The following is a 118,998-nucleotide window of genomic DNA, read 5'->3' as shown; positions in this document are numbered from 1 at the left end:
CAGAGGTGACAGACAAGAGAAGATGCTGACTGCTGTAAAGTCTGTGGATAGCTTAAGTTATGCACTGTGAATTATGACTGTCATCTTTTAAAACACAGCATTTAATCTGGAATCAAAAGTTACGTATATCCCCACTTCCCCTGTTGTGTGTGTGTGTGTGTGTGTGTGCTTGTGATTGTGTGTGTCTGCCTGTGTGCGTGGGTGTATTTATTCCTTCCTGCTTTTATCATGTCTGGGGGTGTTTATTTGCGGTCACCTAGAGTCATGGGCATGTTTTATATAAGAGTGGGACCACCTTGTTTGAAGGCTGACTTCCTGTGGCTCTGGCTGCCTGTGAGTGAGCCATGGTGGGCCTGCTGACAGATGAGTCTTGGCTCATGTCTCTGGAGCCAAACCAAAGGGCCTACTGCCACGCAGTGGATCCCAAGCCTATCTGTCTGTAGGTCTGTCTGTATTTCTGTCGGTCTGTGTTTGTTGATTGTTCCTTCCCACAGAATGATCTGTCATCACTCCTCTTTTATTATTAAGTATCTCTAGCTCAGTACATTTTCTTTTCTAAACCCAGATTGCTTTCGCAATTGACAATTTCCCCTCTTACGTAAAAAACATGTTACATAAAAACATCAGCCACTCCATCACAAGAGTCAAACTTGACCGCGACCTGACTGTATAGCCATTGTGTTCCATTGCCATTCTAGAACGCCTCCAGTTTCCCTCAGCCAGGGTCAGACAGCGCACTCTACTGAGCATGCTTGGAGGTCCCAGCTGCAGCACCTCAGAGGAGAACAGAGCCCCTATTGTGCAGCACTGTAACACAACATAGCGCCAGAGAGTTGAGATTAAAGACACATTTACAGCCCACTCTCTCAGTCCTCTCACAGACACAGAAATGAAAACACAGTGGGCCACAACAAAGGGAGGGGGAAGCTAAGGAACAAATAAAATGTGGCTGATGCCCTTTGCTATTCTCTAAACAAAAGAACTGTGATTTTAACGTTTATTAAAGTCCTTGTGTGAGCCATTGAAATGCCTACTCTGTGCTACAACAAGGACTGAGGGCAATTGTTGGGGGGTTTTCTTTCTCAAGGTTCAGAGCAACTAAAGAATGAGAATTATAAAAAATGTTATCATCATGCTTGGGAACTAGGTGTAAAAAATTATAGGAAGTATTGTAATAGAAATATTCAAATATCTGTTATTATACTGTAATAACTCTGTAATGTGTTCTTTTATAGCACTGGAATGTTCACAAAAATCACAAAGTCAACACTGCTAATTTGGGAGGTTTCTTGTAGGTCGGCCTTCATACCTTATAAAAGTGCTGTATAACAGTGTATAACAGCAGCCTTATACCCAGAGTAATCACTAGGCAAATTGCATAGAGGTAAGTGATTATCCACTAGATGACGCTATTGGTCTTAAAAATAGATGAGAAAATTGGGAGTGGTCCACGCAGTACAGTGAATCCATATGCTTCAGTAAACATAAATGATCTGCGTACAAATAATAATAATAATTAAAAAAAAAAACAAGTTCAACTATTAATTGCGGACTTTTCAGTTATATTTTCTTTGGTAGCTTTATTATAACCACAAATCCCTAGTTGGGCTAATGGAAAATCCAATAACTGGGCCTGAATAATTTTGTAAAATAGCTCACCAACATTTTCATTTATGATTAATGTTGATGATATAGTACGCGATGGACCCTGCCATATGACGTGTTCCATACAGTATACATTTACATTTTAATTCACAAATTGCAATCAACATCAATATGGGCTATTCATACTGAAATCAGCATGATGGACTTTAGCAGGGCCTAACTATTTTTATTTTTTAAATTTTATTTAACTAGGCAAGTCAGTTAAGAACAAATTATTATTTACAATGACGGCCTACTAAACTGTTGCAACTGTGGCTCACAACAGAGTATCTTCGAAACTGATAAAGGGATACTTTGTCAAACAGGTTGATTGACAAAAATTTGAGAGTGTTCAGGTTGGCATTGTCAATCTGTTCCTAGGTCAGTGTTTTGAGGTTTAGTGTTTGGCAGTAGGGCTTGACATGGGCGGATTTACAGAGTTCTTAGCAGGGGGCGGGGTATTGCAGAGCTTCAGGCGTCTCTAAACTGAACTGACTCAGTAAACATGACCTGCAACAAATAGATTTTGAACAATTCCGTGGAGTATGCCACTTAAACGTTTGGCAACAACTAATACGCGATTATTGTTCGTAAAGCGCAGCTGGTAAGTGACAAGTTTCCCTTCTTGCACTTTCTGTTACAGTAGTCATTGAATGCGTCATAGCGTGGGAACTTTAGGTTACTGACTGGGCAGTTGCCGCTTTAAGCACAAATGCAGATAAATTGTTTAGTTGTTTAAAATAATAATCATAGAGAAAACTACATTAAAAAATCGTGTTATTTCATGTTAATGTAAATAAGAAGTTAAACCACCTGTTGTACCCTAAACTAAAGCATCAGTATAAACTTTTGAAAATTTTGCTCATCTTGCCCTGTTCCAATTAAAGTATCAGTGCAAAGCAATTTTTTACACAATAATTCTATTAAGTCAATAGATATTAAAGAGGAATATGTTTGTATACAATTTATTTGTATAAATTACTTTCAGTATGTATTTAGAATTTGAAGAATTGTTGTAAACTACATGAATCTATTCAGCATTCAAAAATGATTTTTAATCAAACATGTTACACATTCTCTAATATCATATACCACATTCTGTAATATGAATAGATTCATTCATGTATTCAGTATGCAAAAATGATTAAAGTCATGCATGGCTATATTTACCCAAGAGCAAATTCCTTGGAATAAAATGTCTGCCTCTTTTCTCCTGGTATTCCATTACTTTCTGTTATTTACTTGGTATGAATGCATGGGATATACATGTCATAACATGCTATAAGTAACTGATATTCTTCCATAAATAATCTGTTTAAGGGATTTTGAATTATGAATTGCATAATATTTCTAAGACTTAATAGCTCTCCCTGGAATATGAATACACTCAATCTGTCATGAGTACATTAATAATATCAAATCTGCCATGAATGTAACTCTTTTGTATTCAGTTTTTAATCTGGAATCAAGGCAGTGTCCTAATGTGCTCTCCTATAGTTGTCTTTTACAGGCCTGAATGGTGTATTGTGATAACAACACACCCCCAGGATGTAGAGAACCAGTCAGTGCACTGCACATGTAGATTATTCTCCTTTTTTCTGTTCTCAATGTTTCCCTGGAAAGATCAAAGGCAGGGCCTTGACATCCTAACCCACTCTCAGCACTGACCTTTGGTCTGAGGTGTAGGGGGACCGTGGCGAGGGTAGTGCTCTAGTTATGGATCGCAGAGGAGCAGGGGGGAGAAGTTGGCTCAGCAAGTGTTTCCTCCCTTGCAGAGAGTAACACAATGAGAGGAAAAGAGCTGCACTCACACCTCACAGCCCTTGTGTTGTTGGATACATGTGATACTTGGAGTGAAAGAGGCTATTGTGTCGTCTTCTGCTGTTTTCTGTACTTCACAGTGCCTTTCCTTTTGGATAAGGGGCTAACTTGGCCTCATTGTTCTTCCTTCCAATCAATGGCTGGAAAGTATGAGGTTCTGTCCTCTGAGTATTAATAGAATCAGGAAGAGCCTGCTGCGTCGCTTCTATTCTCCTTGTCACATCTGATATTAACATGCTGGTTCAGTTCTGTAGAGCAGTAGACAACACTCGTTTTCAGTTTGAAAGAGTGATTTATTGAGATTTCCTCAAAGGCCTTGCGGGCATGTCTGTGCATCTGTGCAAAGTGACATTATCTGCTGTCACCTTTGTTTCCTCATCATAGCCCTCCCATCCCTATCACAATTTGTCCTGCTATTGTAACACCAGGCCATTCATGACATTCATCTATGCATTTGTTTGTTTGGGGGTGGAATAGGACATTATCAGCTGAGCCTACAGGTCTCTGATAAGAGCCCATTGTCTATACAAACACATGGTGCCCACTGATGTCTGTGATGCTGTGTGTCTCTGCTGGCCTTCCTGTTATCTGATACAGACCTGTTTCTTAGGGTCAAATGGCCCTATGCTCTGTCCTCAGCTTCAGACTACACACTACTTGTAATCTGGCAGATAATTCACAAACATATGTCTTTACTCAGAAGACACTCAGATACTTGAGTCAAAGAACTTGATCTCTACTTTATCTGTGTGTTATAATGTGAATACCCAATAGTATCAAGGTGGTCTAAATATTCAGTTACTTGTGTATATTTTGGGCAAGTATAGTAGAAACAGTTGAACCTATCAGCACAGGTTCCTGTCTTCAGTGGTGTAGTGCCTCTCTTAATGCTGTGGTGTTAAGTGGGGTTGATGACAATGGCCCTGCTGTAGGTCTATTACCCTGCTCCTCCCATGGTACACTGTTACACCAACCAGGGCCCTCTACAGGGACTGCAAATCACAGTGTATTTTACAAGGATTGGCAGAGGTTGGTTCAATAGATTGACAGACAGACAGACAGACAGACAGACAGACAGACAGACAGACAGACAGACAGACAGACAGACAGACAGACAGACAGACAGACAGACAGACAGACAGACAGACACACACCCACACACACACATTCACTAGCAAAGACATTCAAGAAGGTTACTGTATACCGTCCCCATACCTCAAAATTTGATTTGATTTGATTTAGGCTACGGCTACGCATAGTTATAGGATTTCCAGGTGTAGTGTGACATATCGTTGGTGTCTGTCGCTATGCTGTAATACCAGTTTTTAATGTTAGGCCATTAGACCTGAATACACCTTTATGTGCAGTAAATATTCATTCACATCATGTATATAATTATTCACTTATGCCTGTTAGTAACAGCCTATTACAGCGGATTAAGATGCCAGTTAGTCACCTGCTTGTTATGTTTTCGTATACAGTACCTGGTCATATTTGCCCTTCAAAAGAGTGTAGGAATTGTTGACTCACTGTTTTTCAAGTTCAGTGTGTTGATAAAGACTGGGCTCTCTTATGTTATTTTAGGGCAGTGCAGTGCCTCACTCCTTCATTGGCAGGAAAAGGGAGTACCAAGTCAGTAGCACAACTGAATGCATTGCACCGCATTTAACCCAACCTTTCTGAATCAGAGAGGTGCAGGGGGCTGCCTTAATCGGCATCATCGGCACCCGGGGAGCAGTTGTTGTTGTTTTTGGGGGTTAACTGCCTTGCTCAAGGGCAGAATGGAAGATTTTTCCACCTTGCCGGCTTAGGATTCAAACCATCAACCTTTCGGTTACTGGCCCAATGCTCTTAACTGCTAGGCAACCTGTGGTGGAGCTGAACAGTTAGGGTGCTCTCTGTGGAACCACTCTCTAGACACAGAGACCATTAAGTACAGAAAAAAGGAAAATTAGACCAGATGACATAATCAAATATTGTGAGGCTTTAAACTCTCATTAGCAGGCCATGGAGCAGTGAAACATTTGCTGATTATGCCCATTTTTTGCAGAGGTGGGCCTGATCCAGTGAGAGGGATTTATTATCTTGCTGCATTCCTGATGGAGTCGTACAGAGTCAATCAGCCGGCCCGCTCTTCCAGGCCTCACAATGGAGCTGGCTCCTATGGCCTCAGCATTAGGGTCCAGGGGATTGATGGACACCCGTACGTGGTGCTGAACAACCAGGACCGTGGGTCCAACTCCTATACAGATCCTAATAGTAACGGCTACAATGACACACAGGGATCCTTTATTGACAACTACCATGAGTATGACTTCAAAGGAAGCAGGGAGGCTGTTTCTGACAGCCCCTTTGTTGAGTACAGGTCCCAGAAACAGATGCAGTTTGGGGGCTCTCACAATGGAGTCACAGAGCAGGGGAAGAAGCCAGCATCCACCCTGCTGAACTTCCAGAGGCACCCAGAGATCCTCAAGCCTTATGACCCAGAGAACAACACCTTGAACCTGGACGGTAACCATAGCCTGCCTTCCCGGCCGATGTCTCTGGCGGAGACTGGGAGCACCTACCAGGGCTCTTCTCCCAGATCCACCTCCCCAGTAGTTGCCCATGCCAGGTCATCCAGCCTGGGTCATAGGAGGAGTCCTGCCCTGCAGGAGAGAACACAGCCTCAGCCCAAGCCCCAGCCCCAGACAGCCCCCTCTAAGCCTCAAACCAAACTAGTCCAGTCTCAATCCAAGCCTCAAGCCCAGCTGGCTCAGCCACAGTCTAAGCCTCAGATCCAGGTGGCCCAGCCCCAGTCCAAACTCAAGTCTCAGCACCTGTCCAAACCCCAACCCCAGTCTCTGCCACAATCCAAACCCCAGTCTCCTCCCCAGTCTCAGTCTCCACCCCAGTCCCAGCTGCCCCAACGCGTCCCCATACCCCAGCCCTATGCTGTGTCCAGCCCTCCCAGTGAGCAGACCAAGGCTTCCTGCCAGTCCGCCAGCTCCATTAACAGTGCCAACTCTAGCCTGGAGCGCAGCCGCCATGAGCCAGACATCCTCCCCCTGCGCAGAGTTGACTCCAGCGGCCCCGTGCTGCAGTCCTCGTCCCGCTCCCGCCACTCCTCTACCTCCTCTACCGACCAGCTGGAGGCGCTGTACGCAGATACCATCAACCGCCACCAGAACCGACGCTACATTCCCTTCCAACCCGGCACGGGCCGAGACATCGACACAGGCTCCATCCCCGGCGTGGACGAGCTCATCGACAAGTTTGACGGTAAGGATGGTGGTCACCAGCGACGGGGCAGGGCGGGCCGCAGGAACAGGATCAATCCAGAGGACAGGAAGCGCTCTAGGAGTGTGGACAGCGCCCTTCCCTTTAGCCTCCGGGGAGAGTCGGAATACATGGATGAGTTTAGCAAGAACCAGGGGAGGTCCACGGAGCACGTCCTCCGCCCCTCACAGCTGTATCTGCAGAAGATGTCTGGGAGTAAAGACTCCTGGGTGACAGCGGTGGAGGGGAAGCCAAGTGCCAAAGCTTCGGCCTGTGGTAGCAGTGCTCCAGGCTCCCCTCAGAGCATGACCTCTAAAGCAGCAGGCTCCATCCAGGGGTATAAGGTGGTGCTAAATCACTCCTCTACGTTACCCCTGGACAGTACAGATGCTGAGGATGGTCAATCTTCACCAAGCACAAAGATTTTAACAAGTGTGGCTACAACCTCACTATCCAAGCCTTCCTCTAACTTTGGCAAGAAGCCTAGTGCAGAGTTGGATGTGCAGGTAAACAATACATTATTTATGATTACAGTTAGGTTAGTTGTTTAACAAATCATTCTCTATTACTACATAACTGCATGTGAAATTATCTGTCAGAACTCTGATGGCTCTCTGCTTATTTCCTCTTGCATCCAGGTGACACCTGATCTTTTGAAAGGTCAGCAGGAGCTTTCACAACAAACACATGAAGAGACGGCAAAACAGATTTTGTTTAATTACCTCAAGGATGGGTGAGTTTTTACTTCACTGATGTAATGTTCCTGGTTCGCTTTTTACTGCACAACAATTTCCAGTTTTACAGCAATGTCCATTAAATCTAAAGGGTATTCATGTTAGATATTTTGTATGAATTGGTAATATATTAATACACTAGTAGACAACATGATGATGCCATGAGTATCACTTTCACTATGCAGTGGGCAGTAAACTGCACAGTTTAAACATAACATGTGCCAAGTTACACTCTTAAAGCTGCAATATGTAACTTTTTGGGCTACCCAAATTTACATAGAAATTCACATAGAAATATGTGTTATAGCGCTGTCATTCTCATTAAAAGCAAGTCTAAGCAGTGGTAGGTCTGTTCTATGTGAGCTATTTCTATGCTTCCCATTCTTAAGTTTTGTTTTTGCCTTTTTTACTTTCGGTTTTGTACACCAGCTTCAAACATCTGAAAGTACAATATTTTTGGTTATGAACAAGATAGATAGTACATTGATTCTATACAGTATACTTGCTTCTTTTGCCACATAAACTGAAATTAAGCAAACTATTAAACATTTTGCAAACAGGAAATAGAGGAACAATTTCTACATAGTGCATTTTTAAGTAATGCACCATTTGAAGAAAAAAGCCCCATGGGAGCACTTAAACGTTTTTTATCTGAGTCTGACTGTTTGTGATAAAAGTGAAGGAATTTATACTCCCATTCAGTCTCCACCTCCATATCTAAGCTGTGGTCGATGCAGCTGCTTAGTGGTGTTCGTTCCTCTTCCCAGTTCTATTTCTCCCTGTCTCTCTCTCCCTCTCTACTGAGGAATGTAGGGGATCAACCCTGCTCTGCTTATCACCTGATTCTTGATGTTCTCCTTTCACCCGACACTGTAAATCCCATCACTTACAGTAGGGGGAAATGGAGGAGTTATCAGTGGGAAGCATCTCACATAGATACCCTATCAGATTAGTATCTCTATGGTGTACTTCATGGTTTAAGATAGATGAACTGGTAAGGGTGATACATGATGGTTTATATTATTAAATAGTAATATGAGGTGCTAGACAGTTTCGTTGTTGTTCAGTACCAAGGTACACCAGCTAAAGTTTGGTTTCACTCTCTGAAAGTTTTATAGCTAGACTAGGTTAAGAGGCTTTGGGGTGGGGGGGGGGGGGGGGGGGGGGTTACAAAGCTTAAACCAAGTATGTTCATCAAGAAGCCAAGTCTGAAAGTCCTGTGCATATATCCAATAGGATAACATTTCAATCACAGCACCAGTAAAGTTGGATCTTAGAGTTCCTATCCAATCCCAGGTCAAGTTCTGTGTCTCTCACAGAGCATTGTATCATGGTTGGACTGTACATTTGTGTCCATGGTTTTAGAAGTTTTGCATTTTAAATCCTAAACTTCTAAAGTGCCTCAGTTCCTCAGTGTCTACATTCCATGTGTGCTCCAGGCTTTTTCGATGCCCAGTGAGTTCAGGAAACTGCTTTGGGTGTGTCAGGTCACAGGTCAAGGGTCAGAAGTCAATGGAAAGGAACACAGATGGAAGTGGTGTTCTGACACTGAGTCATCAAAGAAAGGACAAACATTCACCAGCTGAAGTTATAAAACATGAAGGAGGGGGGCTAGAACTCCCCTGTGAGGTAGTGGAATGGAATGGAACCTTAGAACCTTTCCCCGGGTTGTGGCCGATCTAGGAAGAGAGAGGGTGCACCCTGCATACAGCCAGGTTCTATAGCAGGGCCAGGGATTCCCCTGCATGTGCCTCCTAATGGATGGCCATAATGAGGTTGATCGGGTTGCGAGGTGACACATCAAAGCAGTTGTCTCCCGGCAGAGCAGGAACCAGAACAGTCTGGGATTAGACCCTAATCTGATCCACCTACCACACACAGAGACCCCTCTTTACCCTCAGATCAGCCGAGTGTGGGAGTGCACCTGTGTTCTGACTGTGTGTGTGCGTGTGTGTGTGTCCCCGCAGGAGCACTGATAACGAGGACACCACCAAGAGGAAGGTCAACCTGGTGTTTGAGAAGATCCAGACATTAAAGTCGCGGGCAGCGGGGAGCGACAACAAAGTGAGGCATTGTTGTGGAGTTGTTGTAATTTAACTCAACAAACAGCTAAATCTGTGAGCCTCTTATCTTAGCCTTAGGCCAGAAGCTTTCACTTGGTGAGCAGCATACAACGCACCAGGCTGTGTTTACCTAGCATTGACAACAGCCACTGTCGTTACCACCTCCATCAGTGGAGGCTGGTGGGAGGAGCTATAGGAGGACGCGCTCATTGTAATGTCTGGAATGGAATAAATGGAACAGTATCAAACACATCATACATATGGAAACCACAGGTTTGACTCCGTTCCATATATTCCATTCCAGCCAATACAATGAGCCAGTAGCTCCTCCCCCCAGCCTCCACTTACCGCCATGTATAAACCTGTGCGTTATGGGGAGAAACTAGTCACCACCCTTCCTTTTGTTCACTGAGATCTGCCATGACCCAAAGCAAAACACATGTTTTTGTATTTTACGAAAATAAGACATCTTAGAGTAATGCTATCATGCAAATATATTGTGAGTGGTTTTGAAAAGGTAAATGGATTCAAATATAACTCCTGTCTCTGTTCCCCCTCCCAGTCTCCTGACATGGCTACCCAAGCCAAAGCCCAGGAACAGAGGGTAGCACTGGAGAAGGAAGTTGTTGAACTGAAAAAGCAGCTGGAGGAGCAAACCAAGGTAATACTATGATGCCATGTGTCACGCCCTGACCTTAGAGAGAATTTTATGTCTCTATTTTGGGTTTGGTCAGAGTGTGATTTGGGTGGGCATTCTATGTTCTATTTTCTATGTTTTTGTATTTCTTTGTTTTGGCCAGGTATGGTTCTCAATCAGGGACAGCTGTCTATCGTTGTCTCTGATTGGGAACCATATTTAGGTAGCCCTTTTCCCTCCTTTCGGTGTGGGAAGTTGTCTTTGTTTCTGGCACTATTGCCCTTAAGCTTCACGGTCGTTTTTGTATTGTTTATTGTTTTGTCGGCGTCATTCTAATAAAAAGTAATATGTACGCTCACCACGCTGCGCTTTGGTCCAGTTCTTTCGACGGCCGTGACACCATGTCAGACATGTTGAACCTAGCTGCTATCTTGGATGTCTGTGCAGGACATGAGAATCCCTGGCTCCCGCCTCTTAAGACACAATAATCCTATTGGTGCTAATACCTAACTTAAGCGGACCAGTAGACATCACAGCCACTGAGTTTGTTGGTTAGATACTGTCAAAACTGTAATTCAGATACTATACTATGAATGTCATGCATTTCATATTTATTTGGTGTGGTGAGAGGAATGGTGTTTTATTAAAGTGTGTGTGTGCGTGTGTCCTTGCGTGTTAAAGAAGCAGATGGGTCTGACTGAGGCACATGAAAAAGCCGGAGCGGAGGTGAAGGACCTGCAGACGGAGCTGGAAAGGAGCCAGGAGGAATGCTCCCGACTGAGGGACAAACTGGCCAAAACAGAGGCTGAGCTCCGCACCACACTGGAGGAGTAAGTGACTGACCACCAGGCCAGGGCATACACTGTGAGGCAAGGAGTGACAGGTCGACAAAGCCCGGCTTAAGAAACCAGCACAATGGGGATAATCCTCAGATTTGAGACTCTTATCGGGGGAAAGTTGTTTATCTATGTCTCTTTTTTTTGTGGAGGAGAAAGTTGTAGGTTGTTTTCTGTAGTCACAGGATGATTATAATGTGTTCCTTGGGCTTGCAATCTCTTTTCGGCCATTGAGTTTCTGTCTTTGTCTGAAAATACTGGCCCCCTATAGTTCTCCTTCCCCTCTGACATTTTGTGTTAATGTACACTGCAGAGTCCCACCAAAGCCCTACAAAGTAGATGTCTGTTGTTAAATGTCTGTTGATGTTGGACTAGTCTGTTAAACCTGGGGATGGATTTGTTGATCCTGATCATGGACAATCACAATAGAGACTGGCCGTCCTGGCGGATGGCAGCTGACAGTGGAGGCCCTGTGGAGCCAGACTCCCCTGTAATCTAATGACATAGAGACGTCTATGTCATGGACTCCATAGAAATAAGAGACAGAGACAGAGAGGGGCCCGCCTTATTTAGAAAGAATCACTCAACTACTCTCATTCATTGTATAATTGATTCAATTTTTCAAGAATGGATTCTCTATTTTGAAAAAGGTTCATGTCAGTATGTGGGAATAAGTACACTGAGCTGGCGAATAAGTAGTGTTCAGTCTACTTACTCTACATCTGCGTGCATGACCCCCTGTTACTAAACAAACCCTCTCTGTGTTGAAGTAGGCAGGTGGTGTGACTGTGATGTGATTGGTAGATCAGTGCCCAGGTGCTCATCATAGCTCCTGTTAGCCTGGAGAACAGGCGTTTCTGACAGAGCGCAGGTGGTATCGTTCCATTGTGTGAAGCAGGGTGCAGGTGTTCAGGTGATGGTGTGTGTGTTGTGACTGTATGCTGCTCTGTGCGGTCTGGCAGGCTGTTCCAGGTGAAGATGGAGAGGGAGCAGTACCAGACGGAGATCAGGGACCTGCAGGACCAGCTGTCAGAGATGCACGACGAGCTGGATGGCGCCAAGACGGTGGTGACAGACGGAGAGAAGGATGCCATGATGGAGGTAAAACACAGGCCAGGTCCCACAACTCTCAGAGGAGAGAGCGTTGACATAGAGGAGCTTAGCGGCCTGCATGGAAAGGGCTTTGCAGTCCCATAATAACCACCATGTCAATACCATTGTAGTGCCAGTGTTGGTAATGTGTAAACATGTTATTCTTTCTGGCACATTTGCTGAAGCATAATTACTCAGGCAATAATGGCAGTGCTGGAGATTTCTGTGCACGTCACCTGTTGAGGTAGCAGTTAATCTCAGGGTGAGATTTTAGCGAGACACTGTCACCACTTCCTCCTCTCCTCCTATATAGGAGCTGATGCAAATGAAGCTGGACTTACAGGAGGTGCTGCTGGCCAAGGAGGAGCAGGAGGAGGTGCTGAGGAGGAGGGAGAGGGAGTTGACTGCCCTGAAGGGAGCACTGAAGGAGGAGGTTGCCACACACGACCAGGAGGTGGATAAACTGAGGGAGCAGTATGAGAAGGAGATCCGCAAGCTGCAGACGTCTGTGGAGAAGGCCAAACAGGTAACCTAGGACATTCTTGGTCCCTTGTGTCATGGTCCCTTGGAGGCTTTGTCTAGTTCCTGGTTGATACGGGGACGTCCCTGAGGACGTTTTTAGGTCGTTCTTTGGACGTTGTGTCATGGTCCCATGGAGGTTTTGTCTAGTTCCCGGTTTGTCCCGGGACGCCACCTGATGGTTGCAAAGAAAAGTTCTCCCCCACCAAAAAAAAACATTTTAACCAGGGCACACGCACCCTACTTTCATTATACATCACCTCTGTTGCCAAGCCCATCAAGGCCCTGATTGGTGGACCACTGTTCTAGTCACAGCTCTTTGTCTTTTTTTTTGGGGGGGGGGGTGCGTGTCTTTGTCTTTTGGCAATGCTAGGGATACCCACACCACAAACAGTGTTACATATTTAACATACATGATTACATTGTGTATGTTTATTCATACAGTGATTATTGCTTAACATGTCCTCACCTGGAACATCTTAGTTCATGGAATTCCAATCTTCCTGCTACGCCACCATGTTTGTATCAGTAACTGATTTCACCTGTAGCAGGCCTATTCCTACACTTTGCACTTCAAAGTAAATCTCAGCTCCATTAAAAATACATAGTGATTCAGGAGTAACATTAAAACAGAATAATATGCCCCACCAATATTAGACAAATATAATGAAAACCCAAACTATAATGAAAACCCAAATTGCTGAAATAATAAGTAAATTAAATCAATGAGAGAATAGTCAGAGGAACTGATAACTAAAAGAGCAGTGTAGATGGCACTCTTTCGCTAAGTGCAGAGATGTATTATAGGTAATGAAGGTGTCAGGGACTTTTAAATTCTACAGACTTTGTGGCGCAGCAGAAAGATCAGCATACCCAAATTCAGAGTTCAATTTCCATTTGGGGTCATTTTAAAAAGTGATCGTGTCAAATGTGATCATATTTTCATTCATTAAAGATTTGTACACTATTAGCTGAACAGCGTACCACTTACCTTAAAACCCCCATATCATTTCATTACTTTACTTATAATGGTTTGGGACACGTGGGACACGTGACAAAACTCTCCAGGAGACCATGACACAATGTCCCAAGAACCTTCATGGGACCATGACACAATATCACAAGAATGCCCAAAAACGTCCTCGGGAAGGCCCCGTTACTAACCAGGAACTAGACAAAACCTCCAGAGGACCATGACATAACATCCCAAGAACATCCTAAAAACATCCCCGGAAAAGGTCCCCCAGAGAACGTTCCCTTGAGTACATCACGCAACGTTTTTAGAAAGTTCTTAGAACGTCAGTGGGATAACGTTGTGTCGAAACCCTTTCGGGATTTAATGGGCACGTCGCCAAATGTCCCCAGGACGTCACCTGTTTTCTGGGTGTATTGATGTTAATGGGAGATTTGGGCAAACCCTTGAGTATGGCATCACGTGTACTTTGGGTAGTAAAGTGTTTGTTTAGAAGGTTTGTTTGGGAAGGTTTTTGTTGCCATATGTTCAGCATCAGTAGATATTCGATAGCTTTGAAGTGAAATGACCAGGAAATTTCGACCAGCTTCAAAGTTGTGCCTCAAAATTAAGCTTAATTTTAGTAACTAACACAATAGGACCGTCTTACCTCAAACAAAAAAATGCTTTAAGTTGTTTTTGTTATGACTGCTGTGTATTGGAATTTGAAAAATAAGATTACGCCCCCATCATTGTCTACCAGCTGTTAAGATATTTCATTTGTTTGGAACAAGTAAATAATGAATGCTATCCAAAGGCCATTGAATTTGTATAACTTTAGTGTTCCATTGTTTATTTATTGAGGAAATGAAACCCTCATTATGTGTTATTATAAGGAAATCAGGCCTTTGTGTTTATTGAGATTAAAATGTTACATACAGTATGCATACTTGAATGAATGTCTGGAAAGTCCTCTAGGGGTTAGTGAATCATTGACTGCATGGTGCCAGTGTTAGAGAATGTCATAGTTCTATACATGAACTGCTCTACTCCTCTCTCTTCTTGCACTTGCCTAACTGCATTTCACCGCACACACTGTAATAACAACCCCAGCTGAAGGCTGAAAAACAAGTCTGAAAACGGTTAAACTGTGCTGGGCAAAACACTCCCTTCTCTGTAGTTCAGCTGAACCAACCAAGATAAAAAAAGACTCAGCTATCTGACAGTTAAACTAACTTGTCATCACTTTTCATGGGAACTTATTGGACTCTGTTTACCCTAGATGACATATAGTGTCATTAAGAAGCTTTAGGATGTATTTCATGATGTTGAGGTGTGGTTTTGCTGTAAACAGATTTTACTGGGTGGCTCAACAGGAAGAAAAATATGACCAAACAAAGCCTTTTAAAGACTTGGGAGAGGGGATGGGGAGAGGGAAATGGATTAGTAAAGAGAAGACAGGGTAAGGAAGTGGTAGAGAGAACAGTGAGGTAAGAGCATAAATAGGGCTAATGGAGGAGAGAGGCATAAGAGAACCACACTGACAAGGCTAGAGGAGCATTGTGTTGACTAGGTGTTGCCTGGCTCACATGCTTCCTGTTTGTGTCAGGGCCTGGAAGTCCTCTCCTTGTCCCCAGCTTCCTCCTGCTGTGGTGGGGGTCGACACAGCAGCCAGCCCCTTGTTGTTCTTGCTTGAGGGGAAGAGTTTGTCATCAAGAATTCACCACCAGTGCTTTATAAACAAGTGACAAGATGTCTGACCTTATTGTTACTCAGTATTCAGACAGTTTGGCTGCTATCAGTTTGGGTTTATCTTCAGTAATTTGGGCCTTTCCCTTCAAATACCAATCCATTGTTAGGTTGTCACACACAAAAACTATTTATGGCAGTTTCAGTCTACTGTACTTTTATCCACCAGGCATTGGCAGGATTGAAAGTAATAAACATTTCTGCATGTGAGTGAGCGACCGCACAGCCTGCTGAATTGCTTAGTATAAAGTGTGCACGGTCTGGCATTCATCTGTCCTGTCTCCCATCGAAACGCTGCTCCTCTCTCCTTCGGCCATGAAATGTGCATTGATAGGGCTGCCCCATGCAGAGAATAATGCTGGAAACTGGGGCACTAAATTGTTCCCGTTGCCCGTTAATTGCAGTGGCAAGCCGTCACTAATCTAATGAGCTGTAGTTCATGAGTTGTGCATTTTTCCTCATTGTTCCTCCTCTCTCTCTCTGTTCATCCATTGAAAGGGCAGGGGTAATTGTGGACCTCAGTAGATGAATGATGAGTTTGTTTCACACAATAATAGCAGCAGGGGTTTGAGATATGGTTGGGATATGCTGAATGAAGTGGGTCAGATGTGTTATGGAGTGGACATCTCCTGAAAATATGTATATGTTTGTTTTGTGTCATTACATTTTAGGTTCAATTGTATTTTTATTGAGTTGTAGCATGGTCCATTCTTTAGATGTTAATCTATAGAGGTAGAACCTATAGAGGTCAAACAACAGTATTCATAGAGAATTTATAATCAGACTGTAGCCTTACTGTAAGTTACTTATTGTAGATCAGTTCTGTGGAAGTCAGGTTTTTCACAACAGTGAGACTTGAGGGAATGTGAAAAATGTGAACTGATAAGGTACAGTGAGCAGCGAGAAGGGTGTGTCAGAAAATGTTTCTGGCTGGTTAGAGAATGTGCACCCAGCAGACCCCCCCTCCTGCAGATTCTGTTACAGTGCTCCAGCTCTGACCAGTGGGTGGGGTCGGGAAGGGTGGGACGTGACCATGGCTCTTCAGGTGGCTGCTGTTATACCCCCTCTCAGGGACATTCCTGATTCTCAACGCTCTCTGAGGGCCACAACCCCAGACCCCAGACAGCCCCAACCCGTAGTCCCAACCCCAGCCTCTAGTACCAGCCCTAGTCCCATTTCCAGGCTCAAACCCCATTCCCAGCTCCAGCCCACTCTCATCCCTCAGCCTTGATCCTCTACCTCCCTCCACCCTACCCATACAGTCATTCCTAAATGAATTATCCACAGTCCCAAGCCTCAGCCCTTATAGCCCTCTCATACATCCCCTGACACACTGGCAGCTCCATCCCCCAGCTTCTAGCCCTCCACTTGAGTGATTCCTGCCTGTCTCTATTTTCTCTGTGACTGACTTCTTTTTGTGTGTAATCATTGAAGCCATGTGGCCTGGTGAGCACCTCCTCAGGGCTGTTTGAAGGTAAAGAGTCCCACAGGAGGCAGTGTGTTTCCTCAGTTGATGATAGCGATCTGCTGTGTTCCCTTCCCGGCACTGCTGGAAGGTGAGGATTTACTGGGAAGGGAGGGAGGGATCAAGGGAGGGAGAAATATAGGGATTGATAGAGGGAAGGGATTTCTCTTGAAATCTACCAGCAAAAGAGAGGAATGGGTGTCACAGCCAAAGTTCAGCACTTTTTGTGTCCATCTGTTTGCTCTCATGTTCTTCCCTGTTTGAAGAATTTGCCTTCAAAAAGACTTGGGAGTTAGGACGGCTTCTCAGAATTGTTTAGATGAACTGTGATATCCTGCTACCTGTAATGTTCTGCCCATAAATAGTTTTTCACTGGCTCATTGGATGCACACCCATTTTGGTTGCATCTCCTTGCACAGAGCTGGTTGTTTGTGTTTGTAGTGAGAGAAGTGGTTCCTCTGTCATGTGAGGGTCGTGCCTGTGTGAAAGGAGGCTGTAGCCTGAATTCATGGGCCTATTGTTCCTCTGCTGCGTCACTGCCTTGCAGAGCTGAGCTGGTGGGGAGGGAGCCTACTTTGCCAAAATGCATGCAAGGCTTTGGGGATTCCAACTAATACCCCCAGGAGTGTGGAGTAGAGGGTCAGTGTGCTCAAGACTGTGATGTACCGCAGCTTTAAGACCAGAGGTAGAAAGCTAACTCGCTCACACCAAGACTTAGGAAATATGTGGTTTCTCCACTCAATAGGTTGTTTTGTGTTGGTACATTGCTTTTCAACATCCAACAGAGTAGGGAGTACTGGCAAGTACAGGCAAAGTATTTAGCATGGACTTACTCTCCTGTGGCGTAGTCTGCTCAGGTTGCAAGTGGCACTGGTCACTCTCCCTCCAGCAGGATCTGACCTCCGCTCTGACATTCAAAGCCCAGTCATTTGCCTGTGATTTTCCTCCAGCCCGACCAGGCAGCATGATTCCCCAAGGTCTGGCTTTCGTCCAAGAGTTAAAATAAGTACTATGCTCAATGTCAGTGTTTTGTCCTAATATAATGACTTTCTGAAGGGTCTTTTGATATTATAATCACTCCGGGTTGGCCTCATATCAACCATTTAAGATCAGAATAGAGTACTGTGTGTGGAATTTTGACATTGTGTCATCCCACTCCCTTCTTTTGAAGCCACTGGCCTTCTGGCGAAGTGTTAAACAGTAATAATGCCACATTCTGGGGAGGCTTGGCGTTTTGTGACAGTAAATGTTAATTCTCTGGTTCCATTTTTTTGACACAAAGGGCCAGTGTCCCTCAAAGCTCTACTGTGACTGCCTTCTCACTGCACTGGCCTATCTAATTCTCTATTAAAGCCAAACCCCCCTGAAATCCTATCATTTGGCCCGGCAATAGAGACTCCATTTAAAAAGGTTTCTGTTTCCATGTCCCGAAGGACAAGACAAGATTTGATTGCTGGCATCTTATGGTGACTGGAGAGATGCCAGTGCTCCTCAAGCAGCAAGTTTTAATTTCCACTGCAAGCTTTTCTCCCAAGCCATCACAAACCTGTCTTTACTAGGCAGACACTAGTCTATGTACCTTTTGTTGGAGAGCATCTCTATTGTAATGCATACCTTCTTGCTGGTGAAACAAACTAAGGCTTATTCATTGCCGGAGAAAAGCTTGAGTGACCTGTGATGCTATTCATTTTCCTTGAAGACAGAATACATGGTGTTGAATACCGTTAACTTGATATCACACAGGATATGACCCGTTCCTGGAAGGACCTTGGTCATCTTTGTGCTTCTATTTAGTCCCGATTGCCTATCTCGACTTCCCCTCTTATCCCATATTTACTTTTCCCTCAGGGAGAGCACATGAATGGAAGTCATTTGAAAACAGGACCATAAAACTGAGGCCGCATCAATGTTGGCTCACAGTACCCTCTAAGGTAGACTGAAGTAAACAATTATAAAGGTTGTGGTGTTGAGCGTTGATTTTATTCACTTGTGGTTGTGGCCAGTATGTGTCTGTTTGAACGATGTCACCACCAGTGTGTTGTTGCAGCTGGGGTAGAGAGATATCCTGTGTTTCTCTGCATCCTGACCTAGGTCCTGGGTTAGGTAGGGGGAACACTCTGCCCTTCAGCTCCTAACTAAAGCCTTTCTGTCAGGGATGCTGCTGGGACATTATAGCAACTTGACAATGTGTCAGCTCAATCAAAGAAGTGTTGCTTTGTACCTTTCCCAAGGCCATGGTAGAGCAGAGGGAGCAGAACACTGTGCTCCACTATAGTTACATATTTTTGATATACTGTAATCTTACACTGTGAGTGTTACTGTCTGAAATAGGTATTATTTCTAAAACCTTGTGAATGCTTCATGCCCACAACAGTGCACTCATATAAAAGGTTGTGTTCACTGTTGTGAATGCATGTGATAGTAAACACATAAAATGTGTTTAGGGGTGTGTCAGGACTTTTACATTAATCTCTGTAGTATAGATGACACCAGTTTGTCTGTGACAACCAATCAGAGGGTATGCTACTCACTGACAAGGGCATGAGTACACCACAATCTTTATTTTCAGGATTTGTTGAAAGATTAACATTTTGATTCAGTTAAAAGTCAGATTATACTTTTTTGATGCGTTGTGGATGTCACGACTTCCGCCGAAGTTGGTGCCTCTCCTTGTTCGGGCGGCGTTCGGCCGTCGACGTCACCGGCTTTCTAGCCGCCACCGATCTACGTTTCTTTTTCCATTTGTTTTGTCTTGATTGTACACACCTGGTTTCCATTACGTTATAATTTATTCCCTATTTAACCCTCTGGTTCCCACATGGTTTTGTGCGTGTTTGTTCTTTGTTAAGTAGTAGCTCTGTTGTGTCGAGCTGGAATATTTTTCCCTGTATGGTATTTTTTTGTGATTTCCTGAGTAAAGTACGTTGTTACTCAGTTCTGTGTCCTGCGCCTGACTCCGTCCTACCTGCTGCACACTGACTCTTGACAGTGGATTTAGAATGGATTAACTCTCTTGTCATTTTAAAAAGGGATATGTATGTGCCTATAAATGTGAATAGAGTGGGGCTCTGCTGGATGTGGGATTACCCTGGCAGGTTTCTTGTGGACTGTAATTGGTGCAGGAATATCAGCAAATTCCATTGTTTGTTCCCTGGGCTCCAAAGCAGATTCAGCAGGGGTTTGTGTGTGTTCCCAGCAACCTGAGAACACCCTGTAAAAGCTCCGAGCTCACACACTGGGCCATGCATACTTCACTGCATTGTTAGTGCCACTCTTTTTACTGGCCGCACAATGGTAGTTAATGCCTGACTATAGACACACAGTTTAAGAGTACACAAGAGAGCCCTTGAAATTAAACTCTCCAATTGTTAATTTTGAGGCTTTGTAAAAGTCTGAGCGAGTAAAAAATGGCAAACACAAGGAACAATGATCACCAGGGCACCCTGTGAATTTTCACCACCCGTGGCTCTTTCTCCCCTACGCCCTCTGGGTGGTAGTGCCCAGACTGGACTCTCAAAGAACCCAGGATGGGAAATGGGACAGTGAAAGAGGGGGTGAGGGGATGTTTGTATGAGAAAAAAACTGAGAACTCAATGAGTCTACATTTTCTGTATGTTCCCCTCCCCCTCAACCTGACCTCTACCCACAGCCCCAGTTGATTAGTTTGAATACAGAGATGATACCACAATCTTCACATATTCTAGCTAAGTAGGCGAAGTGACCTGTAAAACAGTGAGGTTTTTCACAAGCTTCTACCCCCTGCTGTCCTTGGATTCTGTACAGTCCTAGACAGGTGAAAGATGTTTGGATATGCCCAATGTTTTGAAAGAGAACACCACCTTCATTTACACATTTTAAGCACGTTTTTTGTGTGAGAATATCCTGGTCTGGGATGTAGGTAATTCCAGTGACACCTGCATATCAGTCAGTCAGTCTGTCTGTGTACTTGTGCCCCAGCTGACCCATGCAGGGATAAGGGTGTCGGGGAGGGGAACAGGCCCAACAGGCCTCAGTGGGTCCTGGAGGTGGGGTGGTTAATGATCTGTCTTCTCTGCTCTCCCCTCCACTGGGTGACTTTAACCCCTCGCCTCCCACCCTCCGCTCAAACACTGGAACACCAAGCCTCAGTGACCAATGAGGGTCCTCCAACTCACCCAGTGGTGAGGGGATGAGTGAGGGGGCGAGGTGGTCGGACTTTGGACTCTTTCAGCTCTGTGGACAGATAATGAGTCACTAAGGGACCATAGTACAGTGGTTCTAATGACAGATGAGGGGATTCAAACACATTCCCAAGCGCTAAGTCAGATAGCTTCCTTTTAGGACACCCATTTAGTAAGACATCTGTATCTAACTAAACCTATGACTGATAATCACAGGTCTTGTAATTGAAGTAGTTTCATGTCATTAGCTGTCTGCTATTTATCATGCTGTTTCGTTAGTGAATGGTTTTTCACTCTCCACTGAGTGAGTCAGCATTGGTGCTCACCTGGAGCACAGGGTTTGTGTGTCTTTGTGTGTGTGTGTGTGAAACAGATGCGTCTGTGTGCGTGCGTCAGGTGTGAGCGGAGTATGTGACAGGTACGTGCGTCAGGTGTGTGCAGTGTGTGTATGCATAGGCTTTTCTTGGACTTGTCCAGTGAGAGGTGCCTGTCTGCTTGTCCAGGCGAGGCTAAGGGGAATTGAACCACAGTGTGTTCATCTGCACCGTTTGCCTCTAATCCCCCTGGGAGCAGACATTCCTCCTCATAATGAACAGTCCCTCCCTGCCTGCATACTGTATAACATGAATGGGGAGAAAACTGATAGCCTACATTATAAATTGGGTGGTTTGAGCCCTGAATGCTGATTGGCTGAAAGCCGTGGTATATCAGACCGTAAACCACGGGTATGACAAAACATGTGTTTTTACTGTTCTAATTACGTTGGTAACCAGACCCCATCACCTCCCTGATTACCTTCCCTATATATGTCACTCCCTTTGGTTCCTTCCCCAGGCGTTATTGTTTCTGTTTCATGTCTGTGAGTTGTTCGTGTTTCTTGTTTTGTATTATATTTTCATTTATTTATTAAATGATTCAGTCCCTGAACTTGCTTCCCGACTCTCAGCGCACATTGTTACAATAGCAATAAGGAACCTCAGGGGTTTGTGATATATGATATATATATATGAAAATAAGAATTTGTTAACTGACTTGCCTAGTTAAATAAAGGTAAAATTTAAAATTTATATGGCCAATAAACCACAGCTAGGGGCTGTATCCAGGCACTCTGCATTGCCTCGTGCATAAGAACAGCCCTTAGCCATGTTATATTGGCCATATACCACACTCCCTCGTGCCTTATTGCTTAAATATAACCTGTGTTTACATAATCATATTTAGTCAATTAAATATAGGCCTAGTACTGTAATGAGAATGGCCAGGAGCCATGTGATCCAACCAGGAAAAACTCTAGGCCTTGGGTATAACTTTTATCTAGGGCTTCTAGTTTCTCCTGGTTAGGGAAAACTCATAGCCTTTGTATCAGTAGTCAACCCCATATGAACGTAAGTTCCTGGTTGTTTCTGTGGAGGCGTGCAGCACGGGTATTCCTCACTGTAGTAAACAGAACAAGAAACTGTCAAACCTGTTGTCTGGCATTCTGTCAAGCATAGCCTCATTTCCAGATATTCTTGTTTTTGAACAAATATGTCGGGAGCCTGGCTGCTACAATATCTTCTTAAACTGTCACATTCAGGATATAAAGTAAATCCCTCTCTGACAGCATCATCACAGCAAAACCTGCTATCTGTTTTTCTATGCAAAAGTTAATGCGGGGCTAGATAGTGCTGTGTGTTGTTGTCAGCTAAGAGGTGACATGAAGACAGAATTCAGGTTTCCCCGAGTGCATTGACTGGTGTCCCTTAGGACAGGCTAGCCAGGGCAGGCTCTCCATTGATAAAACTGGGCAGAGGCAAAGCACACAGGGACCTCCTTTCACAGTGTCCTGCCACAGCAGCCAAGTTCATACAAAGACAGGCTGCCACCAACAGTGGGTCATCTAATTATGGAATTTGATCATGTTTAGTGACAAGCGGTGAACAAGCGAGAGCCATAAGGCTTAAGCAGCAGCCCCACAACTGTACAACTCTGGCAGGTAAAGCTATTGAGACATTGTTGTTGGTCATGCTCAGGGGACTCAGAATGAAGTGGACAGATTTACTGGACTGGACCATTCACCTCAATCTCCCCAGCCTTTTGCGGGTGACATGCTGTCTTTGTGTGGGCCAAGCTACAGCAGTAGAGGCAGTTCAATGGGAGGTGAATGGAGGCTTAGAGTTATTGTCATGCATCCACCTCTTAAATCCCCTTGAGCTTGTCATGAAGGAGTTGTTTTGGGAGTCTCTTTGAGGAGGAGTTGTGAAGGAATTTGAGTTGCCTTGTAAATAAGACCGTAGACTTTTGTTTTTAACCAGTTGTCAAGCCAGTATTGTGTCCTTTTCTGTACAACGTTGCATCTTTCTACGCTGTATTTACTTTGTACTGACCCTTCTGTCTGTTCTCCAGAGCAGTGCTGCAGTGGGCAAGGAGAAGGCTGAAGTGGAGGCAGCCAAGGGGGCAGTGGAGGGCCAGGCGGGACGTCTTAGCCAAGAGGCCGAGAAGCTGAGAAAGCGGGCACAGGAGCTGGAGAACGAAGTGGCCAAACTCAACCGCATCATTGATGATGCCAAGCTACAGGAGAGCAAGCTGGGGGACAGAGTCAGCCGGCTTGAGGTGAAGAACAGAGAAACCTAATGTACTGTAGCAACGGTCATAGAAATTGTTTAAATGTTTTTTAAACAATTTGCATAAATGCAACTGTTGGACAGTGGATGAAGATACTCCAAACTTTTAGAATATGTATAATCCATCACATGAATTATAGCGCATAAACCATTTACTGGCATGGACAAAGGGATTTTGGTGGGAATTCAGGTATTCAATTTATTGTCAAATAAAGAAAGAAAAACGTAAATCCACCCATATATACATTATCTTATTGTATCAGTCTTTGTAGATATATACAGTTGAAGTCGGAAGTTTATTTATTTTTATTTATTTATTATTATTTAAATTTTTACCCCCTTTTCTCCCCAATTTTCGTGGTATCCAATCGCTAGTAATTACTATCTTGTCTCATCGCTACAACTCCCGTACGGGCTCGGGAGAGACGAAGGTCGAAAGCCATGCGTCCTCCGAAGCACAACCCAACCAAGCCGCACTGCTTCTTAACACAGCGCGCCTCCAACCCGGAAGCCAGCCGCACCAATGTGTCGGAGGAAACACCGTGCACCTGGCCCCCTTGGTTAGCGCGCACTGCGCCCGGCCCGCCACAGGAGTTGCTGGAGCGCGATGAGACAAGGATATCCCTACCGGCCAAACCCTCCCTAACGGCTGCGACAGAGCCTGGGCGCGAACCCAGAGACTCTGGTGGCGCAGCTAGCGCTGCGATGCAGTGCCCTAGACCACTGCGCCACCCGGGAGGCCCTTGAAGTCGGAAGTTTACATACATTTAGGTTTTAGTCATTAAAACTCATTTTTCAACCACTCCACAAATTTCTTGTTAAAAAACTATAGTTTTGGCAAGTCGGTTAGGACATCTACTTTGTGCATGACACAAGTAATCTTTCCAACAATTGTTTACAGACAGATTATTTCACTTATAATTCACTGTATCACAATTCCAGTGGGTCAGAAGTTTACATGCACTAAGTTGACTGTGCCTTTAAACAGCTTGGAAATTTTCAGAAAATGATTTCATGGCTTTAGAAGCGTCTGATAGGCTAATTGGCATCATTTGAGTCAATTGGAGGTGTACCTGTGGATGTATTTCAAGGCCTACCTTCAAACTCAGTGCCTCTTTGCTTGACATCATGGGAAAATCAAAAGAAATCAGCCAAGACCTCAGAATTTTTTTTGTAGACCTCTGCAATTCTGGTTCATCCTTGGGAGCAATTTTCAAATGCCTGAAGGTACCACGCTCATCTGTACAAACAATATTACACAAGTATAAACACCATGGGACCACGCAGCCGTCATACCGCTCAGGAAGGAGACGCGTTCTGTCTCCTAGAGATGAACGTACTTTGGTGCGAAAAGTGCAAATCAATCCCAGAACAGCAGCAAAGGACCTTGTGAAGATGCTGGAGGAAACAGGTACAAAAGTATCTATATCCACAGTAAAACGAGTCCTATATCGACATAACCTGAAAGGCCGCTCAGCAAAGAAGAAGCCACTGCTCCAAAACCGCCATAAAAAAGCCAGACTACAGTTTGCAACTGCACATGGGGACAAAGATCGTACTTTTTGGAGAAATGTCCTCTGGTCTGATGAAACAAAAATAGAACTGTTTGGCCATAATGACCATCGTTATGTTTGGAGGAAAAAGGGGGAGGCTTGCAAGCCGAAGGACACCATCCCAACCGTGAAGCACGGGGGTGGCAGCATCATGTTGTGGGGATGCTTTGCTGCAGGAGGGACTGGTGCACTTCACAAAATAGATGGCTTCATGAGAAAGGAAAATTATGTGGATATATTGAAGCAGCATCTCAAGACATCAGTCAGGATGTTAAAGTTTGGTCGCGAATGGGTCTTCCAAATAGACAATGACCCCAAGCATACTTCCAAAGTTGTGGCAAAATGGCTTAAGGACAACAAAGTCAAGCTATTGGAGTGGCCATCACAAAGCCCTGACCTCAATCCTATAGAAAATTTGTGGTCAGCACTGAAAAAGCGTGTGCGAGCAAGGAGGCCTAGAAACCTGACTCAGTTACACCAGCTCTGTCAGGAGGAATGGGCCAAAATTCACTCAACTTATTGTGGGAAGCTTGTGGAAGGCTACCCGAAACGTTTGACAAAAGGTAAATAATTTAAAGGCAATGCTACCAAATACTAATTGAGTGTATGTAACTTCTGACCCACTGGGAATGTGATGAAATAAATAAAAGCTGAAATAAATCATTCTCTCTACTATTATTCTGACATTTCACATTCTTAAAAAAAAGTGATCCTAACTGACTTAAAACAGGGAATTTTACTAGGATTAAATGTCAGGAATTGTGAAAAACAGAGTTCAAATGTATTTGGCTAAGGTGTATGTAAACTTCCCACTTCAACTGTATATATATATTTTATGTTCCTCATTTGCATAAATACACAGGGTGTATTTGCATATATGGAAACATTAACATAACAGGGCTGCAACTACCAAATACTTTCTCTGTCTACCCTACCCGCACTCACATGCGCTGTCTAGACTGCCTCATTAATTACTGTTGTCAAGTTCTCTTGCATAACAGGGCTGCAACTACCAAATACTTTCTCTGTCTACCCTACCCGCACTCACATGCGCTGTCTAGGCTGCCTCATTAATTAAACAAGTGTGTCAATAGCAGGATATCCTTGGATTAAAAATCAACACACTTTGCTCTAAATTAAACATATCTAAAGATACTTTACATTGTTTATGAGATCAGACATAATATCACAATAATCATTTCAGCGCATGTAATTTGTAAACATTTCAACTGTATTCAATTCTTTCTTCTCTTTCTTGTGATGTAATTGTCGAGGCGTTGCGTTAAATCCCTGACGAAGCTTTAGCGTTATTATAGATTCAACTGAAAGACATTGTATTCCATTGACCCCATTTCAGCCGTTACCGGGGTGTGTTTGACAGGTCATTACAATCATTTCCGCAGTCGTAATGTTAACGAATAAAAAATACAGGCACAAGCAAAGTATGAAACAGTCGCAGGAGTAAAATGAAAGCAATCAATTCAGCAAGATTTAAGTTACAAGTGGATTTTGCGTCCCTCAAACACAGGAAATAGATGGCTGAAAAAGACAGATCCTCGGGTGTAACATGAGCTGCTAGTTATATAAAGGAGAGCCACTGTAAACTGCACAGGAGTGTCAATCAGATTGACAGTAATAAAACTTTTCACATTGAAGATCAGATCTGTTACCTATTGTCTTATGCTGGTGTATGTTAATGTGTATGTGTAAACTCACAGATAGAGAAGAGGCAGCTGGAAGAGTCTTTAGAAGAAATCAAGGAGCAGGAGGAGGAGATGTCACGTGCCAACCGTGCTCTGACCACAAGGTTAGAGGATGTACAGGTAAGATTGACCAGGCTCTGACCACAAGGTTAGAGGATGTACCGGTAAGATTGACCAGGCTTTGACCACCCGGTTAGAGGATGTACAGGTAAGATTGACCAGGCTTTGACCACCCGGTTAGAGGATGTACAGGTAAGATTGACCAGGCTTTGACCACACGGTTAGAGGATGTACAGGTAAGATTGACCAGGCTTTGACCACACGGTTAGAGGATGTACAGGTAAGATTGACCAGGCTTTGACCACACGGTTAGAGGATGTACAGGTAAGATTGACCAGGCTTTGACCACACGGTTAGAGGATGTACAGGTAAGATTGACCAGGCTTTGACCACACGGTTAGAGGATGTACAGGTAAGATTGACCAGGCTTTGACCACCCGGTTAAAGGATGTACAGGTAAGATTGACCAGGCTTTGACCACACGGTTAGAGGATGTACAGGTAAGATTGACCAGGCTTTGACCACCCGGTTAGAGGATGTACAGGTAAGATTGACCAGGCTTTGACCACCCGGTTAGAGGATGCACAGGTAAGATTGACCAGGCTTTGACCACCCGGTTAGAGGATGCACAGGTAAGATTGACCAGGCTTTGACCACCCGGTTAGAGGATGCACAGGTAAGATTGACCAGGCTTTGACCACCCGGTTAAAGGATGTACAGGTAAGATTGACCAGGCTTTGACCACACGGTTAGAGGATGCACAGGTAAGATTGACCAGGCTTTGACCACCCGGTTAGAGGATGCACAGGTAAGATTGACCAGGCTTTGACCACCCGGTTAGAGGATGCACAGGTAAGATTGACCAGGCTTTGACCACCCGGTTAGAGGATGCACAGGTAAGATTGACCAGGCTTTGACCACCCGGTTAGAGGATGCACAGGTAAGATTGACCAGGCTTTGACCACCCGGTTAGAGGATGCACAGGTAAGATTGACCAGGCTTTGACCACCCGGTTAGAGGATGCACAGGTAAGATTGACCAGGCTTTGACCACACGGTTAGAGGATGCACAGGTAAGATTGACCAGGCTTTGACCACAAGCTTGGGAGAATTTACTGGTGAGAATAATAAAGCATAAGTGCTGGTCCTCCTTACCATTCTGACCTATTTTTCTAAACTCTTTCTGTTCCAGAGGAACTTGACCAAGCTGAACCATGACCACAGAGAGCTGGAGGAGAGGCTGAAGGAGGAGAGGAGTCAGAAAGAACAGTTCAAGAACACTAAGAATGAGATAGAGGACGAGAGGAGTCTGCTGGACCGCACAGTGGAGAAACTACAGAGGGAGGTGAGTGGACCAACTAAAAGCCTTCGGACATCCTTGTTTTAGTCAATTAAATATCACACCACAGGGATGTGTCAGTGTGTGCATGCATGTCTGTTTGTTAGCAAGGCTAACTCTACTTTCTCCCTGTAGATGAGTGAGATCGTGGAGGCCTCTCAGTCGTCCACCCAGGAGCTGCAGGAGCAGATAGACGTGTACAAGGAGAAGAACCGTCGGGAGCTGGCTGAGCTTCAGAGACAGCTGAGGGAACGGGGTGTGGAGCTGGACAAGTCCTGTCTGGCTGCTAAGTCCCTGCAGGAGGAGGTGGGTTGGCCAGTGGTCCCCATGACAATGGAGGATGAGCCATTGTCCTGACTCAGTGTGTTGTAAACCCCCACTCAGGGTTTGTACAGTGAGGTCATGGCTTTGGAATGTGTGTCCTCTCCCCTCTTATACTTCCCCTTTGCCCTGAACTGGACCAGAAGCTCACAGCTGTAGATGCCTGGTGGCCTGGTGGTATTACAAGGTTAAAGAGGTTAGATAATTTATATTTTCATAGATATCTGTGGTTTAGTATGAAGAGTTGGAGCTGTGGAGGGTGGTAAAATAAATCTGAGTCATTGTTTTTCTATTGGTGAAGCATCAGAATGTTTTAGCAATCTAGAACTTCAGACACTAGGATGAATTTATGAACCTCTTTTAATTGAACAATATATCAAAGTATTAGCTGTGACTATCTTACATTACATCCATTGTTCTCATACATTAAGGGAGTTGTAGCTAGGTAGGCTTATGGAATTTGGAGTGAGCCTCTGTAAAGTTCTTCATGGCATTTTGCCTCAATTTAGGAATTCTCCAGCTAATGTTTTTCCAGTACTATGGTTCATTTTCACCATCTAGATATAACTCCTTAGTAGCTGTGGTTTGCACCACATAATTTTGTTATAACCCAGGGCCACTCCTCATTGGGTATGGTTTGACCTACTAAACACTTTGGAATGTTTGGAATGTTTTTGTTGAATATGGGATAAGCATTGTTTATTTGATCTAATAATGTCCTCCCTCATTGTGTGTCTGAGTTACTAACCCCTGCAGAATGTCATTAAAGAAAACCTATTTCCTACAGTAGGTTAAAGACAGGTGGCCAGACTCAGTCCAAACACCATTGGAATTGTGAGCCATAACATGCTCACTTTTTCCATGGAAATGTGTCCGTTTCACAGAAGAGAGAGGCCTTGCTGCTAAGGGTTCATCTTTGTGTTGTAGTCTACCCAGTGTAATGTAGTCTACCCAGTGTAATGTATATGCACAGATGGGATATGCTGATGTATCTTTGTCCAGTTGGTCTACAGGAAGAGGGGGATGTCGTGTCATTGTTGTGAGAGCTGGAATGACTGACCCCACATCCTCCTCTCCTCCCAACTGACACACTCTAAAGCCTGGTGATGAGGTCACTGTTTCATCTGCTTCAGATCTCCAGTCTGTCCTAATCCCCAACATCCATCTTATAAGCATGCACATTGAGACCTGCTAAAGACAAATGTATTTTCTTCTTTCATCTTCTTCACTCACCAGGCTAGTGTTTTTGAAAGTTTCTCTTAAGTCACTATTGTTAAAGGAACAGATGGCATCTTGTGGCCACTGCTGAAATTGCATTGCTAAAGCATGCATGACAGGTATGGATGTTACTGTAACAGTATGACACATATGTGTGGTTTATTGTTCGCTGTGGTGTACTGGTAAATGAGTAGGAGGCATTCACAAAACTTGTTTTCCATTCTGTTTTAAAAGTATGTGTGGTGTGTGTCCTGCAGCTGAGCCATGTGGAGGAAGACCTGAGGCAGTGTAAGAGGGAGAGGGATGATTCGGTGCTCAAGGAGAAGGCCCTGGAGCAGAAAGTCTATGACCTGGAGGTGGAGGCAGAGACCAAAGCCCACTCCAAGGATGACAAATTCCGACAGGTCAAACTCATGGAGGTATGGAGGAATATCTTAATTATTAATTTCACATTGTCTCTAAATTATACACTTTACACGTGTTCATGGAGACTTTTTGTGCTGTATTAATTGTCTTCAGTCAGTGTATGCTAGTCCTTCCATTTCATCTGTTTGTTTGTACTCCAGTCCTGAGGAAGGAACAGTTCCCAGCTAGCACATAACATTCTGAGAACCATATGTTTCTTAGAGCTTGGTGAGAGCAGCGTTGTCCTATGGTTATTTTGCATACAACCTTCCCACAACTTTCTGGGAATAGTGCAGGATAGTTACTTGGTTTTAGAACATTCTTGGCACATTTAAGGAATTTGACAAAATAAAATTTTCTTGGTATTTCATTACTTTAACAGAAAGTTTCCTAAAAGTTCAAACATGGTTACATTTAATAAAAATGTTTGTAATGTTCTAGGAACATTCTCCAACTGGTTTGACATTGGGCATGTTCTGAAATTGTTCAAAGAACGTTAAGAGACAAATTCTGTGGGAATTTCAGTACTTGCTGAGTGGACTAATTCCATGGATAGAGAACAGAAGATTGTAGTTTGAGATAAGCAGCATGTTATTATGCACATCTGGTTAAAATGGTGTGCACGTGTTCAGTGTGTGATATTGGAAATATGGATCTGATTGGATGCGCTTAGCTTAATTGGCAGGCCCTCATTGGTTGTTGGCCAGGGTATTCAAGTGTGCTTCCTTTGAGCGGGTGCAGATGGACTCAGCTTGGAACCAGCTATGTTGTATCCCTTGTCACATTAGAAAAATACCATCTTCATGATGTTAATGTTTTATACTGTCAAGTTTCTCTTCGCAATAACAAAAAATAATCTGCTTCCTTTAACCGGGGTTGCAACAGATTGGCGACAAGGTACCAGAGTTTGTCTGAAGGGGAACAGAGCGAGTAAGAAAGTGCAAGCTCCGTCGAGACAGTCTGTAGAAAAGCTAGTGCCGACGGCAAGGCTGAGGATTTTCACTTTGAGGACAGTTTCAAACAGTATTTTGAAGTTAATGGACTCAAGTACGAGGATAAGTCAAAAGCCATTTTTCTTATTGTTGGCAGAGTCTAACAATTTGTTAATGGACTTATGTGCTCTACAGAAACCAAGTGAAAAAATGTTGATAGTTGGTCGCGCTGTTGAAAAGTCACTACGTACAAATTTTATTACTGAAAGATGAAAGTTTCAGTCAAGGACTCAACTCGAGGGAGAGTCTATTAGTGAGTACTTGGCTAGTTTAAGAAAAGCATTATCCACATGTAAATTTGTTCAGTTTCTTGAGTCAATACTTTTGAATTAACAAAAAGTGCACAGCAGTTTTCACAAAATACTTTAAGCAAATGCAGGCAAGAAGAAAAGCGTTGCCAAGAAAAGAGACAACAGGTAAACCATGTTACCATTGCGCGGGAAAAGGGCACAAGCCAGATGAGTGCCGCTACAAGGTTTGAGTGTCGGGAGTGCAAGAAGAAAGGACACATAGCCAGGGCATGTCGGGAGTGTCAAGTGAGGGAAAAAAATGACGAAGCAAACGAAATGGAACAAGCACCTGGATGCTACGGAGGGAGAGGCCTCCTTACTTCAACTGCAGGAAGATGAGAGGTGCAACGATGATCAGCACCAGGGCAACAAACACCAGCGAGAGAGAGGCAAGAACGTCATTGCAACAGAGATGAGCATTACGTCACACTCCAGCGCCAGAGTGATGAGCATTACATCTCACATGAGAGCCAGACATCTGATAAAGGGACATCGGCTGTTTTAGCCACTGACTGAGTTGGGTAAAGTGAAAGGAATTGAACTGTTTGTATTAAATACAGGTAAAGACATTACTAAACCATACTGTGTATGTAAGGGTAGATGTGAGACTCAAAATGGAAGTTGATACAGGTGCAGCAGTTTCTGTGATATCAGAGAGGTTGTATAACCGCAGGTTCAAAAAGGTGAAATTGAGCCCTGCTGTTACATAAGCCTTTGAGGGAACGCAACACCCAGCTACAACTCAACTCCCCTTGGAGTGAAAAAAAATGTATGTGATTGTAGGTGCGGGTAAGGATGACAGAGGCAGAGAATATTACCATTTACAGGGAATTTATTCTTCCCTCACACGGTAAAGTGGGGAAAAGGGGCTGGACGGAACCAAAGCAAAGAAAAGTTAGTTCCCCCTCTCCTACCTTACCTGCCTAACCATTCTTAACACCACCTGGCGCGATAACCAAAATACAGCGGGTGGTCCGCCCAGGTCTTACCTAGTGTGCAGATACAGAGTAAATACTACAGGTATATGTATGCCCGCAGGCCCCTTGCCTAAAAACTCCCAAGGTGCCTTCCCCTTCCCTCCCTGGGAACAAATGAAACAGAATAATTCAAACTTAGTGGACAATTTAAATAAACCAAAAACACTAGGTACTACAGTATACACATACCTCTACAGGAACAGCTACAAAACCATTTTCAACAAATTTACTAGACCAACACAGGACATACAAAGAAGCTCTCTCTGCTAACAAAGAAACACTGGCTTTTAAAGCTGCAGAAGGAGTCGATAATTGCAGTCAGCTGTATCCCCTGACGAGAGGGCGGGGTCAGAGCTCCAATTAGTGATGGGCCGACCAATCAGCTGCTTTGGAATCCAGGAAGCCATCCTGAAATACACACACATACAGTTGAAGTCGGAAGTTTACATACACCTTAGCCAAATACATTTAAATGCAGGTTTTCACCATTCCTGACATTTAATCCTAGTAAAAATTCCCTGTTTTAGGTCAGTTAGGATCACCACCTTATTTAAGAATGTGAAATGTCAGAATAATAATAGAGAGAATTATTTATTTCAGCTTTTATTTCTTTCATCACATTCCCAGTGGGTCAGAAGTTTACATACCCTCAGTTAGTATTTGGTAGCATTGCCTTTAAATTGTTTACCTTTTGTCAAACGTTTCAGGTAGCCTTCCACAAGCTTCCCACAATAAGTTGGGTGAATTTTGGCCCATTCCTCCTGACAGAGCTGGTGTAACTGAGTCAGGTTTCTAGGCGAACATGCTCGCACACGCTTTTTCAGTTCTGCCCACAAATGTTCTAAAGGATTGAGGTCAGGGCTTTGTGATGGCCACTCCAATAGCTTGACATTGTTGTCCTTAAGCCATTTTGCCACAACTTTGGAAGTATGCATGGGGTCATTGTCCATTTGGAAGACCCATTTGCGACTAAGCTCTAACTTCCTGACTCATGTCTTGAGATGTTGCTTCAATATATCCACATAATTTTCCTTTCTCATGAAGCCATCTATTTTGTGAAGTGCACCAGTCCCTCCTGCAGCAAAGCACCCCCACAACATGATGCTGCCACCCCCGTGCTTCGCGGTTGGGAGGGTGTTCTTCGGCTTGCAAGCCTCCCTCTTTTTCCTCCTAACATAACGATGGTCATTATGGCCAAACAGTTCTATTTTTGTTTCATCAGACCAGAGGACATTTCTCCAAAATGTATGATCTTTGTCCCCATGTGCAGTTGCAAACTGTAGTCTGGCTTTTTTATGGCGGTTTTGGAGCAGTGGCTTCTTCCTTGCTGAGCGGCCTTTCAGGTTATGTCGATATAGGACTCGTTTTATTGTGGATATAGATCCTTTTGAACCTGTTTCCTCCAGCATCTTCACAAGGTTCTTTGCTGCTGTTCTGGGATTGATTTGCACTTTTCGCACCAAAGTACGTTAATCTCTAGGAGACCGAACGTGTCTCCTTCCTGAGTATGACGGCTGTGTGGTCCCATGGTGTTTATACTTGCGTACTATTGTTTGTACAGATGAACGTGGTACCTTCAGGAGTTTGGAAATTGCTCCCAAGGATGAACCAGACTTGTGGAGGTCTTGGCTGATTTCTTTTGATTTTCCCATGATGTCAAGCAAAGATGCACTGAGTTTGAAGGTAGGCCTTGAAATACATCCACAGGTACACCTCCAATTGACTCAAATTATGTCAATTAGCCTATCAGAAGCTTCTAAAGCCATGACATAATTTTATGGAATTTTCCAAGCTGTTTAAAGGCACAGTCAACTTAGTGTATGTAAACTTCTGACCCACTGGAATTGTGAAACAGTGAATTATGTAAACAATTATTGGAAAAATTACTTGTGTCATGCACAAGTAGATGTCCTAACCGACTTGCCAAAACTATAGTTTGTTAACAAGACATTTGTGGAGTGGTTGAAAAACGAGTTTTAATTACTCCAACCTAAGTGTATGTAAACTTCCGACTTCAACTGAACAAACACACAACAACACAGAAACTGGGGAACATAACACCTGCAAACTGTGTGTTTAAAAATGTACAGTAAAGAGTCACTAGTTCTAAGAGGGAAAATCTCTGCACTTAGAGAAGCTGTTGAAAAACAGCTTGTCAAGTTGGAGTCAGAAGGGGTCCTTACTCCAGTTAACTACAGTGAATGGGCTGCTCCAATTGTGTGTGTATACCGAAAACAGACGATACAGGTAACTATCAATCCGTGGCTGGAAGAAGATCAGTATCCGTTACCAAAAACGCAGAACTCGTTCACCAAGCTGACGGGGTGAGAAGTTCACAAAGCTGGATTTGTGACAGGCATACCAGCCAGTACAACTAGAGGAGAGCTCTAAGCACTATCTCACCATTAATACACGTAAGGGGTTGTTTAGGGTCAACAGGCTTCCTAATGGTGTTGCCTGTGCTCCAGCTATTTTTCAGAAAATAATGGATCAGATCCTACAAGGTAAAGATGGGGTAGTCTGCTATCTTGATGATATACTTATCACAGGGTGTGACACAGAAGAGCACATGAGAAATCTTGAGGAAGTGCTAAAAAGACTGAAAGTCTGCAGTCTGAAGGTTAAAAGAGAGATGTTATTTCTTCCAGAACAGCGTAGCCTATCTAGGTCATGTGATAGATGTAGAGGGGATGCACCCCATGAAACAGAAAACTGAAGCTATTGAGAAGGCTCTCATTCCTACAAACACCACTGAGCTCAGGTATTTTCTTTTGTTACTTAACTATTATGGAAAATTAATTCAAACTCTGTCTACCATAGTTAAGGCTGTGACCCCTCTACTGCAGAAAGGTGTAAAATGGGAATGGTCACAGAAAAGCCAAAGTACTTTTGAGGAAGCTAAGAGACATCTAAACTCAGGACCCTGTCTTTCAAAGATAATTTGTAAAAATCCCAAAAACGTCACAGATCTTCATTGTAAAGGGTTTAACCACTGTTTCCCATGCATGTTCAATGAACCATAAACAATTAATGAACATGCACCTGTGGAACGGTCGTTAAGACACTAACAGCTTACAGACGGTAGGCAATTAAAGTCACAGTTATGAAAACTTTGGACACTGAAGAGGCTTTTCTAAAAACACCAAAAGAAAGATGCCCAGGGTCCCTGCTCATCTGCGTGAATGTGCCTTAGGCATGCTGCAAGGAGGCATGAGGACTGCAGATGTGGCCAGGGCAATAAATTGCAATGTCTGTACTGTGACACGCCTAAGACAGTGCTAATGGGAGACAGGACGGACAGCTGATTGTCCTCGCAGTGGCAAACCACGTGTAACAACACCTGCACAGGATCGGTACATCCGAACATCACACCTGCGGGACAGGTACAGGATGGCAACAACAACTGCCCGAGTTACACCAGGAATGCACAATCCCTCCATCAGTGCTCAGACTGTCTGCAATAGGCTGAGAGAGGCTGGACTGAGGGTTTGTAGGCCTGTTGTAAGGCAGGTCCTCACCAGACATCACCGGCAACAACGTTGCCTATGGGCACAAACCCACCGTCACTGGACCAGACAGGACTGTCAAAAAGTGCTCTTCACTGACGAGTCGCGGTTTTGTCTCACCAGGGGTGATGGTTGGATTCGCGTTTATCATCGAAGGAACGAGCGTTACACCAAGGCCTGTACTCTGGAGTGGGATCGATTTGGAGGTGGAGGGTCTGTCATGGTCTGCGGCGGTGTGTCACAGCATCATCGGACTGAGCTTGTTGTCATTGCAGGCAATCTCAACGCTGTGCGTTACAGGGAAGATATCCTCCTCCCTCGTGTGGTACCCTTCCTGCAGGCTCATCCTGACATGACCCTCCAGCATGACAATGCCACCAGCCATACTGCTCGTTCTGTGCGTGATTTCCTGCAAGTCAGGAATTCAGTCTTCTGCCATGGCCAGCGAAGAGCCCGGATCTCAATCCCTTTGAGCACGTCTGGGACCTGTTGGATCGGAGGGTGAGGGCTAGGGCCATTCCCCCCAGAAATGTCCGAGAACTTGTATGTGCCTTGGTGGAAGAGTGGGGTAACATCTCACAGCAAGAACTGGCATATCTGGTGCAGTCCATGAGGAGATGCACTGCAGTACTTAATGCGGCTGGTGGCCACACCAGATACTGACTGTTACTTTTGATTTTGACCCCCCCTTTGTTCAGGGACACATTATTCAATTTATGTTAGTTACATGTCTGTGGAACTTGTTCAGTTTATGCCTCAGTTGTTGAGTCTTGTTATGTTCATACAAATATTCACACATGTTAAGTTTGCTGAAAATAAACGCAGTTGACAGTGAGAGGATGTTTCTTTTTTTGCTGAGTTTACTTACTAGCCAGGTGTTAGTTCACTACAACCCGGAGCTACTGCTCATACTAGCCTGTAATGCTTCAGCGGTAGGTGTAGGTGCAGTGATTTCTCACTAAATGAAGGATGGTTCTGAGAAACCTATAGCAATTGCCTCTAGGATGCTTACCAAACAGAAAGGAACTATTCTCAAATAGAGAAAGTAGCACTAGGACTGGTGTTTGGAGTTATGAAATTTCATGAGTATCTGTATGGTAGGAAATGTACCACGCTGACAGACCATAAGCCTCTTCTTATGATTCTTGGTCCTAAGACAGGTGTCTCAACACTTGCAGCAGCTAGAATGCAGCGATGGTCTTTGATTTTAGAAACATGACAGCATGGCAATGCAGATGCGTTGTCCAGACTCCCACTGGGTGATTGTAGGGGTCCTACACCAAATCCAGTGTATAGAGTGAAAATGGTTAAGCAGTATGTAATGTCAGGTTGGCCAAACCATGACCAGACGAAGTCTTTAAACCTTATGTCAAAAGAAAGTTTGAACTTACCATTGAGGATGATTGTATTCTTTGGGGTTTCAGGGTGGTGATTCCACAAAGCCTGCAAAGCAGACTATTGGCAGAACTACATGAGTGATTGGGGTGTAGTTAAGATGAAGTCCTTAGCTAGAAGTCTTCTCTGGTGGCCTACTCTTGATGAAAATATTGAAACTGAAGTAAGTCTCTGTGACATATGCAAGCAGAAGTGTAGCATGCCTGCAAAATTGCTAGTTCATGGCAATGGGCATCAGGTCAATGGGAGAGAATTCACTTAGACTTTGCAGAAGACCACAAGCAATTGTTTTTGATTGTTATGGATGTTTATGCTAGATGGCCAGAAATTGTACACATGCAGTGTACTACTTCAGCTAAAACTGTTGAGGTACTCAGAAATCTGTTTGCTTCCTATGGTTTGCCCCAGGAAGTAGTCACAGATAATGGCCCACAATTCACTTCCTGTGAAATGAAAACGTACTTAAAATTGAGCGGTATTAAGCATACCACGCCACCTGCATATCACCCAGCTTCAAATGGGTTAGCTGAAAGGCTACTGCAAAATCTTAAGAAGTCGCTAGCTAAGAACAGAGCAGTAGGTGGTATGACGTTACAGCATTGTGTCGCTAACTTCCTATATGGCTACCGCAACACACCACATACTAGTACACGCAAAACACCAGCAGAGCTATTCTTAAAGAGACAGGTTCGTACACGACTGTCCCTGGTTAAACCACAGTTCTCGCCGAGTGAACAGACTGAGGGGTCAGTGACAAACCACAGAAGGTCAGATCCTTCTCTGTTGTTCAAGAGGTCTTGGTAAATAATTACAGGGGAGGAGAAATATGGTTGAATGGTGTGATAACTGAGGTTCTGGTTCTTGCTACATACATGGGTAATGTTGAGGGTAACTGTGTGAAAAGACATTAATCAGATGTTGAACATCAATCCAAGAAGACAAGGTGATGCTCTTGCAGAGGGAGATGGTTCTCTTTATGTAGGAGGATCTTGGAACTATGATGTTGATGACATTGATATGGACAATGAGATGGACAATGTGATCAATATGCCTCAGAGTACAGCTGCTGAAACAGTTGAGATGCCTATACCACAGCCTCAGAATGTTGTTCTGAGACCCCGTCCTGTCCGTAACAAACGCCCACCACAGAGGCTGGACTTGTAAAAGGACTACTGGGAATCATTTATTTTTTATTTTTAACAAAGAAATGTGTAACAACTTGTTTTGAAGAATCCTGAAATGTTAAAAACGCAGTAAATTGGTTATGTACTCAGGAGTTGTTAAAATAAACATAGTTAAAGTTCAAATAAGAGAGTAAGGTTCTCAACTAGTTGAAGTTACAAGGGAGGATCTGTAGGGTTTGAGAGATGTGCAGATTTTTCAATTGAAAAAAATGTATGTAAAGAGGAGTGAGTCTTAATGTTGATTAAGTAAATAATTATTGAACAATATCTAAATAAGAATTATCGGAAGATGTGCTCTACCTTTACCTGCCTTGTGTTTGTGTAAATGACATTCCATATGTCCTATTTATATATGAAAACTGTACATATTCATTGAGAACTTTATAAATCACTGGATGTAAATGATTTATGCTGCTTCTGGTTAAAATGGTATGCTCGTGTTCAGTGCGTGATATTAGAAGTATGTATCTGATTGGATGCGCATAGCTTAATTGGCAGGCCCTCATTGAATTGGCTATGTTGTATCCGTTGTCATGTTGGAAATAAACCCTTTTCCATGATGTTAATGCTTTATACTGTCGAGTTTCTCTTTGCAATAACTAAAAAGAACCTCCTTCCTTTAACTGGGGATGCAACAATTTATAGGTTCGAATCTCACTGATGCCGTGTCACAATAAAAAATAAATGTGTTTGCAAGATTCATGTCTAAGGAAATTCATTTCTATGTGTCCTATCTGTGCTAAAGAGTTAAAGTAAAATAAGATGTCAGTGTTATTACAAGTCTTATTAAATGATTCAGCGAAAAAATGTATGAGATTATTCAAAAACCTCCAAATAACCTATAAATTCTGTTCTCAGACCGTTAATAAAACCTCCTAGGAAAACATTCTCAGAACCAGAGTATAACATTCTCAGAACCTCCCTGCAACCAAAAAATGCACGTTCCCAGAAAAGGCAACATTTTTACTTCTGTTCTCAGAACGTTTTTAAAAAACGTTCAGTTTTACCGGTCAGCTATAGATAGCATGTATAGCTTCCCATAACCAATGTGAAATCAAAAACATACAATCCCACATTTTCCAAGGAACCAAATGTGCTAGCTGGGTTCTTTCTTGAGTTTGTTATAGACACAAGTCATGTGTACTGCAGGCCTCTGGTGTTGACAGTGGTGTGATGGCAAACACTGCAGAAGGAAATCTAAAGCCGTCATTCAGAAAAGCAACCTCATGTTTATAGCAAGGTCAAATAATAATGTCATTGTTATTACCATGTCAATGTTGATGCTGTGTACTGCAGGACAGGATCAATCAGCTGGAGCTGGATCTGGATGAGGAAAAGCAAAGTGGAGACCTGCTGATTGTCAGGATAGACCGAGGCAGAGAACAGGTGAGTCCCTTACCACTATCCCTGACTGACCACTCTAACTGACCTCTAGTCAGTGGGGCATTCTAACATTCATTAACCATGGTTCACCAAGGTCATTCACCAATTTGTCTCTGACTCTATTGTGACCGGGAGTCACACTCCTAAACTCCATTAACTTCATTATCATCTGCAAAAGACAGAAAGCATTTCAAGTACAGTCATTCCAGAGCAGCTTGGCATAATGTGACATCTAAGCTTATCAGTTCTTTGTGCTTGTCTGCCATCCCCTCCCGCCATTGACAGCTCAAATACCCACACACACACAGACCTACACACCGAGCCATTCTTCATTGCGTGTGTGTGTGGGCCCCCCTGTATGGAACAGCCACCCAAAAATCCCACTATCCCAGTTAATTTGTGTTCTGGAGAGAGCAGAGGGGTTATTGCCATGTAAGAGGATCTTGCATAATCGTTCAGTTTGGCAGGCTGCCTGCTCAGTGTAAAAGCGCCAATCCAATTTTCATGCATCAGTCACAAAATACCCCTTTTAATGCACCACCTCAGCCAAAATATGCACACTGCCAAATGTATCAAGTATACGGCAATGGAGTTCACTTAGCTGTGACTGCGTCTCAGTTACAAATCCATTTCTTGTGGCTGATCATAGTTCTCACATCCTGAGGGAGTCAGACCTCAACACTGCAGCTTTCCTTCCCCTCTGATAAACCTGCTGATGTAGCCATTATAAACTCAGATTGAGATAAGAGTACATGCTTCCTGAAGAAAGAGTTGTTGTCAGAAAGGGTTGCTAACTCAAATCAGGAGACTGTTGGTTCGGTGCTTTTTCATGAGGAAGGGACGTTATTCCAGATACAATTAATGTACAGGACAAGCTTTTTCTTCTAGGATGTGTTCTGTATTATTCAACACGTGCTAAGTGCATTTACCTCCAAGGATCTACCCTGTTGCAATACCTCTGCAATTCACTGTGCTCTCATTGATTTACATACTGCCAATGCAATCATGATGCATTCTTCGTGTCTAACAAAGATAGGACTAGTTATTTTACGGTCAGGTTCATTGTCCCGCAATGGTAAGATTAAAGGGCTAAGTCTGCACAGTCCTCCAACCTTGAAATGGATGAAAACGTAAAGACCTGAACAAAAGTATGAGAGGTCTAAAAGGAGTGAACAAGTACTTACATTTCCTTAAAGGCAAGAAACTCCTGGCAAAGAGAAAAGAGTAGCACTAGACAAAGTGGCATTACCGCAACACTGGGCCAAGGTGAGTTGCCAAGGCAACAGTGGAGTGGTGTACAGTCATAGTGAAGTGGATGAGGTTAGGATAGGAGGATGTGGTGGTGGTGGTCGGGGGGAGAGGGGGACGGAGAGAGTGGGGTCTGCATGGCCATGATGGCTGGAAGTGAGTGGGGGGGCGGGGGCGGCAGGTGCAGTGAGTGGGGGGGCGGGGGCGCCTCTCCTGGCACCAGGTGCTCTTCTCCTGTCTAAATGAGAGTAATCTCTCCTCTCTCCTCCCGCCGTCTCTCACAAAGCAGATTAGTTTCTGCTGTCTGTTCCAGTCTGCTGAATCAGCTCCCTCAACTGCACCGGGCACACCAGTTATGTGGCCCATCGTTCATCAGAGCAGCCCACCTTCACACACTAATTGGCATAAAATATCACCCATACTAAGCTCCCCTCGCAAAAACAATTGTCGATTAGTTGTCTTTTTTCCATCCACATCTGTATTCCCTTGAACTAGTCTGTCTGTCTCTCCCGCTGTCTCTCTCTCACTCTCTCTCATTCTCTCTTTCTCTCTGAGACAATGAAGTAGTTTGACAGTTTGAGTTTGTAATCCTAACTAATTAAAGCAAACCAACCAGTCAAAGGTTGTTTATTATTCTCGGTTTCTAATCTTTCACAGAAATAGTCGAGCTTAAAAGCTAACATTTACATTTTTCTGTCTGGCTTTTGGAGAGAAGTTCAACTCCCTGAGGAATTGTGGGGCTTAAGTGCATTCCCAGCACTAGCTATGATAGGTTCATCTAAATATGACTGATTTATTACTCTGAGTCTATCTGAATGTAGATTACTGAGAGCTGACGTGAGATCAGTTCAGGGGAATGCAACCGAAATAAGAATATCCAAACCACCAATTAGCTACAGGAAGGCTCCTTCCACCTTGAGTAAGACACTACAACAACTGCACACCTACACATACAGGAAGGGTTCTTCCTACCGACACATGAGCAGCCTCTCATAATAATTGTGTTCTCAGGTTGTGTAACCATTGAGATGAAGGTTCTCTCCGCTCTGATTGACAGGTGGAGCAGATGAGGAGTGAACTTCTGCAGGAGAGGGCTGGCAGACAGGACCTGGAGTGTGACAAGATGACTCTGGAGAGACAGGTACACACTGCCCTGTTCTTCCCACTCCTTCTTCCCTTCCTGTCTGGGGGGAAACAACAGCAGTCTATCTTTGAAAAGTCCATTAGGCTCATACCAAAACATGCACTCATCTAATCCATCTCTGTCTTCTATCTGTCCTTCTCTGTCTCCATCTCTATACTCCTGCTCTGAAAATGGTCTTGTTGACCAAAACATTAGCTAAATAAAGTAGAACTAAGACTGTGTATCAAAGTTGTTTCTCACACTGTTTCTAACAGAACAAGGACCTGAAGAGTAGAATAGCCCATCTGGAGGGCTCCCAGAAGTCTAACAAGGAGGGCCTGGTGAGCCAGCTGGAGAGCCGGATCCAGGAGCTGGAGGAGAGGCTGGAGGGAGAGGAGCGGTACGGTTGGGGTTGGGGTTGGGATGGGTTCCTAGGGAGAGGTGGGATTGGGGTAGGGGTTGGAGGGAGAAGAGAGGTCCTGCTATAGGGACCAGTGCTGCCTACAGACTCATTACAGAAGCTGTCTGGCTCTAATTAAGTCACATTGCACTTAACCTTGGTTCTTTAGGTTGGTTAGTTTAGTTTTACATTCTTTAGGTCATACTGCATACTATGTGTAGATGCATGCAGTATGTGGCATATGGCCAATTACCTTGTGGTTTCCAGAGTGTTTTATGTACTGCTACAGTATGTGACACGTAGCAGATAGGTAGTCTTACCCATGATGCTGTGTTTTCTAGGGACCGTGCCAACCTGCAGCTGGTGAACCGGAGGCTGGAGAGGAAGGTGAAGGAGATGATGATGCAAGTTGATGAAGAGCACCACTCACTGCAGGATCAGAAGGACCAGGTCAGGATGCAACATGCACATATATATATACACACACACACACACACACACACACACACACACACACACACACACACACACACACACACACACACACACACACACACACACACACACACACACACACACACACACACACACACACAGCTGTGTTTAACTAACACACACACAAAGCTGTTTTAACCCTCGGTGTTCCTCTTGCAGCTGAACCTGCGTCTGAAAGCCCTGAAGAGGCAGATGGACGAGGCGGAGGAGGAGATTGACCGGCTGGAACACGGCAAGAAGAAGCTGCAGAGAGACCTGGATGAACAGCAGGAGGCCAACGAGCAGCTCCAGAGCCAGCTCAAATCCCTGCGCAGCGAGATGAGGTAAAAAAGGCTAAATATACACGGCTAACAGAAGACGCTAAGAACATGCTCATTCTGCTTTGGTATTTGTTCACCTAGTTAATTGTAATGCAGCTCTAGCCAGCTGAAGCTAACAGCATGCACCAAGAGATTCCACAGTGTAAAGCACATGTTTATAAAGTTTCACAGTTGCACACACATTATGTGAACCCACTATAATTGATCTGAACACATTCCCTACCACTGTCCTACGGTATTACTCACACCTTCCTGAGCAATGTAGTCTAACACGAACATATTAAAATGCAATGTGTGGAGGCTTTAGCCCACTTTCTCTCAAACTGTAACACTTTCATACTGTGTAAACTACCTTACCCAGCCCTCCACCCAGAATAACACTAGTTTCCCCTCCCTGAAGGCGTAAGACCAACTCTGCTCCTCTGGACGACGATGATGATGAGGATGACATCAGCACGGACGGAGAGACCTACTTCCGCTCTTCATCTGGCTATAAACGCTCCTCTAGCCAAGACAACATCCTATCAACATTCTCTTTGTGAAGCAACACAATGAAGAGAATGTTACTAAAAGTACAGAAGGACCAAGTGGACTGACTCCTATTCAGAGAGACCACTTTCAGGTCACTATGTGCTTTAGGAAAACTGGTCAAATAGCATAGTGATGTGTGTTTGCTTTTCCTTTTACAGTACATAGATTGACAGGGAATGGTTAGATAATAGTTATTGATTAATTGCAATGTCTTGTAAATTATTGATTATAATTTAGCAATAGTTTAATTATCAGCACAATTTCTAAGTTCGTAGTTAATCATTGCATGTGTCTTCTTACATCTTATGAATGATCCAGCAAAGAGATGTAAAGGGAATCAAATTATTCACCTTGTAATGCAATCTAAAGGACAGCATTCTGTAACCTCTTATACCTTATTGAAATGTATCAATGTATTAATCCCACACTAGATTTTATATCTTTAATCAAATATGTTAAGCCGCTTATCAAGTCTGATAGCAACAAATGTAATTTGAAACATTCATTTTTGTATTGTGCATTAGAATATCAATTCAATTTTGTAATGAAGTCAGGCAGAGTGTAAGGCCTTTAATTGATTTGAGTGAAATATTAGCTATTTATTTACTGTTGAATATATAAAGAAATGACTGAATGAAGGGCAATATGTTTTTAGGGAAATTTGTAAGAAGGATTCTTCTTTATACAGATGCTTTTTTGTATCTTTTTTTAAACCTGAATAAGGAATAGCAATCCATCCATAATGTTAGCGTGGTCTACAGAATACATCTCTGTTTTATCACTTCTGTTTTCAGGCTTATGACTCCTGACTTATTGCAGTATTCAGCCCTGCCTTTATTAAAATAAGATACAGGAGAACTTTTATAAAGACGGGTTAGATCACCGTTCTCAAATCAAGGTTCTACTGTGTATTTTTAGTTGGGCTTTTCTACTAACTACCGGGACTGCTCTGTTACTCCTGAGATTATTGTTTAAATCGCCAATAGTCCATTTTTTGCATTATAGTAACAAACACATTCCTTACTTTTGTTTAAAAGTGATTCATCTCTGTATTTCATAGAAATATGACTTTTACCAGAAACATGTTACAATGTGAGAAGAAGCTATTTATGTTTATGGTATATCCTCCAAGAACTAAACAGTGTTAATATTGGACATATGAGTCAATCTAATGTAAAATTAACATGTATTTTTTTGTTGACTACCTTTTGTATTTGCTATGTGCACCTGTGGGAGCATATTATTATGCTATATGACCATACAGTCAGTACCTGTTATAAGCATCTGTTGTGCCTATCTATTATCTGTTGGAGGGGACTGTCCTCTGTTATGCAAGTTTATATGATACGGGAGTTTATACAGATGAGCTGTATTGACAATCGATATGTTTTGCTACACTGTGATGATTTGCACTGTCCGTTGGATTATTTCTGAAGGCTTCCAAGGCTGTTGTTGCCGTATGGAATGAAGAAGAGGCCTTTGGCTGTGTGACTCCTCCAGTCGTTTTGGAGTGGGGGGGTTGAGATGAAATACTGCCGCTACCTCTCTGTATGTACACATCTGTACTTTGCTTAAAAACCCTGCTAAAAGGAAATAAATTTACCCGTAGTTAATCTCACATGCTTATTGTCTCTGTAAATTATACTGCTGATCACATCTGTCTCTTCTAATCTATTTAGGTACACAAAATAAGCAACTTTGGAGAGTGTTTAGTTGTATGAGGAAGTTGAAAGGATTGACCTCAGTGGTGCGTGAATGCTTTATGATCCTCTCAGTGTGACCTCATTCATCCTACTTATTATTTTATTGTCTGGCCAAGGCAGCTGTGTCAATATCAGCCCCCCATATTTAATATGGAGCTCAGTGGGCCAGTATTTTCCTGCTGAAGCCTATTGATCCTGTGTCCAGCACCTGACACCAAAGCACCGCAGGGCAGGTCCTCCGAGGTCTCAGGGGGAAAGGACATGATTGATCCCTTGTGTTAAAGAGATGACACCATATGTGGGAAGGTGCAATCCAGGCTGCATTAGGAGATATGACTACATTATTTTTAAAGGTATTTTACAGTTGACTACAGAGGAAGAAAGGGAGTAGAGACAAGGCTTTCTTATCCTCTCAGCAAGACTGGCAGGTCATTGTTCCCAGGTCGTGACCTGCATTTGTCACCATTCTGTGGAGAACAAACAAATCAACCTTTTAAATGCGTGGGGATCATCTCTGGCCCCTCTGTCAGCCCAAGCAGCATACACACACACTGGGAGTGCACTGCTCGGGGTGGGGCTTTTGTGAGGGCTTTAAAGAATGACCATTCTTGAAATTCTTGTCCCGTGCTTGGGTGAACTCATGCAGTAACTGGTGAAAGATGGGAGTGGGGAGCAGGGAGCGGGAAACGGTCATGAGGTAGTAACTTTACAATTGCAAAATATTAAGCTGTCATGGTTGGTGGCTGTAGTGATTTTCTGTAAAGTTAGAAGTAGTGGACCATGGCCTCAGACACTATTTTTTTTTTAACCTCAGGTCTCAATTGTATAACTTTTAGAATGTTTTAGTTGAGATTGAAGAATATCTTGTTCTTTCAGATAACATTGAACAATGAAAATAAGTAGTCCGGCCAACTATTTAGAACTTTCTCAAAACTGTACATGGTACTCTGCTGCCCTCTAGCTGTAGAAATGCTAAAGGCACACGTTAGAAGGTACGAGAAAGAATTTCAAAGACATCCGGAATGTTGGCTTTATTTTGTCTGCTGTAAATTGTGTTCACAAGTCCTCTTGATATTCTTCTCTAAGCTGGTAAAATGCATGCTTGCCTATTGGTGAGATGGGATGGTGATGATGAACAGGGGCGTCATCCATCCATTATTTTAGAAGGGGCAAGAAATACATGAGGATGGAGGGAGGGAGGTCCAAATTTCAGGAAATGTTGCATTTTTCAAACATCTGAAACAGTGTTTCCCTGCAATCTTGACATTTTAACCAATAATCCACATTGATTCTTTAAGAACTTTTATGCCTTAGGAGTTTAGTACAACTGCCACTGGGATGTAGTATCATAACCCAATAATTAAATACATTTTTGTGTCTTCTAAAGTCAAGCAACCTTGCCAGCAGGCATGCCAGCTAGGATAGTTAGACAAGCTACTCTAACTTGACTGATAGCCTGAAATGGCTTGGTAAGGAGTTATGAGGATGGGAGATTGGGAACCTATCTAGCTGGCTAGCTAAAGCCAACTTTATAAAATTGCCAGGTGGCTAGTATTAGAGAAACAAACAAAAAAATGTGTTTATTTATTCATCCCAAAATAATCAATAGGCTTCATAGCTTAATCAAACTTATTTACAGACATACAGTACCAGTCAAAAGTTTGGACACACCTACTCATTCCAGGGTTTTTCTTTATTTTTACTATTCTCTACATTGTAGAATAACAGTGAAGACGTCAAAACTATGAAATAACACATATGGAATCATGTAGTGACCAAAAAAGTGTTAAACAAATCAAAATATATTTTATATTTGAGATTCTTCAAAGTAGCCACCCTTTTCCTTGATAATAGCTTTGCATACTATTGGCATTCTCTCAACCAGCTTCACCTGGAATGCAAAAATCGCAAATTTGGACTCATCAGACCAAAGGACAGATTTCCACCGGTCTAATGTCCATTGCTCGTGTTTCTTGGCCCAAGCAAGTCTCTTCTTATTATTGGTGTCCTTTAGTAGTGGTTTCTTTGCAGCAATTCAACTGTCATGACGTGGCCCTCTTTGGGTATAGCGTGCCTTCCCCCTCTCTCTCTCGCCTATACCCAGGCTGCTGTTATCTCAGTTCGTAAATTCCTGTAGGAGACTGACTTCCTCATGGCCAGACAGTATAGAGAGAGAGAGAAGGTTTCACAGGAGAAAGGAACCTCTTCTCCAGCATAGAACTTAAGAACTGAACAATGTACATGTTTTGGAGAAGGTGTACACGGTCGGGGAAGAATCCAGCTACGACCGGGCCATTTCGTTTAATGTTTGTGAAACTCATGAGAGACAATACAGCCACATTACCATAACTCTGTTTATACAAGAGTCTCAGTTATGAGGCTTGCATCTAATTGTTGTATAAAATGAATGAGTAAAGATGAAACTATTTGTGAACTTATGTAATATGATTTTAAACTGTTTAATGAAAGGGAACCCAATTCCCTTTAAAGTTAACTAAGTCATTGGCCCGCCCCATGAGCACAGACATTGATCTGGCGTCGTGGGACAGCCTTTTTCTGCTCTTCCGAATATAACCCCCACCTTGGGAATTTATCTTCAGACCAGCTTACCTCGATAACCGAGAGGGCTAAGGTTTGAGTAGATTGCTGAATTCTTAACCATACCACGTGGTTAAACTCTGAGACTATCGATACCGACAGAATAAGAACAAATCTTTGATACTAATTACTAGTCTGCAGCTAGGAATTCTGTACCATTGAACGCGAAGACCGACAACCGCCGAAACATCTATTCTAGAAGAACATTTCTGAAATGGGACTCTGACGTATCCATTCTAACCACGAGAGATGATCAGACGAACTCTCCAACAGAAAGACGGACGATTCCAACAGAGATCACGATGACACACTGAGCGTAAATATATATTGATTGCAGTTATTCCCGAATGAGTGAGCGTTCATGTGCAAAGGATTAGCATTTCAATGAATATAATTACCAAGTGCGTAGTGACTCATTTGCGTAATTCCCGCCTTTCTCAGTCGACCCCCACTTCCCTTTTGTCCACCAACGCGATACCGGTTTATCCCACTAAGGGAAACTCTGCTATCATTTCCTTGTAACTATATCTACTGTTTGTTTATGCATTTCTGTGATTATATAGTTAGTAAATAAATGATTTAAGACAATTGATGTATGGATGATTCATAGTGAAGACTGGGTTCGTGCAGGTTCATCCAACAATTTACGACATTTGGAATGAGACTAACGTGCGGTAAAGAATAATTCATTAATTAGAAGACTAATTGATCAGATATTAAAATATCTGAAAGTTATATTAGGAAAATTATAACTTTGTAATCTGAATATTTTCCTTGGTGCCCCGACTTCCTAGTTAATTACATTTACATGATTAAGTTAGTTTAATCACGTAATAATAATTACAGAGATTTTATTTGATAAAAATAAGTCTTCAGTTTAATGATGCCAAAGACACGACACAACCATGAAGGCCTGATTCACACAGTATCCTCTGAACAGTTGATGTTGAGATGTGTCTGTTACTTGAACTCTGTGAAGCATTTATGTGGGCTGCAATTTCTGAGGCATGGAGGAGAAGGTGTGATGGCGCTTTGCTGGTGACACTGTCTGTGATTTATTTAAAATTCAAGGCACACTTAACCAGCATGGCTACCACAGCATTCTGCAGCGATACGCCATCCCATCTGGTTTGCACTTTGTGGGACTATCATTTGTTTTTCAAGAGGACAATAACCGAAAACACACCTCCAGGCTGTGTACGGGCTATTTGACCAAGGAGAGTGCTGGAGTGCTGCATCAGATGACCTGGCCTCCACAATCACCTGACCTCAACCCAATTGAGATGGTTTGGGATGAGTTGGGCCACAGAGTGAAGGAAAAGCAGCCAACAAGTTCTCAGTATATGTGGCAACTCCTTCAAGACTGTTGGAAAAGCAATCCTCATGAAGATGGTTGAGAGAATGCCAAGCGTGTGCAAAGCTGTCATCAAGGCAAAGGGTGGCTACTTTGAAGAATCTAAAATATATTTATATATACAAAAACACTTTTTTGGTCACTACATGATTCCATATGTGTTATTTCATAATTTTGATGTCTTCACTATTATTATACAATGTAGAAAATAGTCAAAATAAAGAAAAACCCTTGAATGAGTAGGTGTGTCCAAACTTTTGACTGTACCTCCTGCGAGTCCTGCCCATCACCGGCAGCTAAAAGCAGGACCGAGTTTGGGAAATCCTGGTAGAGTATCTAGCATCCTGCCTTGCATATCTTTTCTCTGTGGTGCACCTTGGAAGGAACCACTTACTAGGGGGGGTGGGGTACTCCCTGCCTGGTCCAGTCAGTGTGCCCCCTCTTAAGTTTAGTAATTAATTCAACAAAACAAAAAAACAAAAATATTTTATTTAAGATGTCAAATCTGAGGGGGCAAGTGCCCTTGTGCCCCCTATGGGCATGACACCTCTGATGAAGTTTCATAACAAACCTCAACTACTTATTCATGATGGGAGAGAAAGAACATTTTACAGAATACATATTGAGAGGCTGACACGGCTGGAAGATGATTTGTAGACAGTGTTAATGGGCAGGCATGCTGATTGATGTATGATCTCTATGGCTGAGAGCGTTAATGATGAGGTAGCTAATGAATCTCAAAACGTGGCTGTGGCCCCTGGCAGATGGCTTTAATCACCCAGCCTGACTGTCAGGAGCCTTAATAGACCCAGAGGGAGAGAGAGGGTGGCTGCCTTCCACCACCACTGGCCCCCATTCACACCCCAAAACCACCATTCACTACAAAGATGACTAAATCTTAAAGATGCCTCAGTTCTTCAGGAGTCAGATTTCCCTATCTCTCTTTAGCTGTGTTAGTCAGTGTTACCCTATATGATGAACCTGAAATATAGTAAAAACTTCCTCGTCTTCAGTCCTTTTAATTTACACCTCATCATCACTGAGTCACTCTGAACCCTACAATGACTGTTTGTTTCAGACATATTTTCAACAATATGAAGGACACTTTAAGCCCTTCAAAAAAATAAAAATGCTTCCAACACAAGATCATGCCTCAAGGTTTACAGTAACATCCCACTGGGCTCAGACATCAATTCAACATATATTCCAAGTTGGTTCAACATCATTTAATTGAAATGAGGTGGAAACAGCATTGATTCAACCAGTGTGTGCCCAGTGGGATCAGATAACATTACGAATGTCAAACAACCTGTTTGCTGTGCACTCACTCCAGAGAACTCCAACAACAGACAGAATCATTGTAAAATTGGGACAGACAATCTGTGATATAAGACTGTCTGTCAGTGGGTGAAGATTGGCTCTTCCGTGAGGTAGTTGCCAAAACAAAAGTCTATGAAATTCCACGGCTGTAGTGATGCAGGACAGACAACAGCTTTTGTTGTTGGTTACAACAACAACAGCCACTTCACCACGTCAGTCAGTATCCTCATAGAAGTGTAGTGACGGTCGTCTGAGGGTCTAATGCAGCCAATGATTGATTGGAGAGCCCAATTCACTGAGCCTCTCTCTTACAAAACAAACAGAAAGCATCAGAAAGGAACAGGCAACCTACAGCCAGCCTTCCGACATCAAACAATGAATTACCAAGTCAGTAGAATACATACATGTTTTGTATGTTGCCTTGTTATTGAAAGGACATGAACTTGTCATCCGTGTCTGAGTTGTCTGGGAGCTTTAGGGCCGTGTGGCTGTCATTGTATGTAGTTTGATATGCTGAGGATGCCAGGACATGAGTGAATTAAATATTCTGGGCTTGAAATGTTTCTCCCTGGAGGCTTTCTGAGGTCTGAGCTCGACTATCAGATCGGCTCCAGTATGAATCTGGTCATTCTTGAAAGACCAGCCAGGTGGAAACGAGAGTAACACTGTTGAATCAAGTGCCTCCCAGAAGCAAGACACAAGATCACAATCAACACACCTTACCTGACATATAGTACTCATGGGATAGTGAAATATGGCATCTGAGTTTGATACATGACCGTGTTACTTTAAGAAGTGATCGGTATAGCATGAAAGGGTGGCCATACTAGGGGGCTGGCTGACTGATTCAGAAGTAAACAAAACCATGGTGGTTAATGGTTAACCTAAAAGCGTGGAAATAACACTCATATTATTCAGAGAATGTACTTACTTTACATATTGGTGCATCTTTGTCAAAACATATGATATATTTCAGTTGAACTTTCTATGCCTCCACTCATTGCCTATATACAACATGACCTGTTATGCAATTGGTTTTACTATGAGACCAAAGAAAATACCCTGAACATTAGTTTAGTTTCTATGTGTCTGTTTCTGCTGAGGGAGGACATAGAGTTGTGACCATATCAATGCCAGGAATGTGATCCCCCATTTTGACATGGAGAAATGTGTCAACTACTTTATGCATTTTTCTCAAGGAAGGTACAGTAGTATATTTATCTATATTTTCACATTCAATGCAAACTCTGGAAGGATCGGCAACCCCTCTTTGTCAAAACCCCCTCCTATAATGATCAAATATCAACTATTACATTTTAAATGAGCAGCCTACCATATCATCAACACATTTCACCCCAAGCCTTAAAACACTATCGAAACCTGAATATAAGCAAACATATACCTGTCCATACAACCTTACTGTAATTCAACTCACACATGATTTCCCACAAACCATTCAATGTCTACACTGCACACACTCAATACTGCTACAGTTCCAGAAGCAGTCCTGCCTAGCCTGGCTAAAATAATGACCTGCCATGAGAGGATATAATGTGTCACTCTAGCCCAGTTTACACCTGGTGCTAACATGCATCCTTTGTCCTGATCTTGTCCACATTCTGATTGTGCACACATTTTTAAAGATAGGTATAGACGATTAAAGAACGCATTGTGATCTGATTGCGATCAGATCTTTCTGACCACCTTTGGAGGTAGTGAGGGACCCATTGTATCTGGATATCAATCAAGTGTAAACAGATCTGGATGGTCAAACCATTTACCACTAGAAAAGCCTGGCCTTGAGGGACCCCCTTCGAGCAAGTGATGAGTCTTTTGGACATGAACATTCTAACAGTCTAATAAATACATTTCGTATATGCTATTGCAAAAAGAATCGTTGGTTGTGTTTATGAAGGTCTTAGGTAACAATAGAATATGAAAGAAAATGTATTTCAAATAAAACAATTTCATATAACTGCATACAATAAGTACAAACGAAAAACCACTAAAACACCACAATTCAAGTGGTAAAATCCATTTAAAAAACACCATCATAAAGATCATTAATTATTCATTTGTTAAGGGCAGGTCTTCAACAACATTTTAAAACGCCATTTTTTTTCTTCTGAAGAACAGAATGGCATATTCTGAAATTAAATATATGACAGTACTGTGAGTGATTTGCATACAGGGAGACCCCAGGAAATCTGGTCACAATGCGGACACAGTGGACGGATAAGAGCCACATTTTAAAACCATGTGTAGACCCGAAAAACCTTGATCAGAAAGTGATTTGATCATATTGATCAGATCACGAAACCCACAGGTTGGGGCAAGGTGTAAACGAGGCTTCTGTTGATGGATGGCCCGTCCCCAATGTGCCATAGAGCTCTTCCTGTCCATGATTGTGAGGGCCCACCCTGTGACAGCCCAACCCAGGTGGGAGGCGCAAAGCAAGAGAGTGGGTGAAATGTGGCCCGACAGGTCTGATGGGAGGCTCGGGGAAAGAGAGAGAGAGGCAGTCAGCCAGGTGGAGTCAGGTGCTGTCTACAGTCTTGGCTGGGACAGTGTCATAGTTCTATACAGTAGTAGAGCAGTAAGGATTGTGTGGAGCAGGGCTGTAGTCTAGCCCCTGACTGACTGACTGGCACTCAACAGGAATACCAGGCCTTGTTCATCAACTGGAAAATGAATTATACATAACACTGAAGAGAGAAACTTGTCAGAGTGGATCTTTCTTTCCCCTCCCGTCTTGTTCATTCACTCTCTAGTCTCTCTCCCAGTGGCTGGAGCTGGGGGCTGTGTGAGTTTGTACAGTAGTCTGGAAAGAGAGTGAGAGGAAGAGAAGGAGGGAGAGAGGAAAAGAGAGAGCAGGGGATTGGACAGAGGCCAGGGGAGACATGCTACGCTACAGCTCACCAGGATCGGTCACCACCACCGAGGACAGTTCAGAGCAGCCCAGTGAGGTAAGGAGCCCCAGGGGGCCACTCTGTCCCAGGATAGAACCCATCATCACTCATTCGCCTGTCAGATGAGTAGCATGGCGTGTTGGTTTGTGTAAGTCAGTGTGTTTGTAGACTATCTGGAGTTTGTTAGCTTTTGTCTCCGCTCCCCCCACTCCCCGTTCATTTTTCTCTCTCTCAATCTGTTTTCCTCACGTCTGGCTGCTCAAGGCTAGTTTTCGTAGCATGTCTACATCACAACTAATCATTCTCACTTTTTGAGTGTTGCCGGTATGTTGGAATTTTGCATGTGGCTCAGGGATATGTGTATCTGTTTGAGCTTGTAATGAGTACCGAGTATCTGGGAGGCAGGGCTGTCATGTTTATTTGATCAGCCCAGAGCGCCTAGCAGACCGCGTCTTTAAACTGCCAATAAAAGCCATTCTCACAGCTAATGAAGTGACACCAAAGGATTTATAGGTAACATAAAAGCCAACATGGAGTTGGATTAATCCTTATGATGATTACAGCGTCATGTTTCACTCTCAACCAAGAGATTGCTTTAGCAATTAACACCTTTTAAGAAAGTTAATTGTTCCCATTGACTTACAGTATGTATGACCTACAGTATGTTAATCAGCTCCTAGGGCACCTTGGTTCTAAAGGGATGTGTTGTACTTGTAAACAAGACTGTGCTAGCTTGAAGTGGTATAAGGCATTTTGATGCTGTTACCTCATTGCAGATACATTTGCATAATTTTTGTTTGTGGTGTCACAGTCTATAATTATAAATACTGATGGTGACCTGTTGTATTTGGACCCCATCAGAAACATTCCACTGCTTATTGTAACACAACAGTCAGGCTCATTACAACACAAATGTTGTGCTCACATGATAGATCACATTACATATGAACCAATCCATTTTTATGTCATAAAGAGTGACACTGGGGAACACAACACATTTTAGTTTTCATCCAACTATGACATTGATTACTGGTGCATGAGCTTGAACTGAGTGACATTGACATTTTCTTTTTATGTCTGTGTGTGTTTCTGTCTGTTTTTGATTCCCCCAGAGGAGGATCCAGCGACTCAGACTAACTCTTCATACAGGAGACAATGGACAGAATGAGATCAAGAAACCAACCTCAGACACAGTGAGTCTCAAAACCCAGTCAGCCACACAGCCAGTCAGCCTCACACACCCAGTCACCCCCACACACCCAGTCAGCCTCACACACCCAGTCAGCCACACAGCCAGTCAGCCTCACACACCCAGTCAGCCTCACACACCCAGTCAGCCTCACACACCCAGTCAGCCAGTCAGCCTCACACACCCAGTCAGCCTCAAACACCCAGTCAGCCTCACACACCCAGTCAGCCACACACCCAGTCACCCCCACACACCCAGTCAGCCTCACACACCCAGTCACCCCCACACACCCAGTCAGCCTCACACACCCAGTCAGCCTCACACGTCTTCATCTTCACCACCCTATGGATCCTGGATCTTATCTTTTCCCTCTCTCCCCTCCCTTAACCATTGCTTCCTCAACCTGTAGTCAGTGCGCTCTGCCTCACTCTCTTTCTTATTCACAGCCCTCTCTATCCCTCAAAAACACACAAGTCAGGTGGGAATGTTTGTGAACTAGGAACCAGCTTTTATCCAGTTTAAGAAACATTCCATAGACTGTCTACACAATACAGAGACGGAGAAAGGTGGAACCACTGAGATTTACTGCTGCTATGTTGTCTGGGCTGTTGGTTATGCAATTGATTCACACAGGGGTGTGTACACCACACACACATACATACACAGCTGTGTCTGATTTTCACAGTACTCTGCACAAAGTTAGGAGGTGCGTGTCCCTTTTCATCTACAGTAGAACTCTCTTCAGCATGCACAAGCCTAGCTGACGACAGAATTACACAGAACCGCATGCTGTTGTCTGTTTTCAGATGCCATATTTCATATATAATGTACACGACACATGATGACATCTTACTGTAAAATTGTATTGGTCGTCTTATACAAATGTTTAGCCAATAAACAATCACTAAACAATCACGGAACTCTTTTTAATTACACGGTACCTACTTAGTACACATGGGTAGCCTACGCCATAATAAAGGCAGACATGTTGTTTGCCAGAGGTGGTTTGCCATTTTGCTCTGTTTGTGTTGAGAAGCTGTGGTCTGGCAAAGTTACATCAGCTAGTTTGTAATCTAAGTGTTTGACAGCACTCAGTGTGCTGTTTGGAATCACATTGAGGTTAGGGGAAGTATGGTTTCGGTCGCTCCTCCACAGAGACTGAGATAGTGACAGAAAGCAGAGAGATAGGTCCATGCTGTTCTTTGTACCTTGTACACTGTTTTCTGTAACCTGCCCCACCCCTTTGCCATCACAGTTCAGCTGATAGCAGCGTGACTAATGGTGTAATCTGATGGTGTTTCCCTTCAGGAGGCTGTGCATGTTTACAGCATTACTACTGATGAAAGACGACAGCTAGGTCAGGGTTGAACAGAGAGCAGCACAGAGGAGAACAACGTTGGGCCCTAGTTAATTAGGGCCCAGAGTTTTTCCTGGTCTAGTTATGTGGTCTGGAAATACTCAGGGCCCTGCTGATGACACAACACATCTGTGCCAGTCGTATGGGGGCCGTGCCACTCTGCCACGGCCAGCTGTGCACTCCAGTCTGCAATGTGGTATCAGTCTGTGCTAAAGCTAGGCCCACTTAACGAGCCAACCAGCGCTAACGAGAGCAGCGCTCCGGAGCGGCCAGGACATATTGCACATTACATTAATAATTATCCCAGCCCATTAACTTCAGAGGCCTTTACAGATAGAACATAAACAGATGATTAGTATGTAAGGACGCACAGTGGGAAAGGAGGAGAGAAGGATGTTCAAAGTGCCCCCCCCTCTAGCTTCGCTTAATCTATTGACTTAGCAGGCATGTTGAAAGCAGCTGAAATTGACATAACTCTTCCCTTGTTGTCAGGGGTTCAGTCAATAATGCCAATTCAGTATTCATCAGTACAGTACTTTGAGTGAATGAAGCAGTAAGCAGATGACGTCACTACGACCTACACTACCGTTCAAAAGTTTGGGGTCATTTAGAAATGTCCTTGTTTTTGAAAGAAAATCACATTTTTGGTCCATTAAAATAACATAAAATTGATCAGCAATACAGTGTAGACATAGTTAATGTTGTAAATGACTATTGCAGCTGGAAAAGGCTGATATTTAATGGAATATCTACATAGTCGTACATAGGCCCATTATCAGCAACCATCACTCCTGTGTTCCAATGGCACATTGTGTTAGCTAATTCAAGTTTATCATTTTAAAAGGCAAATTGATCATTAGAAAACCCTTTTGCAATTATGTTAGCACAGCTGAAGAAGCAATTCAACTGTCCTTCTTTAGACTAGATGAGTATCTGGAGCATCAGCATTTGTGGGTTCGATTACAGGCTCAAAATGGCCAGAAACAAAGCACTTTGTTCTGAAACTTGTCAGTCTGTTCTTGTTCTGAGAAATGAAGGCTATTCCATCCGTGAAATTGCCAAGAAACTGAAGATCCGGTACAATGCTGTATACTACCCCTTCACAGAACAGCGCAAACTGGCTCTAACCAGAATGGAAAGAGGAGTGGGAGGCCCCGGTGCACAACTGAGCAAGAGGACAAGTACATTATAGTGTCTAGTTTGAGAAACAGATGCCTCACAAGTCCTCAACTGGCAGCTTCATGAAATAGTACCCGCAAAACACCAGTCTCAACGTCAACAGTGAAGAGGCGACTCCGGGATGCTGGCCTTCTAGGCAGAGTTGCAAAGAAAAAGCCATATCTCAGACTGGCCAATAAAAAGAAAAGATTAAAACGTGCAAAAGAACACTGGACAGAGGAACTCTGTCTAGAAGGCCAGCATCCCGGAGTCGCCTCTTCACTGTTGACATTGAGCCTGTAATTGAACCCACAAATGCTGATGCTCCAAATACTCAACTGGTCTAAAGGACAGTTTAATTGCTTAATTAGCACAACAGTTTTCAGCTGTGCTAACATAATTGCAAAAGGGTTTTCTAATGATCAATTTGCCTTTTAAAATGATAAACTTGGATTAGCTAACACAACGTGCCATTGGAACACAGGAGTGATGGTTGCTGATAATGGGCCTCTGTACGCCTATGCAGATATTCCATTAAAAATCAGCCGTTTCCAGCTACAGTAGTCATTTACAACATTAACAATGTCTACACTGTATTTCTGATAAATTTGATGTTATTTTAATGGACAAAAAATGAGCTTTTCTTTAAAAAACAAGGACACTTCTAAGTGACCCCAAACTTTTGAACGGTAGTGTACATCCGATAATAAAGGTCAGCATCCAACATGGAGAGCGACTATCGTAAAAGTCTGTGGGCTGTCCTTGACACTGGATTCTTTCATGGTTGAACTCGCTGTATGTAGATGTTATCTTCAGAGGAATTGAAAATATAGGTAACTATAGGTAACACTCCCATATTGTGCACATATTCTTGGTTTGTTAGTCCCGCTCAAAATGCCTTAGATATCTCTTTTGTCCCACCCCACACACATGTGGAGACCTCACCTGGCGTAACTGGTGCCTCCAGAGACGAAACCTCTCTCATCGTCACTCAACGCCTAGGTTTACCTCCACTGTACTCACATCCTACCATACCCTCTGTACATTATGCCTTGAATCTATTCTACCACGCCCAGAAATCTGCTCCTTTTTATTCGCTGTCCCCAACGCACTAGACTACCAGTTCTTATAGCCTTTAGCCATACCCTTATCCTACTCTGTTCCTCTGGTGACTTCTATTCCCCCAGGCACTATCATTTGTTGACTTCTGTAACCGTAAAAGCCTTGGTTTCATGCATGTTATTTAGGGATAGGCGTCCCGTCAACGGGGACAGTTGTAAATTATGCAGCGCCTTGTGTCACGATCAAAGATTTTAGAGAAACAACAAATGTCGGTACATATAAGTGTCTTATATTGGCTGAAAGCTTAAATTCTTGTTCATATAACTGCACTGTCCAATTTACAGTAGCTATTACTGAGAAAAAAATACCATGCTATTGTTTGAGGAGAGCTCCTAACAACAAAACACGTTTTTCACCGCGATAGGTTTGATACATTCACCTCTGAAGGTGAAATGTGTACTTACATTCTGAAATCTTGCTCTGATTTATCATCCAAAGGGTCCCAGAGATAACATGAAGTTTATTTTTGTTAGATAATCCTTTTTCATATCCTAAAAAGGTCCATATAGCATGCACGATCGATTTTGTATTTCCACTCGTTCAATTTACAAAGGAATCTGTGAAAATCTAACCCTAACATTGTTTCAACCAGTCAAATCACGTTCATATTTATTCCTCAGAGATCCTAGAACGTAACCAGACTTCACTATATCATTAGGGGTGTAGTATATCCTATAGGACACCAAATTTGGTCAGAGAGCGACGCCTTCATGGTACACCGATGACGCGGGCGGTCTTCACTTGATCGACTGTAACTTTGTCAAATAAGCTTGCTAGATTTGTCAAACAAAGCTTGCTAGATAGCCAATGAGCTGGCCAATGAGCCCCGTATATGCCGCAAAATGTAGCTGCTAACCTTGTGCGACATCAGCCTTTTCATTTTGGACAAAAATTATAAGAATATGGAGAGTTATGAAGTTATGAAAACTGGGTGTTTTGCAAATGTTGAACTTATAATATGGCTACTAATACTGGAAAAGCTAAATCCAAGTATACAGATTTGACGATATTCTTGCAGTAAAATGTAATGTGAATGTAAATGTCTCCTTCACGATTTGCCCAAATGTACCTGTGTGACTTCACACTAAATGTCATGTAGTTTGCTCATACTTCGTTATCCCTCTACAACTTTGCACATACACTGCTGCCATCTTGTGGACACCCGAGGAATTACAACCAGAGTGGTGGCTAGATGTGGGACCTTTCTGTAGCATTTCAAAGATGGTGGTAGAAAAAAACAAAAAAAACTGTTGTTTTTTTCTTTGTATTTTCATCTACCAGATCTATTGTGTTATATTCTCCTACATTCAATTCACATTTCCACAAACTTCAAAGTGTTTCCTTTCAAATGGTACCAAGAATATGCATATCCTTGCTTTAGGGCCTGAGCTACAGGCAGTTAGATTTGGGTATGTCATTTTAGGTGAAAATGTAAAAAAAGGGGGCTATCCCTAAGAAGTTTTAACATCAGAAGCCTCCTCCCTAAGTTTGTTTTATTCACTGCTTTAGCACACTCCGGCAACCCTGATGTCCTAGCCGTGTCTGAATCCTGGCTTAGGAAGGCCACCAAAAATTCTGACATTTCCATCCCAACTACAACATTTTCTGCCAAGATAGAACTGCCAAAGGGGGTGGAGTTGCAATCTACTGCAGAGATAGCCTGCAGAGTCCTGTCATGGTATCCAGGTCTGTGCCCAAACAGTTTGAGCTTCTACTTTTAAAAATCCACCCTTCCAGAAATAAGTCTCTCACTGTTGCCACTTGTTATAGACAGCCCCCAACTGTGCCCTGGACACCATATGTGAATGAATTGCCCCCCATTTATCTTCAGAGTTTGTACTGTTAGGTGACCTAAACTGGGATATTCTTAACACCCCTCCTGTCTCAATAGGAGAACCCTTTGAAGAACCCTTTTTGGTTCCAGGTAGAAACCTTTTGGTTCCAGGTAGAACCCTTTTGGGTTCCATGTAAAACCCTTTCCACATAGGGTTCGACATGGAACCCAAGAGTTCTACCTGGAACCAAAAAGGGTTATTCCTATGGGGACAGCCGAAGAGTGTAGAATTCTGCCCATTGCTTTTGATTTTGAGTTCTTCAGACTAGGCCTCTCTCATCTGTTTTTTCCATGAATAAATAACACTGTCAGTTCAGTGAGGGTCACATTCCTTTGGCAGGACATTAAAACTGTTTTCACAGCCCCTTATCTGACTGGATAGAAGAAAAATCAGTTTCTGTTACAATTCAGCTTCAAAGAATCCAGGAAAAAACTGGAACAAAATTTGGAAAAAACACCCCCTCCGCAAACATGCTGAAACACCTATATTGTAATATTTCAAACGCAATAGAGGCTGACATATGAAGTTCTTTCAGAGGGTGTGTACAGTACCGGCCATAAAGCACAATGATGGCCATTCTTCTCTCCCATCTGTTGGAATTCACATTGCCTATTTGGAGCCCCTCATAATGTCAGCCTGCTCTCTCTCTGTGGATTATCTGGTGTGGAAATGTGAAGCAACGTCCAGCTCAGGAGGCCATGAAACAACAGTGGCGTCATTATTCCCCATCTCTTATCTCTGCTGGATGGGCGAAGGACGCCTTCTCTCTCTGGCTGGATGGGCTGCAGAGCAGAGGTCTTGGCTGAAATTCCTCTGAGCTAATATTTGTTTAGTAGGGAAGCTTCTCTTTTCTCTTCTAAGAAACAAGAGCTTTTTAGTTGTTTTCCAAAATATACAGTACCAGTAAAAAGTTTGGACACACCTACTTATTCCAGGGTTTTTCTTTATTTGTACTATTTTCTACATTGTAGAATAATAGTGAAGACATCAAAACTATGAAATAACACATATGGAATCATGTAGTAACCAAAAAAGTGTTAAACATATCAAAATATATTTTATATTTGAGATTCTTCCAAGTAGCCACCCTTTGCCTTGGTGACAGCTTTGCACACTCTTAGCATTCTCTCAACCAGCTTCATGAGGTAGTCACCTGCATTTCAAATAACGGGTGTGCCTTCTTAAAAGGTCATTTGTGGAATTTCTTTCCTTCTTAATGCGTTTGAGCCAATAAGTTGTGTTGTGACAAGGTAGGGGTGGTATACAGAAGATAGCCCTATTTGAAAAAAAGACCAAGTCCATATTATGGCAAAAACAGATCAAATAAGCAAAGAGAAACGAAAGTTCATCATTACTTTAAGACATGAAGGTCAGTCAATCCGGAACATTTCAAGAACTTTGAAGGTTTCTTTAAGTGCAGTCGCAAAAACAATCAAGCGCTATGATGAAACTGGCTCTCATGAGGACTGCCAAAGGAATGGAAGACCCAGAGTTACCTCTGCTGCAGAGGATAAGTTCATTAGAGTTAACTGAACCTCAGATTGCATCCCAAATAAATGCTTCACAGAGTTCAAGAAACAGACACATCTCAACATCAACTGTTCAGATGAGACTGTGTGAATCAGGCCTTCATGGTCAAATTGCTGCAAATAAACCACTACTAAAGGACACCAATAAGAAGAAGTGACTTCCTTGGGCCAAGAAACATGAGCAATGGACATTAGACCGGTGTAAATCTGTTCTTTGGTCTGAGTCCAAATTTGAGATTTTTGGTTCCAACCACCGTTTCTTTGTGAGACGCAGAGTAGGTGATTGGATGATCTCCGCATGTGTGGTTCCCACCATGAAGCATGGAGGAGGAGGTGTGATGGTGTGGGGGTGCTTTGCTGGTAACACTGTCTGTGATTTATTTAGAATTCAAGGCACACTTAACCAGCATGGCTACCACAGCATTCTGCAGTGATACACCATCCCATCTGGTTTGAGCTTAGTTGGACTATCATTTGTTTTTCAAGAGGACAATGGCCCAAAACATACCTCCAGGCTGTGTAAGGGCTATTTGACCAAGAAGGAGAGTGATGGAGTGCTGCATCAGATGACCTGGCCTCCACAATTACCCGACCTCAACCCAATTGAGATGGTTTGGGATGAGTTGGGCCACAGAGTGAAGGAAAAGCAGCCAACAAGTTCTCAGTATATGTGGCAACTCCTTCAAGACTGTTGGAAAAGCAATCCTCATGAAGCTGGTTGAGAGAATGCCAAGAGTGTGCAAAGCTGTCATCAAGGCAAAGGGTGGCTACTTTGAAAAATCTCAAATCTCAAATATATTATATTTATTAAAACACTTTTTTGGTTACTACATGATTCCATATGTATTATTTCATAGTTTTGATGTCTTCACTATTATTTTACAACGTAGAAGAAAGTAAAATAAAGAAAAAGCTTTGAAAGAGTAGGCTTGTCCAAACTTTTGATTGGTACTGTATATCAATTACCATCCCCTGTGTTGTTGAAGTGTAACGGCTGTCTTCCTCTTCTTCCTCTGAAGAGGTGTAGCAAGGATCGGACCAATACGCAGCGTAGTAGGTGTCCATGTTTTAATAGGGAAAAACTGAACATGAACACAAATACAAAAACAATAAACGTGAACAAACCGAAACAGTCCCGTGTAGCACAAACACTGACACAGGAAACAATCACCCACAAAATACCCAAAGAACATGGCTGCCTAAATATGGTTCCCAATCAGAGACAACGATAAACACCTGCCTCTAATTGAACACCTGCCTCTAATTGACAAACACCCTAGACGAGACAAAAACACACAAACCACCCTCGTCACACCCTGACCTAACCAAAATATTTAAAGAAAACAAAGAATACTCAGGTCAGGGCGTGACAGTACCCCCCCCACAAAGGTGCGGACTCCGGCCGCAAAAACCTAATCTAAAGGGGAGGGTCCGGGTGGGCCTCATTCATGGGGTGGCTCGGGTGCGGGACGTAGCAGCACCTCGTATCGGCCGGGCTAGAGTGGGCATCGAGCCAGGTGCCATGAAGCCGGCTCAACGCATCTGGTCTCCAGTGCATCTCCTCGGGCCGGGGTACATGGCACCGGCCCTACGCATGGTGTCCCCGGTTCGCCAGCACAGCCCAGTGCGGCCTATTCCACCTTGCCGCACTGGCTTGGCTACGGGGAGCATTCAGCCAGGTAGGGTTGGGCAGGTTCGGTGCTCAAGACCTACAGTGTGCCTCCATGGTCCGGTCTATCCGGTGCCACCTCCACGCACCAGCCCTCCGGTGGCAGCTCCCCGCACCAGGCTGTCTCTCTGTCTCCTCACTACAGGTGCTCCCGTCTGTCCAGCGCCACCTGAGTCTTCCATCTGTCCAGCGCCGCCAGGGTCTCCCGTCTGCCCAGCGCCGCCTGAGCTGCCCGTCTGCCCAGCGCCGCCTGAGCTGCCCGTCTGCCCAGCGCCATCTGAGCTGCCCGTCTGCCCAGCGCCATCTGAGCTGCCTGTCTGCCCAGCGCCATCTGAGCTGCCCGTCTGCCCAGCGCCGTCTGAGCTGCCCGTCTGCCCAGCGCCATCTGAGCTGCCCGTCTGCCCAGCGCCGTCTGAGCTGCCGTCTGTCCAGCGCCGTCTGAGCTGCCCACCTGTCCTGAGCCGCTAGAGCCGCCCGTCAGTCAGGAGCTGCCAGAGCTGCCCGCCAGTCAGGAGCTGCCAGAGCCGCCCGCCAGTCAGGAGCTGCCAGAGCCGCCCGCCAGTCAGGAGCTGCCAGAGCCGCCCGCCAGTCAGGAGCTGCCAGAGCCGCCCGCCAGTCAAGAGCTGCCAGAGCCGCCCGCCAGTCAGGAGCTGCCCATCAGTCCGGAGTTGCCCCTCAGTCCGGAGTTGCCCCTCAGTCCGGAGCTGACCCTCAGTCCGGAGCTGCCCCTCAGTCCGGAGCTGCCCCTCAGTCCGGGGCTGCCCCTCAGTCCGGAGCTGCCCCTCAGTCCAGAGGCGCCCCTCAATCCAGTGGGGTCTCCCCTATAGGTTCAGGTTTTGCACCTGGGGGGGGGGGGGGGGGGGGGGGGGGGGTGTACTGTCACGTTCTGACCTTTATTTCCTTTGTTTTTGTCTTTATTTAGTATGGTCAGGGCGTGAGTTGGGGTGGGCAGTCTATGTTTGTTTATCTATGTTTTTCTATTGCTGTGTTTGGCCTGATATGGTTCTCAATCAGAGGCAGGTGTTAGTCATTGTCTCTGATTGGGAACCATATTTAGGTAGCCTGTTTTGTGTTGGGTTTTGTGGGTGATTGTTCCTGTTCGTGTATTCCTGGTTTGTCTGTGTTCACGAGTTCGGGACTGTAGCTTCGTTGGTTTTCGTCTGTTTATTGTTTTGTTCAAATTGAAAAAGTATTCAAATAAATATGGATACGTACCACGCTGCGCATTGGTCCTCCTCTCCTTCCACCGACGAAAGTCATTACATGAAGTCTGTCATTAAGTGCTTCTTCTTAGGGCTAGGCCCCTTTTTTCACAGGTTCAGAAACTAGGCTTCTCCTAGCTCTTTCCCCACAAAGCATTGCAGTAGTCCAAACCCGTATTTAAAAAAAATGTATGGGTTATGACTAAGATGTGGTCTAGAAAAGAGTATAATGACTATTCCCAGTGATCAAAACTACAGTAGACTATGTTCAACAAAGATGGTAATCTGTCATCAACAGTTTGATGAGAACAGGTACATGATCCATGCATTTAAACTGTACCCTTGGCCCATATCATTATCTGAAAGAGGGGAATGCGTTGTGTACATTGAAGCACATAATTTGCAAACTAAATATGTGGCTTTAAAAAAACAGGAATTCCAAGCATTCAGTAATAATCAGGTTACAGGGTTGTGAAATATCTCCAGATATTGTGAGCACACAGTTCATTTGTTTCTGTTTGTCTTCTCAGCAAGAGGAGAAGGTTGTCAATGGAACATGGAAGAAGAACAGACTCATCCAGAGAGAGAGGCCAGCTGGCAGTGAGTCACCTGTACAGGTAAACTACCACAAACACAACATAAAAAGCTACCATGGTTTTCCACATAGAGGCTTTTGAAAGGGAAAGTTACAGAATGTTATGGTGAGAAAATGAGAAGTAACTTCCTGAATTTGTGGTCAACTCTGCTATTGGCATGTGAAACACAAATATGCAAGCTATGCACTGTATATAAACAAGAACATTTAGAACCTTTTGTACTATCCTTGATATAACCTATCCTCAGATCATTCCAAGCATTGATTATGTCGATATGTAGTATTGGGTACAACCCTCTGCCTCTGGTTGAAACAGAGGTCACATGGACCTGTGTGCACAACCTGGTCTATCATACTAATTTGAGTGTCCTGGATTTATCGTCAAAGGCAAACAGATTCACCTTCTATGGTTTATACTGGAGTCTGTGGCATAGTAGGACAGGCCATTGTTTTGGCTCCTCTATCGTTGAATAATGTAGGGTAGATAACAGACTTAAATGCAGGCTGGCTGCCTGTCTGATCATAACAATGGAAACATATTGCTTCTTCACACAGTAAGACTTATTTATTGTGAGACTTTGATAAGATTCTGTATCTGTGTCACTCAGTGGATTCCTCTCATACTGTATGTTACTGTAAGATAACATAAAGGTACTAGAGCCACTTCCTGATACTGCTGAGCTACAAAGGACCTGTGTCAGTGTGCACCTGTGCTCCTTGAGAGCCCTGTTGGAGAGGAACAATAGCAGGGAGACAGCGGGAGCTCATGTACTGGGTTGCAGAAACATGACACCCTCACTGCACCCTATTTCCATCCCTGCTTCCCAACCTCCAGATTCAAGTGCTCAGCAGCAATGCTCGAAATACCTGGGCATGCGCAAGTATGCAAACGCACAAACACTCACATAGAGGCGGACACATACACACACACATCTACAGGCTGGTAGAAAATGTGCCTAGATAGAAACCTGACCGGGTTGATCCTGTCTCCCTCAGCAGCTCAGAGCAGCGACCAATGGGGAGCTAGAGACGTCGCTGCAGCGGCAGCACGGGCCCAAGGTATACGGTGTGTTGCAGAGGACAGGCTCGGACAGACAGCAGGAAGTGATGGCGTGCGAGTGGTCTGTCAATCACCTAAGGGATGAGATGAGGTACATCAGGGAGGTGAGTGGAGATGGAGAAGATAACGATGAGGCTGATCCAAGTTTAGGAGTGTAAACAGTGCAGAGGCCTACGGTACAGTACACCTGACAGGCCTGCAGGGTATCCAAGAGCTAACACCAGGATTATGTAACATGGACAACATTATGGATTTGCTAATTAAGCAATAAGGATGGATTACTTCAATCGTGTGTTATCTCTGTGCTGCACAGGTGAGAGATTCCCTGGAGAAGGTCAGAGAGCGGATGTACGGCCAGGTTGGAGGAATGCAACAGTCGATGCAGAAACTATCACAAGACATCAGGGTAAGACAATACACGAAGGCACACATGACTAATAAGACAGCTAACAGCTGGAAATCCTTTCTCTTTCAATTTCTTATAAACACAAAATGGATACAAAATCTGAGAATTGGGTGTGCTATGTGTCTCTCCAGACTGCCAACTCCCAGAGAAAGACTCTGGAGAAAGAGGTGAGGGTTCGGACTGCAGCCATGGACAGCTTCGACCAGATGAACAGCTCCCTTATATCTGCCAACATTGACCTCCAGGTACAGGATCAACGATGGTCAAACAGGCCTGTCACTGTCTCGTCACGGCCATCCCACTGGGCACAGACGTCAGTTCAATGTCTAGTTTTGATTTACATTTGTGAATTAAATGTGAAATCAACCAAAAATGTCATTGGATTTAAGTTAAAAGTTGGCAAAAAAAAGAATGAAATTACCTTAAGTTGATGGCTTTTTGCAAATCCAATCAGTTTTCCACTTTGATTCAACGTCATCACATAGAATTTTGGGGTTGAAATTATGTGGAAACAACATTGATTGAACCTTTTCATAACCCCCCCATGGAAAGTCTTAATCCTCTCAAACAGAGATGTGCAGCACTATACTTCTTTCTTCTACTGATCTGTGGAGAGTGAAGGATATCCTGTCTGGTTCATTATACATGTTTGTTTTATAAAGTAGCTCTAAGCTGTTAATCCTAGTTTCAGTGTATGAGTCAATCTTTCTGCTCATGATTGCTGCATGCAATAATGTCCAGGGTTGGTTTGAGGAATTAAAGAACTAGCTTCTTTTGTAGAAATCTCTACTAGAGAGCTGTCACAATCGTGTGGACTCCCAGGATGAGATGAAGAGTCTGAGAAGCTCCTTTCAGCAGGCCGAGGAGAGGCTGAAGGAGAGGGAGAGGCAGCTGGAACTTGCCCAGGCTGAGAACTGCACACTCAAACTGAAGGTAGAGTACTACTGTAAACACAGCACACCAGCACCACACAGTGGATGGCACAGGCCTGGTAAGTGTTTGCTTTTTGTTTATGGGGCACAGTTTACTCTACTCATTAGTGATCACAGGATTTATAATCTCACCCTGAACGAGTTCCATGAAGTAGCAACGGTCATCACAATTGTTAAAAGGTTAGAAAAACAATTCCAATAAATGCAAAAGTTGGACAATGGATGAAGATACTCAAAACTTTCTGAATTTTTTAAAATCAATTAGATGGATGGTCTAGTCTAGTGGTTAGGATTCGATGCTCTCACCGCCGCGGCCGTTGTTCGATTCCCAGTCAGGGAACACACTATTTGGCTCCCGAGTGGCGCAGCGGTCTAAGGCACTGCATCTCAGTGCAAGAGGTGTCACTACAGTCCCTGGTTTGACTGTAGTTTTAAAACTTTGTTTCTATTGAACATGCCATGCTAATAAAGGCATTTTAATTAATTATATGAAGAGTGCCTTGGTCCTCCTTTCTTTTTGATGACTGTTAAAATAATGTCTGTGAGTATAACAGAACTGATATGGCAGGCAAAAACCTGAGTAAAATCCATCCAGGAAGTGGGATATTTTTGATGTGGGTACTTTTCTATTGAATTCCTATACAGTATCTAAATGGTGAGGACCCAGATTGCAGTTCCTATGGCTTCCACTAGATGTCAACAGTCTTTAGACATTGTTTGAGTCTTGTATTCTGAAAAATGAGGAAGAATGAGGCCATATTGTAAGTGGCATGCAAAATGAAGCAGAGCTGGTTTGCGCGCCATTTGTTGTTTTTCCTTTTTATTGAATATGCTATTGTTCGGTTTAAATATTATCGATTATTTAGACAATAGACAACCTGAGGAATAATTATAAACATCGTTTGACATGTTTCGACGAACTTTACCGGTACTATTAGGATGTATTCGTCTGCATGTCGTGACCGCCTTTGAGCCAGTGGATTACTGAACAAAACGCGCCAACAAAACTGAGTTTTTGGGACATAAAGAGGGACTTTATCGAACAAAACTAACATTTATTGTGTAACAGGGACTCTTTTGACTGCAACCATATGAAGATCATCAAAGGGATGTAATTAATTTTATCGCTATTTCTGACTTTCGTGACTCCTCTACTTGGCTTGAAAATGTTTGTATGCTTTTGTAAGCGGGGCGCTGTCCTCAGATAATCGCATGGTATGCTTTCACCGTGAAGCCTTTTTGAAATCTGACACAGCAGCTGGATTAACAAGAAGTTCATATTTAAGCCGATGTATAACACTTGTATTTTTATGAATGTTTAATTTGACTATTTCTGTATTTTGAATTTGGCGCTCTGCAATTCCACCGGATGTTGGCCAGGTGGGAGCGTCCCACCTGCCCATAAATTTTACACACAGATTTCTCAATCCCCCTGAAAGACTGGCAGTCTGTGCCCGAGTCTGTGAATCTAGCTTTGGCCCAGGCAGCATCTATGTTGTGTATGACTTCAGATAGTTCTGGACTGAACCAAGGGCAAGACCTATTTTTAATTATCCGTTTTTAAAGGGAGCATATTTATCTACAATACAATTGAAAACACTTGAGAAGTGGCATTGTTGAATAATCGTTTCTGATTGACTTGAACGGCATTCTAGATCGTGTATTATTTTCCTATAAAGCATGGTATATCAGCGTGGTAAAATTCAATGGCTATAGTTCATTCTTACATGTTCTATGTTTGAGCTGGTTGTGATGGTTTGGTTAGCTAAACCAAAGATTTGAATAACTTATCTCATTGTTATATCTGTGGCTAAACTAACAACTCTGTTTTGTTTGATTACCAAGGCAACTACTGTAGCTATCTAGTAAACGTGCTAGCTACAGTGGATGTTGAACACATTTCTAGCGGCAATAGCCATGGTATAAAAGGGATAATCAATTTGGGTCTCTATGCATTCTCTGGAAAATAATGCAACTCTGGAATATCCTAGAGTGGTGGAACACACCTTCCACTTCTTTGATTATTTTCCATAGAACACATCGCCCCTTGTTGATTATTCCCTTGCATAAATTGGTGGAACGGGGCTGCAACCACCAAACACTTGCTCTGTCTAGGCCTACCTGCAGTTACCTGTGCTGTCTAGACTGCCTAATTAATGACTGTTGTTGTCACGTTCTGTTGCATAATTCAACAAGTGTGTCAATAGCCTCGGATTAAAAATCAACAATTTGCGATATCAGACATATCAATTTGCGATATCAGACATATCACCATAATCCGAGTGTTCATTTTCAAAAGTTGCTTTCATTTCAGCGCATCTAACTATTAAATTCATAATTTTAAAGTTATCGTTCTTCTCTTTCTTTTGATGTAAAGTCCAGAGGATGTGTTAAATCCATGACAAAGTTGCATGGCCGTCTGCATTGAACATGCAGCATTTTGGGTGATTAGGCATCTGCAGCAGTCAGTGCATTCACACTTCTTGCTTCTCAGAGCAGCGCTGTTGTGAAGGAAGTTGTCATGGAAGTGAGTTTGTGTTTATACAGGACCTTCCGCCAACCAATCATGTCAATGCGGAGCTATAGACCCTTTTCTGTGTTGGCAAACATTGCTGCACGAGGACGATGGGTGCAAATTGGTGGCAGAACAAGAGGGAGCCAACAAAAAAAGCCTATATTTACAGGTTGCTAATGAGTGCATTTCACACTACTTTTGGATTATAATTGGATTGTAAGGCTCGTATGAATGCACTGCTTAATGTAATGTTTGTGTCATCATCGCATATCAACTGCATTATACTTAAAACACTTTTTGGCTATATCTTTGGCTAGCTTTTGCTACAGCATATATCATTCCAGCTAACAACTGCTGCATCCAAAATAGTTATTTTGCAAAGATCAAAACTAAATATAATCTTAGCGTCTGTTCAAGTAAGAATCAAAACATAATTGTAAGCGTATGAAAACTCCCAAAAGTTATTTTGTTTAGAATTAATAAACACCTATATCTAGGCTATGTTGAATGCTGATGGCGTTCTTACTGCCGCCAAGAGTCGCGTGACGTCCGTGTACTAGATGTTATTTAACTAGGCAAGTCAGTTAAGAACAAATGGCATATTGTAATCATGTTTGAATTACTGGCCGGGGGCCCCATTGATTTCATTAGTCAGTCTCACTCAAGTATCATTAAAACCTGCAAATATTTCTCTCTACTCTGTGGAAAAATTAGTAGAATTGCATGAAATTAGTTGTAAAATTACAAAATCCCCGTCCTGACAAAATGTGAAGAATTGCAGTAAACTTGCTTTAAAACTGCAACATTTTCTGTACGCTCCATTGCAAAATGCGTAGAATTGCATGAAATTAACTCTAAAACATAAAAATGTTCTCTCCACTGTCAAGAGGGAGGCTGCTAAAATGTTTTGCTTGCAATATGATTGATATCTCTCTGGCTTACTCTGTTCAATTAATTTCCCTCTACTTCAGTCTCAGAATGCTCTGCTTGATTTCACACACTTCACGCTCTGGTTATTTCATTCAACGTTCGATGTGACTCCCCCGATCCTTTGACTGATTGCCTTCTCTGACCTGGTTTGTCTGCTCTGACCGCTGAACACTCAACTTCAATTCTATGTGATGATGAATAACAGGTTATTGACAGACAGTTCAAGCTCAAAGAACCAGTCCTCCAGATTCTAACTATTAACATTCATGCCGGACTCACTAGAAAAATACAGAATCAATAGACATTTCTACATTATCTTTAGCAAGTCTTTGAATCGTCACATTGTTGTATGAAATTGACTGATGTGTGCTTGTGTTGTCCAGGTGGAATCGTCTCAGGAGGCCAACAGCCATGCAGTGCAGGAGGTGACAGCGAGGCTACAGAGACAGTATGAGGAGAGACTTCAGGAGGAGCAGAGGAAACACAGAGAGGAGATAGAGAAGCTACAGGTACTGCTGAGTCTCCTTCTGATATCACTTCACCAAGCCCCTGCCTGAAGAGAAAGGGCGGTGATTGATTAATCATGTGAAAAGCAAGGCCGGTGATGTTTTCACCATCCTACATGTTAATGAAAAGTGTATATGTAGACCACAGGAGGCTGCTGAGGGAAGAACAGCTCATAATAATGTCCGGAATGGAGCAAATGGAAGGGAAACCATGTGTTTGATACCATTCCATTGATTCGGCTCCCACCATTACCATGTTCTCTCCAATGAAAGTGCCACCAACTTCCTGTGATGTAAACAGTATAAAAGGTTCCAGTTTCACTCTGCTCATACAAGTGGTATGAGTCTCCCTCTAGTGGTAGAAGTAACTCACTATGGTACTGTTAAATGTAGAGTAGTCTAACTTCCAAGTGTTGATATGATAATGAGCCTAGATTAAATTGTATGTTCTCTGCCTTAAAGCTTTTAATATATTTTGTTTACCATCAATATATTTCAACTAGGCCCAAATTGACGAGTATATTAGGCGATTAGAGGAGGCAGAGAAGAATGCTAAGATTGCGGAGGCCAAGATTGCTGAAAGGGACCAGAGGATCAGTGAGGTGGAGCGCCTGCTGGACTGTATGGGACAGGTAAGACCCAGAATAACGCATGCAATAATGCATGCAACATTATCTTTATATCTATAGTATTTACTGTAGGTGTAATATGTCAAGTCCTTTGGGCAAGAATACTATAATAGTCTTTTTTGCAGGAAAGGGGCCATCTTCAGAAAAAACTGCAGGAATGTGAACAGCGTCTACGCTCGATGGAGGTGACATACAAAACAGATGCAACTGTAGCAAAGAGGTACAAATGCCAAAACAAAAATGGCATTTTATATGTTCCATCCCATTGTAATTATATACTGAAGTGATAACACTATAATTCATTATTACAGTTCTCAAAAGTTGGAAGAGGAGGCAGGGGAGCTCCGTGAGAGAATCAAACACCTGAATGACATGGTGTTCTGTCAGCAGAGGAAGGTCAAAGGCATGATAGAGGAGGTGAATGACTAAGAAAATTCTCTCTCTCAATGGAAACATGAGTACACTGACATATAAATGTTATACTGATATGCAACATTTGTTTCTTTTTTTCATCTGGAAAATGTAAAGGTTGAATCATTACGAGCTAAATTGGCACAGAAGGACATGTTCATCTCAGAGCTTCTGGACAGAATTGCTATTGTGGAGTGTGAGGTGAGACTGGACTGCCACCACACTATGTACTGTCCACTTCTTGAACCATTATGAATGTATGGTGTGGTTTTCAAAACTTTAACTTTATGGGTGCATTCATGTCCAGCGTTCTCCTACGTTTCAGATTGTCAATCTGTGTGTTGTGCTTTGACATTACTCTACCTCTAAATTCAGTGTTGCACCTTTTGTGACGTCATCTGTCTCTGTCTGGTCCACTTGGATTGGATTACATCACATCCACCTCATTTGCATGGATCTGACTTTGTTCCTTCCTCTTTTCTTCTTCCTAGAATAATGAGTTAGAAGACAAGCTGAAGTATTTTATGTCTGTACAGAGTGTGCCAAGGGAAGTTGTGCAAACCAGAGAGATAGGAGTGGGCTGTGATCTCCTCCCCAGGTATGAACCACTGGTTCTACTATACATGTGGCTTCATTTCCTCTAGTTGGGTTTCTCTTTTAAGTTTCTCATTCTGTTTTCTCATTTTACTTCCACAGACCTGAAATACAGGGGTATGAGGTTGAAACTAATGTCCAACCTCCAGCAGCACATTACCAACCCAGACAAACCCCAATCCATCCCTCTTCTACAGAATACCTAGGACAGTCTAGGACATTCAGATCAGGTCCGCCGCCACCCAGCAGACTGGAGTCTAGTTTACTGAGGTACTCTCCTCCTGAGTACAGCAGGTATCTGTCAACCAACTCCTCAAGATCCTTTGGAACACTAACCAGTCCAACGCTGTCTTCGTCTGGCCCTCTAAGCCCTGATCAGTCCAGTACAGAAGAGTCTGCCTCAGTTCAAATCACAGATACAGCCTCAAGTCCAGAGGCGGACATTTCAGCCCCATCCTGTTCTCGAGCAAGATCAAGCCCATCCAAAATCAACACACCTTTCATGAAACTTATAGAGATAACAGCAAAGATTAACATTGAGTAATCACATGAAGAAATACTTTTTATGAAGGCTATTCAGTATACTGTATAAGGGACAATGTTGCATATTGTGTAAATAGTCTACTGTTCTATAAATAATACTTGAAAGTATCCTTTTGAAGAATTATGTTTGGTTTTGTTTACAGTGAATGTTCTTGTATGGTTTATGGAAGTCTGAATTGACTATCATGTATGAAGGTTTATATTTATACTGTATCTTTTTCTGACATTTTTAGTTTGCACTGTATAAATGAGATGCAATATTATTTTAATATTAGTCAAATTATGTACAAAATATGTAAAATATATATACTTTGTGCCTTTATTAACAGCTTAATCACTGATACTCCACAACGGTGATGATAATCGGTTGTTTTTTATCTATTGGATAATATTTAACTATATCTGACAAAATGAAGAACTGTATTTCTACTGATTGCCATCCCTGAGCCACTGGTATAAGTAATTTGTCTACACTGCCAGGACTGTGTATATGAGAAGTTATGATAAGCATGATGTGCCTTTCTTGAAGGATACACATCCAGTGTATACTAATGAAATCAGTGTATGTTTTGAAAATGTGCCATTGTACCATTGTGGTGTTTTTATAATCACTCATGAAAATGTTCACTGTCCAGTGGCTGATTGTTCATTTTGTGAAGCATTCAAGGAGGTTATATGTAGCATACAATGGTTTATATATACACTAGATGACTATAGGGGGCACTGTGTTGAAGTCACCATGACTCAATCTTGGCACTCCCCCACCATTTAAAATAATCGTTTTGGAACCTATAGAAATGCAATTATTAATGTCTACATTTGTTTTTGCCATAATTATTCTATTAGCGACACTGTAATGCATACTTTTAAATTATATTATGTGAGCTAAACATAAAACGTTAAAATATAAAACATTTCCTTAAAGTATATATATTTTTAGATTACTCAGATTTTTAGATTACCCACTACAATTAAATTCTTAAATACATGTAATTTTGTCCTAGAATTCCAAGCATTCCTATGCAGCAGCTGTATACCACCCTCCATCCCACTGCTGGCTTGCTTCTGAAACTTAGCAGGGTTGATCCTGCTTGGTCTCAAGATGAAAGACCAGATGCTGCTGGAAGTGGTGTTGGAGGGCCAGTAGGAGGCACCCTTTCTAAATATCCCAATGATTGGGGACATTTCCCTGTGTAGAGTGCAATCTTTTGGCTGGGATGTTAAATGGGTGTCCTGACTCTCTGTGGTCATTAAAGATCCCATGGCACTTATTGTAAGAGTAGGGGTGTTACCCCTGGCTAAATTCCCAATCTGGTCACCTAATCATCTCCAGTTTACAATTGGCTCATTCATCCCCCTGTAACTATTCCCCAGGTTGTTGCTGTGAATGTGTTCTCAGTCAATTTACCTGGTAAAATAAATGGAGGAATGCTCCTATTGGGGAGTGCCAAGCATCAGCAATCCAAGTTTTATAAAGTCATTGGTCGCATCAGTGTAATCTTTACTTCTCAACGCTGGGTGGCGCCATCTGATCAATTATCTGCGTTTCATCTCTATGTACATGCCATATGATATGAAGCAGCTTTCAAAGTATTTTACTGCAAGGTAAGCAAATACATGAATGTAGGTAAATAACATGTAGTTTATGCCATACTACTAGCTCCAATAGAATATTCAAACACTCAAACGAAGGCTTGTGTGGAGGAGTAACTTACTATAGATTCCTAAAATGTAACAAACTTCTATGGTATGATCATTGGACGCTGTTAACTAACCTCCAGACGAGCTTCAATTTACAAAATAGCCGCCAACACTCTACTCAGCAAATTGGATGCAGTAGTTCACAGTGCCATCCGTTTTGTCACCAAAGCCCCATATACTACCCACCACTGCGACCTGTACGCTCTCGTTGGCTCGCTTCATACTCGTCGCCAAACCCACTGGCTTCAGGTCATCTACAAGTCTCTGATAGGTAAGGCCTCGCCTTATCTCAGCTCACTGGTCACCATAGCAGCACCCACCCGTAGCATGCGCTCCAGAAGGTATATTTCACTGTTCACCCCCAAAGCCAATTCCCCCTTTGGCCGCCTTTCCTTCCAGTTCTCTGCTGCCAATGACTGGAATGAATTGCAAAAATCACTGAAGCTGGAGACTCTCACCTCCCTCACTAGCTTTAAGCACCAACTGTGAGCAGCTCACAGATCACTGCACCTGTACATAGCCCATCCAACTACCTCATCCCCATACTGCATTTATTTATTTATTTATCTTGCTCCTTTGCACCCCTGTATCTCTACTTGCACATTCATCTTTTGCACATCAATCACTCTAGAGTCTAATTGGTATATTGTAATTACTTCGCCACCATGGCCTGTTTATTGCCTTACCTCCCTTTTCTTACCTCATTTGCACACACTGTATATATATTTTCTTCAGCTGTATTGTTGACTGTATGTTTTGTTTATTCCATGTGTAACTCTGTGTTGTTGTATGTGTCGAACTGCTTTGCTTTATTCTTGGCCAGGTCGCAGTTGTAAATGAGAACTTGTTCTCAACTTTCCTACCTGGCTAAATGTAGGTAGGCCGTGAATGGCCTCACACACCAGTACAGTAGGTGGCGGTGTATGCACCTAAAAGTTGGATGCGATCCGCCAACCAAATCCTAAAGTAAAAGAAGAAGAATATTGAAGAGAACGTACTTCCGTACTACTTCCGTTTACAATGAAAGCGCGCCGGCTACGTAGCTACCAAAATACAAGTTCAATCTAAGACAGCTGAAGATGGAAGTATATTTTATTGAACAACATAATCCCGTTAAGTGTAACGCTAATGGACTAACAAAGTCATGTTTTTATAGGGTAATTTGAGCCATTCGGTCAATTTATTTGGGCGGGTTTTTTACTAGTAACGTTAGCTACTAGCTAGCTAACGTTAACAATGTTCTCGTCATCGTGGGCAGCTCCATCAGAACGCCAGGGGCAAGTGGGGGATCTCAAAACCAAGAGCAAAGAAGAACTTGATGAATTACTGTCACGCCAAGATAAATTATTATCTAACAAGTAAGTAACTTCATCAATGTAAATTATCTAACAAGTAAGTCACTTCATATCATTCATCTGACAGAAGCTAACTCAAATTATTAATTCGCTGCTACAACAACATTACATTCTTCTAGAAACTTCCAGCTGTTGGCTAGACAGTGGTGACAGTTTTGGTGCATGTGTGTATATGCTATCCACCTCAATCTAGGCTAGCTGATGTTACTTCAACTAGGGAAATGCGTTTTACACTGAACCTGACATTCCTTTGTTTTACTATCACTGCCAACTACATTTTCTTAAAGTTGAGCTGAAAGCAGTAGTTAGTTATTTGTTATTTCTTGTTGACAGACTCATTTGATATGTTGTTATCAACAGGAGGTTCATACAGACCCTTCCAGACAAAGGGAAGAAGATCTCAGACTTTGCAGAGAGATTATGCCTTGCTCTTGCCCAAAATGAAGAAGAGGAGATGAAGCAAGATATGCTGTCATCTGTCAGGACAGAGCTGCAGTCTAAATACCAGCAGACTTTGACACAAAGACAACATGGTAGCCAGAATAAACCAGAAACTTCCCAACATAGGAGACAAGCTGGGGACACAGCTCCTGGAAATGTCCAAGAATTGGACGTCTCACCTCTGTCACCTAATGTTCAGAAGAGCAAAACAGTTGACACGCGGCAAGAAGACAGTGTGTCCAAAGTATCTGCTGCTGAAACCATGGAGATGGCCCAGGCTGGTGGTGATGCAGGGGCCTCTCTAGACTCTGACAGGACAAAAGAGAGCGACCTAGCAGAGGCCTTGCAGAGGGTCACTCTGTCTGACCACTCAACTGGCTCGAGTGGATCCCCTAAAGACACATTCAACAGATCTGCTACTGGCAACCCCTTCCTTGGAAGGCAGCCACAGAAGAAACCACACTACATAGAAGTCCTGGCGAGGACTGAGAAGGATCCGGCTATGAGGAGACAGAAGTATAAGCCTAATCAGTAAGTCCACGTTGTATATAAGAATACTGTATAGTTCAGTGATGCTGCCTTTAGTTATGGTGATGCGCTAGTATTCTCACCTACTAACTCTTATATTAACTCTTCCTGTATGTTTGCAGGTTTGCCCACAACACAGATGGCTCCCCGTCAGGGTCTCTGTCACCCAGCCAATCCCCTGGAGGCTTATTACCATCACCAGTGCTCTCCGTTGAGGCCAGGAGGGAGCGAGACAGGAAGCACATTGACGACATCACTGCGGCCAGGCTCCCACTGCTCCACTACAGCCCTGCCCAGCTGCTGACCCTGGAGCAGTCAGCTGACCTGCTACTCGAGCAGACCAGGAAACACCAGGTGAGTGGCCCCTGGGTCTGTCTGACACAACAGAGGAACATTAAGGTCTGTCCAACAACACCAAAATGCTCACTGCTCAAGGTAACAGTTACGCCTGATCAGATGTACGATCAGATTACATGAGGGAATTAAATGTGTTATAGGTGTTGAGGCAACGTCTACCTACCTATTCCATTATCACCACAAAAACACTGTGCTCATCTGATGATGAACACTCCCTATGCTACTTCCATTCATGGTATAGTATAGCAGCCTCATGCTTACTGCTAAGCACTTGCTCATTTTTCAGGTTAATTACCCTATCAATGTCAGCATCTTTCCTGTATTGTGTGTTTCCCTCAGGAGTTGCAGGCCAAGCTGGCAGCCCAGAAGCTGTCTGAGGGGCTGAGGTTCAGCACTGGGAGCTATGTTGTGGAAGGGGGCCCGCTGGGCGCCTACAGGGAGGTTCATGACGACGTAGCCCAGCTTTCCTCAGAGGAAGACTAATCCGGGGGGCCGCAGCAAAGAAACTCAGGTGACCCCTGACCTCTGAGACAACAGTCTCTGTGCCCTGCATCAGGGCCTATGGAAGGAAGTGGATTGGCAATTCAAAGACGAGAGGCCTGCCTGAGGAGATGGAAAGGGTCATGGGCATCGGGTGGTTGTGAAGGCACAGTGGGTGTCCCTGTCTTGTCTATCCAGGGAGGTGAATTGTGTGGGTCTTGGTTCACCATCAGTGATTCACTGAGTTGTCACCCAGTCAGCATCCTGTCCAGTTTATAAGAGCTGCCACAGAACCTTAGGCCTCCCGTTGGGTGATGTGTTAGCCTCTTGCAGGGAGCATTAGGTATGCTATCTCACCATGTTGTCAGAGAGTAAAAAATCAGTTGTGTGATGAGGCTGCTACAGTATTGTCTGGTATTGTTGACTCACTTGGTGGTTGTATTTCCAAAAGACTGCAAAGTATTGACCGTATGCATGTGAGAAATATAAAGAAAATATTTTTTGTATGATCTTTTTCTACAGTGTTTCTTATTGAAAAGAAAAATCTGTTCTTACCATATTTTGGTTGATCATATTCTTGAAATGGGAACAAATCATCATACCCCTAAGTTCTGTGAGCTCTGAAAATAAAGGTGGAAGCGGTTAATTGCGGTCTAAGACGGAGCAGTCTGCTGACATTTTCCAGCAGAATGTTTTCTTAACCCCGCCACGGTTTGATGAGAGCTATGACTCAGCCGTCATTTAAACCCTGTGATGTTATCAGTGGAGAAATCTGTGACACGCTTTAGAAGATTAATATACGGTCTAGTGAAATATTGCAGCTTGATGGAATCGGGCCCAATGGCTGAAATACATCTGGCTTGCATTTGGCTCATGTTACTTCACGGAGTGGCAGGGTATGATGGGATGGCAGCAGACTGACATGCCATTTTTCAGCTTTTTTTACTAATGCTGATAAGGAGTGCCAACAACATTAAAAACTCTTCCCAAACATCCATTCCCATCACCTCCAGTCCAATTCTCCCTAATAGTTATACAGACCCATTTTAACTTTAGTACGATTCAGGAATTTTAATGAGGAGAAAGAGAGAAGTGATTGAGGCGAGCTCGGGGGAAATGAGGGAGAATTCATGTTGGTCTGTCTGAGCTCCATGGTTGATGCCCCTTGATAACCCCTGGTAATTGCTGCTGAGCCATTGGTGGGAGCTGCTATAGAAAAAACACCATCTGGCTGCTGTGTGTTTAGACACAGGTCTGATAGACTCCAGAAAGCTCTGCTCCGACGTCCAATAATAAATATGTCAGCGAGCTCAGGAGAGGATCTTCCTCGTACTGGTATTAATTAGGTCTACCTTGCTTACATAAATGTGGAGACTGTTACCAATTACGGGGTTGCATTTTTCCTACAGCTTTGTTCCATGGTTTCTGGCCTGTGCTATCACTCACAAGTACATTGATATGTCTGAGCTGGAACCAAGCATTCGTTCTATGGCCAGAGCCTTTAAGTTGTTCGTTTGGGAGGTTGCTTATAGTTGTGGTGAATCCCACACTTCTTACCTCAGATTAATAAACTGCTCAGCTAGTCTGCAAGTAATTTGCTCCAACTGTGTGTTCGAAATCACACATCTCTGGGGAGCTGGAATAATTTGGACTTGGGAAGGGAAAATGGCATATGATTTTAAAACTGCCTGTTCAAAGAGCAGCCAGCTCGCCCGTACAGTGAACAGTGATGTATAGACTGGCATTAAGCTCAATTTGGATTCTTAGCTAAATGATTGCATTATCCTACGTTTGCCATCTTACAAAGTCTGAGGTCATACAATTTTTTTCCATTCTCTCCCCTCTTATGTTTTTTTTTCTTTCTCAGAGCACAAAAGGATATGAAATAATGCAGCAGTCAGCAGCTTTGTAATGGTAGTTTATCTTCCCCTTCCCAATTACAACCAGCTCTGCCTCCTCTTACTGGGACCAGATTGAATTATGTGTTCCAGGTTTTTTTGTTTCATTCATTGGTATTTTGATATGTGTATTGTTGATCAATTGTACATTTCAGTCTAATTTTCTATTTATGATGTAGAGCTTTTTTCAACCAATGGTATTCACCAGAAATCTGTTTTCATAATAAATCCTGATGCATGGAAGACATACGTCAAAGCAGGTCAGAAAATGGCAGTGTTTTGATAACACAGAGAATATATTTTTCAGGGAGTGGGTGCTATTGAACTGGTATCCTGCTGCGTTTCCTCATGGTTGTACATGTAAGTGCAGATATTCAGTATTATTTTACCCTATTCCACTGCTATTCATTAGTCTAGTCTGCTCTGTCCAATGAGAACAGGTTACTCATAACTTTAACAAGACAACAGTGGGTTTCTCAAGCCTCTGTCTCAGGTTTTTTTTGTGAGAAAGTTGTGTGAGACAGACGGCAGTAAAGAAACGGGTTGTTTATGTCATGCCTGATGTCTTCCAGAAGAGACATTGCACGTGACCTCAACAGTCCTGAAAGTGTGTGCAGCTGCCCCATCATCAACACCATATGCAGATAAGATCACTGAATTCCCTGGCTGGTGTTACTCCTATTAAAACACTGCATTAGAGATGCACTACAGCTGTCTGGAACTGGGTCTCATCATGCATGAAGTAAACATCCCCTTCAAAATGCTGCTATTTTTAGATGAACACCATCCTTTACTTTTCCATGAGTTGAAGTTGATTTTAATGTCTGGTTTGTATGAAGACAATGAAAGGCTTGGTTGTGTATGTTTTCTTTGTCATATTGTGATTCAGTGCCTTCAGAAAGTATTCATACCCCTTGACTTATTCCACATTTTGTTGTTACAGCCTGAATTGAACATTTATTAAATAGATTTTTCGCTCACCCATCTCCGCACAATACTCCATAATGCCAAAGTGAAAACTTGTTTTTAGAAATGTTTGCAAATTGATTGAAAATTAAATACAGAAATATCTAAATGACATAAGTATTCACACCCCTGACTAAGTACATGTTATAATCACCTTTGGCAGTCTTTCTGGGTAAGTCTCTTAAGACTTTTGCACACCTGGATTGTACTATATTTGCACATTATTCTTTTTAAAATTCTTCAACCTCTGTCAAGTTGGTTGTTGATCATTGCTAGACAGCCATTTTCAAATCTTGCCATAGAATTTCAAGCCGATTTAAGTCAAAACTGTAACTAGGCCATTCAGGAACATTCAATGTTGTCATGGTAAGCAATTTCAGTGTTTATTTGGTCTTGTATTTTAGGTTATTGTCCTGCTGAAAGGTGAATTTGTCTCCCAGTGTCTGTTGGAAAGGAGACTGAACCAGGCTTTCCTCTAGGATTTTGCTTGTGCGTAGCTCTATTCTTTTATATTTGTATTCTGTACAGTCTTCTTTCTTTTCACTTTGTCAATTAGGTTAGTATTGTGGAGTAACTACAATGTTGATGAACCATCCTCAGTTTTCTCATGTCTTTATAACTGTTTTAAATTGACCATTAGCCTCATTGTCACGTTCCTGACCTGTTTTCTGTTGTTTTGTATGTGTTTAGTTGGTCAGGGCGTGAGTTGGGGTGGGTATTCTATGTTGTGTGTCTAGTTCGTCTGTTTCTGTGTTCAGCCTAATATGGTTCTCAATCAGAGACAGCTGTCAATCGTTGTCCCTGATTGAGAATCATATAAAGGTGGCTTGTTTTGTGTTGGGGATTGTGGGTGGTTGTTTCCTGTCTCTGTGTTTGTGTTCTGCACCAGATAGGACTGTCTCGGCTTTCACGTTTGTTATTTTGTTATTTGTTAATGTTCATTGTTTATTGTTTAATTAAACATGTTGAACACTAACTGCGCTGCATTTTGGTCCTCTCCTTCATCCCAGGAAGAAAGCCGTTACAGAACCACCCACCAAACAAGGATCAAGCAGCGTGGCAACGGGCAGCAGCGACAGCAGCAGCGGTACCAGGAGGAATGGTCATGGGAGCAAATATTTAACGGAGAAGGACCCTGGGCTAAGGTTGGAGAAGATCGCCGCTCTCAGGAAGAGATGGAGGCAGCTAAAGCCCAGGAGCGGTGGTCTGAGGAGGCAGCACGGAAGCGGGGCTGGAAGCCCGTGAAGAAACCCCAAAAATTTCTTGGGGGGGGGGGGGGGGGGGCTAAAGGGTAGTGTGGCGAGGGCAGGTAGGAAACCTGCGCTCACTTCCCATGCTTACCGTGGAGAGCAGGAGTACGGGCAGACACCGTGTTATGCGGAAGAGCGCACGGTGTCTCCTGTACGGGTGCATAGCCCGGTGCGGGTTATTCCACCTCCCCGCACTGGGCGGGCTAGAGTGAGCATTGAGCCAAGTGCCATGAAGCCGGCTCTACATATCTGGCCTCCAGTACGTCTCCTCGGGCCGGTGTACATGGCACCAGCCTTACGCATGGTGTCCCCGGTTCGCCAACACAGCCCAGTGCGGGTTATTCCACCTCCCCGCACTGGACGGGCTACGGGGAGCATGCAACCAGGTAAGGTTGGGCAGGCTCAGTGCTCAAGGGAGCCAGTACGCCTGCACGGTCCGGTATATCCGGCGCTACCTTCCCGCCCCAGCCCAGTACCACCAGTGCCTACACCACGCACCAGGCTTCCAGTGCGTTTCCAGAGCCCTGTTCCTCCTCCACGCACTCTCCCTGTGGTGCGTGTCTCCAGCCCAGTACCTCCAGTTCCGGCACCACGCACCAAGCCTCCTGTGCGTCTCCAGAGCCCTGTACGCACTGTTCCTTCTCCCCGCACTCGCCCTGAGGTGCGTGTCCTCAGCCCAGTACCACCAGTGCCGGTACCACGCACCAGGCCTTTAGTGCGCATCGAGAGTCCAGTGTGCCCTGTTCCTGCTCCCCGCACTAGCTTTGAGGTGCGTGTCTCCAGTCCGGTACCACCAGTTCCGGCACCACGCACCAGGCCTACTGTGCGCCTCAGCAGGTCAGAGTCGACCGTCTGCCCAACGCCGCCTGCACTGCTCGTCTGTCCAGCGCCGTCTGAGCTGCCTGCCTGCCCAGCGCCGTCTGAACTGCCTGCACTGCTCGTCTGCTCAACGCCGCCTGCACTGCTCGTCTGCTCAACGCCGCCTGCACTGCTCGTCTGTCCAGCGCCGTCTGAGCTGCCTGCCTGCCCAGCGCCGTCTGAGCTGCCTGCCTGCCCAGCGCCGTCTGAGCCATCCGTCTGCCCAGCGCCGTCTGAGCCATCCGTCTGCCCAGCGCCGTCTGAGCCATCCGTCTGCCCAGCGCCGTCTGAGCCATCCGTCTGCCCAGCGCCGTCTGAGCCATCCGTCTGCCCAGCGCCATCTGAGCCATCCGTCTGCCCAGCGCCATCTGAGCCATCCGTCTGCCCAGCGCCATCTGAGCCATCCGTCTGCCCAGCGCCATCTGAGCCGCCCGTCTGTCCCGAGCCATCAGAGCCGCCCGCCAGTCAGGAGCCGCTAGAGCCGTCCGTCAGTCAGGAGCCGCCAGAGCCGCCAGCCAGTCAGGAGCCGCCAGAGCCGCCAGCCAGTCAGGAGCCGCCAGAGCCGCCAGCCAGTCAGGAGCCGCCAGAGCCGCCAGCCAGTCAGGAGCCGCCAGAGCCGCCAGCCAGTCAGGAGCCGCCAGAGCCGCCAGCCAGTCAGGAGCCGCCAGAGCCGCCAGCCAGTCAGGAGCCGCCAGAGCCGCCAGCCAGTCAGGAGCCGCCAGAGCCGCCAGCCAGTCAGGAGCCGCCAGAGCCGCCAGCCAGTCAGGAGCCGCCAGAGCCGCCAGCCAGTCAGGAGCCGCCAGAGCCGCCAGCCAGTCAGGAGCCGCCAGAGCCGCCAGCCAGTCAGGAGCCGCCAGAGCCGCCAGCCAGTCAGGAGCCGCCAGAGCCGCCAGCCAGTCAGGAGCCGCCAGAGCCGCCAGCCAGTCAGGAGCCGCCAGAGCCGCCAGCCAGTCAGGAGCCGCCAGAGCCGCCAGCCAGTCAGGAGCCGCCAGAGCCGCCAGCCAGTCAGGAGCCGCCAGAGCCGCCAGCCAGTCAGGAGCCGCCAGAGCCGCCAGCCAGTCAGGAGCCGCCAGAGCCGCCAGCCAGTCAGGAGCCGCCAGAGCCGCCAGCCAGTCAGGAGCCGCCAGAGCCGCCAGCCAGTCAGGAGCCGCCAGAGCCGCCAGCCAGTCAGGAGCCGCCAGAGCCGCCAGCCAGTCAGGAGCCGCCAGAGCCGCCAGCCAGTCAGGAGCCGCCAGAGCCGCCAGCCAGTCAGGAGCCGCCAGAGCCGCCAGCCAGTCAGGAGCCGCCAGAGCCGCCAGCCAGTCAGGAGCCGCCAGAGCCGCCAGCCAGTCAGGAGCCGCCAGAGCCGCCAGCCAGTCAGGAGCCGCCAGAGCCGCCAGCCAGTCAGGAGCCGCCAGAGCCGCCAGCCAGTCAGGAGCCGCCAGAGCCGCCAGCCAGTCAGGAGCCGCCAGAGCCGCCAGCCAGTCAGGAGCCGCCAGAGCCGCCAGCCAGTCAGGAGCCGCCAGAGCCGCCAGCCAGTCAGGAGCCGCCAGAGCCGCCAGCCAGTCAGGAGCCGCCAGAGCCGCCAGCCAGTCAGGAGCCGCCAGAGCCGCCAGCCAGTCAGGAGCCGCCAGAGCCGCCAGCCAGTCAGGAGCCGCCAGAGCCGCCAGCCAGTCAGGAGCCGCCAGAGCCGCCAGCCAGTCAGGAGCCGCCAGAGCCGCCAGCCAGTCAGGAGCCGCCAGAGCCGCCAGCCAGTCAGGAGCCGCCAGAGCCGCCAGCCAGTCAGGAGCCGCCAGAGCCGCCAGCCAGTCAGGAGCCGCCAGAGCCGCCAGCCAGTCAGGAGCCGCCAGAGCCGCCAGCCAGTCAGGAGCCGCCAGAGCCGCCAGCCAGTCAGGAGCCGCCAGAGCCGCCAGCCAGTCAGGAGCCGCCAGAGCCGCCAGCCAGTCAGGAGCCGCCAGAGCCGCCAGCCAGTCAGGAGCCGCCAGAGCCGCCAGCCAGTCAGGAGCCGCCAGAGCCGCCAGCCAGTCAGGAGCCGCCAGAGCCGCCAGCCAGTCAGGAGCCGCCAGAGCCGCCAGCCAGTCAGGAGCCGCCAGAGCCGCCAGCCAGTCAGGAGCCGCCAGAGCCGCCAGCCAGTCAGGAGCCGCCAGAGCCGCCAGCCAGTCAGGAGCCGCCAGAGCCGCCAGCCAGTCAGGAGCCGCCAGAGCTGCCACCCAGTCCGGAGCTGCCACTCTGTCCTAAGCTACCTCTCTGTCCGGAGCGATTTCTCTGTCCTGAGCTACCTCTCTGTCCTGAGCTACCTCTCTGTCCTGAGCTACCTCTCTGTCCGGAGCGATTTCTCTGTCCTGAGCTACCTCTCTGTCCTGAGCTACCTCTCTGTCCTGAGCTACCTCTCTGTCCTGAGCTACCTCTCGGTCCTGAGCTACCTCTCGGTCCTGAGCTACCTCTCGGTCCTGAGCTACCTCCTCTATTTAGGAGGGGCCTTGGTGAAGGTTCCTGGACCATGGTCGGGGGCGAGGGTCGCCACTCAAAGGACGCTAAGGAGGGGGACAAAGACAGTGGTGGAGTGGTGTCCTCGTCCACCGCCGGAGCCGCCACCGCGGACAGATGCCCACCCAGACCCTCCCCTTGAGTTTTAGGGGTGCGCCCGGAGTTCGCACCTTGAGGGGGGGGGTTCTGTCACGTTCCTGACCTGTTTTCTGTTGTTTTGTATGTGTTTAGTTGGTCAGGGCGTGAGTTGGGGTGGGTATTCTATGTTGTGTGTCTAGTTCGTCTGTTTCTGTGTTCAGCCTAATATGGTTCTCAATCAGAGACAGCTGTCAATCGTTGTCCCTGATTGAGAATCATATAAAGGTGGCTTGTTTTGTGTTGGGGATTGTGGGTGGTTGTTTCCTGTCTCTGTGTTTGTGTTCTGCACCAGATAGGACTGTCTCGGCTTTCACGTTTGTTATTTTGTTATTTGTTAATGTTCATTGTTTATTGTTTAATTAAACATGTTGAACACTAACTGCGCTGCATTTTGGTCCTCTCCTTCATCCCAGGAAGAAAGCCGTTACACTCATGGTGACATCCCTGAGCGGTTTCCTTCCTCTCCTGCAACTGAGTTAGGAAGGACGCCTATATCTTTGTAGTGACTGGGTGTATTAATACACCATCCAAAGTGTATAGCTTCACCATGCTCAAAGTTTTTTTTTTAACCCTTCTACCAATAGGTGCCCTTAGCGAGGCATTGGAAAACCTCCCTGGTCTTTGTGGTTGAATCTGTGTCTGAAATTCACTGCTCGACTGAGGGACCTTATAGATAACTGTATGTGTGGGGTACAGAGATGAAGTAGTCATTCAAAAATTATGTTAACCACTATTATTGCACACTGAGTGATTCCATGCAACTTTTATGTGTCTTGTTAAGCACATTTTTACTCCTGAACTTATTTAGGCTTGGCATAATGGGTTGAATACTTATGGACTCAAGACATTTCAGCTTTTCATTTTGTATTAATTTGTAAACATTTCCAAAAACATAATTCCACTTTGAAATGATGGGCCAGTGACACAATCTCAATTTAATCAATTTTAAATGTAGGCTGTAACACAACAAAATGTGAAAAAAGTCAAGGGATGTGAATATTTTCTGAAGGTGTAGATTCATTAGAGAAGGCCCTTGCACAGGCAGGGATAAATAGAAAAGGTGGTATGTGTTATGCAAAAATAATACTTAACCATATCAACATTATTTAGATAGAAGCTGATCGTGACATGGAAAAGTTATGGCCATGAGTAGTAGCGTTGGATATCTTTAATATAGTGCTTTGCCAGCATAGCATTCTGAGTGATATATGTCAAGATATAGGCTACTGTACTGTATGTCCAGGTCACACATTGCATGCAGAACTGTATCCTACCGAGGTTCAATGTGGAATACAGCATACCAGGCTCTGCACTCCTGTGGCCTACAAGAATAAGTCACGTTAGTTTCCCTAGCAAAAATATTTATCTTACAGTAGCTGTATCCCTGACCACATATGGGGGGGAAAAACATTACATGTCTGTAATGAATTACTATGACGTTTTCAACTACCTCCAGTAGATGGACTACAGACGTGTTACCTACAGTATGTAGCTTCCACAGTCTAACACAAGATGGCAGTAGCACCACTTTGTGCCCTTCCTTACGGTACCTGGAACCTGTTGTTTCGCACCTTTTTACACTGGACAGACCACCAACATACAGTAAACTTTGGATAAACATAGGAAGGTTTTTATTGGCAAGTTGATGATAATAATATACATGCAGAAAATAACTATGTTCTGTTTTCATGCAACTGCTCTCATGATGATACAGTCAGTGTTGTTTGTATGAGTTGGAAAGCAAGCACACCAGCAAGGCCTCGGCTATGAAGACACCTCATAACGAAAGTAAGCAACAAGTGTCACCATTTCTGAAAGGATCCGACTGAACAGCTGTCATCTGTCACTTGCAGTCCTGAGCTGACATAATTGTGTTTAATTCCAGACCCTGCTCTTCTGAGGTGTGGTGGATGTCCCTCATGTGGGGCCCAATCTGCTTAGTCCAGATAACACCAACAATCAGCCCAGATCTACGTCTACAAATCCACCAAGAAGGGAAACAGTCTGAAATCCCTGTCTACATCTGTGGCTAAGCGGACTCCAACAACTGTTGCTTGGAGAACTTTGCATAACAATCATGAGGCTGCAGAAAGAAAAGCAGAGAAAAGAGGGTCTAGATGGGCCGAGGCCCATGGTGCACGGAGAGGGCCAAGAAGCTGCCAGCGTCCCAGCCGCCCCACGTCTGGGCTGGCACGGCATTAAGCGGGCCGTTTCGAAGCCTGTCAAAAGCTCATCACGGCGAGGAAGCCGTCTCCGTGGGGATGCTGCGGGAGTGCCAGGGCACGGTAGGGGAGAGAAACCAGAGTCTTGTCCAGCAGCTTGGCCATAATGAGGAGGAAAATTCCCATTCTTGTATCCAAATTAATGTAACAATAACAATCCGCTTTTGTCCAACTTTTCTTTTTTTTACTCAATACCCTTTTTTCCTCCTTAATTTCTGCTCATCAGCTATACCAAGTGCATTAATTATGATTAGTAGGCCTATATTTTTTGTCTGTCACCTATTTATATCTAATGGAGTTATGTTACGTGGTAACCTCCCAACACATTACACAAGTCCAGCCGCCTGGCTTATTAGAGGAGTTCTACTGTATCCTGGTGCATGAGACTGCTAACTCTGACATCGTAACATCGTTACTTAATTCATGTGGTGTCTTATAGTGGTACAAAGTGAGCATGTTTCCATTCAAAGTGACAGATAGAACATTGGTTGTCTCGGTATATTTGCTAGTAGCCTGGTAGATGGCATTAGAGAGGTTGTCATGAGGCTCTGATGACTGGATGATGTCAGTTATGGCATTCAAGATGTAAAATACCAGTTTTAAGTAATAACTTCTTGGCTGGGGCATTTATATGTGACGTCAATCTAAAGTTGTCAGCAAAGAGGCGTGATGAATACAATGTAATTCTGTTTTTCATTATTTTCATTATTTTTAACTGAAATCATGCCTCCTGATTTGTGAACGCACCAATTGACAAGCACCAGGATTGTAAATTAGCAGCAACTCAGGGAATGGTGCCAGACATTACACATTGAGAGCACTAACTTCATTTAAAGGGTCATGAAATACAACCTCTGAAATGTCAAATATAATTTCCCACATTCTTTTTAATGTTGCAGGTGTGAAAGTTGGATGAGGGCAGGGAGTTGAAAGGGGTTTTAGATCAAATCTGAAGGACAGTTCCTCTTTCATGACAAACATAAGCTGCAGTCATGGAGTAGGCTACAGATGAGGGGGTGTTGCTGGGGAAGGTGGAGGGGGGTTCTGTACTGTATGCATTTTGGTGAGAATGTCTTGTATTCTATGAAGTCTGCATTGTGTAATAAAGTTCTGATCTGGGCACTGTGTCTTACAACAGTAGTAAAACCCTGCAGTAAAAAAGAGGCAATCCTCCTTAGCTCAGCTCATAACAATTACAGGGCCTCTATATGGAACTGCAGGCTTGTTTATATGCTGTAATGTTGTGTCCACGCCAAGCTCGCTCTGAGCCCTGGGGCCTGGTGGTTTTGATTGCTGCAGGGAAAGTTTTGGAGTGCCGAGTCTGCAGCATGGTTCTGGCTCCGCGGGGCGGCTGCAGAAGGGTGTGATCCGTCAGAGGAGACAGAGTGGGAGTGGGAGGCTTTTCCCTGTTTGTTTTCTTGTTTGTTTGTTTGATACAAACTGCATCTGTCAGGGAAAACAGGAAGCCCTGCTCTCTTTTTTTTATCACTCCGGTCCCATCTCTCCGTCCCCAAAACAAAACATCTGTGTTCAATGAGGAGGAAGACACTGTCCAATTCCAAACGTTAATTATCTTAAACTGCTCCAGGCTGTCAGCGTTAATATTATTCACAAATTATGCTTAGTCAGCACTTTTCTGATCAAGTTTCTAAACGACTGAGTGTTACATCTCTGTCTGGTATCTCCTTTTGTAGCCTCTCACAGTCCTCTTAATGGTCTTGTGTGCCTCCTATGACTGCCACACAAGATCTCCTACAAGTTGTTGGGTCTGAGGAAAGACATAATGTGCCTGGGTGTAATGTCAGGAAGCCTCCCACGGGTCGTGACAGGACAGAGCAGTACTGTAGTGTGTGGCCCTGCTCTCACTGCGCTGCACTGCACTGCACTGGGACTGCTTCATATCCATTTACAGCCTGGGCTGCTGCTATTGTCATTAGGATTGGGTTCTATTATTAGTCAAAATCTCATGAAATCCAATCCCTTTTTAATGGTGAGAGAGTCTGGATTGGCCACCTTAATCATGTTCAGGAACATGGGCCATGTGACTGTGCAGTGTGAGAGTGTGTTACAGGATAGTATAGACTCCTGTATCCATGGCCCAGTCAGAGGGATCAGTCTCCTGTTCCTGTATTAAATATTTTACAGCAGACAGGATGAGGCAGGGATTGTCTTAAATTAACCTTACACACTCATCCTCCTCTAGTGTTACATACATACATATACTGAACAAAAATATAAACGCAACATGCAACAATTTCAAAGATTTTACTAGAAGAAGGAAATCAGTCAATTGAAATAAATAAATTAGGCTCTAATCTATGGGTTTCACATGACTGGGCAGGGAAGCAGCCATGGGTGGGCCTGGAAAGGGCACAGGCCCACCCACTTGGGAGCCAGGACCACAAAAGGGCTTTATTACAGACAGAAATACTCCTCAGAGTTGGTGCCCCCCTTTACTGCTATAACTTGCTTCCATTCAGCCACAAGACTATTAGTGAGGTCGGGCACTGATGTTGGGCGATTAGGCCTGGCTCGCAGTCGGCCGTCCAATTCATCATCCCAAAGGTGTTCGATGGTGTTGTGGTCAGGGCTCTGTGCATGTTCTACTGACAATGTTTGTCTATGGAGATTGCATGGCTGTGTGCTAGATTTTATACACCTGTCAACAACAACAATAGCAGAATCCACTAATTTCAAGGCTTGTCTACATACTTTCGTATATATAGTGTACATACAGTGTAACTGTGAGTAAAACTCTCCTGCTGTTGTTTTTGGATTCATTGTTTATTGGTGGGTTTTGAGATGTATGTTATATATACGTCTAGAAATGGCTCACAAACAAAATCCTATGGGAAATGATTACATGGAATTCTCCACCCATAAACATATGGTTAAAATCCAGAATAACTAGCCCTTTATCTATAAACAATCTCTGTTGACATAATCAGAGTATGAAATGGAAAGGTAAAGGGGGCAGAAAGAGATTGCTGTCTTCCTGTTATGGAGGGCGGCCCTATGATTCAATCGTATGAAGGGTGGAGTGTCATCCACCCATCCACTTAACTAAATTCATAAAGGCTGTTTGTCTTACTGTTCCTCTTTGTTCTTCGCCAGCACAAAACAAAACAGAATTACACAGAGGACCGTGACCAATGGAGAATGTATCACACTCTGGCAAACGCTCACAGAGCTGCAGATGGTTGTGTCTGTACCTCCCTGCCTGAGCCCCTACAGGTGCCACAGTGCTGTCTAATAGAAAGCAGAGTGTGTGGAGGAGGAGAGCAGATCAGAGCAAGGGATGATGGAAGGAAGGAGAGGGGAGGGGAGGGGAGGGCTCCACTCCTCTCTGACATGTTTTACATGCAGCATGTGGTGCCTCCGCAGGCAGGTGTCCACCCTCTCATATCGTTTTCACTTCTTGCAGATATACAGTGGGCTCCCAGAGAAATAGAGCCCTCGTAACACACAGACACAGACAGGCCATCCGCCAGAGCAACTGATCTCCCGTCTCTGTGTGTGAAGAGACAGTGTGTGTTTCAGATGTTGCACAGGAACAACAGTCTCAGATGGTGTTACACTGTGAGGTCTCAAGGGTGGAGTGTTTGTTTTATCTTCCAGAGAGATGTTTCTTCCTCTTCCTCCTTTCAACAAAATATATATGTCACCTCTGACAATTATTGAAATGCTTTTAACGACACAACAATCTTCAAACCCTTCTGGATTAATATTTCTACTGGGGACAATCCACCCTTACATCTGCTGCTGAGCAGCGGCTCGCTCCATTCAACCTGAGTGGGTCTCCCCTTCCCGTCTGGCAGTGGATGGGGACTGGTGCACATCCTTTGGCAGGAGCTACACACATCTCTTATGGCTTTCGGCTCGCACAGGCCCCTGACAACGCTCTCGAGAGTTCTTATGTTTCTCTGACAGCGTCTATCAATCTGCTCCCAACAGAACGGTCATTATCAAATCAGCCACATGAGGGCTTTCTTCTTCCCCCTTCCCCCGACTGTCTCTCCTCTTTAGCGCAAGAAGGGGGTACAAGTGGTCCAAGAGATTGTGTTCTGTGAAATAACGCTGGCTGTATAAAGCCTGCTCTGTGGGGTCCCCTTTCACTGAAGCACTTGTAAACTAACCCAACTTCCCACCAAACCATTGAGTTTCCCCCAGCTTTGTGGTAGAGGGGGGTTTGAAGGCCGTGTTCCTTTAAATCGCTAAGAATTATTAAAGCTGTTATATATTAACATGGCATGCTCCTCGCAGACCGTATTGTACAATCCAATATAATACTGTCTTTTGACAGGTGCAGGATGTTATAGGGTAGATATAGGGTATGATAATGACGAGTATAGCCCATAGCTACAGCGTGTGGTATTATAGATGGTTCACAGTAATGGACTCAGTAGTCCCTCTCAATATATCAACATATCTCCATATTCTCTCCAGCCCTTAGCTGCAGACTCACCAATGTGTCAGGGATAATTTCAGTGAGCAGGTTTCTGGACCACTTCAGAATGCCCAGGGACTGCGTCTCTCCATGGAGGCTGCTCCCACACTGTCAAAGCTGTCTTTGGTTAATACTGTGGTTTCTCCTCAGCTGGCGAACAGAGCTGGCAGAAACACTCACTCTTCTCTCACAACAGCCGAGTCAGCACAACACAGGGGAGGAACTTAACTACTTAAAGAGCAGGTAATCAGGTACCCAGGTTCTTCAGAGAAAGATTAGAGAGAGAAAATTGTGTTCTCTCTTTTTCTTCCCTTTCTCTCTGTTTCTTGGAAATGATATTAGGGGAAAATTGGTCGATTTAACAAAGAGTGAAACCAGGGGCAGACTGGGACCAGAAATCATCACTGGCATTTTTAACACACCGGCCCATTTTTTGCCAATTTTGTTTCTTCTCGTGGTTCCACGTGGCCTATTGTTAGCCCATTATTAGCCAGATAATTCTCATTTTGTGCAAAAAAGCCAAGTTAGACAGGCCCACTAGGCTATGAATGGACCAGCCCATCTGGCAACACCCCTGAGTGAAACTATCAGAAGGATTTGCTCAGCCTATAGACACATATCTTTAAATTTGATTAATTTGGGTTTATACTTTGAGCATGTTGTTAGCGCTGTGCTGTCAGTTTTACAGTTTCCACGGTTTACACCGCAGTCACGTAAAATAACATTTTTGAAGCATCCTCTTCTTTGCATAGCTCCTCTCTCTGTGCTCGCTGCTCATGGCTGCTGACAGGAGGATTTATTGATCCCAGAGCCTCTGGCACGGGGCCGGTGTTGGCTCATACAGCCAGAGATGTGTGAAGGTTATGTTGTTTAACTGGAGGAGGCAGGTATGCTAAATACCCTGAGAGGGCAGGAGGGACATCTGCTCTCTTACTCACTGGGCTAACTGAGTGCATAACTCAGAGCAGGCCCAGAGCCCCCCTGTCCCCCAACCGGCCCTGCCTTCCTCGGTGCCGGTCCCTGGTACTATACAAGAGGATCTCACAAAAACAAATAGCAACAGAAGACCTGGCAAAGGGAGGGACCCAGCTGGGGCTGGAGGTCCTGTGTGACTATTCTTTAATCCTGACACCTGCAAGCCATTTCATCATGATTTACAGTGGGGGAACGCAGGCTGGGGGCGGGGAGCCCACGACGGGAAGTGTTTTCCTAGCAAATGACGGGGAAAGCACTGTTGTCGGTTGTTGTCCAGGCATTTGAAGTTTGTTGCCCTCTAACCTACTGGGAACTCCGATCTGCTGTTTAAAAGCATATGAGAGAAAAACGACAAGTCTCTCACCATATCATTCTCTGTGTGTGTGTGTGTGTGTGTGTGTGTGTGTGTGTGTGTGTGTGTGTGTGTGTGTGTGTGTGTGTGTGTGTGTGTGTGTGTGTGTGTGTGTGTGTGTGTGTGTGTGTGTCAGGATAAATAGGTGGGCGGGCTGGGGACAGGAAGGAAATGGAGTCCACATGGATGGTCATTAGCAGGATCTCAGCAGACCAGAGCAGAACCGCTTAGCTGCTGAAACCCACCCAGCTGCTGGCCCAGAATGCCTTCATACTTGGGCCTGGTTTACACTTAGATGCATTCTCATGTAATCGTTAGTTGATGGATTATTACATTGAATCAAATGTGTTTTCCAGTGTGTTGTGCAATTCAAAAATGTGAATGGTGGTCTGTTGGCCAGTTTAGCTGATATACTGACTGTTCACATGTCTTCTATGATGAAACAAGATGAAGTTGTCCACCCATTCAGTTTAAAGTGTACTCTCTGTCCAGTCCCACTACACACAGGGTGAATGGGAGGATTGTTGGACTGCTGATCTGCTAAGTAAAAGCCAATCTTCCTCTCTTACCTTCACCTTGCCAGACAGCAGACTGAAAGAACATCTGAGAGAACTGATGCCAAACTAAAAGGATTGACTTGATCTACAGCTATGAAGCAATTGTTTGTTTGCCGTTGCTAAATAGGAGCCCCCCCAGTTTTCATCCACAGCACTCTGTATGCTAAGTTGTTTCATGCCTTATTTGTTAATGCCGTTATTTGTTAATGATGTCGAAATGCTCTACTATGTCATTGTTCACTAACCTCACTATTTATTTATATTATCCGAAGGGTATGGTAGTGGATGCTATTATATAAATATAAGGATTGCTCAATTCGGTTCGGATTTTCCATCCACATAATTGCACACGCTCTCCCACCGAACGTGGTGCGAGCTTTGGGCTGTCCGTCACTGGTGCCCATTAGAGCTGAGAAACATGTCAGCGATGGGGCAAACTAAAAACACATTGAGAAATGGAATTAACACCTTTCTCTCTCAGGAGCAGGGATGCAGGGCTCCATGTGGAGCGCCGTTAAATAATAATCCCCAACCGTTAAACCGACTCCTCGCAGTCTGCCCAGAAAAACAAATCCTGCCGCCACTCAGCTTGCCTGCACCACTGCTACGGCCGTGGCGAGGAGGGGGCGAGAACGGCCTGCGAGTGACATCATCAGTGCTGGACAGCTCGACATGGTGAGTTGAGCCTGCTGGCCCCATCCTATGTGTTTGACTCATCTCCAGTGCTCTGTGCTGTGTGTACAGTTCTGAAGTATTAGGAGGAGACACTGGAAGGTGCCTGCACCTTCAGTGTCATCTGGTATTTTCTCCAACTGACAAGAGGTTTGTCAGTTAAAACTTGGGTGTACAAATGACAAAATAAATCAAATATTAAGCAGTAATTGGCTATAACTATGAGGTCTTCCACCTAAACACTGGGGTATTTGTGTGACGTTGCAACACAGCCTCCATACTGTGCAGTAAGCGAGAAGTTTGCTACCATAAGAGCTCTGTATGACATCACCCCTGAAGCATTGTGATTATTGTGATTGCGTAAATATTCTTTTCATTATCACCCATGTCATTGTCATAAAGCAATTATTCAACCCGTCCGCTTTCCCCATCCGCTCCCACGAGGGTCTTGGATTCACAGGGCTCAGCCAAGCAGCTTGTGTTCTACCTTTGTGTTTTGGCATCAAGGTGGATGGATTTAAGATCCCAGACCGTCGGTCTGATAATACCACAGACAGTTTGAGTTTAACAGGATATACCAGTACCGTATCCCACTTGCCACTTCCCTGCAGCAGCTATATTTAGTGCTCTCATCCATTGTGCCATGCCAGCTCTTCCTTGTTTAACCCACACCCTTCCATTTTGTCACAATTATCTGATAATGTTCAGTTTAAAAAAGTGAAAATGTGAGTCATTAGTCATTCTCCTTGGCTGCACCTCAGTGAACTGTACTGTATGACAGTGAAGTGAACACACATGGTTCTAGTATGTTCATGTCTTCATAGTTTGGTATACTTTACTTTGGGATGATTATTGTAAGTATCTACATTTAAAGTTGATCTGATTGCAAAATTACCGCAAATTCCCAAAGAGGGGAGAGAGAGATGAGTGGAAGTGGCATCAGTCTGTGTGGGGAGGAAGGCCCATTGGCAAAGAAAGGTACACAGATCCAAAATCATACTGTACCCATATCCAGAACATTCCATAATGTAAGATGAGTGCATGAAACCATGTATAAAAGACAAAGCCCTTTACTGCTGTAATGCTCTATATTGCCATTTGTTTATAGGCCTTTTCCTTTGTCAGGTACAGTAACAACTAACAAGGCACAAGGGTCCAGTGTCTCTCTCCTCTCAAACTCTCTCTATCTCCTTCCTCTCTCTCTGTCTACCTCTAGCTAAGCTCTAAAAGTCCCACTGGGCACAACACGTCATTTCAACGTGGATAATTTGGTTTAGACGTTGATCATTAAGATTACAACCTATATTCACCCAAAAGTTAGTTGAATTGTCAATGTGTTATCACTATGTTTTCAAGCATCTAAAAGCACAACCAAATTCCAGTGGAAAAACAATGTCAGATTTTTCATTTAGCTCTCACCCAAATGTCGATCACTGCACTTTCAACATTTTACATTACTTTTAAGTCATTTAGCAGACACTCTTATCCAGAGCGACTTATAGAAGCAATTAGGATTAAGTGCCTGGCTCAAGAGCACATCGTCAGATTTTCACCTAGTCGGCTCGGGGATTTGAACGCTCTCTAACCGCTAGGCTACCTGCCGCCACAACCATTTCAACCATTTAAACCATTTAAACCCTTTAAAAGCACAGCAAAGTTCAAATGGGAATACAATGTCAGATATTTTGTTTATTTATACAACAGATTCATGTGCTATCATTGTGCTTCATTTGCTAAACAGCTGCTTCTACTGACAAGGTGTTTGGAGTTACCTTTCTAGCTAATTGGCTATGTTAGAGTTTACACAACTGTGGGGAGGTCAAAATTATAAAAATCTATCTACCAAATCTATAAATTTTTAAATATTGATAACTTCTCCTTGCCATTATCGTTCACCTATTGATAAGAAAAGACATCTGGATTTTTTGGGGGGGACTAATTGTGAAGATCTGTGATGACCTATGCATGCTATCTTTGTCACGCCCTGACCTTAGTATTCTTTGTTTTCTTTATTAATTTTGGTTAGGTCAGGGTGTGACAAGGGTGATATATGTTTTTTGTCCTGTCTAGGGAATTTGTATGTTTATGGGGTTGTTACTTGTCTAGGTGTTTTGTATGTCTATGGTTGCCTAGATTGGTTCTCAATTAGAGGCAGCTGTTTATCGTTGTCTCTGATTGTTGTCTCTGAACTATATTTAGGCAGCCATATTCCTTGAGTATTTCGTGGGTGATTGTCTATGGTTAGTCGCCTGTGTCAGCACTATTATTTTATAGCTTCACGTTGTTTTTGTATAGTTCGTTCAGTGTTCTTTCTTCATTAAAGAAGATGTACTCAAATCACGCTGCGCTTTGATCTCATCGCTATAACGAACGTGACAATCTTGAACATGCAGGTTTTATATAATTACATAAGAAGAAATGTATACTTACAGTAACCTCAAAAGGTGTCCATGGATCTATTACTAATTTTAAGGTTGAATGTTACTGTATTAAAATAATATTATTGGTTGACAACGTAACCAAATATCAACATTTTAAGGAGATGTATCTACTGCTTGGATAGTTCCATCTGAGCCACTGACTTAATCCCATTCTTGAACTTTTATTTTTGGTTAACCAAAAAGTCTGTTAAGTTGTCAACAAGTTAATAGGCTATTTATTGTATTTCAAAATTGATATTGAATTGTGTTTGGTTGTTAACGTAACCAAATATCAACATTTGAAAGTAATGTATCTTCTGCTTGGATAGTTCCATCTGTGCCACTGACTTAGTCTGGTTTTAATTCCAGTTTGTCTACAAATTAATAATTGATATGTTGGATTCACTTCTCCACTTCACTTCTTTGTAAACAAACTGGAATTAAAACCAGACTAAATCAGTGGCACAGATGGAACTATCCAAGCAGAGATACCTTTCCGGCGGGGTGCTGTGGGATTATTTAAGATACTTTTTGAAGAGGTAGGGTTTCAGATGTTTTTGGAAGATGGTCACGGACTCTGCTTTCCTAGCTTCAGGGGGAAGCTGTTTCCACCATTGGGGTGCCAGGACAGTGAAAAGCTTTGACTGGGCTGTGCGGGTGCTCAAGAGACCAGAGGTGGCAGAACGGAGTACTCGGGTTGGGGTGTAGTGTTTGAGCATAGCCTGAAGGTAGGGAGGGGCAGTTCCTCTTGCTGCTCCATATGCAAGTACCATGGTCTTGTAGTGGATGTGAGCTTTGACTGGAAGCCAGTGGAATGTGCTGAGGAGCAGGGTGACATGGGAGAACTTGGGAAGGTTGAACACCAGGCGGACTGCTGCGTTCTGGATAAATTGCAGGGATTTGATGGCACAAGCGGGGAGCCCAGCCAACAGCGACTTGCGGTAGTCTAGACGGGAGATGACAAGTGCTTGGATTAGGACCTGCACCGCTTCCTGTGTGAGGTAGGATCGTTGTAGGAGCAAGTCACTGCTTTGATGTTTGTAGAGAAGGACAGATCGTGTCCAGGCCCACGCTAAGGTTCTTTGCACTCTGGGAGGGGGACACTGTGGAGTTGTCAACAGTGATGGAAAGGTATTGGAGTGGGCAGGCCTTCCCTGGGAGGAAGAGCATCACTGTCTTGGGCCAGCATCCAAGCTGAGATATCTGTCAGGCACACAGAGATGCGTGTCCCCAACTGGGTGTCAGAACGGTCGAAGGAGAAAAGTAGTTGAGTATCATCCGCATTGCAATGATAGGAGAGACCATGTGAGGATATGACGGCGCCGACTGACTTGGTGTATAGAGAGAAGAGGAGAGGGCCTAGAACCGAGCCCTGGGGGACACCAGTAGTGAGATTACGTGGTGCAGATACAGATCCTCTCCATGTCTCCTGGTAGGAGCGGCCTGCCAAGTAGGATGCGATCCAAGAGTGTGCAGAGCCTGAGACGCCCAGCCCTGAGAGGGTGGAGAGGAGGATCTGATGGTTCACGGTGTCATATATCTGTCTATTATACGTGGGAATACTTTAGAGCAGAATTACAAAATTAATATCACTTGGAGCTGATTTGCTGGTGTTTTTACAGTCTTTTATGCCCAACAATTGAGAGGAGGCAAATAAAATCACCCACGGGCCAAATTCGGCCTTTAGGGCTGCCAGTTAGGGAACCCTGCCCTAGGCCTATTGTATTGTCTATTTTTGTTGAATTCTAGGTTTAGTTGAAACAATAGCTGTTGATAACTTGGCAAATGCATATACTGTAGGGCTAAATAGCATCATTGATGATATGAGTGATAATGAATGGTCACGTTTCATTTGCTCTCTTAAACCTACCCATTTTTAAGTGGAGATCTCTCAAAAGCACATTGGTAATAGTCATTGACAAATATCAAAGCTAAGCAGGTTTGGGCTTGTTTAAAACTCTGTATGGGAGATAAAAGGTTAGCTGTAGATATACCAATTCTCCAGTAGGAGGTGCTGCCCTGCCTATTGTTTTTGTTTTTTCTGATATTGGATATAACGCTGAGGTTATTTTAAAGGTACTTAATCAACATATTTTATACAAGGTTTGTCTATGTTGAAATTTGGTTACCATTATGACATAATCCAGCAGTTGAAATTTCACCTTCAAAACAACACATTGATGACTTTTTCCAAATCCAATGTATTTTCTACATCACAATACGTTGACAAATTACTTCGAAACAACGTTGATTCAACCAGTTTGTGCCCATTGGGGTGGAGAGTCAACCTGGAGTAGGTTACTGGTTTGTAGATCCTGTTTTACATGTCTTAAATTTTCTGGCCATGGAAACCTCCTTCCTCCCCAGAGGAAGATCAGCAGAGCCAAAATACCTGATTCTAACCACCTTCTTCCTCTCCTGTTGGCCAGAGAGCACTGGGTTTCACCCTTTCCTCCCTTCTGTGACCGCAATATTCTGCAAACCCTGGTAAAACAAGACATTATATATTAGTTTGGATATCAACAAATCACTCCCATCTGTGTGAGTGTAAATACTTGCACCCTTTGGCTTTTCATTAAGCAAGTCAACTGGTCATTTTGGAGGCTATCTTATGTGCATATGATTGATTCCAGAAAGGAAAATACTGATTTAGAGGTAGGGAAAAACTGTATTGCAGTAAAAAACTAAACACAGACACGGCTGTCTTCTCAAATATAAACCGGTATTTCTGTGCTTTATCACCTGTGATCCGATGGCATGTATACGAGTGACTGATTCAAGAAACATACATTTTTGTTTGACTGACTAAGTTAGTTTGCAGTCTCTTTGGATGCAAGGTTACACACCCATATGACAACAGAAAAACCTGCTTTGGGTATTCTCATGCCCCTCTCCTCTCTGTCACTCCCAGACTCCTCATCAAGTCTCTCCAGCCTCAGATACCTTTGGCACAGCACAAGCTCGCATCAGATGGAGGGTGGGGAGATGTGTCCCCCTCCCTCCCACGCTGGAACAGAACGTTTGTCTCTGCGCTGCCCTTATCTCCCCATCCCTCCGCTGTCTGACGTGGCATAAATCACAGGAGCACGGCAGTATTTACGATGCACGGACGTTTATTAATCTCTCCCAGCTGCCTGTGTTTCACTGACACAACACCTTCAGGGCACTGGAGCTGCACCATGTGCTCCGGAAAAGGCCTTTCTCTTCTCTCCATCCAGCAAGCCACAAATAAACCTGATTAAGGGGGAATGTTGTGCTCTTTATGGTGAATTTTCACAAACCCACATTTGAAGATCCAAACTGGTTTATGGTATTTATAGTCTACATTACTTGTGTTTTTATTGCAAAACATGAGGAGATGCCTGTATGTGATGGTTAAAAAAGTCAAAATGTCTGTAAATGATATCACCTGTGTTTACTCTACAAATAGGAAATGGGAGTTTGCCCTTATTAAAAGCTATAAAATATTCCAGTATAATAATGTTATTGCTCTAATTTGGGCTCCATGGTTTCAATGGCTCTCATACTATCAACTCCAGGAGGGAAGAATAGTTTAATATATGTACAGTACCAGTCAAACGTTTGGACACACCTACTCAAGGGTTTTTCTTTATTTTTACTATTTTCTACATTGTAGAATAATAGCGAAGACATCAAAACTAGGAAATAACACATATGGAATCATGTAGTAAGCAAAAAAGTGTTAAACAAATCCAAATATAATTTACATTTTAGATTCTTCAAAGTAGCCACCCTTTACCTTCATGACAGCATTGCAGACTTTGCCTCTCACATATATCCAGGCCTACCAACAGGTACCTACAATAATATAGAGTTATTTCCCTGCAAATCCAATTGGATGCTTTAATTCACTCCTCCTCTGTCACCTCTCACACTACCCTTCCAACTTGGTTCTTTCCTCCCATGGCATGACTCACAACACATTCTGTCTCTTCCTATGCTTTGTCTTTTTTCTTCCGTCCTTTTCCTTCCCTTCCTTTCCACTCCCTTCCTTGCCCAGAAATGACAGTGTCAGATTTTGAAACATCTCTCTCTTCGTTGGCACTTCCCTACATTTCCCTCCATCTATCTGTTTCTCTTTTGTGAGGACCACACAGAGGGATGACATGCTCGAGGCACGTCCAGACTGGGTGGCCCAGCTGCATACAAAATGTGGGTGACAGGATCAGCCTTCAACCGGCTATGGAAGTAATGCGTGTAGACAGTGTAAAACCAGTCTCTAAGAGACCTAAAGAGGAAAACAACGCTGGCAAATCTGAATAAATGGACATTTAAAAAACCTGAGTATTTTGGCACTCTTTTCAGCTGGAGCCACATGCACAAACTCCCATGCACCGGACTCACTAATGGGTTCACACATTCGGCAAGATGGAAAAAGATAAATAATCAGTCTTCCTTTTCTACCCACTGTGCTATGTAAGGTTATCATGCAATAATTAAATGGAATATATAATATACGACCAAGGGATTGGATATGTAAACTCAGCAAAAAAAGAAACGTCCTCTCACTGTCAACTGGGTTTATTTTCAGCAAACTTAACATGTGTAAATATTTGTATGAACATAACAAGATTCAACAACAACATAAACTGAACAAGTTCCACAGACATGTGACTAACAGAAATTTAATGATGTGTCCCTGAACAAAGGGGGGGTCAAAGTCAAAAGAAACAGTCAGTATCTGGTGTGGCCACCAGCTGCATTAAGTGCTGCAGTACATCTCCTCATCATGGACTGCACCAGATTTGCCAGTTCTTGCTGTTACCCCACTCTTCCACAAAGGCACCTGCAAGTTCCTGGACATTTCTGTGGGGAATGGCACTAGCCCTCACCCTCCGATCCAACAGGTCCCAGACGTGCTCAATGGGATTGAGATCCGGGCTCTTCGCTGGCCATGGCAGAACACTGACATTCCTGTCTTGCAGGAAATCACGCACAGAACGAGCAGTATGGCTGGTGGCATTGTCATACTGGAGGGTGATGTCAGGATGAGCCTGCAGGAAGGGTACCACATGAGGGAGGAGGATGTCTTCCCTGTAACGCACAGCGTTGAGATTGCCTGCAATGACAACTAGCTCAGTCCGATGATGCTGTGACACACCGCCCCAGACCATGACGGACCCTCCACATCCAAATCAATCCCGCTCCAGAGTACAGGCCTTGGTGTAACGCTCATTCCTTCGATGATAAATTTGAATCTGACCATCACCCCTGGTGAGACAAAACCGCGACTCGTCAGTGAAGAGCACTTTTTGCCGGTCCTGTCTGGTCCAGCGACGGTGGGTTTGTCCCCATAGGCGACGTTGTTGCAGGTGATGTCTGGTGAGGACCTGCCTTTCAACAGGCCTACAGGCCCTCAGTCCAGCCTTTCTCAGCCTATTGCAGACAGTCTGAGCACTGATGGAGGGATTGTGCGTTCCTGGTGTAACTCGGGCAGTTGTTGTTGCCATCCTGTACCTGTCCAGCAGGTGTGATGTTTGGATGTACCGATCCTGTGCAGGTGTTGTTACACGTGGTCTGCCAAGACGAGGATGATCAGCTGTCCGTCCTGTCTCCCTGTAGCGCTGTCTTAGGCGTCTCACAGTACAGACATTGCAATTTATTGCCCTGGCCACATCTGCAGTCCTCATGCCTCCTTGCAGCATGCCTAAGGCACGTTCACGCAGATGAGCAGGGACCCTGGGCATCTTTCTTTTGGTGTTTTTCAGAGTCAGTAGAAAGGCCTCTTTAGTGTCCTAAGTTTTCATAACTGTAACCTTAATTGCCTACCGTCTGTAAGCTGTTAGTGTCTTAATGACCATTCCACAGGTGCATGTTCATTAATTGTTTATGGTTCATTGAACAAGCATGGGAAACAGTGTTTAAAACCTTTACAATGAAGGTCTGTGATGTTTTTGGATTTTTACGAGTTATCTTTGAAAGACAGGGTCCTGTAAAAGGGACGTTTCTTTTTTTGCTGAGTTTAGTTACGTTGGATGGCCAACCTGTTAGGTTTACTACAGATGTTGCAGGAATCATGAAACTAATGATGAAAAAACAATTTAGGAAACAAATATAATAATTAAGAAACCTCTTTCAAAACTAAAACTATACTGAAACTATCTTTGACTACAAAACAAAATAGATAAAAAGAAAACATTATGTTCAGTTGTAGTTTTTTCTCTTCTAAACTTTTTTTCCAATGGGGTTTTAAAGCTTCTGAATCTGGCAGGTAAATGCTGCCAGGAGATGGCGATGTTTCAAATAGGCCTAACTTGTGTATCACTATCACTATCTATCTCTCTAGACATATGGGTTGCCTCCCACAATGTACCAATGTTTCAGCATACACATCTGTACAAGTACAGTACCTGCGTAGGGAAAGAGAGGATGAGTCAGAACAGAGAAGATCGTCACTGCCTTATCCGGTGACAGCCCCGCCTTATCCGCTTGTTGCCCTAGCGTAAACATCCCCGCCGGACACAAAGTAGTAGCTAGCTAGCTAGCAAGATGGAGAATGTGGAGGTTATTTTTAATGAGTGTATTGTAAGTGGCTAGTTTTCTGTGGTTTTAGTGAAGGTAGATAATGCAAAGGTTTTGCCAGCAAACGGTTTTCGAATTGCGACGTTCTGAGATGTCAAGCTACGGAAAGAGTTCGATTTTTCAGGCTTGGCCCGCCTACCCAAACTTATGATTTGTTGGCAGAGTTGTCTGTCTGAAGAGGACCCTCCCCAGAACAATGTTTTTCTAATTGTCCAAGAGAATCTGACATGGTTCACCTCAACAGCATCATCCCAGACCCACTGGACCCACTGCAATTCGCATAGTGCCCCAACATATCCACAGATGACGTAATCTCTATTGCACTCCACACTGCCGTCAACCACCTGGACAAGAGAAATACATGTGTCAGAATGCTGTTCATTGACTACAGTTCAGCATTCAACACCATAGTCCCCTCTAAGCTCATCACCAAGCTCAGAAACCTGGGACTGAACCCCTCCCTCTGCAACTGGATCCTGGACTTCCTGATGGGCCGCCCCCAGGCGGTAATGGTCAGCATCAACACATCCACCATGCTGACCATCAACACAGGGGCCCCTCAGGGGTGTTTGCTAAGTCCCCTCCTGTACTCTATGTTCACCCACGACTGCATGGCTGCACATGACTCCAATACCATCATCAAGTTTGCTGATGACACGATGGTGGTAGGACTGATCACTGACAATAATGAGGCAACCTATAGGGAGGAGGTCAGAAACTTGTCAGTGTGGTGCCAGGACAACAACCTCTACCTCAACGTCAGCAAGACAAGGGAGCTGATTGTGGACTACAGGAAACGGAGGAGCGAGCACGCCCCTATCCACATCGATCGGGCTGTAGTGGAGCGGGTCGAGAGCTTCCTCGGTGTCCACATTACTAAGGAATTAACATGGTCCACACACACCCACACACTCACAGATACTTACACTGACACCCCAACACACACACACACACACACACACGCGCACACACACACACGCACGCACGCACGCACGCACGCACGCACGCACGCACGCACACACACACACTACATACGCCCACACACACATAAAATGCGTCCTGTCACCTCACACACACACACACACACACACACACACACACACACACACACACACACACACACACACTACATACGCCCACACACACATAAAATGCGTCCTGTCACCTCACACACACACACACACACACACACACACACACACACACACACACACACACACACACACACACACACACACACACACGCACACACACACACACACACACACACTACATACGCCCACACACACATAAAATGCGTCCTGTCACCTCACACACACACACACACACACACACACACACACACACACACTACATACGCCCACACACACATAAAATGCGTCCTGTCACCTCACACACACACACACACACACACACACACACACACACACACACATAAAATGCGTCCTGTCACCTCACACACACACACACACACACACACACACACACACACACACACACACACACACACACACTACATACGCCCACACACACATAAAATGCGTCCTGTCACCTCACACACACACACACACACACACACACACACACACACACACACACACACACACACACACACACACACACACACACACACACACACACACACACACACACACACACTACATACGCCCACACACACATAAAATGCGTCCTGTCACCTCACACACACACACACACACACACACACACACACACACACACACACACACACACACACACACACACACACACACACACACACACCACCACACAAATTAGAAATATCTAATTTAAATAAATATTCACACCCCTGAGTCAAAACATGTTCTGGCCTGGTTTAGATCTTATCTGTCGGAAAGATATCAGTTTGTCTCTGTGGATGGTTTGTCCTCTGACAAATCAACTGTAAATGTTGGTGTTCCTCAAGGTTCTGTTTTCGGACCACTATTGTTTTCACTATATATTTTACCTCTTGGGGATGTCATTCGAAAACATAATGTTAACTTTCACTGCTATGCGGATGACACACAGCTGTACATTTCGATGAAACATGGTGAATCCCCAAAATTGCCCTTGCTGGAAGCCTGTATTTCAGACATAAGGAAGTGGATGGCTGCAAACGTTCTACTTTTAAACTCAGACAAAACAGAGATGCTTGTTCTAGGTCCCAAGAAACAAAGAGATCTTCTGTTTAATCTTACAATTTATCTTGATGGTTGTACAGACGTCTCAAATAAAACTGTGAAGGACCTCGGCGTTACTCTGGACCCTGATCTCTCTTTTGATGAACATATCAAGACTGTTTCAAGGACAGCTTTTTTCCATCTACGTAACATTGCAAAAATCAGAAATGTTCGGTTCAAAAATGATGCAGAAAAATGTATCCATGCTTTCGTCACTTCTAGGTTAGACTACTGCAATGCTCTACTTTCCTGCTACCCGGATAAAGCAGAAAATAAACTTCAGTTAGTGCTAAATACGGCTGCTAGAAGCCTGACTAGAACCAAAAAATGTGATCATATTACTCCAGTGCTAGCCTCCCTACACTGGCTTCCTGTTAAGGCAAGGGCTGATTTCAAGGTTTTACTGTTAACCTACAAAGCATTACATGGGCTTGCTCCTACCTATCTTTCCGAATTGGTCCTGCCGTACATACCTACACGTACGCTACGGTCACAAGATGCAGGCCTCCTAACTGTCCCTAGAATTTCTGTGCAAGGGCTTTCTCCTATAGAGCTCCATTTTTATGGAATGATCTGCCTACCCATGTGAGAGACCCAGACTCGGTCTCAACCTTTAAGTCTTTATTGAACTCATCTCTTCAGTAGGTCCTATGATTGAGTGTAGTCTGGCCCACGAGTGTGAAGGTGAACGGAAGGCACTGGAGCAACGAACCGCCCTTGCTGTCTCTGCCTGGCCGGTTCCCCTCTCTCCACTGGGATTATCTGCCTCTAACCCTATTACAGGGGCTGAGTCACTGGCTTACTGGTGCTCTTCCATGCCGTCCCTAGGAGGGGTGCGTCACTTGAGTGGGTTGAGTCACTGACGTGGTCTTCCTGTCTGGGTTGGCGCCCCCCCTTGGGTTGTGCCGTGGCGGAGATCTTTGTGGGCTATACTCGGCCTTGTCTCAGGATGGTAAGTTGGTGGTTGAAGATATCCCTCCATTGGTGTGGGGGCTGTGCTTTGGCAAAGTGGGTGGGGTTATATCCTGCCTGTTTGGCCCTGTCTGGGGGTATCATCAGATGGGGCCACCGTGTCTCCTGACCCCTCCTGTCTCAGCCTCCAGTATTTATGCTGCAGTAGTTTATGTGTTGGGGGGCTAGGGTCAGTCTGTTATATCTGGAGTATTTCTCCTGTCTTATCCGGTGTCCTGTGTGAATTTAAGTACGCTCTCTCTAATTCTCTCTTTCTTTCTTTCTCTCTCTCGGAGGACCTGAGCCCTAGGACCATGCCTCAGGACTACCTGGCATGATGACTCCTTGCTGTCCCCAGTCCACCTGGCCGTGCTGCTGCTCCAGTTTCAACTATTCTGCCTGCGGCTATGGAACCCTGACCTGTTCACCGGACGTGCTACCTGTCCCAGACCTGCTGTTTTCAACTCTCTAGAGACAGCAGGAGCGGTAGAGATACTCTCAATGATCGGCTATGAAAATCCAACTGCTGTGATTATTATTATTTGACCATGCTGGTCATTTATGAACATTTGAACATCTTGACCATGTTCTGTTATAATCTCCACCCGGCACAGCCAGAAGAGGACTGGCCACCCCTCATAGCCTGGTTCCTCTCTAGGTTTCTTCCTAGGTTTGGGCCTTTCTAGGGAGTTTTTCCGAGCCACCGTGCTTCAACACCTGCATTGCTTGCTGTTTGGGGTTTTAGGCTGGGTTTCAGTACAGAACTTTGAGATATCAGCTGATGTAAGAAGGGCTATATAAATACATTTGATTTGATTTGATGTTAGAATCACCTTTGGCAGCGATTACAGCCATCTTTCTGGGTAAGTCTCTTAGAGCTTTGCACACCTGGATTGTATAATATTTGCACATTATTCTCAAAATAATTATTCAAGTTTTTCAGGATTTTCAAGTCTTGCCATAGATTTTCAAGCCGATTTAATTCAAAACTGTAACTAGGCCATTCAGGATCATTCAACGTTGTCATGGTAAGCAACTCCACTGTATATTTGGTCTTGTGTTTTAGGTTATTGTCCTGCTGAAAGGTGTATTTGTCTCCCAGTGTCTGTTTGAAAGCAAATTGAACCAGGTTATTTTTATCCTAAAAAACTCCCTAGTCCTTGTCGATGACAAGCATACCCATAGCATGATGCAGCCACCACCATGCTTGAAATTATGAAGTGGTACTCAGTGATGTGTTGTGATGGATTTGCCCCAAACATAACACTTTGTATTGAGGACATAAAGTTGTTTTTTGCCTCATTGGCCTCATGGTGAAATCCCTGAGTGGTTTCCTTCCTCTCTGGCAACTGAGTTAAGACACCAACCAAAGTATAATTAATAACTTCACCATGCTCAAAGGGATATTCTGCTTTTTTTACCCATCTCCCTGGTCTTTGTGGTTGATTTTGTTTTTGAAACTCACTGCTCAACTGAGGGACCTTACAGATAATTGGATATGTGGTGTACAGAGATGAGGTGGTCATTAAAAAATTATGTTAAACACTATTATTGGACACAGAGTCAGTCCATGCAACTTATTATGTGACTTGTTAAGCTAATATTTGATTTAGGCTTGCCATAACAAAGGAGTTGAATACATTTGAGCTTTTCATTTTGAATTAATTTGTAAAAAATTGAAAAGATAATTTGACTTTGACATTATGGGGTATTGTGTGTAGGGCAGTGACACAACCGCTAAAATTAATACATTTTTAAGTTCAGGCTGGAACACAACAAAATGTGGAAAAAGTCTAGGGTTGTGAATACTTTCTGAAGGCACTGTATCTATCCTGTTGCCTAGTCACTGTACCACCTCCGATATGTACATAGCTACCTCTGTTACCTCTTACCCCTGCACATTGACTGCACATCGGGACTGATACTCCCTGTTTATAGCCATGTTATTTTTTACTTGTTATTGTTATTCGTTATCCACTGTGTATTTATTCCTCGTGTCACTATTTCATTTTTGTATTTATTTTGTATCTTTATCTTTACTTTACATTGTTGGAAAAGTACCCATTAGTAAGCATTTCACTGTTAGTTTACACCTGTTGTTTACAAAGCATGTGACAAATAACATTTTATTTTATTTCATTTATTTGTTGCTCTAGGTCTGGGATTTCCGAGACTACCAGCTATCACTAGCTAACAGGAGACTAATACATATCACTAGCTAAGAGGAGACTGCTAGCTATCACTAGCGAAACTGGAGACTGCTAGCTATCACTAGCTAACTGGAGACTGCTAGCTATCACTAGCTAACAGGAGACTGCTAGCTATCACTAGCTAACAGGAGACTACTAGCTATCACTAGCTAACAGGAGAATGCTAGCTATCACTAGCTAACAGGAGAATGCTAGCTATCACTAGCTAACAGGAGACTACCAGCTATCACTAGCTAACAGGGAATAAATAGATCCTACAACACATACATGGCTCCTAGCCTCCCATGCATAGGCTACTTGTCACGCCCTGGCCATAGAGAGGTTTTTATTCTCTATTTTGGTTAGGCCAGGGTGTGATTAGGGTGGGCATTCAATGTTTCTATTTCTTTGTTTTTGGCTGAGTGTGGTTCCCAATCAGAGGCAGCTGTCTATCGTTGTCACTGATTGGGAATCATACTTAGGCAGCCTTTTTCCCACCTGTGTTTTGTGGGTAGTTATTTTCTGTTTAGTGTCTGCACCTTACAGAACTGTTTCGTTTCTCACTTTGTTATTTTGCTTTAGTGTTTTTGGTGAATAAATTATCATGAACAGGTACCACGCTGCACTTTGGTCCTCTTCTTCAGATAAGCGTTACACTACTTTATGTCCCTAACACTAAAACTGAAACTGAATAATATAAAAACGAAATATAAATGTTTTTATCAAACGAAAACTGAATACAAACTAGTAAATCAGGTCAGAAAATTAACTGAAACTAAACTGAATTTCCCCCCAAAATCTAAAAACGAATAGAAATAAAAAACTAACATAGACACAAAACTATAATAACCTTGATAATTACATTATAGATAAGAAGTGACCACAGTGCATCATGGAAATATGTTCATCCCATCAGCCCTGTTCTCCTCCTCCATTGTTAGGAAGGGGAGGCTGTCATACTCTGGACAGGATTTGTAAAAACACAGAATGTGTTTTCAAAGCAGTGAAAATGTTGCATGATTTGCATCAAGGCAAAGTTGTGAAAGCAAACAATCCCCAATAAAGACTTAGAGCTCAGCTGTCTTCTCCAAGATACAATGATCAAAAAGTATAATATTTTTATTGTTTATATTTCCAGTCCAAAATATTTAATTGGATGTCTGTTGCCTGTAGTTACGGACTGTATTGAGGCTCACTGACAGGTCTTGGGAACTCTCAGCACAGTGAGGCCTCTCCACTGAAGTTCAAGGAGCACTGTGAGAGTCACAACAGCCAAGGTGTTCTTACAGGACAGGGGGCAATTAGCTACCCCCCCTGATAATCACCTTGTAGCATTTAGCACACACTTAACAACACAAATGGCCCATGGTGTAGTAGGTGTGTGTGTGTGTGTGTGTGTGTGTGTGTGTGTGTGTGTGTGTGTGTGTGTGTGTGTGTGTGTGTGTGTGTGTGTGTGTGTGTGTGTGTGTGTGTGTGTGTGTGTGTGTGTGTGTGTGTGCGTGTGTGCGTGCGCGCGCGCGTGCGTGCGTGCGTGCGTGCGCGCGCTGGGTGTGCACGTGACACAGAGAGAGGGGGTTGGTTGCTCTGTCCAGTAGTAGAGAGATGTGCTGGGCTTCGTCAAAGGAGAGTGCCTGCAGAGGGAAGAGATCAGAGTTGTCATCACTAACCAAGACTCTCCATCCCAGTGGTTGGAGGGCTGGGACATTCTATCACTCGCTGAAGAATGGCCACAGCCGGCGACTGTTTATTTTTTTTCTCTATCTTGTCTTGGCCACCTTTCCAAATGAGGATCTGCAGTTGTAAACGTAGCTTTTGCCCTCCTCCTCTCATCGGTTGTCAGAGATGGGAAATCAGAGGTAATGTTATTTTGGGGGGATGAGAGAATGAAAAACACTGTCAAATCCAATTTCCTCTGGTTTTTATAGCTTCACAGCTGTATTTTCAGAGGGGGAAATGGTTGAAGGACAGCGCCGTAAATCATAAGTCCCGAATATATAAACAGCTTTGATGTAAAATTCCATTAAGTTGCCAGAATATTGCCATAACATTCAAATCCAATCTACTCAATCTAAATCCCTTGCTACAGTATATCTGTCCAACAATGCATCTCCTTTTTGTTTCACAACTATTTTAATGTTAAGAGTAAGACTTGGAAGTAAAAGATATAGAGTAATTATGAAACTATGTAAGTCAGACAGGCGTGCAGATAGATACGAAGGACGGATAAATGGAGCGATAAATGGAGGGATGGTTGAGTGAGTGGATGAGTAAATAGATCTCTTATTCCAAAAGCTATTTGGGAAAAAACAATGAACTGGGAATTGATACAAAAACTTATGTCTATATATTTAAGATGTGTTTGTGTGTGTGAATGCCCAGTGTGCATCAAAACAGAACAATACTAATTAAATATAGAATGGGTGGGGATTTAAGGAACACGCAAGTGCATCTGCTGTCACTACGGGGGGGAAGAGGCACAATTAGTGGTTTTCAGGCAGCTGTGTGTGTGTTCCCCAGGCACCAGTGGGAGGTCAGGTGGTCAGCTGTGCTCTCCAGTCAAGTGTCACGCCAGCCCAACATCCTCGCTGACGCCATTGTGAGTCACAGAGGCTGTGCGGCTGCAGGAACAAAGAGAAGCCCTTGATCTATTAAGATGTGAATTGTGTTCTCCCCACACTGTGCTGTGCTGCATGGTAAAGGAAATGAGCTGATCCTCTCGTGCAGACTGTCACTAAGCTTTACAGCGCTAGTAGCTCCTAATTTACAGTTTCAAAATGAGGGAACGCTCAATATCTAAATAACATGTCTGTCCTCGAGTCTCAATGGTATAGACCAAGCCATGGAGATTCAGCTAGGGTTAGGGTTAGGTTTGAGCCGGGGTTTGGACATGAAGCTAGGGTTATGTTTAGGTTTGAGCCGGGGTTTAGACATGAAGCTAGGGTTAGGTTTAGAGTTGAGCCGGGGTTTGGACATGAAGCTAGGGTTATGTTTAGGGTTGAGCCGGGGTTTGGACATGAAGCTAGGGTTAGGTTTAGGGTTGAGCCGGGGTTTGGACATGAAGCTAGGGTTAGGTTTAGGGTTGAGCCGGGGTCTGGACATGAAGCTAGGGTTAGGTTTAGGGTTGAGCCGGGGTTTGGACATGAAGCTAGGGTTATGTTTAGGGTTGAGCCGGGGTTTGGACATGAAGTTAGGTTTAGGGTTGAGCCGGGGTTTGGACATGAAGCTAGGGTTATGTTTAGGGTTGAGCCGGGGTTTGGACATGAAGCTAGGGTTATGTTTAGGGTTGAGCCGGGGTTTGGACATGAAGCTAGGGTTAGGATTAGGGTTGAGCCGGGGTTTGGACATGAAGCTAGGGTTATGTTTAGGGTTGAGCCGGGGTTTGGACATGAAGCTAGGGTTATATTTAGGGTTGAGCCGGGGTTTGGACATGAAGCTAGGGTTATGTTTAGGGTTGAGCCGGGGTTTGGACATGAAGCTAGGGTTAGGTTTAGGGTTGAGCCGGGGTTTGGACATGAAGCTAGGGTTAGGTTTAGGGTTGAGCCGGGGTTTGGACATGAAGCTAGGGTTAGGTTTAGGGTTGAGCCGGGGTTTGGACATGAAGCTAGGGTTATGTTTAGGGTTGAGCCGGGGTTTGGACATGAAGCTAGGGTTATGTTTAGGGTTGAGCCGGGATTTGGACATGAAGCTAGGGTTAGGTTTAGGGTTGAGCCGGGGTTTGGACATGAAGCTAGGGTTAGGTTTAGGGTTGAGCCGGGGTTTGGACATGAAGCTAGGGTTAGGTTTAGGGTTGAGCCGGGGTTTGGACATGAAGCTAGGGTTATGTTTAGGGTTGAGCCGGGGTTTGGACATGAAGCTAGGGTTAGGTTTAGGGTTGAGCCGGGGTTTGGACATGAAGCTAGGGTTATGTTTAGGGTTGAGCCGGGGTTTGGACATGAAGCTAGGGTTATGTTTAGGGTTGAGCCGGGGTTTGGACATGAAGCTAGGGTTAGGTTTAGGGTTGAGCCGGGGTTTGGACATGAAGCTAGGGTTAGGTTTAGGGTTGAGCCGGGGTTTGGACATGAATCTAGGGTTATGTTTAGGGTTGAGCCGGGGTTTGGACATGAAGCTAGGGTTATGTTTAGGGTTGAGCCGGGGTTTGGACATGAAGCTAGGGTTAGGTTTAGGGTTGAGCCGGGGTTTGGACATGAAGCTAGGGTTAGGTTTAGGGTTGAGCCGGGGTTTGGACATGAAGCTAGGGTTAGGTTTAGGGTTGAGCCGGGGTTTGGACATGAAGCTAGGGTTAGGTTTAGGGTTGAGCCGGGGTTTGGACATGAAGCTAGGGTTATGTTTAGGGTTGAGCCGGGGTTTGGACATGAAGCTAGGGTTATGTTTAGGGTTGAGCCGGGGTTTGGACATGAAGCTAGGGTTAGGTTTAGGGTTGAGACGGGGTTTGGACATGAAGCTAGGGTTAGGTTTAGGGTTGAGCCGGGGTTTGGGCATGAAGCTAGGGTTAGGGTTACTGTAAGTTAACAGTAAGATTCCCACTGGGCAGAGACTTCATTTCAATGTCTAGTTTTGATTTACATTTGGTTGAGTTGTCATCTAACATGAATTCAACGTGAAATAAAAAATAAATGTCACCATGTCATGGGATTTAGGTTTAAAAAAAATATATTCCTTAACGTTGATGACTTTTTGCAAATCCAGTCCGTTTTCCAAGTTGATTCAATGTCATCACATTTATTGAATTTAAAAAATGTATGACGTGGAAACAACATTGATTAAGCCAGTTTTTGTCCAGTGGGTTGGCTCCGGCCCAATTGAACCACTATGTAGAATGCTCAGCTTTTAATACAGCCTCTATAAATGTCTATAGCCATTTTAATTGTAAGTTTAAGTACACTGATAGCTTAATATAGACTGAATAAGAATGTGACGCAACACCCACTAGAGCCCAGCACCCTGACAGGTGGGGTACTGCTAGTGTACCTTGAGCATGGTACTTCAGCTCAATTATCACAACTTAATTCAATTGGTCCAATAAAACTATCCAGCTGCATAAACATGTTACAGAACGGGTGAGATCTAAAACAGAGAGCATCTTTAACTCTCCCTGGATCAGGCCGTCTGCTGTGCCAATCAGTCAATTCACACTGTAATGTAATGATTTAGGAGCTCCCTTTGTCACGTAGTCCAGTGGCACCACACTGAGCCAACGTGTCGCTTTCTTATGAGTCTATCGACATGAACGAACACTCTCCCAAATGGCTAGCTGGCCAGCAATTTGCCAATGAAGGGGACAGGGTGGCCCCATTTGGATGGCTGTCTGTCTTTGGGGGGTTTCTGCTTGTCACTTTCCCTGTGCCTGGCTCTGTGTTCAAAGCCAGGGCTTTTAAACCTGTGTGTGACTGTGACAGCAGGAAGGTAGTGCTGTGCTGTGAGAGGGGATGGATGCATGGGGCCGGGTGGCCGGCCAGCTGTGCTCTCTTGTGGTAGCTCCAGGGATAGCCTGCCCTGCCTGGGAGGTGTCACTTCACTGTAAATATCTTTGCTGTAAGTCGCCTAAGTCTTTTTAAAACAATGAACAATGTTTTTTACGACTTCTGAAACCATACGTTCTTATGACTCAAAGTGAACACCCTGATTAAGGAAATGACAATGTTACATTGAGCCGTTTTCTTTATTTCCCTACTTATGTTCTGTTCATGCTTCTCAGAGGCTGTGCATGCAAACGTTTAACTCATGAGATGAGGTCACGAGATTAACATTCCACAAGTTTTGGGGTTGAGGGGGACATTCTCGTTGACTCCCCCAGTCCTGTGAGATGCATAATTGCTGGCTAAATACCCATCTCTCAGGAGTGGCCAGCCTGCCTTAATGCATAGGTCTGCTCTATGTCCATCGCATTTGCAGCAAGTCTGACACGTTCAGTGGCTTTCCTCTGTCTCACAGGACAGCTCCGCTGGCTGCCTCATCAAGGCTGATTGCTGGAGACACTCCCTTCCCAGCAGTCATTTCACCTGACGTGAAGCAGACCTGTCTCCTGTAGACCCGGCAGGTAGCCTAGTGGTTAGAGCGTTCCCTGAGCTGACAAGGTAAAAATCGGTCGTTCTGCCCCTGAACAAGGCAGTTAACCCACTGTTCCCCAGTAGGCCGTCATTGTAAATAAGAATTTGTTCTTAACTGACTTGCCTAGTCAAATAAAGGATAAATACAATAAATAAAAGATCCGCACTATGAAACAGGAAGACTGACTGGCTGAACTTCTCTCCCCTGGTGAAGCTGGAACCGCATGACTGAGGAAGGAGAGAACGTCTCTGTGGAGAGTGGATATACCCAGGAGTCAAAATAAAACTACCTTGTTTAATGCTAACATCACACTGGGCACACCAAGTCATTTCAATATGGAAATGATGGTAATATTTGGTTGAGACGTTGATCAATGAGATTTCAACCTTATTTACCCACTCAAAAAGACAGGCTGAAGTTTGTTGAATTCCATATGTGTTATTACCATGCTTTCAACCATCTAAATGCTCAACCAAATTCCAATATAAAAAGAATGTCATATTCCTTGTTTAGTTATCATCTAAATGTCTTATTTTTATAAATGTATTTTATTTAACCTTTATTTAACCAGGTAGGCCAGTTGAGAACAAGTTCTCATTTACAACTGCAACCTGGCCTAGATAAAGCAAAGCAGTGCAACACAAACCTTGTTACACATGGGATAAACTAATGTACAGTCAATAACACAGTAGAAAAGTCTATATACAGTGTGTGCAAATGTAGTAAGATTAGGGAGGTAAGGCAATAAATAGGCCATAGTGGCGAAATAATTACAATTTAGCAATTAAACACTGGAGTGATAGATGTGCAAAAGATGAATGTGCAAGTAGAGATACTGGGGTGCAAAGGAGCAAAAAAATAAATAACAATATGGGGATGAGGTAGTTGGGTGGGCTATTTACAGATGTGCTGTGTACAGGTGCAATGATCGATAAGCTGCTCTGACAGCTGATGCTTAAAGTTAGTGAGGGAGATATGAGTCTCCAGCTTCAGTGATTTTTGCAATTCGTTCCAGTCATTGGCATCAGAGAACTGTAAGGAAAGGCGGCCAAAGGAGGAGTTGGCTTTGGGGGTGACCAGTGAGATATACCTTCTGGAGCGCATGCTACGGGTGGGTGCTGCTATGGTGACCAGTGAGCTGAGATAAGACGGAGCTTTACCTAGCAAAGACTTATAGATGACCTGGAGCCAGTGGGTTTGGCGACGAATATGAGGCGAGGGACAGCCAACGAGAGCATACAGATCGTAGTGGTGGGTAGTATATGGGGCTTTGGTGACAAAATGGATGGCACTGTGATAGACTGCATCCAATTTGCTGAGTAGAGTGGTGGAGGCTATTTTGTAAATGACATCGCCGAAGTCAAGGATTGGTAGGATAGTCAGTTTTACGAGGGTATGTTTGGCAGCATGAGTGAAGGATGCTTTGTTGCGAAATAGGAAGCCGATTCTAGATTTAATTTTGGATTGGAGATGCTTGATGTGAGTCTGGAAGGAGAGTTTACAGTCTAACCAGACACCTAGGTATTTGTAGTTGTCCACATATTCTAAGTCAGAACTGTCCAGAGTAGTGATGCTAGACGGGCGTTTTACTTGCATTTAAGAGCAGTTGGAGGCCACGGACGGAGAGTTGTATGGCATTGAAGCTCATCTGGAGGTTTGTTAACACAGTGTCCAAAGAAGGGCCAGAAGTATACAGAATGGTGTTGTCTGCGTAGAGGTGGATCAGAGAATCACCAGCAGCAAGAGCAACATCATTGATGTATACAGAGAAAAGAGTCACTGCGCTTTCAACCATTTAAAAGCACAACAAAGTTCAAATGGGAATACAATGTCAGATGTTTTGTATTTATACAGCAACTTAATGTGTCATCACTGTGCTTCATCTAACAGCACAACCAAAGGCCCTGGATTGTAGTTAAGATTACATTAAAAGTACATAGGCCTAGCGCAAGTGATCAATGCTGTTCAAGACTCTGCACAGATTATTATAGAAATTGTGAAGATCTCAACAGACCTGCGACCTTTGCATGCTATCTTGAACATGCACACTTTCTATGATGACATAAGAAGACATTTATAGTTACAGTAGGCTAACCTCAAAATGTGGCCAGTGATATTGAATTGTGTTTGGTTGTCAACAAATTCATGTTTGTCTACAAATTAATAATGTATATGTTGGATTCACGTCTCCATCTCAAACAATAATCAAAGGTAAAGAATAGGACTCAAATAAAACTTTATTTAAACTGCATTTAAAGTTTCCTGTTCTTTAACTTTTAAGATGAAGATGTGAATCCAAAATATCGATTATACATTTGTAGACAAACTAGAGTTAAAGCCAGACTAAGTCAGTGGCACTGATGGAACTATCCAAGTAGAAAATACATCTCCTTCAAATGTAATCTAATCAAACTTTAAATGCACTTTAAATAAAGTTTTATTAGATTTTGTTGTATTCTTTAACTTTGATTTATTTCTGGTTGAGATGGAGACATGACTTTAACATTGGAATGATAAGCTTAAGGATTTAATTTGAAATCAACCAAAGCTTGAAACCATAGGCCTATATGTACATACAGGAGCGTGCACATACACACCAACACACGCATGCACTTACGCAAATACACACAAACACACACACAAATATGGCAAAATATACACACTGAGGCAATAGCGCCAGCCATGATGCCATACCGTATCTGTTAGGCCTTGGCTAGATGAGCTAATCTTCAGCTCCTTCATTCTGAAGCGATGTGGATCTCCCAACCTGCGAGGTATCGCTTCACATGGACGTGCTGATTTTCTAGTTAATACTAAAACGCATTCTCAAATATGCTCTAAATGAATTATTTGTCTTGCCTGAGAGAAGACTTTAGCCCTGAGAGCAGCCCTTTGGTCCTCCGCGTTTACACAACACCAGGAGTTGGTCTGGCCCAACTCAT

At 44.1% G+C, this 118,998-nt stretch overlaps 2 protein-coding genes across 2 annotated transcripts; both read left to right on the top strand.

Moving 5' to 3' along the window:
• Positions 1 to 2,114: 2,114 nt before the first annotated feature.
• LOC120024882 (cingulin-like protein 1) lies at positions 2,115 to 45,593 on the top strand. The gene is made up of 19 exons (XM_038969223.1): positions 2,115 to 2,248; positions 5,516 to 7,229; positions 7,362 to 7,456; positions 9,425 to 9,521; positions 10,083 to 10,181; positions 10,839 to 10,987; positions 11,956 to 12,094; positions 12,399 to 12,611; positions 23,316 to 23,522; positions 26,805 to 26,909; positions 28,041 to 28,193; positions 28,323 to 28,493; positions 29,984 to 30,145; positions 39,772 to 39,861; positions 42,164 to 42,247; positions 42,505 to 42,629; positions 42,971 to 43,079; positions 43,284 to 43,447; positions 43,845 to 45,593. Exons 2-19 carry the CDS (start codon positions 5,565 to 5,567, stop codon positions 43,984 to 43,986), a joined length of 3,969 nt encoding a protein of 1,322 aa, XP_038825151.1. The 5' UTR covers positions 2,115 to 2,248; positions 5,516 to 5,564; the 3' UTR covers positions 43,987 to 45,593.
• Positions 45,594 to 53,430: 7,837 nt separating this feature from the next.
• Positions 53,431 to 79,549, top strand: LOC120024812 (early endosome antigen 1-like). Its single transcript, XM_038969140.1, has 18 exons — positions 53,431 to 53,916; positions 54,972 to 55,052; positions 65,451 to 65,537; positions 66,512 to 66,679; positions 66,889 to 66,981; positions 67,113 to 67,226; positions 67,762 to 67,914; positions 71,742 to 71,867; positions 72,368 to 72,496; positions 72,619 to 72,713; positions 72,805 to 72,910; positions 73,022 to 73,105; positions 73,396 to 73,502; positions 73,601 to 74,038; positions 76,969 to 77,100; positions 77,458 to 78,069; positions 78,189 to 78,420; positions 78,763 to 79,549. The coding sequence occupies exons 1-18, from the start codon at positions 53,851 to 53,853 to the stop codon at positions 78,904 to 78,906; spliced, it is 2,967 nt and encodes a 988-aa protein (XP_038825068.1). The 5' UTR covers positions 53,431 to 53,850; the 3' UTR covers positions 78,907 to 79,549.
• Positions 79,550 to 118,998: the final 39,449 nt, after the last annotated feature.

This window comes from Salvelinus namaycush, chromosome 30, assembly GCF_016432855.1.
Source record: "Salvelinus namaycush isolate Seneca chromosome 30, SaNama_1.0, whole genome shotgun sequence".
NCBI lineage: Eukaryota > Metazoa > Chordata > Actinopteri > Salmoniformes > Salmonidae > Salvelinus > Salvelinus namaycush.
This window is presented reverse-complemented; position numbering and strand designations above follow the sequence as displayed.

Coding starts and splice junctions, on each gene's coding strand:
- LOC120024882 (XM_038969223.1), top strand. CDS start 5,565: ATGGAGTCGTACAGAGTCAATCAGCCGGCCCGCTCTTCCAGGCCTCAC. Junction 7,457..9,424: donor TTTAATTACCTCAAGGATGG/GTGAGTTTTTAC, acceptor GTGTCCCCGCAG/GAGCACTGATAACGAGGACA. Junction 42,630..42,970: donor AGGCTGGAGGGAGAGGAGCG/GTACGGTTGGGG, acceptor TGTGTTTTCTAG/GGACCGTGCCAACCTGCAGC.
- LOC120024812 (XM_038969140.1), top strand. CDS start 53,851: ATGCTACGCTACAGCTCACCAGGATCGGTCACCACCACCGAGGACAGT. Junction 65,538..66,511: donor GCAGTGAGTCACCTGTACAG/GTAAACTACCAC, acceptor TGTCTCCCTCAG/CAGCTCAGAGCAGCGACCAA. Junction 74,039..76,968: donor ACAGCAAAGATTAACATTGA/GTAATCACATGA, acceptor TACTAGCTAGCT/AACGTTAACAATGTTCTCGT.